At 41.0% G+C, this 144,179-nt stretch overlaps 2 protein-coding genes across 4 annotated transcripts in view; one reads left to right on the forward strand and one right to left on the reverse strand.

Moving 5' to 3' along the window:
• Positions 1–18,208: 18,208 nt before the first annotated feature.
• Positions 18,209–87,501, reverse strand: ELMOD1 (ELMO domain containing 1). Of its 3 annotated transcripts, XM_081099634.1 has the most exons (12): positions 87,231–87,501; positions 64,099–64,201; positions 49,209–49,354; positions 49,049–49,077; positions 47,413–47,510; positions 43,371–43,500; positions 37,489–37,622; positions 33,759–33,827; positions 32,983–33,006; positions 29,633–29,683; positions 28,434–28,567; positions 18,209–19,578 (listed from the first exon to the last, which is right to left on the reverse strand). In XM_081099634.1, the coding sequence occupies exons 2-12, from the start codon at positions 64,113–64,115 to the stop codon at positions 19,406–19,408; spliced, it is 1,005 nt and encodes a 334-aa protein (XP_080955760.1). In that variant the 5' UTR covers positions 64,116–64,201; positions 87,231–87,501; the 3' UTR covers positions 18,209–19,405. The 3 variants fall into 3 exon arrangements, with proteins under 3 accessions (XP_080955760.1, XP_080955761.1, XP_080955762.1); XM_081099635.1 differs by lacking the exon at positions 32,983–33,006; XM_081099636.1 differs by lacking the exons at positions 32,983–33,006; positions 64,099–64,201; positions 87,231–87,501 and adding an exon at positions 55,121–55,255.
• A 25,391-nt stretch (positions 87,502–112,892) lies between these two features.
• Positions 112,893–144,179, forward strand: part of ALKBH8 (alkB homolog 8, tRNA methyltransferase) — a 60,456-nt gene continuing 29,169 nt past the window's right edge. The window contains exons 1-7 of the mRNA XM_081098395.1: positions 112,893–112,928; positions 119,962–120,097; positions 123,560–123,797; positions 128,042–128,173; positions 128,852–128,947; positions 130,549–130,653; positions 132,352–132,422. Of these exons, the coding sequence (XP_080954521.1) occupies positions 112,915–112,928; positions 119,962–120,097; positions 123,560–123,797; positions 128,042–128,173; positions 128,852–128,947; positions 130,549–130,653; positions 132,352–132,422 (792 nt within the window). The 5' untranslated portion in view covers positions 112,893–112,914. The remainder of the gene's footprint in view (positions 112,929–119,961; positions 120,098–123,559; positions 123,798–128,041; positions 128,174–128,851; positions 128,948–130,548; positions 130,654–132,351; positions 132,423–144,179) is intronic.

Here is a 144,179-nt window from a genome sequence, read left to right on the forward strand (position 1 = left end):
ATTGGGGCACTGCCCCCTGTCACCCACAGAGCAGGGCCGATCAGGGGGTTGGGGTGCCGCCACTGTCACACTCAGGGCAGGGCCGATGGGGAGGTTATGGCTCTACCCCATCACACACAGAGCAGGGCCCGTGTGTGTTGGGGGGTGTTGGGGTGCTGCACCCCGTCACACACAGAGCAGGGCCTGTGGGGTGGGGGGGTTGGTGCGCCGCACCCTGTCACACACAGAGCTGCAGGGCGATCAGGGGGTTGGGGAGCTCCCCCCTATCAGGCACAGAGCAGGGCCGATCAGGGGGTTGGGGCGCCTTCCCCTGTCAGGAACAGAGCAGGGCCGATAGGGAGGTTGTGACCCCGCCCCTGTCACACACAGAGCCACAAGGCGATCAGGGGGTTTGGGTGCTGCCCCCTGTCATGCTGATCCCAGTGCCTGGAGGCCTCGCGGCTCCGCTGATCCCAGTGCTGAGGGGCATATTACCCTTTTACTATATAGAATAGAGGCCTGGTGCATGGGTGGGGGCTGACTGGTTTGCCCTGAAGGGTGTCCTGGATCAGGGTGGGGGTCCCCACTGGGGTGCCTGGCCAGCCTGGATGAGGGGATGATGGCTGTTTGCAGCTGGTCACACACCCTTCAGGGTGGGGGTCCCCACTGGGGTGCCTGGCCAGTCTGGGTGAGGGCTGAGGGCTGTTTTCAGACTGGGACTGAAGCTCCCAACCGCTCCTTTTTTTCTTTTTTTTTAAATTCTGGGCTAGCTTTAGCTCTGAGGCTCCAGCTCTTAGGCCTCTGCTCCTGAAAGCAGGTATCTGGTTTGTTTAGGTTCTATAATCGAAACAATGTATAACTCCAGCTCTGAGATCCCAGCGGGCTGAAAGCTGGTTTCTGGGGTTTTGTTTAGCTTCTATATTTGTTACAATGTTTCTTAAACTGCAGGCTCAGAGGCAGGCAAGGCAGGCAGGGAACATTGGTTTCCTCCATCACTGAAGCAAGCAAGCCTCATGTTAGTTTCAAGCTGCCTTGCTGCCGGCCGCCATCTTAGCTGGCAGTTAATTTGCATATCTTGCTGATTAGCCAATGGGAAGGGTAGTGGTCGTACGCCAATTACCAAGTTTCTCTTTTATTAGATAGGATGGTTGTTGGATTTTATTGAATGCTTTTTCTGCATTTATTGATATTATGTGATTTTTGTCTTTCAATTTGTTTATGTGATATATCACATTTATTGATTTGAGAATATTGTACCAGCCTTGCATCCCTGGAATGAATCCCACTTGGTCATAGTGTATGATCTTTTAAATATATTGCTGGATCCAATATGCTAATATTTTGTTGAGGATTTTACCATCTATGTTCATCAGAAATACTGGTCTGTAATTCTCTTTCTTTGTACTGTCTTTATTTGATTTTGGAATTAGAATAATGCTGGCCTCATAAAAAGAGCTTGGAAAGTATTCCTTCCTCTTGGATTTTTTTGCAATAGTTTGAAGAGTATAGGTGTTAGTTCTTCTTTGACGGTTTGGTAAAACTCCCCTGTGAAGCTATCTGGATCAGGGCTTTTGTTGGCTGGGAGTTTTGATTACTGCTTTTATTTCCTCAGTTGTTATTGGCTTACTCAGATTTTCTCATTCTTCCTGATTCAGTTTTTTTTTTTTTTAAATCTTACCAATTACTTTTATTGGTATTTAAAAAGTAATTGATTGAGAGAAATAGGTGTCAAAAAGAACACACCATGGAAGCAAACGGAAGAACACAGCATTTTTTAAAACAGTTTATAAAAATCAAGAATGGAATTTCAATCCCTTTGATATATTTTCTTCACAGCAAACTGTTTTTGACACAAAGTGCTAAACCCGAAACAAATTTCATACACAACACACGCAATTTATACTATTTTTTAATATATAATTACAAAAATCCTGAGATAACGGAAGATGAATGACAGTGAAAGAATATTTTATCCTGAGACCATATGCAAAAATAAGAACACAATGTTCTCCCTAAATATTCTGTACCTTAGCTGTGGTTACGGCTAAATATCGCATCTCAAAGTACTATAATCTATTTTATTAAAGTTACTTTAAGCCAACAAAGCAATGAAAATTCATTGCAATAATAAATGGAAGCTGAATATATACCTCTTATAACATTTCTATAACATTCCCATATTTTATGAAGAGAGTATCAATGAGGGGTAAGTTTATCTCTCTTTTGTTATTCTTTTTTTAAAAAATGTTTATTGATATGAGAGAGAGGAGGAAGACAAAATTTTGATTTGTTGTTCCACTTATTTATTCATTCATTGGTTGATTCTTTCATGTACCCTGACCAGAGATTGAACCCCAAACCTTGGCATATTAGGATAATGCTCTAACTAACTGAGCTACCTGGCCACCCAGCCAGCGCTATTTTATGTTATTCTTAACACTATTTTTCTTTCAAAATAATTAGTTATTCTATTTTTGTCTTGTTAACAACTGATTCAGTTTTGAGAGATTGTAGTTTTCTAGGAATTTTTCCATTTCTTCCTGATTGTCTAACTTGTTGGTATGTAGTTACTCATCGCCAAAAACCATTTCCACCATGTTCAGCAGGGCTGAATCATCTGGAGTGGCAAAGACATTTCCCCAAACCTGAAAAGGATGCATTAAATTGATTGTTGGCTGCCAGACAGCTCAGGGCATCTTAATCTACATGTTATTGCCTCCTACTGACTGAACACCTGAACAGCCTTAGGCTAATTCCCCCATTCTGACAATGGACTCTGTTCGAAACCTGACCCTTTGAAGAGTATATCTCTGCCTTGCCTCAGGACAAATTGTGTTAATAAAAAGCATGGGGTCCTGGGAGGAGGAGACCTTAGAACTTAGATCTTAGCTCCTTTAGCTAGGCTCCTCTGACCCCCTATTGCCTTTCAAAATTATGCTTCGTCTCTGGACTCCTATTTAATCTATGCACAGCCTTCTCCTAGGCCTGGCCTGCAATCAGGGCCATCTTCCCTGGCTGCCAGCAGCCAGCCCCGCCCCCTGCTGCCACCCACCCCCAGTTCCCCATTCACCATAGGGTGATTGGAGCCTGCCAGCTGTGGGGAGGAACTGAGAGGTTGACCGTTCCGCCTGCTTGCCATCCCCGTCCCAGCCGTGGGTTGCCCTCTGTGTGTGGGGTGACTGGTGGAGTGAGGGCCTTGGCCTGGCACTACCTGTATCCCTCACCACCCACCCCCAGTTTCCCGTTCCCCATTGGGCAATCAGAGCCTGCCAGCTGAGGAAAGAGACCAAAAGGTGGTCAGTGCGCCTCATAATGACTGGTTGAGAGGTTGTTCTTGTCATTCCACTATTAGGGTCAATTTGCATATTACCCTTTTATTATACTAGTATAGAATAGAGGCCCAGTGCACGGGTGGCGGCTGGCCAGCCTGCCCTGATGGGGGCCCCCGGATTGGGGTGGTGGTCCCTGCTGGGGGGCGGGGCCAGCTGGGGTGAGGGGTTTGCAGGCCAGCCACGCCCCCGATCAGGCTGAGGGGTCCCTGCTGGGGGGCGGGGCCAGCAGTGGCGAGGGGCTTCAGGGGGTTTGCAGACTGGCCATGCCCCTGATAGGGGTGGGGGTCCATGCTGGGGGGCAGGGCCAGCCAAGGTGAGGGGCTGCTGGGCAGTTTGCAGGCCAGCCCTGCCCCCGATCAGGGTGGGGGGAGGGGGGGTTGTCAGGGCCAGCCTGACAGGGTTGAGCCAGGCTGAGGCAGGGAGGTGGGAACTGAGAAAAGAAAGAAAGACAGGAAAGCGGGGTCGGGAGGACCCCAGTTCTCTTGATGAACTGAAGCGAGTTTATTAGCTATACAATCCTATTTATACACAACGCACTGAATCGGAGGTCTGTCAAGAGGAATGTATTCTTTGTTCCTCTTAATCTCTAAGGGAGAGATACAGCAGAAGGACAAGTTCTCAGTACAGCATATCTCAGTAAATAGTTATAGACTTCTTGGCAAGCTATGAAAGGCTGTTCTCATTCTACAAATGTTACTCCCATTCTACTGATAATCGCCATCCAAACAAGTCTGGGAAAACTGTGTGGATAAGGGTCCCAGCCTTGCTAGCCCCTGCAGGTGCAAGGACCTTGCCAGCTTACATCTGGCCCCCAACAGGGGGTCCCCACTGGGGGTTGGGGCCAGCAGGGGTGAGGGGTCCTGGGGGGTTTGCAGGCTGGCCCTGCCCCCGATCGAGATGGGGGTTTCTGCTTTGGGGCGGGGCCAGCTGGGGCAAGGGGCCATAGGCAGTTTGCAGGCCAGTCCCACCCCTGATTGGGGTGAAGGTCTCCGCTGGGGGGTGGGACCAGCCAGGGTGAGGGGTGGCTATCATTCTGGTCTCTGGTTGTTCTGGTCATTCTGCTGTTTCAGTTGCTGGGCTTTTATTATATAGGATTATTATTTTTATTGATTTCAAAGAAGAAGGGAGAGGGAGAAAGAGAAACATCAATGATGAGGGAGAATCATTGACCAGCTGCCTCCTGTACACCCCACACTGGGGATTGAGTCTGCAACCTAGGCATGTGCCCTGACTGGGAATCGAACCCAGGACCTCCTGGTTCATAAGTTTCCACTCTGGATCTATAGATTCTCACCCAAACAAGTTTGCTTCTTTGTACCTGCAGATTCAGACCTTATCTATAGCTACACTTAATAAAAGTTAATTTTCATAACCTGAAATTATATAGCATATTTGTTTGTATCCAAGAGTTCTATTTTGGTACATTTTCAAAGGAAATGTTGGAAGCCATTCAAATTTTAATAGCTTTAAAAACATTAAATATTTATAGATCTTTCCAAATTCTATTCCCGTTTGACTCTCACCTTTTTCCTAGCAGTCAAACTGCATCCCAAGATTGAAAATCAGCATCAAGCTGAATGTAAATTAGGCCACAGATTTTAAGAATTCAGAGTTTTGTAACTTTCTCTCTGGTAGATGAGGTGAGAATGCATGCTCTCGGCAGCAGCCGTTCTGTCCCAGGTCTGCATGGTGTGATATCCGTCTGGCAGCATTGCTCACGGGCTCCAACCCACACGAGCTGACCCAGATCCAACTTGAATCACTTCTCTTCCAGCTACTTGGACACTTTACTAGTATATTCCTCTTACATTGCCTCAGAAAGGCCATGGAAGGAAAAATAGCATGTCTGTTTGCAACATGCTGTGTCTACAATGGTGACATGCATAGCAATGCCCATCACCCACACACTCACATCCTGCCAAGTCCCAAGTTAATTTGTCTTCACAATGGCAAACTTTTAACTCTTCAGTGGTTTCATGCGATTATCAGGTGATATTGCAAGCCTTTTTTTTTTAAAGGAAGCTTTTATTTTTTCAGAAAGAGAGAGGAAGGCAAGGAGAGAGAAAAGAGAAAAGAGAGAGAGAGAGAGAGAGAGAGAGAGAGAGAGAGAGAGAGAGAGAGAGAGAGAGACTGATTTGTTGTCCCACTAATTGATGCATGTATTGGTTGATTGTTGTATGTGTTCTGACTGGAGATCAAACCTGCAGCCTTCGTGTATGGGGAGGATGCTCTAACCAGCTGAGCTATCTGGCCAGGACACACAGCCCTTTTTGTAAGTTGCCACTCCCACCACCACCGTCAGAATGACTGGGATCACATTCATATTGCAGACTAACAGAGTAAGCAGGAAGCTAAGCTTGTAAGATCTGGTTTTTTCACCTGTGATAATACCACCAAACCTTGATTTTGAAAGTGAGGGCGCCATGTGCAATTTAAGAGGCTGCCAGCCTGAGCTGCATATGCATTGTACCACATGTCATTGACTTTAATGATGGCTTTGGACCAGCTCATTTTGAATGTCACTTTCGAAAGATCATATCTTTGACATTTAATATTATTGCTGACTTATCTCTGAGCCATAAGATAGTCTCTTCCTGAAAAAAAAGTGTATAGAGAAATCGATTTTTCTTAAAGATCTCTATTTGGTTCCATGTTCCCTTTTTTTCTGGTGTTTTTTAGTGTCCCAAATATGTTTATTCCAATACCATAATGATTAATATAAAAATTTAGTTGAGGCTGTATTTAATCTGAAAATCCCCCAACACAAAAGGACATTCTTTCTATCTACAGTAAAAAGGTAAAGCAAGCCCAGTGCTTCAGACTTCGCTGTACAAACCTCATGCCCACTCACCTATGGAGATGAGAATAAAGGAGTAGCTGAGTTGGCTAGAGCATCATTCCAATATGCCAAGGTTGTGGGTGTGATCCCCTGTTGGGGCACTTACAAGAATCAACCAATGACTGCATGAATACATGGAGCAACATATTTTTAAAAATTGATTTAAGAGGAAGAGAGAGAGAGAGAGAGAGAGAGAGAGAGAGAGAGAGAGAGAGAGAGAAACATTGATGAGAGAGGGAGAGATATTGATTGGCTGCCTCCTGTATGCCGCCCTCTCGGGATGGATCCTGTTACCTGGGCATGTGCCCTGATTAGGAATCTAACCAGTAAACCTCTTGTTGCATGGGATGATGCTCAACCAACTGAGCCACACTGGCCAGGCTGGAACAACAAATTGACCTCTCTCTCTTTTCCTCTTTGCCTCCCTTTCTCTCTCTCAAATAGATAAATTTTAAAAAAATAAAGAAATGAAGGGGTATCTCTGATGGGAAGAAAATGATGTGGTATCTAACTGCAGGACATATATTTTGATAAGTACTATATTTTTTCCTTTTAATCTTTATTATTGAAAGTGTTACATAGGTCCTCCTTTCCCCCCGTTAACCTCTTCCTATAAGTACTATTTTTTATTTGCAAGTCAAAACTGACAAGTGTTCTTCTGAATATTAGATATGATGACTTGAAAAGATACCAGAAGTTTTTTTCTATCTCAGCACCAATCAAAAAAGAACTCAGCCTTGAAATATGAATTTTTATGTCATTATACCACTTTAATTACAATGCTTATAACCCCTTATTATAATGTCTTATGTTTTCTGTGAAAAGATAAATTTATTCACATTTTGTTCGGCTGGAGTTTCCCTAAGGCTGTTAGAACACTTTGGTAAAGTGAAATTACCAAAGGTTGTAGCCATGTTAATAAAATAATTATTTTTCTTACCTCTTTAATCAACAAAAAATATATAGAATGGGTGGTTGAAGAAGGTAGTTACAAATACCAGCTATGACCACATGGCCAGTTACAGAAATGTGGACTGTAATTGCCATGAGTATTCCTCTTTATTTTGTGTTTTTTAAAAAAATATATGTTATTGATTTCAGAGAGGAAGGGAGAGGAAGAGAGAGATAGAAAAATCAATGATGAGAAAGAAGCATTGATCGGCTGCCTCCTACAAGTCCTACACTGGTGATCAAAGCCCACAACCCAGCAAGTGCCCTCACCTGGATTTGAACCGTGACCTCCTGGTTCATAGGTCGATGCTCAACCACTGAGCCACACCAGCTGGGCTCTTTATTTTGTTATGAAAATGTTTGTATATACACACACACAAACACACACACACACAAGGCCTCTATAGCTCTATATAAGGGGTGGGGCAAAAGTAGGTTTATAGTCATGAGTACAGGAAACACAAAGTTTATTCTTGTATTATTATTTACTAATTATGGTATTATTTTCTATATAAACAATAGTAAACCTACTTTTGCTCCATCCTGTATATATGAGATATATAAAGTTAATGTATTTTATGTTACATGATGAGGAAATAAGAAATAGAAGACAAAAAAAATTACATATGTATGCACAAATATATATACCTTTGAATATATAAAATCTTTGTTTTCATATATGTTTAAAATCATCTTTGTTTTCTTCCTTCTCTTATTCCCTCATCATGTAACATCAGATATATTGGCTTTATATTATAGTATTTTGTGCTGTGTCCAGCATGGGCAGGTTCAGTGAGCCTGAGGAGGGGCAGTGAAGGATTAAAGAAGACAGACAAGAGAATACAGCTGGGGCTTGGTGGAATGCTGCTTCTCTGATGGAGAGACAGCCCCACAGCCTGCAAGCCAAGTCTTTATTTATTTTTTTAAAATATATTTTATTGATTTTTTACAGAGAGTAAGGGAGAGAGATAGACAGTTAGAAACATCGATGAGAGAGAAACGTCGGTCAGCTGCCTCCTGCACACCCCCTACTGGGGATGTGCCCGCAACCAAGGAATATGCCCTTGACCGGAATCGAACCTGGGACCCTTCAGTCTGCAGGCTGACACTCTATCCACTGAGCCAAACCGGCTAGGGCCCAAGTCTTTATTTTTATAGTTAGAGCACACAAAGCAAAACAAGGGAAGTGGTCAACATGTTTACAATGTTCTTGTGAGTTTCACCTTGTTTTGGCAGCACTTGCTGCACCTCCCACAGCCCATTAGCTACCTAGGAAGGCGCAAGGGAGGACTATAAGGTCAAGCTTAATTATGCTAAGAGAGCTCTGCCCTCCAAGCTGGGACTTGTTTGTGGCCCTGCCACAAGTCGGTCCAAGGCTTAACGCTATAGCCGCTCCCTACAGTATTTAAACATTCTTAATACATTGTTAGTATTTAAGTTACTGGATATCAAGAAGAGTAAACATCACTCAAGGACTTGACCTTCTCTTTTGGAAAGTAAAGGATAAATGATTGGTTCTGTTACTCTGGAGAAAAATGACTAATACAGACATTTCATAACTTAATATTGTCTGACTTCAAATGTTTGAGATGAAGGCTTCTGTAGTCATATCTGTGATTAAAGTTGGTGAAGTAATATAAGGGAAGAGGGGGAAAGGGGTGTGGTGTACATGTTTTAATGTGGTGAAAACCTTTGAGTTATAGAAAATGTAGAATCCTTTCAAATGAAGACTTGACATTGGATGGCACGCAGTGATGACACTTAAACTTGACCACATGACTTACATTCAAGGTTCAATAGAGAAGCAGGGGAGATAGCCCCACAATAATTTTGGAGCTGACTTCAAACACAGGATGTAATTGTATCTTCACTGCCAGACCATGGTTTCTGGATGTTTTAGCTAGAAGGGACTTTAAAGGTACTTGATTCAGGAGTGAAATTTTGGAGAGAGAAGGCAGGCTCAGAAAAGTTAAGCCACTATTCATGATGGAAATGCTGGGGAGAGAGGCCAGATCCCCTGATATTTTTACCAACATTTTTCAACTGGCAATTCTGAATAAGTGGATTCCTTTACTGGAATCTCTCTGCATAGCTCTCAGATGGGGAAAAAATGGCAAAATCTAATTCTTTTAGGCTGTGGCCCAAAAAGTTTATCTGATTCCACATGTATACATGACCATGTGTGATTGTGTGGCTCCTCATGTCCACGTTTCCCTTGCTATGGACTGGAAAATGTGTTGGCACTTCATTTTGGATAGATGTCCAGGCCCCTCTACTTACAATTCAGCCTTCTAATGGTGCAGTTATCTGAAAAGGGTGGGCTCGGGGGTGCTGGAATCAGAAGAATCAGCATGCCTGAGAATCAGAATCTCTCTGAATCTGCCTTATGGTTATTTAACAATAAGGATAATCACCTTCGCCTTCATTATGGCTGAAAGTGGAAAGCAAATTTCAGCAAGGGTTGACATTTTAGCTGTGGGGCGGAATTAACAGCACCTATGACCTCTGAGATTTCCTACAATATCATTGGATGGTTTCCCTGAGACCTTTCTTTATAGCCCTCACATGCTAAAACCAGCTGCTTACAGATATCTTTCCCTACTCTCAAGGAACATGATCTAAATATGAATCATCCTAGGCACCAGGATCTTGGCTAGAAAATCTTCCTAGTGACATGGTGTCTTATTCCCTGAGAGGTGCCAGAGGAATTCTTTCCACAGCATCTTCCTCAGAAGAGAGGCAACGGGGCGTAGTGGAAAAAGCACTAGCTTTGGCAACAATTGCACTTAATTCTGACTCAGCCATTTGTTAACTGTTGGACCTATGACAAGCAAACTCTTGGGGTCACAGTTTTCTAATCTAAAATTGGGGATCATGTGCCCTATTTCAGAAGGCAGTGGAAACAGTAGAAACAGTGCATATAAAGTACCCAAGCACAGTAGGTTCTAGATAAATTATAACTTGCAATTATGATGTTTAGGTTGAGTTTAATTACCAGAATGGAGAGCCTTCTCTCTCTACAAGGTAAGCTTTTGAGAGTTTAATGTCCCACCAGGTCTCACACACTGATTGGTGCATGTGTGTGCTGAGGGCTGGGGGTTTGGATGAAAGACAGCAAGAATAATTGCCATGGATATTCCTCCTAATTTTGTTATAAACATATTTATTATCTAAGCAAGGTATAAAATTTGAGCCAAAATATTTTGTTTCTCCAGAAAACAAATAACATGATGGTGGCATGTATAAAATGAATGGCCCCATGTATAGCAATGGGGAAGGGATCAGTACCCCTTGGTTAAGGAGGTGAATGAGCCTTTTGCCTGGAATGAGCCTTTGGGGGAACTTTCTAGCTTTATTTGGGCTCCCTTAGAACTTTCACCCAGATGTGTGAACAGGCTCCTACACAGCAGAGGGCGCTCCAGTTTAACACAAGAGCCAGGGGCCTGAACCGCCCCCCTGAGATGATTGGATTTGTGCTTTCTTACACATCTGGTGATATCTGTTCAACACACATTTGGTGAGTGTTTACTATGTGCTAGGCACATATTATGCATTAAGCACTTCAGACATAATGATGAATTTGGCTCAGTTTCTGCTCTCAAGAAACTTATATGCAGTCAATTAGGGGAGTGAGAGTATATGCTAACAACTGCTAACATTTATTTCCAACTTCCTATGTTTCATGCACAATGCTAAAGGTTTTTGCCTTGGTAATCTCATCTTTCTTCATAAGATTTCTTCAAGTTACGTACTGTTATTATGGCTGGTGTGAGAAGTGCTGTAATTGAGGAATGACAATCAGATTGGGAGTTAGGATTTCAACGTATAAATTTTGAGGGGGACACAAACATCCAGTCCATAACAGCCCTCTCACTCCTGTTTCACCTCTGGGTGGATGACAACAGAACATGCTAGAAATGGGTACAGGGTCAAGTTCTACTGACAAAGTAAGTTGAGGGAAACAAAGGGAATGTTTGAGAGTAAACTTTATCCGGTTTCAGTGGTGAGTGACTAGATCAATCCCCTCTGGGTCACTGCTTCTCAAGCTTTCATGTGCACTCGAGTGTCACCTAGGTGAGTGTTAGAATGAAGATTCTCCTTCAGAAGGTCTGGGAAAGGGCTGAGATGGTTCGTGTCTAACAATGTCGGTGTCCAAACACCAGGCTTCGAGAAGCAAGGCAGGTGTGGGCTCTGAGGTCCATGACAAAGGACACTGTCTGCTTCCCCATGTCACCCCCAGACTTGGCATGATGCCTGGTGCAAAAATAAGTTCTCCATAAATATTTTCTGAATTGACCTAATGGGGGACACTGGCTACAAGGACATATTTTGTAGCTGTGTTTCCTGTTAGAGTAAGAGCATAGCCAAATGCCAAATGGATAAAAAACAACCATAATCAAACATGTGTGCACCTAGTACACTGGCGTTTGCTAAGTGCTTTACTTAATGATGGCTTATTTGAATTTTACTAATATGCTAATTCTCAGAAGAGAAGCTGTCTTTATTTTTCTGTTATGGATGGAGAAGGTAAGGCATCGCCTAAGTGTGGAGAGCAGCTACAGTGTTTGGACAGGTTCAAGCCTCGGACTAATGAGAGGGCACAGTCCTCTCATGACCACGTGCAAGTCTCAACTTGGCAGGCAGAGCCCTCCCAGCACAATTATAGCCAACAGCTATAGTTGTAAGCTTGAACCCATGGTCCGAACATGTGGCCCCACGTGCCTGAGTGATGTGGGCTTGATAAAGTTCAGGTGCATGTAGTTGAATAGGATTGAAACCCAGGAGAATGTTGTAAACATCTTGACCAGGCTTTGCCTCGTGGAAGCTGCTATAAAATAAAGACAGGGCTTGTAGTCCGTGGCACTGTCTCTCCATCAGAGAGGGCAGTGTCCCACCCAGCCTCAGCTTTTATTCTCTTGTCTGTCTTTTCTAATCCTTCACCGCCCCCCCCCCCACCCCCCCTCAGGCTCTCTCTTGGCTGTGCTGGCGAGGCACACCTAAGGAATGCTGGAAAATACGTCTTCTGCTAGATTTTTCCATTGCTCAGAAAAAGTAATAACTTGACCAAAAGTGGATTATGTAAGTCTCAGGACCACATAGCTTGAGGCTGTTGATGTCCCTATTCCTCTGTAACTGCTCCACACTTGGCATAAAGCAGCGAATACATCTAAAACGTGAGTGTACCAGTGTGAGGGGATTTATGAAGAAATAACTCATGAGCTTTCTCTGGGCTCCTGAGACCAACCAGCTGCGCCTGAAGGTTCATCTCTGTCCAGGCAGAAGGATTTGCATCCAAGTTCAGCTTCCCTGAGGACCAGAGATTTCCTCCCGGACGGCAACACCCCTCAGACCCCAAGGTCTGCAGGGGCAGGGCCGTGGGTGCTCCCACGTGGCTCCCCTGTCAGCTCAGCACCCCCCTGCTAGGGTTCCTCTTGGGCTTGCCCCAAAAGAAGCAAGAACAACAGCGGGCTGGTCTCTTCACCTGACCTCGGACTTACCGTGTGTCTAGCAGCCTGCCTTCCTTTCTCCTGCTGATCCTGGCTTTAGAGATTTCCCTAATAAAGTCTTTTCCAAAACCCATGCCTTGTGATACTGTGCAATTCGCCGGGCCCTTGGACGGCAGGTGGCAATGCTGAAGACATCCGCCTAACTCACCTGTAGGCCAGAACAGGGGTGGTGTTTAATTTGGCTTTCCTCGTTTAATTTCAGCTTTCTCTTCTTTTTGTCACACTTTGCTAGTTGCCATAAACCTTTCTGCTGCGGCCTCTTTCCTAAAGTGACCACGTAAGAGATAAAATGCAGGAGATACACTCACAGGAAGGTGCTGAGTCAGTGTTTTTTATGGAACCCTGTCCTGACCCTGCTCGGGACCACCTAGCTGGGGTCTCTGTGGAGCCTTCAGGGTTGTTAACGGACAACATCAGACCAGTGAGTGTTCTGTGAGTAGGAGCATTCTGGAGGCTGAGTCTCTCGGGGGCGGGGGGGTGGGTAACAGGGGTCAGGAGAAGAGCTCACAATCCTGTCAGAATTGTTCTCAGTGTTTCAAGGAAGAAATGTGACCAACAATGTGGGAAGTCCTGAGGGACCGTGTGGTAGCGCTTGGGATCTGCAGGCACCAATTCACCCTGCAGAAACCTGAGCAGAAATGTTATTTGCACACATATTCTCACTCGGGGCTTGGGTGTGTGTGTGTGTTTATAACCCATCAGTTTCCCGGGTGGTAGAGAATAATTCCAATTAGGGAGGGCAGCACACTGATTGAAAGTCTGGGCGTAAGGCCCTGGGTTCAAAGTCTAGCTATGCCATTCATTTTTGGGGGGTACCTTTTGACCATCTTAACCCATATCACCCCTCCCCCCAACTCTGGCAACTACCAATCTGTTCTCTGTATCTATGGATTAGGTTTTTTTTTTTAAGATTCCATGTACTAGTGAGATAGTAATATGGAATCTCAATACCCCTAAGGTCCATTCATGTTGTTGCAAATAGCAGAATTTCTTTCTTTTTACAGATGAATAATATTCATATATATATATATATATATATATATATATATATATATATATTAAAGGCCTGGTGCACAAAAATTTGTGCACTTGGGGGGGGGGGGGTCCCTCAGCCCGGCCTGTGCCCTCTCGCAGTCTGGGACCCCTCGGGAGATAACGACCTGCTGGCTTAGGCCTGCTCCCGGGTGGCAGAGGGCAGGACCAATCCCTAGGTGCAGCCCCTGGTTGGGCTCAGAGCAGGGCCGATTGGGGAGTTGGGGCACCGCCCCCTGTCATGCACAGAGCAGGGCAGATTGGGAGGTTGCGATGCCACCCTCAGTCATACTCAGGGTAGGGCCAATTGGGGGGTTGGGGCACCACCCCCTGTCACACTCAAGGCAGGGTCGATGGGGAGGTTGTGGCGCCACCCCCAGTCATGCACAGAGCGGGGCCAATCAGGGGGTTGGGGAGCTCCCCCCTGTCACTCACAGAGTAGGGCCGATAGGGGAGTTGGGGCACTGCCCCCTGTCACACACAGAGCAGGGCCGATCAGGGGGTTGGGGTGCCGCCACTGTCACACTCAGGGCAGGGCCGATGGGGAGGTTATGGCTCTACCCCATCACACACAGAGCAGGGCCCGTGGGGGGTGGGGGGGTTGGAGCGCCGCACCCTGTCACACACAGAGCCGCAAGGCGATCAGGGGGTTGGGGAGCTACCCCCTATCAGGCACAGAGCAGGGCTGATCAGGGGGTTGGGGCGCCTTCCCCTGTCACAAACAGAGCAGGGCGGATAGGGAGGTTGTGGCCCCGGCCCCTGTAACACACAGAGCTGCAGGGCGACCAGGGGGTTGGGGAGCTCCCCGCTATCAGGCACAGAGCAGGGCCGATCAGGGGGCTGGGGCACCGCCCACTGTCACACACAGAGCAGGGCCCGTGGTGGGGGGTTGGGGCGCCGCACCCTGTCACACACAGAGCCACAGGGCGATCAGGGGGTTGGGGAGCTCCCCCCTATCAGGCACAGAGCAGGACTGATCAGGGGGTTGGGGCGCCTTCCCCTGTCATGAACAGAGCAGGGCAGATAGGGAGGTTGTGGCCCCGCCCCCTGTCACACACAGAGCCACAGGGCGATTAAGGGGTTTGGGCGCTGCCCCATCACGCTGATCCCAGTGCCGGGAGGCCTTGCGGCTCCACTGATCCTGGTGCTGGGAGGCATATTACCCTTTTACTATATAGGATAGAGGCCTGGTGCATGGGTGGGGGCTGGCTGGTTTGCCCTGAAGGGTGTCCTGGATCAGGGTGGGGGTCCCCACTGGGGTGCCTGGCCAGTCTGGGTGAGGGGCTGAGGGCTGTTTTCAGGCTGGCGGGTGACTGAAGCTCCCAACTGCTCCTTTTTTTCCTTTTTTTTAAATTCTGGGCCAGCTTTAGCTCTGGCTCCAGCTCTGTAGGCCTCTGCTGCTGAAAGCAGGTATCTGGTGTGTTTAGGTTCTATAATCGAAACACTGTATCAACTCCAGCTCTGAGATCCCGGCTCGCTGAAAGCAGGTTTCTGGGGTTTTGTTTAGCTTCTATATTTGTAACTATGTTTCAAACTGCAAGCTCAGAGGCCGGGAAGGCAGGCGGGGAACGTTGGTTTCCTCCGTCACTGAAGCAAGCAAGCCTCATATTAGTTTCAAGCTGCCTGGCTGCCGGCCGCCATCTTGGCTGGCAGTTAATTTGCATATCGCCCTGATTAGCCAATGGGAAGGGTAGCGGATGTATGCTAATTACCATGTTTCTCTTTTATTACATAGGATATATATATATATATATATATATATTATGATAAAAGTATAATATGCAAATTGATTGAATGGCCAAACAGTGGAATGACTGTCCAGACGACATTCCAGATGAAGCCAGGGCTGCAAGGCTCGAGAAAGCAGCTGGGGCGGCTGTGAGGGCCAAGGCAGCTGGGGCTATGAAGGCCTACTCTTGCATGAATTTCATGCATCAGGCCTCTAATATATATATATATATATACAGCATTATCTTTATTCATCCAACGATGGGCACTTAGGTTGCTTCCATGTCTTGGCTATTGTAAATAATATTGTAATACTGAATATGGGGTGCAGGTACCTTTTTGAGTTAGTGTTTTCATTTTCCTTTGAATAAATACCCACAAGTGGGATTGCTGGATCATATAGCAGCTCTATTTTTTATTGTCTGAGGACCCTCCATACTGTTTTCCATAGTGCCGGCACCAACTTACATTCCCACCAAGAGTGCACAGGGTTCCCTTTTCTCCACACCCTCACCTGCACTTGTTATCTCTTGTCTTCTTGGTCATAGCCATCCTAACAGGTGGACGGCGATATCTCATTGTGGTTAGTGATTTTCTTTCTCTTGACAGCTTTAGTAAGGTGTTTGAATTCTCTAATCCTGTTTGCCTAGATTAGAATTACAAGCAAGCAAACAACCTCACTCTGTATATCGTTGAGGAGAGGAAATGAAGGACTAGCACAACCCTGGACATACATGTCAGCTCTGGAAATGCAACCCACAGCAGGATCTCCTTCATCTCCTAGGACTTGAGGTTAACTTGCTCTGCTTTTCAGCCATTCATTTCTAGATTAGAACAGTTACTTCTGCCAAGCTCCCTGGAGAGTTACAGGTATTGCTTTGATGAGCACATGGCTCAAAGTTTCCTGGATGTGGCTATGGCATGATACTTTCCCCTTTGTTCCTTTTTTCTTCTTTCTACCTCCCAACCCCTGTCCTCACACTCTGGTCCTCTACTCATTCCCACTTAGTTTGGATATGGCCCCATAGGTTTACGGAGATAATCTGCAGCCATGAAATTTGATTGCCAGGTTTTATTTCCCCATTGCCGACTTGCTATAAGCCCAGGCAATTCAGGTGACCTCCCAGCTCAGACCAAGCCCATCGTCTGATGGGTCTTTAAGATTTTGGGTAGTATTCTGGATATCACAAGGTCTAAGTCCCCATGATCTACTTCTGCTGCAGAGGTTAGAAAAAGTGAAGTTGAGTTGCATTTGTGTAATTGAGTTGTGGATAGATAAGCCTACTAATGTCTATCTTTTGGTCTCTCTTAATTACGTACCATCTCAGTTTCCGCAAACTGTCCTAGTTTACCCTAGTGTCCTTAAGGAATTTTAACAGCATCCTCTTCCTCTCTCAGAAATGTCCTGGTTTGGAGGGTACATTGTAAGGTCATCCTGTTATTTGGGATTGCCATAGAGAGGGGTGGGCAAAGTTTACGGTTGTGAATACACAAAACACAGAGTTTATTCTTGTATTATTAATTATTAATTCTTGTATTATTTGTATTACAACTGTCAATCTACTTTTGCCCACCCTGTATTTAAGCTTCTTTTCAAATAAAAAAGATGGCTGGTTACCAGGCAAAAGATATTTATTTTCCAGCACAATAACAAGAATTGTGAGACGGGAAGTCAGATTGAAGTTGTAATTTTTCAAAATGGTGCTTCAGTGAGGGTTTTTTTCTGTAGTGTGAGCTGGAATATGGTTTTTTATTTTTTATTTTTAAATATATTTTGATTTCAGAGCAAGGAAGGGAGAGATAGGAACATCAATGATGAGAGAGAATCACGGATTGGCTGCCTCCTGCACACCCCCTATTGGGGACCGAGCCCGCAATCTGGGCATGTGCCCTTGACTGGAATCAAACCCAGGACCCTTCAGTCTGCAGGCTGATGCTCTATCCACTGAGCCAAACCAGCTAGGGCTGTAATGTGTTTTAAACCTGCTTTTTGTTTTCTCATCTCACGTCCTCTTATGGGGTAGAATGCATCTTCGCCAAGAGGTGTGAATAAGAACCTGATAATACCCCGGACGAGGCGGGACTGGCAGAGTCTTTTCACCCTAAACGTGTGCAGCCATGCTCAGATACAACAGGGAGAAATCATCGGAGGAGCCGGAAGGGAAAACTCCCAACCTTGTTCCCATCAACTACCTCAACCTGAACAGAAGAGACGTGAGCTGCTGTAAATGCCACACACCATCAAGGCCTGCCAGTGACGCAGGACCTAATGCTCTCACCCACAGCAGCGGCAGCTGCAGCAGAAATCCAGGGCTCCCAAGACAGGCCACTTACCTGGTTCCCAAGTCTTCACCCAATGAAGAGGGAATACTCAGTCTTGTCATCACTCATGGTGCACATCACGCCTTAACCAACGCCCTCCCTTCCCCACTCTAAGCAAGGGCAGAGGGCTGTAATGGACTCGATGCAAAATGCTGCCACCTGGTACACAGCTGAGAGGGAAGGGAGGGCAAAATGCTAGAGGAACTAGAACGGACAAGGAAACAACAAGCAGCTTAACATTTCCTTTATCAGTGGACAAACGAGGCTCGATAGGAAGCGACAAAGAAAAAGGTGGACCTTATTCTTTCATTAAAGCACTACCAGGCCTCAAGATCAGTTACAGAAAAGAAGTTTCTCAGACATGACATTCTAATTCATTCCTGGTTACTTGGAATGATGGCATGATTTATATTCAGCCTAGGCTGTCTGTCTTTGAAATTCTACCCACTCACATATTTGCATATTCAAAAGCTGTGTGAGCACAAAGATATTAAAATGGAATCCACGACACATTACAGTAGAATGACATGTCATTTATTCATATAACCGACAGGCAGTACTCAAAATTCATTTAAATAAGCAAGTGATTACACAAATGTCTAATAATACTAAAACTGGTAGAAGGTATAAAATACCATGGGTATGAAATGCCATGGTCAATACTATTCAACAGACTACAATCATAATTCCAAACAAAATCATGGCTTTTTAAATGATTTTCAGCAGTTTTGGAATGATTTGATCACTTCCCTCTTCCAAGCAATTTACTTCTATTCATATAAGACAAGGTCATTATTTTCAAGAAGTATTGCAGAATCACATAGCTTAGGTTCCTCTCTTGCAACACATTTTCTTGCAAATTGTTTTTTAATATTGCCTCTTGACAGAGAAATCAGTCAGCACGCAGTTGCCCAAGCACAGATGCTTGGATCAGAACAGTGCCAGGTGTAACTCTGAGTTCAGCAAGAGGCAGGCAGTGAGAAACCTTTTGCAGCTTTCGAAGTATGTATGCAGTCTTCCTTCCTGAGGCTCTAAGCATCATAAATGTACATAGGCATCTAAGCCGTGAAATTATGGGAGTAAAGCAATTGGATATCCAAATGACTATGACAGACTTGGGGGCAAGTTACAATATAATTGTGCAGTACTTAAAACAAAAACAACAGCTATCTAAATTCGCTTCTTGTAAGCCTCGTTACATTTTTTTGGGAAGCGCAGCTATGTTTGCAGGAGTAGTTTGGCTTGTCATGTGTCTGTCTGTATTATTTTAAAGTCTTATACTTAATTGGAATGAGTCCCAAGCATGAACCTGGCTTGAAAAGCTAGCAGCAGTAGTCATGAAACATGTCAATAAATTAAAAGGTTTCCACAGAACAAGATTCAGCTAACTCTCTTACATACAAAATACAGCTAGAGAAATGCGGTTCTTCAATGCTGAATTATGAGAGGGAGGAAAACAATCTAAAAAAATAGAAAACTCTCTCCATACGTGGGGCCAAGGTGGATGCAACACCGCTTAATGCACACGATGAGCCGGTGCTCCAGAGACAGCGGTACCTGGGGATCTGGTAATTACGACCGAGAGATGAAAATACTGTACAAAAGGCATGCATACAATCACTGTGTGCATTCAGGGTATGAGCTAGGACGAAGCAGAGATCTAACACGACAATGAGGCAGTGTTCTGGGGAATCCGTGAAAATCAGCATAGGCGCCTATATGTTGATTAAACCTTCCGAAGCAGCAAAGTGTGGGCACAGCGCCATGTCGGGGTTCTGCAGCTGTTTTACGATCCTCTTGCGGAATTTCTCCCTCACGCGGTTGAATTCCATTATGTCCATGGGATCCTCTTCAATCCAAAACTTATGAAACTCGTGCATCAAATAGCCTGTTAGAGATAAGACAGTGATACGAACACAGGAGGGAAAAAAAATCCTTAATCACATTCAAAATCACCCTGAATGGCTCAAAGAGATGCCAGACCAAGCAACAGCAACGTGGAGCTCAAAGAAGAGATGAGCATTTAAATGAAAGTGTTTCACAGCAAATACTACTGCTGAAAATTGTTCTTAAAAATCCAGTTCAGTAGGAGCTATTAGTCTGCAAGATTTTTGCAATTACTTCTGGAATGATCCTCACTCCTCCCAAGCAGAAATAAAAATTAATCCTGCCTTCTCTTGAATCTGAATCACATCTGGAACCTTCTGAAAAGCTGACAGTGACTGCTTTATCCTTCCCCTCCTGCTTAAATTAACATAATGGTCTAATTTTTCAAAATCACTCCACTCAAGCCATTTTTTCTCTTGATACCTGATTTGAATAAAGTTTTAAATCACCCTGACAAATCAAACAAATGCACCCTGACCATCTATTATGAGACAATAAAAATTGTAAATCAACTCTAAACAACACAGACTGGCCATTAAATTATATGAAATTGTTAATAAAACTTCCTTGCTCTGAAGCATAATTTCATATTCAAATACTTTTATGTCTCACAAATGTTATCTATGAATGACCTGGACTGGGAACATTTTGGGAACAAATGTTAGGTATTTGATATGAGAATCTATTCATTGTGTTCTGTTTCCCCACTGTGCCCTCACGCTCCACCACATTCAGAATGGATATATGGACAGCTTTCTAAAAAGATAACAGTAGATATTTGCATGTGTAAACCTACTGCAAGCACAAGTGTCTCAATATATTAAAAAAAAAATCAGTTGAGAAAAATAATCCTAGTTAAAAATCCCAGTAGCCAATCATTACACAAGCTCTTCTTCGTGTTTTCATTAGAAGGCAGCAGAAACTAGCAGCAAGGATTCTGGAGCAGAAACCTAGTTTGAATCCCAGCTTCTTCACCTCCGTGGGAAAGGAGTGAGCATCAGAGATGACAGGGAGCATGGGAAGAGAACTTTGGAACAAACATACTCAATTCTAGTTGTAAAAAAACACACAATACCTTTTGTTTTTATGGCAACTAGCTACTTAAGAGAAAACTTTTAACATAGCTTCATAAACAGAACTTTAAAAATTCTTTTCTCCCTATAAGACAAAATTAGAAGTAACCTTTGCTCTCACTCACCCCCCAACACACACTGCCAGATGTTGGTCCATGTCCACAAATTCACCTGATTATTCATTCACTAGAGGCCCGGTGCATGAAAATTTGTGCACTCGGGGGTGTCCCTCAGCCCGGCCTTTGCCCTCTTGCAGTCCAGGACCCCTCAGGGGATGTCCACCTGCCAGCTTAGGCCTTCTCCCTGGAGAATTGGGCCTAAACTGGAAGTCAGATATCCCTCTGGTAGCCTAGGAGCCCCCCAGGGATGTCTGACTGCGGCTTAGGCCCGCTTCCCACAGGGAGCAGGCCTAAGCTGCAGTCAGACATCCTTAGCACTGCCGAGGAGGCGGGAGAGGCTCCTGCCACCTCCACTGCGCTCACAGCTGTCAGCCCAACTTGTGGCTGAGCTGAGCCAAGCTCCCACTGTGGGAGCACACTGACCACCTGGGGGCAGCTCCTGTATTGAGCATCTGCCCCCTTGTGGTCAGTGTGCGTCATAGCGACTGGTCATTCCCAGTTATTCCACCATTAGGGTCAATTTGCATATTACCCTTTTATTATATAGGATTATATACTAGGTGTGCTTGTATGTCTTTAAGTAGGTGGTCTTTCTACAACTATAGGAGGAAGGGTACTAAGGAGAAAGAGAATTTATATTGCTTTTTGGGGGGGTTGACTGCTCCATTTCTTTTGGAATTGGACTGTCTTTGGGCCTTCCTCATACATTAACATGTTATGTTAATTTGTGTCAACACGAGTTAACATGAACATCTCTGATGGGGACACACACCAACCCTCATCCAAATAAGAAGCCCCAGATCAGAGGAATCAGTGACCCAGAAGCCATCCTAACCATCTCTGCTCCTTGATGCTTGGATTCCCGGAGGCATCATCTGGTCTTGAACTCTTCTGGTGGCAACACTGACATTAGCCTGTTCCACGGATGAAGAACCTGATTCGTTTCTCTCCCCTGCCCCCCAATGGATACAAGGAATTTATTTTCAGATAAAGTTCAAATGAGAGTGGAGCAATTTGAAAGCTACCAGTTCCATCTAGGTATATTATCTCTCTCTGTGGGTCCCAAACAGAGACCTTGAGGATAGAACCATTTTTCCTTATTTATTTATTTGTTTGTTTACTTATTTATTATTAATTTTATTGGGGGACATTAGTTAATAAAATTATATAGGTTTCAGGTGTACAATTCTATAAAACATTATCTGTATATTTTATTGTGTGTTCACCACCCCAAGTCAAGTCTCCTTCCACCACCATTTATCCCCCCTATACCTGCCGCCACCTCCTCCACCCCCCTTTCCCTCTGGTAATCACCATACTGTTGTCTGCATCGATAAGTTTTTTTCTTAATCCCTTTACCTTTTCCACCCAGCTCCTGAACCTCCTACTTCTGAAAGCTGTCAGTCTGTTCTCTGTATCTATGAGTCTGTTTCTATTTTGTTTGTTACTTTATTTGGTTCCACATATGAGTGAAAATGTATGGTACTTGTCTTTCTTTGATTGGCTTATTTCACTTAGCCTAAAGCTCTCCAGGTCCATCCATGGTGTCACAGAGAATAACATTTTCTTCTTTTTTTGTGGCCAAGTAGTATTCCAAGAACCTGGTTCTTAAATGGTTCTTCCTTTCACCAAGCCAAACTATGTTGCCCTGTGTTTCTTGGAACAAATTCAATACTTCTTCATTTCAAGTATTTGAAGTGCCCTTTATGCCCTGAGCTTCTCTTTCTCCCAGGCTAAGCATCTCTATTTTTCCTCATCATTTCTCACATGCCATGACTTGGAGTCTACTCATCATGCTGGTTGTTTCAGTGCACACCAACAGAAACGTGTTTCCTCTAATCTCAGTATTTTATTTAACCAAAACAATTCAATAATTCATCCATCTCAGGGACTGGGAAAACTCCTAAAGTATCCCAGAAGAGTAAGTGGGGGGGGGGGCTGTTAAAAATGAAGACCCTCCCAGATTCAACCAGACATCACAGTTCAGTAAGAGGAGTCTCATTCATGCCACTAAAGTTTGAGAACCACTGGTCTAGAAAACACCCTCTTCTTAAATTCCCTTGGCTTCTTGCTAAATATTAAAATTTTTATGGTTCTAAGTGAAATCTCTAATAATTTATAATTTCTCCATTCCTTGCTATATAAAGTACACACTGAATTTTACTGACTTGGCCTCTGATCTCAAATAAAGACACCTGAGCTATTTTGTATATAGAGTCAGATTTCCAGCATTATGCACTAAAATAATCCAAGAGGAATTAAAGACATTTCATTGGTATCTCATGAGTCCTCTACCGCAATTGGCAATAATAAACAAACACTGTGAAAAATTAGCTTTAACTAGCTTTACCTGAAGGATTCACTTTCCCACAATGCACATAAAAATGTTCCCTTTGTGCACAGTGTGCGGGTAAATTGGCAACTCACTCCAGAGGGGATCTAGGGTCGCACAGAGTGTTAGAAGGATGCAGATCCATTTGGTTTCCCCATTTTTCTACTTTACATGCAAAAACATACAGACGGAAAAACATTTTGAAAAGGTTAAAAGACTGGCTAGGATAAGAGTCAAGGTAAGGGTGTTTAATAATCTGCCACCATTCTCAGGATCCTTCCTCTTAAGGCTACAAAAGTCAAGCTATAAAGCTTATAGATTGGTTTCCTGGGGCTCTCTCTACTGCATCAGGAAAAGAATTAGAGATGTATAACATGATTTTAATCAGAATGCAGAGATGGTGGTGTGGCTTCCATTCACTTATATAACACTCCATTCATTTATATAACATTACAGAGTGTTCATTAATCTGTTTTGTCCACTGGTCATTGGCCCTCTTCCAATTAACAAATATGTAAAGATACAAGAACAAGGTAGAATTCTTCTGCTCCCCATTCTCGGTCTTTTGGAGAGAGGGACCCAGGCAGACAATTTCAGCTGATGATTGATTAGCCGAAGGAAGCTAGGAAAATAGTGTGGCAAGCAGAGAGAGAAAACAGGCCAGGCTATTGTTTATAGTCTCTCATTTAATTCTTCCAACAGTTTTGTGGGGTAGATCATGCTGATGTATCTTCATTTTATAGATGAGGATGCTGGGCTTAGAAAAAATACTTGGATGAGGTACAATTACACAATGACAGCTGGAGGCCAGAAGCCAGGACCTGAAATCAGCTGGCTTTCCACTGCTGTGCCAGCTGTCTTTTCCAGGGTATTCTCTCCCTCTGGTTCTTATTCCTACTGAATACTTCCTTCTTTTGAAGGTCAAAGAAAATATCATTCTTTTTCCTCTTCTGGCCATTATGCTTTCCTTCTGCTCATTGCACGAACCTTACTTCATCTCAGTGGAGCTGTGTGTTCAGTGGGGCTTTAGACTAAATGCAGTGTTTGTAGAATGTACCTTGGCAGTGCAGTGCCCACTGAATAATACTGTACAGGCGGACTGATAGAGCTGTTTTATTCTCACATTCTTGCACCTAGATGAAACCCATTTTGAATACTAATTTGACCTTCCAGTCCAAGCCTGCAGCATAACTGTTGGTGCTTGAACGTGTCTTGATTTTGTTTCACTGCAAGTAGTTAATAGACAGCAAAGACATATGCAAGGACACAGGTAATTGCAAGAATATTACAGAGGAAATGGGCAGAACTGATCATGTCCGATGGAGGAACAATGAATTCAGAGCACTGCTTTCTTCCTCTAGAAAGGCCTGAGTCCCTCTGCTTACACTCCAATCTACAGGGGCACTGCTGCTCTTTCTAAAGCCTGGTGATGGCCTTAGGAAAAGTAATCCTAGTGCGTGCTTACTCACCTGGGCTAGGGTTCCCTTGGAAGCATATCAATTCAGGCCAAGGATTAATTGTTCTAGAGAAATTAGAATTCCTTTCTCCCACAAAGGACATCTTCCAACATTTTAGCCTCTCATCCATCCTTCCATCCATCCATCCATCCATCCATCCATCCATCCATCCATCCATCCAACACAGTCTACTGAGTACCTACTCTGTAGCAGGCTCTGTGCTGAGGAAACAGGCAGTGAAGAAAACAAACACTTCTGTCCTTCAGTGTCAATTGCTCTGATTCTAATTCTGATTCTCTCCTGTAAGAGTTCCCCCACTGGGTGGCTCTGATTTTCTCCTCAGCGCTGATGAATCTCAAACCTGCCCTTGGAACTCCTCAGAGCTCCAGCGCTTTACACGAGAATGCCCACTATGTGGCTCCATGTGGAGTTCCCAAAAGAATGCATCCCTGGCATGCCTAAAGCCAACTCATTTGACTTTCTCTGAAAGCTGCTTCCCTAAAGAGCACGGTAAACATAGGATAGGGTAAATACAAAGGGTGAAAAAACTTAGCAAGGGGCAATACTTACGTACATTTTATGCTCTTTTAAATGGCTTAAAGGTTCTTTAATATATGTGCCCTCCATCCCTGCTCTTACCAATGTCATCCTTGGTCACACCCCTCTCAAACACTATTCTCTATTCCTTGAATCTAACATACTCTCTTTCCTTGTAGCCTTTGCCTGTGCCACTCCCTCTGGCTGGACCACTCAGCCACCATTGCTTTACCTCCTGCCACTCCTCCCTTCAGTCTCATGGAAATGTGGCATTTGCTTTGGGAAGCTTTCCCTGACTTCCAAACCGAGTGAGCTGTCAGCCAGCCTTTAATTTTTTAAAAGAGAGTATATTTACTTCTTCAATCACAAAACTCTTCCAACCATGCTTTAATTATTTATTTGAATATTTGTATTCCTCTGTCAGAACCTGATAAAACCTCAATAATATTAGTTGGAAATGGTCAGAGCTGTTACAGGCGTATAACCATCTAGTTGTCAAAATAGGAGCTGTAATCACATATTTGAAGACTTCCATTTTCCATTAAAATGTCACAGAGTGTATGTATTTAAAAATTTGTTGTGTACTTTTATCTAAATTACACTGAACACAGTTTAACAAGTCTTGTTACAAAAAACAACCTGCAGCACTTCATGCCCTAATTCCTAAAGCAACATTTCAGTTCTTTCAGCTGATTCTTTTGATTTTCTACCTCCAGAGCTCTAAATAACATACTTGTTGCTTGATTTTTAAAAACTTCCCTATATATATATGATGAAGTGTTAGCTCTTTTTCACCCATTCCAACCACACATTATCAGATTTCTTACCTAGTATTAATAAGTTTCCTCTTTGTTTATTTGCTTAGTTTCAATTTACTTAATTTAACCCTAACTTAATTCCTAAGTATGCCAGTGTTTTTTTTAATGTGTTCAAACTTGGTAGATATTCCATCAATTTCATATTCTTCAAAGAGTCTTGCCCAGAGACTTCTGACCTGCTAAGATTTGGGTTTATTATTCACAGACTATTGCATAGATATCATATTGGGCTTTCTTTTCACCTTCATCCTAAAGATTCCCTTCACTTTTCTTCTATGCTAGACGTCATGCTTTCTGGACCTAATACATTTTTACACTGTTATTTTGTGGAAGCATATCTTTTTAGGAGCTTCCTTATAAAGTTACAAGAGGCACAATGTTTAAGACCTTGCATTAAAAATATGTCTTTATTGTACTCCCATATTTAATTGGTAAGTTAGACTGGACATAGAGTTCTAACTTGGAAATCATATTCCCTTTAGGTTTTAAAAATAATTGGACAGTTACATGCAAAAAATGAAACTAGACCACCAACTTACACCATGCACAAAAATAAACTCAAAATGGATAAAGGACTTAAATGTAAGATGGGAACCATAAAAAAATCTCAGAAGAATCCATAGACAGCAAAATATCATACATATGTTGTAGCAATATCTTTACTGATACAGCTACTAGGACAATGGAAACTAAGGAGAAAATAAACAAATGGGACTACATCAAAATAAAAAGCTTCTGCACAGCAAAAGAAACCATCAATACAACAACACGTGAGCCCACTGCATGGGAGAACATATTTACCAATGTTATATCTGATAAGGGTTTAATCTTCAAAATTTATGGGGAACTCACACAACTTAACAAAAGGAAGATAAATAATCCAATCAAAAAATGGACAAAAGACCTAAATAGACTCATTTTGAAAGAGGACATACAGAAGGCCAAGAGACATATGAAAACATGCTCAAAGTCACTAATCATCCAAGAGATGCAAATCAAAACAATGAGATACCATCTCATGCCTGTCAGAATGGCTATCATTAACAAATCAACAAGCAACAAAGTGCTGGAGATGATGCGGAGAAAAAGGAATCCTCGTGCACTATTGGTGGGAATGCAGACTGGTGCAGCCACTGTGGAAAACAGTATGGAGTTTCCTCAAGAAAATTAAAAATGGAACTGACATTTGACCCAGTAATTCCACTTCTAGGAGTATCCCAAGAAACCAGAAACACCAATCAGAAAGGATATATGCACCCCTATGTTCATAGCAGCACAATTCGCCATAGCTAAGATTTGGAAACAGCCTCAGTGCCCATCAGCAGATGAGTGGATTAAAAAACTGTGGTACATCTACACAATGGAATACTACACTGCTGTGAAAAAGAAGGAACCATTTGCAACAGCATGGATAGACCTAGAGAGCATTATGTTAAGGGAAATAAGCCAGTCAGAGAAAGATAAATATTACATGATCTCACTCATTTGTGGAATATAATGAACAATATAAACTGATGAACTAAAATAGAACCAGAGACACAGAAGCATCGAACAGACCATCCAGTCTCTTCTGATCTAGTCTCGGTAGAATTCTGCTACACTCAATTCATCCAATCAGTCAGACCAGTTTCAAGGGACAAGAGGGACATCCCCCTCCCCCTCTTACTTCTAAGTGGGAGGAGTGTCAAAAATTTGAGGAGGTGTTTAACCACCACACACAGACATTTGACAACCCTTGGCTGTCTGTGAATATTTTTGACTGAATAAAAAGCTAGTTGGACTAAAAGCTGTTTGCAAGCTCTGAGCACATAAGTAGGGCTTGGTGACTGTGAGCATGACTGTAGAGCAGCCGTGGGCAAACTACGGCCCGCGGGCCGGTTCCGGCCCGTTTGAAATGAATAAAACTAAAAAAAAAAAAAAAAGACCGTACCCTTTCATGTAATGATGTTTACTTTGAATTTATATTAGTTCACACAAACACTCCATCCATGCTTTTGTTCCGGCCCTCCGGTCCAGTTTAAGAACCCATTGTGGCCCTCGAGTCAAAAAGTTTGCCCACCCCTGCTGTAGAGTGATATGACTGGGCTATTTCACTGGGGAGATCTAGATCAGAATGTAAACCAACACTTCCTCTTTCTAATGTCCACTGAGCACTATGGAGCTAGTTAATAATTTTACCTTCATAGCAGCTCTGTAAGGAAACGACTTATTTTTATAGATGAGATAACTAAGACTTAGAGAGGTTAGTAAACATTGCTTTGGGAGTCAACTCAGGTTGTCGTCAGAGCCTGAGCTCTTAAGTGCTATGTCATGCTGGACCAAAGGGAGAGAGAGAGATCTCCATGATGTCTTTAAGTCTGACAAAAAACAGATACATTGGATATTATGCATAGGCTGTGAAAGAGGACAAAAAAATCAAAAGTCCCCAAAGCAGCTAAATCACAAAGATATCTCCGCTTTAACCCTTGTCTAGAGCACTGTAGAGAAACCTCCAATGATAATGAAGCAATGGACACTTACAGAATGTTTGTTGGAAGTGAGACAACGTTGGAGCTTCTGGTGCAATGTTATAGAAATGGGTCTTCAGAGCTCCGCTCACCAGTAGATTATATGCCAGGTCAGTTATATTGATGCCCACGATTGCAAAGGAGTACCTGTAAAGTGCAAACCACAAGGCAATGTGTATCACATATGGGAATAAGATTTAAAAATATGATCATTTGATTATTAAATTATCAGAGTGGCAGGCTTCCCTTCCCTCTTCACCTTACCAAAACCCTGAATTTTGCAATTTACCAGAAAATTTCAATAATGCAGACTAAGAGAATGCTTTGTCTGAAAATTCCAATTCCAAATATACAAGAGAAAAAAAATCAGAAATTGACAAAGCTTCATATGCAAGGATATTCATTATAGTTTTATTTACTAGTATTATGGCAAAGACTTGGAAACTATGCAAATATCCTAAAAAAGTGATTGGTGAAGTAAATTATGGTAATCTCATATAATATATTCAGACAATAAAAGACTATCTAAGCAGAATATAGAACATTATGTATTGAACAAGCCCAGTTTTATTATATACACACACACGCAAATGTGTACAGAAAGCAGGCTCGGATGAAATGTCACAAAATACTAATATGGGTATGTTAAAGTAATAATATTGGGGTGATTTTTTGGTTTACTTTCCTATATTTTCTAAATTATCTATAATAAATCTATATTACTTTTAAAATTGGAAAAAATATAAATATTTTAATGCTCAGGGTATATTTTCTAGTCCCCTTTCTACCTGTCTATAAAAATTAAATGAAACAGTTATTAAGTCCCATCTGGCAATATATATCCAGTACATTTAAAACAAGGTCGCTGTTCAAAATATTTTTAGATAAAATGGGCATTATAAAAAAAAGACTTCTAAAGTAAATTTTATCTAAATGCCTATACTTGGTAGAAATCCTTAAAAGAAAACTACCAAATACAATTATGAATGATTTCTGAAATGATTTTCATATCGTTTCTAAACCTTGCAGTTGGTGACAGGCAAAGTAGTATTATATAATCACACAAATACAAATATATCCCAAAACATAAACCGTCCTTTTAAAAATTCAACTGGATTATATATTTCCATCAGGACAAGTAGATTTTCATCCTTGTCATCTTTGACAGAGCTCCTCAGACATTTTGTTCTGGTTCAGAAATCCAACACTCACCCAATTGCTTTGTCCATCCTTTTCTGCTCCCATTCTGCTTTGCTGAATTTGCTGAATGAATGAATAAATAAATAAATAAATAAATAAGATATAATCTCTAATTGGTACTTGTTCCCTTTATGTTCATGTTTAAACGGTTACACAGATGTCTGTAACTCGGTTATCAAACAGAAACCCACGAAAATGTTGTCAATTAAAAAGTCACAATACAATTGATATGGAGCTTAGAAATGGAATTGTTTAAAGCTATGCTACTTATTCCCTGCTCACTTTAGTTCAGCTTTGGGAGATAGCCCTAAAGGCCAAACATTCTGATACTCTTTTGTACTATTATTAATTAGCAAACATTTCTCCCACGAACCCTCTCCTCTAACTAGGTGCCACCTCTCTCTCATGATTCCTCATGTTTGGTTGTATGTCTTGGCATTTATCCTACTCAGCCTTGTTTGTGATGTCTGGCACACAGCAGATACCGAATAAATATTTATGGATAAATAAATAGATTTAGTGAAGAAGAGGAAGGAAGGGAGGGAGGGAGAAAGGAAGGAAGGAGAAGAAAAAAGGAAGGAAGAAAGAGAAGGATGGAGGAATACTACATAGGTTTTAAAAAATCTGTCTGAACAAGTGCTATGGCATTTCCTCTGGTTACGCAAGGACAATTAAGCCATAGAAATTCCACTTTTAATCCATTTTATAATTTCAGCTTCTGCACAAGGCTGTTTGAAGAAAGGGTCCCATCATGGAAGCATTCTGAAAATACCGCCTTGCATTCTATTACTGTGTGAGCAATCCTCACCCCCTCCGTATGGCTAATGTCTTGTAGATAGGAACCACATCCACTCTTCATTGTGGTTAATGGGACCTTCATTCAGTGTTTTACGCTAAAACGTGGTTAGCATTGGAACTAAATACAATTTTAAAACTAGAGTTATAAACATTTAGCTTCCAAGTAGGAGAGAGTTTTATATAGTACACGGCAAACACTACATTAAAAGACGCACATGTAATACACACAGCACACCACAAGAACACAATGCAAAGTTTATATTATCTATATGTATTTTCTACCTTGTAAATGACTACCTATAATCCAAAGTAACTATCTTTAATTCATGTGAAAATAAATGTCACTTTTTTTTAAAGTGTTACTGCCCGCCAACAAAGCAACCAATCAGCCAAAGAGGCATCAGGGCACTTTTACCTTAAAAGACTCATAATCAAATTAAAATGAGTTGTGTGTGAAATTTTTTTAAAATATATTTTTACTGAGTTCAGAGAGGAAGGGAGAAAAGAGAGAGATAGATACATCAATGATGAGAGAGAAGCACTGATTGGCTGCCTCCTGCATGCACCCTACTGGGGATTGAGCCCACAACCCAGGCATGTGCTTTGACCGGAATCGAACCTGGGACTTTTCAGTCTTCAGGCCAATGCTCTATCCACTGAGCCAAACCAGCTAGGGCATGTGTGAAATTTAAGAAACTTTATGTAAGTGAATTTATAAGCACCTATTTTTGCTTCAACAAATCTTTGTAAATACACAATTTTTTCCATATTTATTAAATCTCTATCTGCATTGAAAATATAAGAGAAGCCCAAACAACCTCTACTCATTTGATTACCTGTAGGATATCTTGACCCCAAAAGAATGAATCCTTCTCTTCAGGAAACACACACACACACACACTAGCACACCCAAACGTTCTCCCCCACAAACAAACAAACAAACAAACAAACAAAACCTAAGAGTCAAAACTCTCCTTTAAACTTGAATCTACTTTTATTCCTCAAGTTACTTCAGGATTTGATGGATGGATGTCCCCACAAGCAGTGGTGTCTAATGCTTGCTGACGGACAGACAGGAGAGAGTTTTTCTGAGTATCTACAGGCTTCTCCCTGTTGAACACCTGAAATATTTAGGGCCTGACAGAACCCATGTTGCTATCACACTGGCCAATATACAGGGTGTCTCAAAAAATGTATGCATACTTTAACAGTTGATAGCTCAATTCTGAAAATAAAATGTATTTTAATAAACACTGCCTTTATAATTATTCAAAGTATGTGTGTACATTTTGGGGGGACACCCTATATATATATTTTTTTCAAATATCAGTGAAGGACAGTAACATTTTCAAAACATTCTGGCTTGTAGCCAGTAAAATTTACCATCAATTTGAAGTGATCCATATTTGAACAATTCTATTGTAGCTTGAGGGACAAAGCACTGTAGTTTTATGTGCATGCCCTGTGTGAGCGCACACAGGCACATGCTAGTGTCTTCTTAATCACACAAACCCTCAAATACTTCCTCTCTGATGCTGACGTGGGAGGTAAAACTATAAAGCCTTTCTCTGAGAATGGCTGACAGACAAAATTAATCCCCCTGCAATGGTTAATCAAAAAATACTTTAAGCTTATTGTCTCTTCCCAAGGACCCTGGAGGATTCGTGTCCTCTGGCCGATGCTCCTCTGGGAATGCCACCTGACACTGAACACAGACTGCAGTCAATTTTAATTAGAGGGAGTTCAGAGCCCCTGCATCTCAGAAATAGGCAATTCATGCAGTGTCGTTAAAAATCAACATAGCTCGATTTTAGCCATGTAATATATCAAGAAGGAGCTGAGTGACTTTAGTGGTTTCCCAAAGTAAGATAAAAGAAAAAATTTAATCTTATGAAAGATCACAAATATAAATTTGAGAAGTATAGTATAATTAAAGGAGCCTTAGATAACAGAAGCTAGAATAAGTATAATAGCACTTTGGGGAGGGGAACCCCAAAGTCAATCTGCTTCTGAATTTTGAGGATGATGTGATAAAACCTAGGATTCAGTTAGAAAACATGAACACTAACAAGGAACTTGCCATGCTGGGGAGAAAAAGTGATACAAAACCACAACTGCAAAATAGCAGAACTCCTTATAAGAATGACTAAACCACATATAACTACTATATGTAATAATGAAATGAGAAATGCATTAATAGAAGAGAAAATTTGCTCTGTGCCACAGAATTCCCACATAAAACGTCCACCTGTGGGAGTGGGTGGGGTCAGAGCATGTGTGGAGAGGTGGTCAGCCTTTAGGTGAAGTGTTCAAAATGTTGCTCCAAGCAGGTGTAGCCATGGTTGTAGAAAGGGGTTTTGACATTACCTATCAGGTTGGTTTAACCTGGTTTTTCTCGCCTTAAAACAGAGCCAAAATATAATACACTATATTAAATTAAAAGATAGAAAATGCTTGCTTTTTGAAAGATTTTCATGAACTTATATTTCTTTAAAAAATTTTGCCTATACTTATTCTAAAAGAAAATAAAAGCAACAAAACACAAAGCAAAGAAAAAAAAATACCTTATTTCCTCTTTAGTGATATCCCTTCGTGTAATCAGGTAAAGAAAAAAATTAGAAAGGTAAACAAAAGTACAAATAATTTAGAACCTAGAATTTTATTTAAAAGAAAGAAAAGCCTCAGCAATTCCAGACTTTTCAGTTAGTCCCTGACTTCATGACTTTCATCCTCCCCTCCAATCCCCCATCATACACTGTGTCTCTGAACTTTTTCTTCCAGACTCTACTTTCTCCTTCTAAGCTTACCTCCTCCGTCTTCCTGGACAACAGTGATTATATCATTCCCTTTAAATACATATCTCACTCTTACGGTTCCATTTTACATCCTCAATCCCATAAGTACCTGAAGATTTTTTGTAGGTTACATCCATTTAATTCACAAAGAACAGCATGTTTCAGGCTTATGATTTCCATTTAACATCAACAAAAACAATATGCACAGAAAACCCTAAGGCAACCATATAGAGTAATATGTAAATGTGCAAATACACTTTTAAACACAAGTCATTCCATAGTATTTGCAAGGCAGAACCTTATGGTAATGAAGGCCTCTACCTCGTGCCAGCTAATTTAATAATCATTTGCATGTAGAGCTAATGCAAATCAGTACCTGAAGTTTTAACTGTCTATTCAGAATCTGTCAGAAGGGGTTGTTTGAAAGAGCTTCAAGCCTCACTTTCGGTGGTGTGACTCCTGAGAAGCTCATCAACAGACCCATGTAGGAGAAGAAGTTAATTCTACCTCATCCATAAAGCCTAATCCACCTTTTTTAAAATTACCTGCATTTTGGATGAAGAGAGTCAGAGAGGACCTGCTGAGCTGCTGGGGCGTCCCTTTCCGCAAAATACCTGCAGTTGGAGGGAAGAAAATCCATACTTGCTGAATGCATGCACTTTAACCCGATTTGAGGCCATTTGAATTCAGAGATGGACACTAGCATAAGATTGTTACCTGTTTCAGCTCCTCCAGATAACAGCTTTCCTGATTAGAATTTTCCCAATACAATGACAGTATGATAGGGTAGTTGTAATACTCATATAGACTTGGGAATGATTACAGTAGGTTTGCAAATTTAATTATGAACTTTGCCATTCCCTAGAGAGCCCAAGATATCCTCATTAAGGGGGTTATAGGTGAGGGGGGCACAAAGAGGCCCCTCATAAGGCAGGAAAGTGTGGAAGAAGGGACATGAGGAGGGACTTCGACAGACAAAGGGCACAGAAAGGAGGAGACTAAAGGATACAGGATGCATTTCAAATGCATTTTTCTTGGGGAATATTCATGGAGTATTTGAATTCTGAATAATTGGAAAATCTCTAGAGCTTAGAGATGTTAAAAATAAAACTTAGTTCTGGGGAAAAGGAGGAAATGAAGTTTCCTAGAAAATGAAACTATAGCATGCCATTTAATTTGATGTGAATACATTTCCTGCATAATTCTAAAGAATAAAACAAGCTCTTGAATTTTGTTTTAGAAAATTTCACGTAGGGGAGGCAGCCAATCGATGTTTCTCTCTCACACTGGTGTTCTCTCTCTCTCTCTCTCTCTCTCTCTCTCTCTCTCTCTCTCTCTTCTCTCAAATCAATAAAAACATATCTTCAATGAGGATTTAAAAAAATATATCACTATTCTCACTTTTAGGGTGTGTCGAAGGATACAAGAACTAGCCTAAAAGGACTCCCTTTGGCTTGAAAAAGAATGACCACAAATGACTCAATTGAAGCTTGAAAAAAAATAATGAGCAAAATTAATTGAATCACAGTAAACATATAAAGACCAGGATTAAAAATAATATTTAAAATGTAAAGAGATACTCCCCAAAACATTTTTGATCACTAACATGGGAACTAGGGCACCAAGGCCTCATGCTAAAAATTGGCAACTTATTTAGTGAGCATCTGTCCTGCCCATATTTTAGAGAAACCAAATAACCATAGTGGATAAAGGGAACTGAATCTCTACAGAATTCCAGCCAACAACTGTGGGTAGAACGACAGAATTAGAAAATCATTTTTTGCACAATTAATTAATTGGTTCAGTGAAGACTACTGAAGGAGGAAATGGTTAGATAAAGTGGGGGACTTTATGATGCAGCCTTCAAACTGTGATGCCTCTGACTTATCTCAGCCTGGGAACCAGACTGGGGACACTGCAGGCCTCCCACCGTGACATCAACCTGAACCTCTTCAAGCCTTTCTGAATACCTGCGACTTTCAGGACATACAGGGGATGGGTATAAATGCAAACAGGCAAATCTAGACCATGGGACATTTTACAGGACAACTGGCTGGGGAACTTGCACAAGTTAACAGCACAGCAGAGGGGTCAAAGGGAGAGAGAGGGCAGTGGGAGAGAAACTGCTCCAACTGAAAAAGACCGGAGACACATAATAACCAAGTACAATGTACACAATTCGTTAGAACAAAACAGCTATAAAAAGAGATTTTTGAGAGAACTGGGAAATTTGAATCTGGACTAAATACAGAGGACATTAAGGAATTATTATCTACACTAATAAAAGAGAAAAATGGTAATTGGCGTACGACGATACCCTTTTCATTGGCTAATCAGGGCTATATGTAAATTAACTGCCAACTAAGATTGGCAGTTAACTGCCAAAAAGATGGCGGATAATTTGCATATGTAGGCACAATGCAGGGAGGCGAAAGGGAAAGCAGGAAGAAGCCCCCTGCCACTGACAGTGATCTGAAACCCAGGGGGGAGCTAAGAGCTGGGGGGCAGGGCAAAGGCGGCCCTGGGGCCGCCTTTGCCCTGCCCCCCAGCCATGATCGGAGAATCAGGCGCCTTTGCCACCCTGGCCAGTGATAGCAGGAAGTAGGGGTGGAGCCAGCGATGGGAGCTGGACACGGTCGAAGCTGGCAGTCCTGGGAGCTAGGGGTCCCTTGCCTGGGCCTAAAGCGGAGCCCACGATCGCAGGGCCGCTGCAGCTGCGGGTCCCCGCTGCCCGAGCCGGACGCCTCAGCCAGAGGCGTTAGGCCTGGGCAGGGGAGGAGCCTGCAACCATGGGGAGCTGGGGGTCCCCTGCCCAGGCCTGACACTTCTGCCGGAGGCCTCAGGCCTGGTCAAGGGGCGGCCGATCCGGTGATTGGTGATCGGAGGGTGATGAGGGTCAACTCCTCTGGCCAAGGCATCAGGCCTGGGCGGGGGGCTGAGCCGGGGATTAGGGGGATATCATGGTCCCCTTGCCCAGGCCTGAAGCCTGGGTCAGAGGCATCAGGCTTGGGCGGGGGGTGGAGCAAGCGATCAGAGGGAGATGGGGGTCCCCTGCCCAGGCATGATTCCTGGGCCAGAGGCCTCAGGCCTGGGCGGGGGCCAGAGCCAGTGATCGGGGGGAGATGGGGGTCCCCTGTCCAAGCCTGACACCTCTGGTGGAGGCATCAGGCCTGGGCAAGGGGCCGATCAGGTGATCAGAGGGTGATGGGGGTCTACGCCTCTGGCTGAGGCATCAGGCCTGGGCAAGGGGCAGAGCCAGCAATCGGAGGGGTCTGGGGGTCCCCTGCCCAGGCCTGATTCCTGGGCCAGAGGCATGAGGCCTGGGCTGGGGGCAGACCAGTGATGGGGGGAAATGAGGGTCCCCTGCCCAGGCCTGACACCTCTGTCAGAGGTGTCAGGCCTGGGCAAGGGGCCGATCCTGCGATTGGAGGGTGATGGGGGTCAACGCCTGAGGGCTCCCAGTATGTGAGAGGGGGCAGGCTGGGCTGAGGGACACTCCCCCCCCCCCACACCCAGTGCACGAATTTCGTGCACCGGGCCCCTAGTTAATTTTGATAAATGTGATAATGGCATTTGGGTCAATGGAAGGTAATTACTCATGATTTTTTTAAAAAACTTAACAGTGAAATGAAAAACAGTGTAAGATTTTCATTAACATGCTTTTACCTCTAAAACAAATATGAGAAGTATTTAAAAACCTTGATAATTACTGAATCTGGGTGATTAATATAAGGGGAGTTCTTTATAATCTTCTCTCAGTTGTTATATATACTTACATTTTTCATAATAAAAAATTTAAATAAATAAATTTTAGATTTGTTTAAAAGAATCCATCTAGTTTGCCGGATAAAAGTAAGATGGTAGCTTTTCTTTAAAAAATAACTTTTTAAAAAAATACATTTTTATTGATTTCAGAGAGAAAGGGAGAGGGAGAGAGATAGAAATATCAATGATGAGAGAGAAACATTGATTGACTGCTTTCTGCACACCCTCTACTGGGAAATTAAACCCACAACCCAGGCATGTGCCCTTGACCAGAATCGAATCTGGGACCCTTCAGTCTGCAGGCTGACGCTCTATCCACTGAGCAAAACTGGCTAGGGCAAGAGGGTAGCTTTTTAACTTTCATGAACCTGAGTAATCTCTCAGAAGACTGGAATGTTTTCTTGGAATCTTCTTGGAAGTAGCTTTTGGAACTGATAACTCAATTTTATCATTTCAGCCTGAGGAGACCAGAGCCTCACTCTAACACTTACCCATTCTCCATTTACTTACTGCAAATTGTACAGTCCCAGAAGTCCCATTCCTCGAAAATCCGTTTTAGGATCATCACCTTGGAAGCCAATTTCACACCATTGCTTAGAAATCCGAGATGCTAACGGAGTATCCGGCTTCAAGAATTTCCATAACTGGAGACAAAAAAGAAAATTAGCCTTTTGACATATGCACATAAATATTCTTCCCAATTGGCTCAGATCTTTTAAACTACACCACTAGGAGGAGCTTTGCAAAAGTCAAATACATACAAATATATAACAATTAAAGATTTGATTATCTTTCAGTTACCCATGACAGCAGTTCTCAAAGTGTTGTCTGAATACTCCTGGAGGGTCCCCTTGACCTTTTCAGAGAGTCTGGGAGGAAAAAACTATTTCATAAAAAAACCAAATAGGTTATTTGCCTTTTCTTTCTCATCTCATGAGTACACGGTGGAATCTTCCAGAGGCTGCATGACCTGTAATGATGTCATCCCTCTGAAAGCAGTGGAATATGTACTTTTATATTTTAGTGTTTTAAGTATTTCTGCTTTAATTTCTAATCAGATATTATGTCTCACACAAGCTGTTTGGAGTCCTCCAAAAATATACAAGAGAATAAAGGGGAGGAGAGAATTTTGAGGGCATGCATTCCCTCAGAAAATGCTTAACCTACTTTATCACCAAACTTTTAGCAACATTATTAACAAAAATGGATGGACTTGAGTTTTACTTCTTACAGCTCACCTATAATGATGTGAGAGTAAATACACATAGCTAAATAAAGGAAGACCAATAATGTTCATGAATAACCCTCAAAACATATTATTATGTTTAAGAGTTACCTAAAAATGTTTCAACAATAATCAATTTTGTATTAATGGACAAATGTAGATTCTAAACACTATGTTTGTCACTGTTTAAGAAACCAGTTCTATTTTTCTAAGCTTTCTGTAGAAAGATACCTTTAACACATATCATTACTTGAGAACATGAGACACCCGTCTCTATATAAATATGTAATGCTTTATTAGTTCTTTCTAATAAATAGAGAGGCATGCAAACCAATTTACTTGTAAAAATATTATTATTATTTTATATTTTCACTATAGAGACAGATACTAATGTTAAAGTTCCTTATTACTATTTCAACATGATTCAACTTCTAAATTGTTTATTCTATGTTATATAGATTTTAAAGTTTTAGCACAACAGAAATACACAAACTCCTTGCTTTATAGTCAACTGTCACATATCTTTTTTTAAAAACTATTTTTATTGATTTCAGAGAGGAAGAGAGAGGGAGAGAGAAATAGAAACATCAATGATGAGAGAGAATCATTGATTGGTTGTCTGCTGCAGGCCCCACACTGGGGATTGAGCCCACAGCACAGGTATGTGCCCTTGGCCAGAATTGAACCTGGGACCTTCAGTCCATAGGCCGACGCTGTATCCACTGAGCCAAACCGGCTAGGGCCTGTCACATATCTGACACAGTATAAAACAATGCTCAATCGCAGGAAATACCAACAAAAGAGTTGTAATCCATCAAAGTTATTTTAGGCACTAATCAATAATTATGTGTAATTCAAATGATACAATATTTTATCTTAGTGGCACCACAGGTAATTTTACTCTAAAAAGTGAGAGAAAATTTTCAGAGGAAAGAAAGTAAATATGTCATTCTTGAAAGCAAAATATGAAACATGGGTATAAGAAATCTGTTTTTATTTTATCCATATAAGAACTTGCCAGTGCTCTGCATTCATCAAAACAGAAAATGTTTCTGCATTCACCAGAAGAGTACCAACAAATGAGAGAGAAGTTCTCTTTTAAAAATGCCTTTAGGAACTGTTACTGCCACAATGAAAAATAAATACAAACAAAAGGAAACAGACTGTAAAGCTCATCACATTCATGTGGACAATAATTTGATGTGATCTCAGGGCCCTACACTGCTTAAATGTACCTGGTTTCATCAAGTGAGTGAAATAAAAGAACAAAAGCAAGCATTTGAAGTCATAAACTTCATTCATTGGTGGAATACTCAATTTTGGAGGAGTAAACGTTTAAATAATAAAATGCTTTAAAAAGCAATTCCATTTTAATAGTTTCATGTATCAAGATAGATAAGACTAATGGCTAAAAAGTGTTCTAAATTAAGTTCTTAATCCTTTCTGCTTTAATCAGGCTCACTTTTTTGGTAAATGGAAGTTGATTATGCTAAAATACTTATATGAGTGCCACCATGTGTATATTTCCTGTAAGAATGCTTGAATTACTGCATTCTCCTCCAATAGAAAGGCTCATCCCTGAAAAAATTGAGGGTCAGAGGCAGGGTGCCCCTGAGGGAATGAGATTATTTCTTTCATGTTGGAAGCCGACTGGAAATCTGAACTGAGGTGGCATGGTCGGGGCCTTTGGTCGGGACCTGGGACTGTGCTCCTGGGAGTGGAGTTATTACAAAGCCACTTGCCAAGTGAAGGAGAACAGACCAAGAGCTAAAAAGGGTGATTCCAGTGGCAGGTGACAAGCTACCATGTGGAAACTGCATGCTGCATCAGACTATTACCCATCAAGGTCCATGTTCTTTTAATTCTGTTCTCTGCACGAAGCCTTTACTGCAAGTGTATCTGAACACGTCTGCCTCGTCTCAGGTCTGCTGTAGGGCAAGGCCATTCATTCAAAAGCAGCTTTCCACCGTGAGACTCCCTCTTCCCATTAGGACAGGATCTTTTAATTCGGGGTTATATTTTTTCTATTAAGTCATGAATCCCCCTAAAACTTTGCCTTTATTTTTAATTTGGTTTAAAATGTTTAATAAAAATGTCCATGTGAATAATTCACATGGACAGTACCACATGAATACTAGTATAAAGTGATATTATTCAGTTTCATTCCAGCCTATGTTTAAATGATCATAAAATCCAGATTTTTCTTTTTATTCTCTAAGTAGAAACAGTGATAACGGTCTCCTATGTTTAAAAATCAAAGCACTTACACAAAGTAGCAATATATTAAAAGTCACCAGGAGTCAGCAAAGTCTGTCTACAAAGGGCCAGAGAGTAAATTCTTTAGGCTTTGGAGGCCACACGGTCACTGCTACAACTACTTCATTTTGCCACTGTAGTACAAAAGTGGCCACGGACAATACGTAAGTGAATGAATGGATGTGTTCCAACAGAACTTTATGTACAAAAATGGGTGGCTGGCCAGATTTGCTGACCCTTGCTCCAAACAATTTTGTAAAGTAGGTAAGAAGGGTATTAGTACCCATTTTTAAAGATGAAGACCCCTAAGCTCAGTCAGTTAAACACGAACCATGGGCCAATCTCTGGAAATACAAATGGGAACAAGACATGGTGTCCCCCTTGAGTGGTAGTGCCGTAGTGTAGAGCCCTTCTAACTGTGTGAGCTGGACAGCCCCCTAACTGCCCAGCCTCAGTTTCCTCACCTGAAAAATGGGGAAAATAACTATATCTCACCAAAAGGTTATTGCGACATTTACCTACATGACTGGCACAAACTAAACACTCAATGAATGTTTTATTATTACTGACTTTGTTACTATCGTACTTGCAATTTGAATAAACTGAAGAGGGAAATAGAGACCCCATTCCTAAGTTTGCTTGGGGAGGATAGAAAAGATGTCTAAATTCAATAAATAAGGTCTTAAAAAATTAAGCAACTTCTGCTGTAAAAACAATGGGTAACAGAGGGAACAGCATGAGCACATACGTGGGCACAGGGGATGGCACCACCACCTGGGTCTGGGTGAGTGGCAGAGCACGGCGGAAATGCGCTGTCTATGATGGATACAGGAAAGATAGCTTGAAGAAATAAATCAGAAAGGGTACCAAATGCATGCTAAGGTGCATGGGCTTTCTACAGTTAGACCCAGGGAACCTGAAGTTTTTAACCTAGAGAATGACATGACTAGGTAATCCCTACAACAGTATTTAAGGAGACAGGAGAGAGGAAGTGTTACTGGCCCAATTGGAGATAATGGCTAGAATAAGGCCGTGGGCATGGAAAACACTGGAGAGGTATTTGCGGGGAGCTCTACAGTAAGATGTAGTGATTTTTGTAAATGCGTAGTATCTCTCTAATTAGATTGCAAGCCACTTAAGAGTAGAAAGGATGCCTCTCCTCAAATTGCCTAACACAGTGGTCGGCAAACTCATTAGTCAACAGAGCCAAATATCAACAGTACAACAAGTGAATTTCTTTTGAGAGCCAAATTTTTTAAACTTAAACTATATAGGTAGGTACACTGTTATGAACTTAATTAGGGTACTCCTAAGGCTTAGGAAGAGCCACACTCAAGGGGCCAAAGAGCCGCATGTGGCTCGCGAGCCGCAGTTTGCCGACCAGGGGCCTAACACAATAGTGGACGGTCCTGGCTGTGTAATTCCCTGTGTGAACCAGAACCTGGACTAAAATGATTGTAGTTTGCTCACCTCTAAAGTAAAGGTAACAACCATCACTTTCCTTACATCTTATAATGGTGGCAATAAAAAATGGTAACACATACCTACTGAAATCCTGACCACAGATAAGCCATATCACAAAAGTTTTTGACATGTATCTAATGAACTACAATAATTCATGCATTCACCCATACTCACTACTATGTGCCAGCACAGAGACAACAGATCAGCTAAGATGGTGCATAGCAAGTACTCAAATTCCATTGGTTCAGTGGGCATCTCAGCCACTCAAATGAATTGTTCAGGTGGTTGTCGCTGGTGTGTTAATTATGTCACCCCATTTCTCTTACCTTCACCTCTTATTTCCCACCTTGAAATCATTTTATTGAACTCAACTTCCTTTACCAGGAATGGAAAAAATAAGGCAATAAAAGGAGATGAAGCTCACTCAGTGGCTTAGCTAAAATTAAACAGAAGCGAAAGGAAAGGAGAAAAACTATTGCTAAGAATGAGGCTTCTTTAATGTTTAATGATTCACATCAGATCTGGCACTAATTAGTAGAGACCAATGAGGGATCTATTTAAGTACTTAATCCTTTCACATAAAACCACAACAGGATACACTTCTAAAATTACATCTTTTATTGACATTTTTAAATAAAATAAAGTTAGGGCAGCTAAACAAATATTTTCTTCCAATTTTGTTACTGTCTTTTTGAATTTTAGGCACTGCTCTGGACATAGGTGCACAAAGATGAATAAGATCTGGGCACTGAACTGGTTCGTAAAGCTACTCTTCTTGCTGGTTCAGATGTTGGAGGTAAATTTTTCATTGGAAAAATCATGTGAGAATTTAGGTGTAAAGCCAATTTTCTCCTGTAATCTGAGAAAGCATCAGAGGTGTTTTCTGTGGGCTTTCACATTGAGCTCAAGTTTCGATTGTTTAACTGTGTTGAAAGCCAACAGGAGAAATAGCAATCATCAAAGAGTGTCCTGGGATTTCCATTTATGACTTTTAGTAGACATCAAAGAAGATGAGGTTGGTTTCTGCTTCAGCAATAGCCCTCTTGGGAAATTACCCAAGGCCTTCATGATGATTATTTATTCATGTAACGTGGAGACTATTAGAAGAGGAGGTGAAGGTTTATATCTGGTGTGTTAAAATTGCTGGGAGACTAATATGCAATTATAAATATTACTTCTGGCTGTCAGAGCAAAACCCTGAGACTCTTACATGATCTGATGGTGTACTATGGAACATAATAAGATGCTGCTCCAACGCACTGAATTTTAAGTTAAGAAATCAAGATAAAAAATTTTAAATCAACCTTTAGAACTACTCATCTGAGATGTTTTCTAAATTCACTCCTGAATATAGATGCTTTTTAGGATAAAGTGCCTATCGCACAGCAGGCGCTTAGCACACATCAGCTGGCCTAAGTGAGGGCTGGCAATGTGTTCAAGGACTGACCTTCAGAAGCATTTCCTCATGTTGGGGGTTATCAGAATCATAGGGCTCTCTGCGCAGCTTTTCCACATCTGCAATAAGGTTTCTGTAGCCGACGATCTGCAGGAGGCAAGCCTGGAGAGAGATTCCCAGCCTGTGGTGTTCAAAAAGGAAGAAACACACATGAAGAAAAGCATAACATACGTTGGCATTTGTTCACTTGATGTAATCACTGCAGGACTTGTCCTATTTCTCTAATATCTAGGGAATTGCCCAAACAGCATCTGTCTAATGGAAGCACAGTTTCTTACTGCATCTGCATTGACAGTTGTAAAACTTGGCTAAAAAACTCACCTCACATTCTGGCCTTTTCTTAAGCTATGTTGCAACAATGCGGCTTAAGAAACAAGGGATTTTTTGTTCTTAATCCTCACCCAAGAATATTTTCCCATTGATTTTTAGAGAGAGTGGAAGGGAGGTGGAGAGACAGAGAGAGAAACAGCAATGTGCGAAAGGCACATCGATTGGTTGTCTCCTGCACTTGCCTCTCTACTGCAGATTGCGCCTACAACCGAGGTAGGTGCCCTTGACCAGAATCAAATCCACAACCCTACAGTCTGCCTGACGCTGTCCACTGAGCCAAACCGATGAGGGAGTTCTTGATGCAGGTGATTTGTAAGTGATATGCAGAAAATATAGGTGATAATGGGTTCCTAGGGATCATTTAATCCCCACTAGGTGGGTATATCAGAACACTTCAGAAGGTGTGTGTGTGTGTGTGTGTGTGTGTGTGTGTGTGTGTGTGTCTGTGTACAGACTCAAAGGGAGAAATAGCCCTCAGCGACTTAGGAGTAAAAAAAAAAAATCAAAACACCTCTGCTTGGGAGCATTCTTAACAGATAGGCAATGCCAAGAGTAAGAACTCACTATTTTACAAGATTTGCCATTTCATCCTGACTTCTCTAGTTGCCAAAACACTTTTCTTTAGGCTGAAACAAAATCTGTTTTCCTTGTTACCAAGTGGTTCAAACTCTGTTCTCTGAGCAAATGTATTTCCACCTTTCCCCCACCGTGCCTATTTATTTTGAGATAGTGATTCTTCTAGTCACACCTGCAGTGTTTAAAAAATTTCCTGTTCCTTTAATTCCTTCTCATGTGACATGGTTTCAGGTGTTACTATCTTGCTCAGTCTTCTCTGAATGTACACTGTTTAACAGCCCATGACAACATATCACCGGAACAGAAAACAGTCTGGCAAGTGTAATACACAATCATTACTTGCTGTGATCTGAATGCTGCTTTTCTCTTCTACAACCTAGGACAGTGGTTGGCAAACTCATTAGCCAACAGAGCCAAGTATCAACAGTAAAATGATTGAAATTTCTTTTGAGAGCCAAATTTTTTAAACTTAAACTATATAGGTAGGTACATTGTTATGAACTCAATTAGGGTACTCCTAAGGCTTAGGAAGAGCCACACTCAAGGGGCCAAAGAGCTGCATGTGGCTCGCAAGCCGTAGTTTGCCGACCACTGACCTAGGAGGTAAAATAGGGTCTCTTTAAGCAGTCACAAAACACTGCAAGCTTATTAAACAGATGGCTAACTAATCACAAAGATTATTTTTTCATGTAAACTACTGTCACATAAGTTATTCTCCTACATTCATTTGATGGCATTTTAAATCTAAAAGTGGTATTTCATGTTGACTTATTCCTGTTAAATTCTTTACAGTCATTTAGCTTTTGGGTTAAAATAGTTGAACGTTGGCAACTTCTTATGATTTAACCCAAGAGTTACTCTTTGGTATACTCCTACTCCTAATTCACTCACTAAATTTGAACATTTTTGTTCTCATGGTGGTCATTCTAATCATGATGACAGTGTTATCATTACCTTTTTGGGGGGAGGGGAATAAGATGTATAGAAAGTTAAGACTAAAGTTGGGGGCAATAGATAATTATGTTTTAAAATTATATACTTACTCCAAATGTAGAGGACAATGTAAGATAACCCAGAATGCTAAACTTAAATAAAACTGAATGTTCAATTAAATGACCCTTGTTACCATAGGACCAAAAAACCAAATCAGATATCTTAATATAGGAAAAGTGAACAGTGGCACTGGGCACCCAGGAAACCAACACAGGACTGAAAGAGTTAATTTTGATAAAGAAGAGAGTGGGAGAAATTAAAGAAGAGGCCACCAGAGAAGACAATTCAATTTTTACTGTAGTGATTCTTATCAGCAGTTTAAGCAGCACTTGAAAAAATGTAATTAAAACAAATAATTAAAAGAAAGTGAGGTGGCCCTGGCCAGTGTGTCTAAATGGTTAGAGTATGGGTCTGTGCACTGAAAGGTCATGGGTTCGATTCCTGCAGGTACCTGAGTTGGAGGTTTGATCCTTGGCCCCAGTCATGCACTATGCAGGAGGCAACCAATCTATGTGTCTCTCTCACATCAATATTTCTCTCTTTCTCTCTCTTCCTCCCTTCCTCCCCTCCACTCTTTCTAAAAATCAATGGAAAAAGTGAGGAGTAACAAAAACAAAACAAAATAAAACAAATACCAAAGGGAGGTTAATAGTAGTAATGACTTGATAAATTATAAAATATTTCCCCTAGCCCTCTCTATTTCTTGATTTTTTTCCAGAAAAGTATTTAAATTTTAAAAATTACATTTTGTCAATGTCTATCTATGGGGAAAAAAAGTAGCAAAATCCATATTGAGGTGTAAAAACACAATCTCCTACCTATAAGGTTTTTTTTTTTTCCTAAAGGAAATCAAAAGAACATACGGCAAGGAAATGCTTCTGAGTGAAACATGTATCTTTCATAGAAGAGACAGAAAAGATTTGCTATTAAATCTAATCCAACCTCTAAATGTGATTATAGGTCTAGTATATCCCTCATGCCTAATGGTAGTCTTACATTTTTTTGTTCAACGTAATTTAAAATAAATTGTCTTATTATCACCTTCCCAGAGATATAAAATATATGTCAAAAGGTTTCAAAAAGACATTTACTGCATAATTAAACCACCTTTAATGGCTGAATAAGAAAAAGGCACCTAATTAGCTGGTGTCTGCAGAAGAATGGTACGGAGCCCACGTGGAAATGGGAGTTTTGTGATGAGCCCCAATTAGCTGGTACTTAGAATCCCTCCAAGAGACAGACATATGCAAAGTGCACTCTGAAATTCCCTTGACTACAGCTCCCTGTCGCTGGCAATGAAAAGCCTTTCTCAGGGACAACATCTGAAGTTCTCATGCATATCTAAAAGACAGCTTGATTGTTACCTGCCTAAACTGTCTCTAAATATATCTGCATGCAGAATTTACTCTACCCAAATCCTTAGCTCATTTTTTTTCACTGAAAAATTTCTGTTCCCAGTGGAATATATAAAGCTAATTTTAAATGTCATGTACATTGCCAAATGCATTTTAATACTTCCAAGATGAGATGAATAAATTACAAAGTTCGAACATCTTCTTACAAAAACTATCTCTTCCTCCCACACATGCCCTCCACCACCCCCCCTCTCTCTTGGTTTTAAACTGTAAGGTCAGAAGTCTTCTACAGGACTCACTGGGCTAAAATCAAGGTATTCATGCCTGTCCTTTTGACAAGCAGATAGGGACTGTCTCTGGATTTTCAGCCTGTGATGAACTGACAGAGCAGAACTGGCTCAGGCACATTTACAATTTAAACTTGGACTGCACTGTAAAACATGGGCATTGCATGGAATGGCTTGATGAATGGGCCCCCTTTATTTCAGCTGATACCAGAAGCATCCATCATATTTCTTACATTCATTGCATCTCAAAGCATAAGCATAAATCACAACAAAGTACAAGGTTGCTGCTATTTACAAATATGGAAATGGCACCTTTTTCTTTATTTTCATCTGAAATTCAAAAGATTAGAAATGATTGGGGGTTGGGGAGGTGAAGAGATAGATAGGTACTAGTAAGTAAATAGATAGAGCAAGCAAGCCTGCTATAGAAATGATGAATATGAAGCCATGACTTGTGTTCTATATATACAAAATAATAAGCATAATTCTTACTGTGGATTTATATCAGGGTTAATTTTTTTCAGTTCCATGATGTCTTCGATAGTTTTTTCAATAGCATCAAGGTGAACACTCACTGAAGTCTGCAACAGCTAGAAAACATGTTTCAATCATTTCCCTTGTCATGAACACCAGTGGCTTAAGCAGGATTTATTTAGGGGCTTCAGGTATTTGTTTAAAGCTTCTCCATGGAGATACTAACCTAAACTAAACTTAAAGAAAAAATTGATTTAGTACTTGAATTCTAGTGAATTTGACATTTTCATGATGGGGGTAGTATACTTTTCCTGATTAAGGTAATAACATAAAACAGAAATAGTAAGTTGTGTATTTTTTTTTTACCATTTTCAACTGTTTTAAATTACTTATTAAAATATTATATTTTCATTTTCTCTCTCAACATACCTGGTTTCTATTGTAACTGGGCACTATGTCTACAGTTGAGAGAAGTACAAAGGGGAGATAGTCTTAAATACCAAAATCTATATATATAAAAGCCTAAGCAACCGAACGACTGAACAACCGGTCATATGACGTGCACTGACCACCAGGGCACAGACGCTCAATGCAAGAGCTCAATGCAGGTCAGTGCACTCCCACAGCAACCTCCCGCAACTGGCCAACCTCCCGTGGCCCCTTCCCTTCGCCAGCCAAACTCCTGTGGCCCCGATTGGCTCCAACAGCCAGCCAGGCCGAGGGACCCCACCCATGTACGAATTCATGCACCAGGCTTCTAGTCCTATCTAATAAAGATGGAATATGCAAATTGACCATCATACCCTCACAAAGGTGGTGAGGCCCATAGCTACAAGATGGCAGCGCCCAGTCCCCTCAGCCCCACTGGAGTCCCACAGTTCTTTCAGCCCAGCCAGGGGTGGGAGCAGGCGCATGGTGTGGCTGGACCCGCTCTCAGCCCCCCAGCCGCCCAGGACCGGCCCAAGGAGAAGGCAAGCCTCGGATGTCGGCTGCCCAGTCACCCAGGGCCACCCGAAGCTCAGGTAACCAGGGCCACCCAAGGCTTGCGCTGCCAGCAGTGGCAGCAGCAGAGGTATGATGGGGGGGGGGGGGGTCGCCTTCCCTTGATGGACAGGTGCCTCCCGCCCCTGAGGGCTCCCAGACTGTGAGCAGGCCAGGCTGAGGGACCCCGCCCCCCCCCAGTGCATGAATTTTCATGCACCAGTCTTCTAGTTAAATAATAATATTCAAGAATCTTGAGAAAAAAACAACCAATTTTCTTTCTTATGTGGATACTTAACTATGTGCTATAAACACTGGAATAGTGACTTTGATTTTCTTGGAAAATCTTGAGCAGAGTTAAATGATTTGGATATTAACACCAGAGAGTTAATGCTGCTCCCATTTTCAAGTTATTTTTATTTTATGATTTTGAAAGAGGTATAAAAAAAAGATGAATTTGACAGTAAAGTAAAAAGTGCACCTTATATCTGCCTTAAAATTCACATACAGTGGCTACTTTCATGTTAAAAGTAAAGGCAATTCTCTCTTCTCAGTTTTTGTTAGTTTTTATAGATAATGGTATATTTTGTTTCTTCAAACTTTTACTCTTTGATTATGGATCTGAGCTTCCAAGTGAAAAGTTGCAGAAAAATATAGAAACAATTTTACTTACCTTACTTTTTGAGCCTCTCAATGATGTTTCTATAAAAGAGATAATTTTAAAAGTGATTAAAAATTACCCTTTGCAAGTGGTTTAAAATTACTGTTCTGAGCTATACCATCCTCAGTCACACCAAGCCTACATTCTGCTTACTTCTCTGTCTCACGCTTACCGATCTTCATGGTTCTAGAAGCTCCAGGCTTGGTATTGTAACAGATCCGCTGCAGTTCACATCTTCCGGTCAGCTTCCTCATGACAAATTTCAGGCAGCGCCACAGAAACGTGCAGTAAAAATACAGGCACACCTGGATCAACATTCTGTCAAAGACAAAAGATAGCACCTTCCGCTAGGACTCTGGAAGAGAATAGGAAGCGGCCACCACCAGCGAGAAAAGAAGCCCAGAGGAAAATCAGCCGTTAGACGTCTGGGTTCACCAGTTTACTTCATTTGTCTAATCCCACATTATGTTATTTGAGGTAGCTACAAACCCGCCCTTGGGAGGGAAGCCGAGTCTGTGAGGACACACTACTATGACTGCAAGTAACTACAGAAAGCCCTGTTCTAGCAAATTTGATATTCCAACTACCTGAGCACAAGGCACTTAAAAACATTTTTAAATAAATCAGCACATTTTACAATAACCAGGACCCAGAGATGGTCTTTCCCTTAGACAACGGGAAAGAACACGTCCTGGCAACTCCCCTCGCCTGCGTCTGTAGACAGCCGCTCAGCTTGTCTGGATCATCTCCAGCCCATCCTCACTGCCCCTTCTGGCCACTACTTTATTTCTTCCCTGTTTACATTCTTTTCTCCTTCCCTCTGCTTTCCTTTAGGCCAGCGGTTCTCAACCTGTGGGTCACGACCCCTTTGGCGGTTGAACGACCCTTTCACAGGGGTCGCCTAAGACCATCCTGCATATCAGATATTTACATGACGATTCATAACAGTAGCAACATTACAGTTATGAAGTAGCAACGAAAATAATTTTATGGTTGGGTCACAACGTGAGGAACTGTATTTAAAGGGCCAGAAGGTTGAGAACCATGCTTTAGGTACTGCTATCCCCTTTGAGGACCTGGTTGTGTGGCTACCTGTCCTCTCTGCTGACCAATCCCAACACTTTTTGAACTTGCCAGAAGGGCCTCATCAGTTCACTGAACAAGCATGCTGACTTTTGGTTCTCCAACGTCCTCTGATTTAAACCTTCCCCAAACTCCACCTTATGACAAGTTTGTTCTTGATCCCTGCTAAATAAAGTTTCCTTAATTGCACACCCTATCTCTAATAATACCTCAGCAGACTATGAAGTAACTTACAATGTCTCTGGCAGGTGAATTTGTGTTTTATGCTGACTTTTATTTTTAATGTGTCGGTGCCTATTTCGTCACGGTACTGTTCAAAGTCTCAAAATGACTCAAGCTATAGAAATAAAGAGGACTCATAGCCAGAAAGTTATATTCAGTCATCTTCTATTAATATTATGTGCTCCTAGTAGGCAGGAATATTTCTATTACTTCCTATTAGTGGCATGTCTAAAAGATGGTTCTTCTGCAATATTCACTAATTCCCTCCAGTTCTAACATAAGGTGATCCAGGATCATTCAGATAAATTAGAGTAGTTTACCAATAGCCTCAATGATGTGATTCATCCCTGAATATGAACCAAAACCTTGAGCAAGTTTCCCTTTGTTCAAATTGCTCTGGCCCCAATATCTTGAACAGCCTGTGTTAAAAATAAAAATTTCCAAAGGCTAACTTGAACAAAAGCATAGGATCTATGTATAATAATAAAAGCATAATGTGCTAATTAGACTGGATGGCCGAACTGCGGAATGATCTTCCGGATGAAGCTGGGCTGCGAGGGCTGAGCCCCTTGCACAAATTTCGTGCATCGGGCCTCTAGTATCATATAAATGTAAAGGAGATGGAGGAAACAGTAGAAGAAACCAAACTGCTACACTAAAATAACAAAAGGGAATTCTTTGTAGGCAATAAAAGTATGTTCTAGAATGTCTACTAATACGAGAAAATGGTCATAATATGCTTATCAAATAAAAAGAAGTTAGAAAGGCATTGGTATGGGATGATCTATATTTTATTTAAAAAGTAAACAAAAATGTTTAAGGGTGATGTATAAATAAGAAGAAAAAGAATGGCGGGATACACAACAAAATTGTTAACAGTGGTATTTCTGGATAATAAAATTGTGAGTAATTTTTATTTTCTGTTTTGGTTAAGTATATTTTCATTTTTTTCTATAAGAAGTATATGTTATTTTAATTTTTATAAAGTTGCAAAAACAATTAAAGTGTATAAAATTATCACCAAAGCCATTATAAAAGTGCATATAAAATTTATATGGGGAGTCAGATTCTGCTAAAAGACAAAAAATGAATTTACTGTGTTGTGAAGTCTGAAATGCAACTGTTTTAGTTAACAACTAGAGCCCTGGTGCCCAAATTATGCACCAGTGTGGTCCCTTGGCCTGGCCTGCATGATCGGGCCAAAACCGGTTCTCCAGCATCCCTCGGACCCCACGGGTGCACGATCGGGGCCGGGGAGGGACGCAGGAGGTTGGCCAGCTAGGGAGGGACCGCAAAAGGGCTCCAGGGCATGTCTGGCCCATCTCACTCAGTTCTGATCTGCTGAACCCCAGCAGCAAGCTAACCTACCAGTTGGAGCGTCTGCCTCCTGGTGGTCAGTGCACATCATAGCGAGCAGTTGAGCGGCCTTAGCATATCATTAGAATATTATGCTTTGATTGGTTGAACAGATGACCAGGCACTTAGCATATTAGGCTTTTATTATATAGGATGTTCCAAGATCTATTAGGATTTAGGTTATTGGCTTCCAAAAAAAAAGTAATCCTAAAAATAAATTTAGTGGAACATTTTAATTAGAAATTTAATAAATCTCCATTTACTCTCTTGGAAAAGTTTTCCATTTTTCCAACTATTGGATAGCTATGCCCAAGAAAAAGATTAAGCACTATCTCTGTGAACTGGTCACCAGCCAAATGGCAATGATATTAACTGCTGGTAGGCATCATTCTATTCCTAAGTCAAGGATAAAAAGCTTCCCATGATATCTATCCTTAGGGTGTCGTGTGTAGTTTCCAATGCAGTTTGCCTAGAGTGTGGGCCAGCTCCTCAAATGAAGCCTTTTAAGTCTGTGTCAGGACTTCATGATAATCAGGTTCTTGGGGGGCTAAGTCTTCCTAGAGAAGAGAGTTCCGATTATTATTTAAGATGAACCCCTGTACTCACCCTACTTAGGGTACAAGCCACCAGACCCTCTTACAGCTCACAGTGAACTGCAGAAAGCTTTCCCCCTACAACTTCTCCAGCAGATATATACAAAGATGTGCTTGAGACCTCGAAGTGTCATCCCAGGTGGCAGAAACTATCCAGATATGGAGTGACTTAAACCCCCCTGGCCTCTTTGTATATGAGAAGAATATGCCTGGGGAACTGTTTTGCATGAAGATAGCCTTACATAAAAGAAGAGAAAAGAGATAGTATTCTATTTGCTTTTATTTTTTTCTTTCAACTCCCCTGAGGATGCTGAAGCTGTCAAAGTCAGGAGAACCCAGTGGAAAACTTCAGGGAGGGGTTAGAGATGCTGCATCACTTGTAAGGACTCACCACTATGTGAGGTGTATCACGTGCCTCTCACATAATCACATAAACAACACCACAGATCATGAAGGAGAAATGCCCATTTCAATTATGAAATGAGTTATACACAGCTTCCTTACCCTTTCATAATTCCTGGGCCAGTCATTCTGATAATGCTATTTATTATCAAGGATATCATTTTTATTTTTTTTTTTCTTTGTTGTTTTTTCTAATGGGCCAACTTACCCACAAATATTTCATTAAAAGGCCAGCTTGCTATGCCAGGCACTATATCTTCCTGGTATGCTAAAGACTATAATTTTTTTCAAGCCAGACTATCGATCAGACAATGCTTTGACAAATATAATTTATTTTGCATTTAGATCATAAACCTAAAGCCTGGTCAGAGATGGAAACGCCAGGGCTACCTCTTTCTTTGGAAGACTTATTTTGATAACAGCTTGCTTCCTCATGAAAGGACCAGAGGAGCAAAACCTCCTTAAAAGCATCTCAGATTGGCTGTTCTTCACCATCAAGTGCTGCCAGGAGCTCACTTCTTTTTGAAAAATATATTTTTATTGATTTCAGAGTGGAAGGGAGGAGAGAGAGAGAGAGAGAGAGAGAGAGAGAGCGAGAGAGAGAGAGAGAGAGAGATTGAAACATCAGTGATGAGACTCATTGATCAGCTGCCTCCTGCACGCCCCCTACTGGGGATCGAGCCCACAACCCAGGCATGTGCCTTAATCAGGAACGGAACCATGACCTCCTGGTCAACAAGGAGCTCACTTTTTAAATTCTTGGATCTATTTAAGTCCCTACATGGTAACGTTTCTGGAAAAACTGCTGAAGGTCCAGAGGAGAACAGTAAACATGATTAAATATTTTGTGAGAATGTTAAATTGGTTTGGCATGTCTACCCTCAAAAGGAAGAATGAAAGAAATGGATCTTTAAATGCTCTTAAGCTAACCAATGGTTGGTTTAGGAATGGAAGGAAGGGAGGGAGGAAGGGAGGGAGGGAGGGAGGGAAGGTCTGATTCTCCTCTGATTTAAGGACGGATTCAGAGTACCTTTCCTCCCCGTAATTTCCTCATCTCCTTATTTTGGCATGCCTTGAGTGGAGACACCTCAAGTGTATCTAAGAGGCAGATCCCATGTGCTTTCTTTAATCCTATCCTTCCGTTCTTACAATGGGGGAAGGAAGGGAGACATATGTAATACTTTCAACAATAAATATTTTTTTAAAAAAAGAATTACAGCCCTAACCAGTTTGGCCTACGGACTGAAGGGTCCCAGGTTCGATTCCGGTCAAGGGCATGTACCTTGGTTTCGGGCACATCCCCACTGGGGGTTGTGCAGGAGGCAGCTGATCAATGTTTCTCTCTCATCGATGTTTCTAACTCTCTATTCCTCTCTGTAAAAAATCAATAAAATATATATTTAAAAAAAATAAAAAAGAATTACAGACACACCCTCTCTACCATCTGAAACCCTTGCTCAGGGATTTGTGGCTCTGCTTGTTTTTAACTCCTGTCCTGAATCACCAAACTAATCAACTTAGTTGTAATTAGGGGGATACTTTGCTCTTTTTCTTCATAACACTAGACCTAGTTTTCTCAGTTCTGATGGAGGATTCGCAACTCACTACTGAAAAGATGTGCTACATTTTGTCGGAATAACAGCCAAATTTTCAAGACTATGAGGAGAAAATACTGATCACCATATCCGATTTTTAAGAACTACATGCACAGCATTTTTTGGTATTTGTTTCAATTTTTTAATCACAATTTTTTCAATGGTGTTCCAAAAGGAGTTACTGCAGGAAGAACTTATAGTCTAATAAGGAAAATGACAATAAGTTAAATGACTTGCTTAAGCTCTGGGATAATCTGATTTAATAATAAGACTTATTTATGCCAAAATCGGTTTGGCTCAGTGGATAGAGCGTTGGCCTGCGGACTGAAAGGTCCCAGGTTCGATTCCAGTCAAGGGCATGTACCTGGGTTGCGGGCACATCCCCAGTAGGAGGTGTGCAGGAGGCAGCTGATCGATGTTTCTCTCTCATCGATGTTTCTAACTCTCTGTCTCTCTCCCTTCCTCTCTGTAAAAAATCAATAAAATATATTTAAAAAAAATAATAAGACTTATTTAAACATTTTCTCTTTCCAGTATTTTATCCTACTGTCGTTTATTAGTATGCTGCAGAGTGGGGTTTATGGCTGAGTTCACAGCAGTATGCTCCTTAAAGACAATTATGATCACGTTTATTACTGAACATTCATTCTCTAGCTTGAACTAGAATAGCCACCCAATGTAAATTATTCAAAATGGATCACATCTCTGCTATCGAGTAAAAGCAAGTCCCTGTCTTGTTAGAAGAACCCACTCAGCAGGAGTGGGGCCTCTGAAATAGGAGATGCACCTAGCACCAAGTGGCCTCCTGCCTGTGGGGTGAGGGGCGTGGATACCTGTATTGCAACACTACTCCAACATCTTAAATGTGTGACTCTGACGTCTTCTTTTGGAATAATAAGAGAAAACTGCTTTATTTTGACAGTTTCAATGAGTTTGTTAATGAAAGTTAATTCTTGCTTGAAGAAATCCTGTAATAAATAAGAAGTACACTATTGGTGAGGAAGGAAAGTACAAAATAATCACAGTTCTTTGTTCAAACCACAGTCTCCTGAACGAAACACTTTTCATCCAAATGGGCATAAAGAACAACAGCAAATCGCTCAACATTTCTAGCATTTCATGCACTTTAAAAAATATTTACTATTTTATTTATTTCCTTTTAAATTTTTATTCTTTACATCAACTTTTTAAAATGACATTAAAATTTTTTCAGTTGCTTTTGATGAAAGCCTAGTTGCTGTTTTTTAGTCAAATATATCAATATTTTACTTTAGAAAATTTTCAGTTGCTCTATTGAAGTGTCTGATCAGGGGCACTGGCCATTAATTGGAAATTAACTTGCCAATTAGCCTAGTAACTGGGATTCTCTGTATAATGAGCTTCCTACTAGAAAGAGAGGCTGCAGAGGACTTGATACATGAACTGGAACTGTGAAATCACACAAAGAAACCGTTTGTGTGCCTCTAGAAAAATGAGTATATTTTCTTTATTGAGCAGCTGAGAGGCAGTGCCCAGTGCCCTGTGCCCAGTGCCTAGGCAGTGTGGGGCCCTGTGGTCTTTCCCATCGTTCTTTATCTGAAGAGATCACACTGTCTTTGAAAAGTGGTGGGTGTAAACCTATCATGGGTTGATACTATTCCAAATTCCATTGCTATAGCAAAGGTACTATTTTTACATTCCAGGCAAATTTTATCTGAGGAATTAGGGATCACTGGCTGACTGTGGGACAACAAAATCTAATTATTGGCTTATCATTTTTGCACAGGTTTTTCTTAATTTATTAATGACATCACAATTCAATTAAAAATTTGATGCTTAAATATATACATTTTACAAGATTTATTTCTTAAAAATCAGATATTTTGGGGTACTTGGATAATATTTTTATTGACTTATTTTAAAAGGAAGCAGCAAACACATTATACTGACATTTAAAAAGTATTTAATTGTAATCTAAAGTATAAACTTTGGTTGTAAATACAAATATTTTTAAAAGAACCAAAATATTAAATAAATCTATAAATACCAATGTTCATATTATGGGGGTGCCAGAGGAGAAGAGAGATAGAGCAAGATATTCAAAACCTATTTGAAGAAATAATGACAGAAAATTTCCCCTATCTGCTGAAAGAAATAGACTTACAAGTCCAGGAAGCTCATAGAGTCCCAAACAAGAGGAGCCCAAAGAGGACCACACCAAGACACATCATAATTTAAATGCCAAGGGTTAAATACAAAGAGAGAATCTTAAAAGCAGCAAGAGAAAAGCCGTTTTCTGCAAGGAAGCACTCATACGACTGTCAGTTGATTTCTCAACAGAAACTTTGCAGGCCAAGGGAGTGGCAAGAAATACTCAAAGTGATGAATAGCAAGGACCTACAACCAAGATTACTTTACCCAGAAAAGTCATCATTTAGAACTGAAGGTCAGATAAAGTGCTTCACAGACAAAAAAAAAAAAGCTAAAAGTGTCCATCACTACCAAACCAGTATTACATGAAATGCTGAAGGTATTCTTTAAAAAGAAGGAGAGGGTGAGGGAGAGATGAGGGAGAGGGAGAGGGAGAGGAAGAGAAAGAGAAAGAGAGAGGGGGAGGGGGAAAGGGAGGGGGAATGGGAGGAGGAAGAAAAACATAAATAATAAAATAGCAATAAATACATATCTATCAACAATTAAATCTAAAAATCAAGATAAACAAACAAGAAATATAATGAACAAAATAAACTGATGAATAAAATAGAACCAGAGGCATGGAAACATGGAACAGACTGATGAATCTCAGAGGGAAAGGGGGAGGGGAGAGCAGGAAGAAATTAACCAAAGATCTTATATGCATATATGCATTCCTATGGACACAGACAAAAGGGTGGTGAAGGCCTGAGGCAAGGCCAAAACCTGGTGGAGAGGGCAATGGGGAAATAGAGGGGGACAGCTGTAATACTCTCAACAATAAAGATTTAAATAAATAAAATAAGGGAAAGTCATTATCCATCATAAGCCTCCAAATCTTCTATAGAGGATGAGCAGTAGGCCTTTTAGTATTATAGATACACTACATAATTATATGTAATTATGAATAAAAAATTAATTTCTGTAGAGTTAAAGACCTAGAGTAGTTGAAAGAGAGATTTTTTAACTGTACTATAGAAAAATTAAAAGTGATCATTGAAAGGTACTTAACTTATTCCTTCACTAAAGTGAACAAATAAAAAATGAGAAGACTGGTGTATAGTACAGTAGGAAAAAGTGTGGGTCTTATGTAAGGGAAAAAACAAAAATGGGTCAAGAACGTAATTTCACTGCAACCACATGCCATCCCTGTCCACAAGGAACTTATAATCTAGTAAGGAAAATGACTAGCTAAAAACAAAAAGTAAAAAAAATTAGTGTGATAATTCTATAAAAGAAATTGCTAGAGAGACAGAGGGAAAGTACCTTCCTCTGAGATGGGACAGTAAAGCCAACTCTTGGTTGTCCTGACAAGGAGGCAAGCACAACAGGGAAATCAGCATGCCTTACTCACTTCACAGCAAAAGTGAAAAATACAAAATTTAAATGAATGAAACGCAAACTCAACATTTACTGAGTGTCCAGGGCTTTCATTTATCTCATGTGTCCAGGGTTTTCATTTATCTCATGCTTATAGGAGGAGTTGAATGAACAGTGAGGTGTCAGAGGGTTGCCCCTGAAAAGCTGAGGGAAAACCAAGGAACAGAAGAGCTGGGTGCGATGATCAAGCCTGAAATGAATCTCTGATGGCAGCTTGATGTCAATGGGCAGGCCCAGGTGGTGTCACAGAATATTGCCTAGAAAACTATGCATTCAGGTTAACCTATTTCAACAAAGGTGTGGAAAGTATTTTTTTTAATGCAGGGAACAAAGTAAGTTAAAATACTTGTATATACACTAATAAAAGAGAAAGATGCAAATTGACCATACCTTCACAATACCCACCAGCCAATCAGGAGAGAGTATGCAAATTAACCCACCAAAGATGGCAGGTTAATTTGAATACACAGGTGCCGAGCAGACAGGGGCGGGGCGGGATGTAGGCATTCTGCACTGCCCCAGCTGCTCCGAGCCTGTGGGCAGCGTGGGAAGGCAGAAAGGCGGCTGCGGGCCTAAGTGAAGGCAGTGCCAGCAGCCAGGGGAAGGAAGGCCCATTCTTGCACGAATCTTCATGCATCAGGCCTCTAGTGTGTAAATATATGTGTATTTGTGTGTATACTTCATGTGTGTGTGTGCACTAGAGGCCTGGTGTACAGAACGGATTTGTGCACCAGTGGGGGTCCCTCGACCTGGCCTGCACCCTCTCACAATCTGGGACCCCTTGGGGGATGTCGGACTGCCAGTTTTGGCCCAGTCCCTGCAGGCCAGGCTGAGAGATCCCACCAGTGCAAGAATCCGTGCACCGGGTCTCTAGTAAGCATATAAGATCTTTGGTTAATCTCTTCCCAACCTTCCCTCTTCCCCCTCCCCTCTGAGATTCATCAATCTGTTCCATGTTTCCATGCCTGTGCATTGAGCATCTGTCCCCTGGTGGTCAGTGTGCATCATAGCTACCGATCGAATGATCAAACAGTTGCTTAGGCTTTTATATATAGAGATATGTGTATATGCATGTATATTTATGTAAGTATTTATATACTTGATATGTACATGTGTGTCTTAAAAATGGAAAAGACTATGGCTAAACACACCAGGCTACAGTGACAGTGGTATTTGGATGTGCAGGCTGTAAACCCCTTTTCAGGATTTAGCTTCTACATCTGACAAGCTCAGGCAATGCCTCAAGCAATGGTGATCAAATTCTGGGACAACTACATGGCCCTGCACCTTTGGCCCCTCCAGAGCACTGGAAATTGGTGGGTGCTGAATGCAAATGCTGCCTACCTAAAAAGGGACGTGTCTGGAAGTCTGACTTTAAGTCTGGTGTACAATTGCTACAATGGGCTGTTTGGCTTTGGACAAGGCCCTCTGCCCCTCTGGGCCTCTGCCTTCCCAGCTGTAAGGTGAAGGGAATGGCCTGGTTTTCTAGCTCTAAGACTGTAGTCGGCAAACTGCAGCTCGCGAGCCACATGCGGCTCTTTGGCCCTTGAGTGTGGCTCTTCCTAAGCCTTAGGAGTACCCTAATTAAGTTAATAACAATGTACCTACCTATATAGTTTAAGTTTAAAAAATTTGGCTCTCAAAAGAAATTTCAGTCGTTGTACTGTTGATATTTGGCTCTGTTGACTAATGAGCTTGCCGACCACTGCTCTAAGAGAGGGCTAGATATGTGTTGCAAGGGAAGGGGATTTTTCGTCTGACTCTCCCTTCTCTTTGAGGTCTACTTTAGGTTTGAGTGAAAATGTTACCATGGTTCTGGACTGCTTTACCCCATGCTTGCAAAGGTGCCCAAGAACTGTCCCTAACTTTACCTCGGCAGCTTATCTTCTGCCCACCCTACATAGGGTCGACAGCCAACACATCTGGACCACCTGCTGCTTGTGGTAGCTGGTCACACTTTCTGGGCTTTGTTCACAGCATCTTCTCCACCTCTCCTACCCTCTATCCTCATTTAAAAACTAGAGGCTTGGTGCATGAAAATTTGTGCATTTGGGGGGGGGGGCGTCCCTCAGCCCAGCCTGTGCCCTCTTGCAGTCTGGGACCCCTCAGGGGATGTCCACCTGCCAGCTTAGGCCCACTCCCCAGGGGATTGGGTCTAAGGCGCAGTTGGACATCCTTAGCACTGCCAAGGAGGTGGGAAAGGCTCCCACCACCTCTGCTGCATTCGCAACCGTCAGCCCGACTTGTGGCTGAGCAGAGCTCCCTGTATGGGAGCGCACTGACCACCAAGGGGCAGCTCCTGCATTGAGCATCTGCCCCCTGGTGGTCAGTGTGCATCATAGCAACTGGTCGTTCCCGGTCATCCCGCTGTTAGGGTCAATTTGCATATTACCCTTTTATTATATAGGATAGGGGCATCCTCATCCTCCTTTCCCCTCAATCTCACCCCAGTGAAGCCATCCCTCAGCATTCCTGTCACAAAATGCCTGTAGCATGTCATTGAGAACATTCCTTTTTTTTTTTTATCTTAGTTTTGCCCACATGTGCCTCAGCTCCTCACCAGATGGTATGTTACTTGGGAGTGGAGACGACCTCATATTCACTTTTGTATCACCCACAATGGCTCACAGTAGACACACACTGCAGAAGGAGTAACACAATGCAGAAACTATGAGAAACAGCTTGGAAGTCACAGGCCTGCATTCAAATATCCGTGTGCCCCTGGCTGGTGTGGCTCAGTTGGTTGGAGTGTCATCCTGTACATCCTGTACACCCCAAGGTGGTGGGTTCGATTCCCAGTCAGGACACATACCCAAATATCAGTGTGCCCTTGTGTGAGTAACTTAACTTTGTCAAGCCTTCATGCTCTGCTCTGTAAAATGGGGTATTAATTCTGTTTAATCACAATTGTTATTAATAGAAAATAATTTAAAATGTGGCATGGCACTACGTTGTTAGCAGTAGATGTTTACTAAATGAGTTAGTGGGCCAATATATTAATCAGGTGTGAATGACCTGTATACAAAATCCAATTTATAGATATTTTTGCTCATTGGAAGCCTTTATTTACCTAATTATGGTGTTAAATACTTTTTCCCTCTCAATTGCTTCACAGCCAGAACTTGGGTGCAAGTCTGCTGTGCTGCTCAAAGTGTCTCCCGTGGAGGTTTGAGTTTGGCAGACGTTTCCCTCTCCTCTCTCCTGTCTCAGGAAGAAAAAATATGCAATGAAGTCCATGGCCAAGACACTGAGATACTGAGGCTGGGAACGTTGGAAGCAATTATTTACATGGGGTACCTTAAAAGATTCCCTGTATTAGAAAATTTCAAAATTAATAATGCCTGAAAACTTTAAAAATTTCATCTCAACAAGTAAATCCTAGCAAAGCAACCAATCTTCAGTCCAAGTCTTAGGCCTTCTTTATTATGCACACCAACTGAAGTAAAGTTAATGAAATATAATATATAAACTACAGCCTAAGCCTCAGTTCTATTTGGGGCTCAGAAAGTGCCCTCTCTTTCTCTGATACAGACACACTTTCTTCTCCATTAATCGCTGGTTTTCTTTTAATGCAGACCTTGGAAAGAGTCATTATTTGGTGACAATGATGTATTTATATCATATCCCATATCTACTCTCAATTTAAAACATATCCTTCAGTTGAGTGTACTAATCTATAGCATTTATTTCTAACTTCTCATGTAATTTCTTATATTTCAAATATTTCCTCACTCCTTTATACTCTGAGTAGTTACACCATTAATATAGTTGATGGTAACAGTGAGCTGGAGAGAGCAGATGTGGGTCCCATGCATCTTAAATGTGGATTAAAATCCATTCTTTCCCTCAACCTGGATTCTTTGTGGTTAACCTCATTTCTTCTGAGACTGTACATGGAGCATTTCATTCTACAGCAACACAGAAGTTGACAAATCAATCGCTCTGAGGGCTTTTAAATAATGATGAATTTTTCTCAATGAAAATTAACTCCTTATTCTACATATTGTTGAGCTCAGGTATTAACACCTGATTTATTCAGGCAATGTGTACATAACCTTCTCTTTGATTCAAATAAAGATTTCCAAATTGTCCAACATCTGTGGGCACAGATTACAGGGAATAAAAGGCAGTTTAAATGATCTGATAGAGTTGTAATGCAGGATTATTACTCTGCCCTGTTAGCCTTCCAAATTCCATAAACATTAACATATGATGAATACATACTCATTATAACTTAATAAAAGCATTCAAAACAAAAACTAAAGCCAAAAGCAAAAATCAACTAAGGAGCCCTAACCGGGTTGGCTCAATGGATAGAGCATCGGCCTGCAGACTCAAGGGTCCCAAGTTTGATTCCGGTCAAGGGCATGTACCTTGGTTGCGGGCACATACCCAGTAGGGAGTGTGCAGGAGGCAGCTGATTGATGTTTCTCTCTCATCGATGTTTCTAACTCTCTATCTCTCCCCCTTTCTCTCTGTAAAAAATAAATAAAATATATTTTTTTAAAAAATCAACTAAGGATGGGCAATGATTGAATTTGCTTTTATTATCAAAAGCAAAGGTCAATGAAAATCCTCAAATATCTTTCTTGGTGTGTAATCTATTATCCAAGACTCAGTTTCACATAAATAATCAATGTCAAGTCATATTTATAAAATACATATATGCCAACTTAAAAGAGAAAATTTTGCATCAGAACACACAACTGACAGGGATGTGCTGGTTCCATTATCCTCGGAGCTCGTCTGTGTGAAATTACAGTGGTAGAGTTTGCCCATACCAGTTCTAAATCATCACATACAACTTAGTTTTAAAAGGTGATCATCTGCATCAAACACAATGTTACACCTATTCAATGGAACAAAAAAACCTAACAGACACTCAGGCTCCTATTTCTCCTAAAATGGCTGGTTTTGAGGCTACTCATTTTTTTAAAGCCAGCAAGAGAGTGAAGAAGAAATGCAGCTGCACCAGTCTTGGCACAAACCTGGCCACTTCTGCCTCCACTTTCACAAAAGTAGCTCCTGATGTCTCAGCTTCATCTCACACTACAGCTTTCTGTTAACATGATTCCACCACTAAGAGATATTCTGGAGGGATTCATAAGTACCAATTTTTCAAAATGTGGAAACAGATGGGTTTATTACCATGGCAACCCAAAACATCTATCAGATCAAATACTTTGCTGGCAAATCTCCTAGTGATTTCTCAAATACTATCCTTTTACTCGGCCGAGATAAACAGGGTGAGCAGTATGCCTATAAATGCTAATGCCTGTGAGCGGTTGAATAGTGACCTCCAGGGAGGTCTTCACAGTTGTAAGATCCAGTAAACAGCAGTAGCTGCAGCAGAACATAGTGACTCCCACACAAATCGACCTCCGTGCTCCAGAAACAATGGTGCGAACAACACCAGTGGGGAAAGGAAAATCGTAAATGGCAGCCACTGAAAGAATTAAAGTTCCTAAAGGAAGCAAGCCCGCTCATTTTTCAGAGAAAAGAAGCCAGAGCAAGGGGTAAGCATGTGCACAGAGGTAAGCCACCACCTCAAGGGAAAGTGTGTTTTATTTTCTAATTTTCAGAGCTTGACTGACATTACTTTTGTCATGTTTAAATATGATGTAAAATTTCTTCAAGAATTCCATTAATGTATTGTAAATGACAGTCAACACTCTTGAAAATAATTACCAGTCAAGCCTAACGGCTTTCAAAACAAAACAAGATCACCCCAAAGGAATCAACAATTCATGTAGATTTCAGGGACATTACTGAGACAGGAAGAGCAAAAGCTTGGGATATATATTTTTACCAAAAAGGGATATCTGAAAATACCTGTATGAATTGGCCAGCCAACCAAAATCTAAATAAAGGGATATTTAAAATTACTTATTTCAGGAAAACGATTGTACACAAATTATATATTGATTCTTTGACTACCAATCCCCAGACCTCAACTTGAAGGCCAGCAGCACACCACTCTTTACAGATACAAGCATCAAGGTTGTCCAAAAATCTCCCTGCCCCGTGCGTTTGCACCCATGCTCTCTTGTAATTGCTTGTAATCTACCACTTGTAAATGTTCTCTTTTAGCATCAATGTACACATAGAGCTGGCAGAGGAATCTTGTGACCAAATTATTCTTAGCTGAAGTACAATGCGAGACATGGTTACCGTTTCACAAACCGTGAACAAAAATATTACCCTAATTGGAGAGGAAGTTTCTCATTTTAGAGGGCTCATCCAGGAAACCAGAAATGCTTACCTCAGGAAGTGCTTCATTGTGCCCTGTTCTGCTTATCCAGATGTTATCCAAACTGTCCTCAAGTAACTGCTTTCCAGTTGGCCTTTGTCAAAATAAGTGCAAGCTGTGGGGAGAAAATAGATATACTTACTGTTAAGGGTGCTGGAAGCCCCAACCCCCAGAGTTCTGGTTACCTGAGTAAGCAGACAATATTATATGGCACCCGGAAGATTATCAACCCAACTGCCCACGAAGCAACTCAATTCTATGGAGGGTTTTATAGCTAAAGCCTTTCCTTTTATCATTAACAATTAGCCTTTCATTTTTAAGTCACTTGCTGGAGAAATTATTAGTTTCATCAGCAATCTTTGCAATAGTAAGCTTTTTCTCTATTTTGGGCATTTCTACATTTGGACGAAGAGTACTTATTTTTTAAAAATGAAGAACCATAAAATTATCCTGATTCCCAGATACCTGATGGTCTGAAATCTGGCAGCCTCAACCTTTCAGAAGTACAACTAAAAAATAACTAGAAGCAGCTGGTAATGTCTTTAAAGTATATTTGTTAAAGAGCCAATTACTCCAAACAAGTGAATAATATGCTCCATATCCCCCCCCCCCTATTTTTTTTTGCACTCTGACCAGAACAGTGAGGTTTTATATTTGTCTAGCACTTTCAGCTTACAATTTGCTTTCATAAAGTCTATAATACCAGGTTATTGGTCTTCTCCCTTTTTATAAGGAGGACAGCAGAAGCTGCCTACAAACAGGGGACGAAACAGCCTAGAGAAGAGAGAGACTGGAGACAATAGTGGAGAGACGTTGCCGAAGAGGAGTGATAAATGGAACACCAGCTGCAATGGCAACACAAGGAACTGAGTGTATGGACGAATGGAAGAGACACAACTACCAACTAGAACAGCTCAGAAATGTGGGCAACTCAACCCAAAGCCAGTCTTTTCTTTACCACATTTTTTTTTTCTGTGAATACTCCATGCAAGCTTGGGGGGGAAAAGTGTACACGTCAATTAAAGATTGTGACTGCTTCTGGCGGGGCAGGGAGAGGTTTAGGATTGGGGAAGAAAAAGCCGACCTTCAGTTTGATAAGCATTTTATTTCTTAAAATATATCTCAAGCAAAATAAAGGGCAAAAACAACTTGGGTCCCTTTTATGTGGTGGGAATATATATGATTCTTTGCACTTTTGTGGCTTTTAAAAAAGAATTCAAATTTTAACTAAAAAGTATTAGTGTCTACCCAAAGCCCAGATTATAGTTTCTAAAATATTCTCAAAGATAAGGAACCAGGGCTGCTTGGAGGAGTGGCTGAGTCTAGGGATAGGGTGGGGAACACACAAGGTGAGCCTGACATGTCTTGCTGTGCCAGAAAGTAAGAATGTGCTCAAAGGGCAGACAGTGAAGGTGACGTCCATAAACACAGGACCCAAACGAAAGGACACCTGATGGCCAACACTGGGACAATATGGGTCATGTAATTAATACAGTATTGGATTATACTTTATACCATAAAGTATGAAATAAGTATCTATGATTCCATACTGATATAAATAAATGACTGAATAAATAAATAAATGGAGAATACTATATCAACCTCCTGTTCAAAAGACTCCCAAATAATTTGTGTAGATACTCTGCCCTCAAGGAGCTGGAGTAGAATTCTTAATCCCTTCAATGGAGTCTGGACATAGTGACTTCCTGAGTATAGTGTGGAAGGGGGAATGAGTAATTTTTCAGTAGGGAAACCTGACAAATACTATCTCAATTAGGTGATCAAGGTTAACAACACAGTGGTAAGTCATGGTGACAGAGTACATTCTTGATATGCTCGGATGAAAATGGCACTCTACCTCCATGGTCTTTCTCCTCCAAACCTTTACCCCTGTCTCATCCTGATGAAAACATCAGACCATCTCCTATTGATAGATATTGCACAAAATACCTAACCAGTGCTCCTTAACAACTCCAGGTCATCAAAAACAGAAAAGGTCTCAGAAAGTATCACAGCCAAGAGGTGGCTAAGGAGATATGACAATTAATTAAAGTGTGGGGTCCTGGAACAGAAAAAGAATGTTAGATAAAAACTAAGCAAATCCGAATAAGCAAGGATTTTAGTTAATTAGGTATCAATATTGGCCCATTAGTTGTGACAAATGTTCATATTAACATAAGAAACTGGATGCCAATAAAGGAACACTCTGTATTATCTCTGTAACTTTTCTGTAAATCTAAACTATTCTAAAATGAAAAATATATTCCAATATGTTGATGCCTAATATGCTCTAGACACAAAGTTAGGCATTAGAAATACAGGTTGAACATGACAGGCATGGGTTCCATTCTCCAGACCCTAAAGTCTTGAGGGAGGATTTTAGAGATAATACAGAGAAACAAATAGCTACTTAAACGCAGTTTTACAAGTGGAAATGGGTGCTGTGATAGTGGTGCTTATCTTGTGATGTAGGGGTCAGGGGGTTTGCTTGTACATACAAAGTCCTAGGAGCAAGAGAATACACAATGTGTAGAGGGAAAAATGTTCAACAAGACCTAGTGACCTGGTGCTTGCCAAGAGGGACAGGTAAAAACAGGGATGGTCAGACCTGGAAAACTAAGATCGTCTAAGACTTTGTAAGCAATATCAAAGAAGTCTGAACAGTGAATCATTAAAAGTATTCAAACTGAGATGGGAGATGATCCAATTTATAGTTTTAAAAATGCTCTGTGCTTGTAGTATGGAGAATAAATTGGGTTGTGGTGAAACTGTTGGAGGGGACACCATTTAGAACAGGGGTCCTCAAACTTTTTAAACAGGGGGCCAGTTCACTGTCCCTCAGACCGTTGGAGGACCGGACTATAGTTTAAAAACAACCAAATTCCCATGTACACGGCACATATCTTATTTTGAAGTAAAAAAACAAAACGGAACAAATACAATATTTGTATTTGCATGTGGCCCGTGGGCCGTAGTTTGAGGACCCCTGATTTAGAAGGTTATTACAATAGTCCAGGCAAAAATAATAATGGCAGGAGAAGAGACAGGACTGTGATGGGTTTGAGAGATATTTAGAAATTAAAACTTCTGTTAATTGATTGGGGAATAGGTTGGTGAAGGAAAAGGAGGAGTCAAACATTATGCCCATGTTTATGGCTGGCACAGATGGGGGAGACAGTAGGTTCTGTCATTAAGACAGAATTCTGGAGGAGATTTTGGGGTCTGGGTGTGTTTGGAGGTCTTTGAGGGGAATTTTGAGTTTGCTGGGTCAAGTGGTAGTATGGATATACATAGATCTGAAGGTCAGGAGAGAAATTCCCATTGGAGACAAAGATTTGGGCATAATTGGCATAATGGGCAATAGATGGTAATTAAAACCATAGCCCAGAAGGAAATACTAAAGAAGTGGCATTTTCAACATTTGTTGTACATAACACTAGTTCTTTGTCATTGGGATAATATTAAATTAAAATCGTCATACTAGAAAGCAATAAAGAATGGAATGCATTTCAGAAAGATTTTATCAATATTTAACGGAATCTTTAAATGGTTTCATTTTAGTTAAATAGAAAACCAGTTTACCTAAAAAAAAAAAAACTCACTTCATAATGATGTGGGACAAATAAAGTAATATAATACTTCAGCTTCCTGCCCTCTACATAGAGGTTCCTGAGTCTATCCATTAAAAAACACCTTCTTGATTACTTATGTGCCCAGCATTATCCTGGGTAACGCAACATAGTTTAATACTGCAGGGGAGCATTACAATTTAAGGAAAAATTTGGCAAATATGGCAGAAAGCATGCATGGTGGCCAAGAGCACAAGCTCTGGAGACAGAGAGTTCATATCTGGGATCTACCACTAGCCTAGTGGTTTTAGACCAGCTGCTTAACCTTTCTAGGATTCTGTTTTCTCCCTGTTAAATGGGGAGCAGTTATTATAACCACTTTGTAGGATTGTTCTAAGAATCACAGTATGTAATATGCAGTCAATGAGTGGTACTCATTATTAGTATTATTTTGTCATTCTTATTATATACTCCTCTAAAGTAAAAGATTATTTGGTTAAGTGAAGAATCAGTTTGGAGACTATTAAAATAAGTTCTGACAAGTTGTGACTTAAACTGGAACAATGATAGTGGTGATGGAGAGAAGTGAACAGAGGTGGAAAGTAGAATCACTTGGACTTACTGATTGGGTGGAAAAAGTAAAGGGAAAGAAAATAACAATTAATTTCAATTATCTGTCTCCCAAACAGGAAACAAAGACAACAATTAGTGCTAATTATCTGTTCCCCAAAGAGCACACACCAAAAATGGCTTTGGGTGGTAGAAGAAAGACTTTGCAAATACTATTTAATACTATCATTGCTCACTGGGTACTAAGTAACTTCTCTAAATGTTTTCTATAGAAAAATAAAACAAATTACTGCTCACTTTATTTTTAAAATCTAAGCTTTGTTTTAAAAGAGGCATACCTGTTAATGTCCTATTTATGGCAAACTAGATAATCGGTGTAAAAGACAGGAACCTGCCAAAAATCAGAGTTGGTGTGCAACATGTGATACTCTGAGCCACTCACTATTGATAAGAAATGCCCTATGAGCTGTTTTTTAATGAGTGGTGCTGAGGTAACCTCTCTGAGTTAGGCCTCCTTTGTAGGCAAAGCAGCTTTTCTCAAGTGGCTGGGCAGGGCCTAAGGTCGGGAAAACCTGAGTTTGCTTCTTGTCTGCACAACGCTCTAACCACACAGTAGCCCTGACAGACTGCTCAAGTTTCCCCCACAGCCTGTCGACGCTAACTGGATCAGATGCCTTGTTTATATGTCTCACTTATTGAAAAATGCAGATACTTATTTTGGTTAAATTCAGATTTATTGAGTTTTTTAAAAAATATATTTTATTGATTTTTTTACAGAGAGGAAGGGAGAGGGATAGAGAGTTAGAAACATCGATCAGCTGCCTCCTACACACCCTCTACTGGGGATGTGCCCGCAACCAAGATACATGCCCTTGACCGGAATCGAACCCGGGACCCTTGAGTCCACAGGCTGACACTCTAACCACTGAGCCAAACCAGTTAGGGCTACTGAGGTATTTTTACATAAAGTTTAGCTTTTTTTTTTGCTTTTTTTTGTCAGGAAGTAACCTCTGTGCCCTCTGCTTCACAGCATGCAAGGAGAACATGAACACGGTGTGCTGTCCCTTCCCTGTGACTGCTTCTCTAGAGGGGTCTGTAACCGTGCGGACATCAGAATTACCGGCTCTATTTTAAATCTCTGCTGCTGCTCTGAAATGACCTGTGTCATGCTTCCCCTCTGCACACATGCTCCTCGGGGCACCAGGGGAGCCCAGGGCCTGGCAAATTGAGTGCTCAGTTCAGATTTGCTGAAATGAACTCTGCATAGTTTTTGAGAAATGCACCTTTTAACAACACTAATAAAACCAACTAAAAATCACCCTACTGAAAGAAAATAACGCCCATGTGCTCTCCTTTTTAAGCAAAATAAAGAATATGATCATAACCCTGGGTTTCCTGACACTTTCAGCCCATCTGCACTAATTTATCTCCATGTGTATGGGACGCTGCCCTGACCTATTCCCAAGGTAAGGATCAAATGGCTGTGCTTGATGGATCAAACAACGCCTGAGATCAATGGACACTCAGTGCTATGTGTGGGGCTGTGTGCCCCTTCTACTTTTTTTCCAGCTGGGAGGAAAGGGGCAGGGGGGTGTGGTCTGCTACTTCTGAAAACTCTTTCTGCCTGGAGCCAATGAACTTGCACTGCCTCCTTTGAGCAGGAGGCCCCTACAGCTCTTTTGTCAAGTACCACATGATGACCCTATGTCTTAGAAGCTGACCCATCTATTGAGCATCCCTGGGAATGAATTAGAGACTTAACTAGAGGGGATAGAACTCCTTTCTTTAAAATCTTAATCCCTACACAAGATGAGAAAAGCTATTTTCGATGTAGCCCTTCAAATTCTAACTGACTACATGCCCTGTAATAAGCAAAATGCTTGTGCACTCATAATGTTAATATGATAAATAAAAGACAACCCATGAAGTAAATTCTATTCTACTCTTAAAATGTGCCTAATTTGGGATTATCCTAGTTTTTCTAAAAAATGTCTTCTAGCCCTAGCTGGTTTGGCACAGTGGGTAGAGCGTCGGCCTGTGGACTGAAGGGTCCCAGGTTTGATTCTGGTCAAGGGCACATGTCTTGGTTGCAGGCTCGGGTTGCAGGCTCGATCCCCAGTGGGGGGCGTGCAGGAGGCAGCTGATCAATGATTCTCTCTCTCATCATTGATATTTCTATCTCTCTTTCCCTCCCCCTTCCTCTCTGAAATCAATAAAAATATTTTATATAAAAAATGTCTTCTAGATAATTTTTAAAATAAAATTTAATTTAAAAAATTTAGACTCAGCTTAAGGTCTTATGAATAATAGCTAATATTTACATAGTGCTTATTTTGTGCCAGGCAATATTCTATGGCCTTTATTTAAAACTCACTTATCAGGCATCCCATGAAGTGAATAAAAATTATCTCCGTTAACAGAGCCCAAAAGTGTGGGTTTTAAATATTCTTATTGAGGTCACATTTCAAAAGAGATAAGAATCCTTGGCAATATAATTCTGAAGTAATTAATATTAAAATATGACATGTAAATCTAGTGCTCCCTTAGGTTTAAAAAAATCTAATGATACTCAAGCTCCTGGTCCACTCTATTTGTCTATTTGTGTGGTGATTTCATTCTCCCCACATTACTCTGAGGCATTGGTCAGTGTGACAGGGCCTTCAGAAGTTTCCCTAGCTTTTTTTTTTTTTTTTTTCATTTTACCTCCATATTTTAGTTTTCATAATACATTACACCTTTCCTTTGTAGATAAAAATATTTGCTTATTTTTTTTAAGGAAACATAAAATATATCTAACATTTGGTAGCATATGTTATCTAGAAGACATATACTAACTTGAATGAGTTTTCTTGAATTAATTGAAAAGAAAAATAAATTCCACTTTCCCTTAGATTTCCCTAAATGCTTCTTTCTTACCCTTTTCTTTTGAAGAGATATATCATTTATTTTAGCATCAAAATTACAGTCACATCTTAAGAAACACAAGTATAGGAGTAAAAAGTGAATGTTGTAGTAATCAATCCCAAAATGAATTGTTCTCATTCTAATGGCACAATCAACATCAAATTCTCCTTGTGACTCTCTCTTATCTACTGGTAAGATACAAATAGCATTCATCTTGGGAAAACAGGTCTGTCTATAAGTTATCTCTTCCACTTGCCTGACATTATTTGTATTTTGGACCAACACTGTTCTTGGTGCATTCACACGAACAGATGACCCTCATATGTCAGACACATGGGAAGAAAGGTGGATCATATAGCCTGCTAGTTATGAGCAGAGATCCTAATTGCTTCTTGTGGTTATTGTTTTCTTTTCATGCTATAACACCACAAGGAGGGGGGGAAAAAGCAATCAAATGTGTCAACCTCAAAATACAACTTATTGTAATTAATGATAATCAGACGATGAAAATACTTTCCACTCTCCTTCTCCTGAATCTAGATTAAGAAGTAAAAGTTTGGGCAACATCTTTTTTTTAGCAGTAATGAAAAAGAAAAGGTTTCATTTAGCAGTTCCGAGAGGGGAACACACACACAGCTATACTCTGCAGATGATAAATTCATGATCAGCAATATCAAAATTATTTGGCATTGATTTCATTTCCTCAGGTTGGGCTATTCTCATTTCAGATGAAAGAAGAAAGAAAACAATGATATGTGGAGCCATAGATGCATAAATAATAATTTTTATAGTTTTCTCCTAAAAATCAGATTGATCCAAAGTTGCTTTGGGTACCAGAAAAAAATTGGTTCAATTCCATTTATTCTGTGTCTTTATTATACTACTAGAGCGGCTTGTGGATAAGGAGTAGCTAGTAACCACCTGCCAGGGGCTGAGCGCTGGCTGTGCTGGCCCACAAATTAACACCAGGAGGTCACCTTCTCAAATCAGTGGGGCCATGTATCAGATTCAAAATAGGCATATCAGTAAATCTGAATGAGCAAATTCAGATAACGGTTAACTATGCATTTGCTTCATATTTTGTCAGGCCCTAGGGACCACAGTGTCAGTGCAAGGGAAACCTAGACAGATTAGGACTCAGTCTTCGAAGGACGTAATACAATCCAACTCACCACATGAGATGACAAGTGAACAGGAATGAATGTGAGGGGAGAGAAGAAAAGGAATGAAAAATTTTTAAGACTTTTTATGAACATTTGAAGCATGTATAAAATGTTATGTTTGACTTTATACAGCAGTGATTTTCAACCAGTGTGCCGCAAGAATTTTTAAAACATGCAATACTTAGTCAGGGGCACCGACTTCTTTCATCTTAGATTGTACTCTTTGTAATACTTTAAGCAATAAAAAAAAAAATTAAAAAAAATGACAACAACACAACAATAGGCACCCAGTGTGAATGAATAAAAATTACACCTTTTTTTTTTTTTTTTTTTTTGGTGTGCTGCAGAATTTTTAGTAACAGTTTAGGCATGCCTTAAGATGAAACAGGTTGAAAATTGCTGTCATACGAGTATGCACATGAGGGGAGAGAACAAACAATATGTAAATTTACCATTCCAGAGAAATGAAAAATCTTTCAAAATTATGCATTCACATTTCACACATGCTACCCAGCATGTCATAGTAGAAGTATAATGCTCATGTATAGCAACCTCCCTGAGGCCACATTCTAGAACTTTCCTTTCTTCCTTCTCTGGTGATTAGTTTGAACAATGCTCTGTTGACAGTCTCTATAATGACAACTAAGGAGATCCCCTCCCCCCCCCCTTCTTCAGGAATAAAACATTCATCCAGGGTTTATTTTTGTGATTTATAGCGATGGAGGTCCATGCCAGCCACAGAATTCAGGGCTGCCTGCAAATCTATTTATGATGTGCTTTAAAGGTCCATGGTTTTCTGCCTTCACTGTGTTTGCTTGCATATGTGTACTATTTTCATGGAGGGAGCAAAGGTGGGGAGAATAAGACTGTTGAAATTTGCCTTTATAAAAGAATAAGGAAATTTCAAAATCTAAACATTAATACATTTCCAAAAAAAATCCTCAAACTAGATTTTGTACATTCTCAATGATGATATTTAGTTTAAAAGAATGGTAAACTTACATTTGCACAATCATTAAATGGATATGGTTTTACCAATCTAAACTGACACTTTCTGCAAAATTTTCACTTTCATGGAGTCAGAACACAGTGAGGTCATCTATCTAAACACATTTTCCAGGAATGTCCAAGAAAATTGGTGCATTTCCAGGGGCCTGGACGCAAACAGGAGACCCTGTTCCTAAGGTAACTGCTGCCCCTGACCTTACAGATGAGATTATAGCATTCACTTATGAGAAGTAGACCTTTTAGGTTGGGCTTCTGCAACAACTCATGCCAAACAAATAAAAATATTTTTAACCTGAGTGAATATTATTTTATTCTTTCCAACGGTATTTCATCAGTGCCATCAATGCTAAAAGGCACCATTTATGTCATGTGCCCTTAAAGGAGAATAAAATGCTGCTAATTAAACTATAATGCATCCTGTTTCAGGGATGTAAAAAAAGGATCTTAGAATCAGTGAAATGTAGTAAGAATGAAGCCGACTTATTTCCAAATTCTAGGCTATGCTATTTCTGCAGAAGAACCCAGTGGTTGCTGACAAAGAGATTCTTTTTCCGACTCAACATTCAAGTTAAGCCAAGTTAATCAAGTAATTCCATGATATGTTAAAGGTTGATTTCATATGATCAATTCATGTTCTTCTTAGCCGTACTGGAGATCCTCCCAACTGCTTACTGCATAGTCTCTGGACTCTGGTTCCCTTCCCTTGTCACAATGTCTCCGTTATATACAAAACATACACAATTCACACACTTGCACATTCTCACACAGCACAGGGCTCAGGACAACTTCCTTATACTACAAAGACAGCTCTAACCATAAACATCTACACAAGAGTGCATATGAAAATGCTTGGTTGAAGGCAGAACATGGTCTAGGCCAGTGATGGCGAACCTATGACACGCATGTCAAAGGTGAGACGCGTGTCAGGTGACACACGAACTCATTTTTTTGGTTGATTTTTCTCTGTTAAATGGCATTTAAATATATAAAATATCAAAAATATAAATCTTTGTTTTACTATGGTTGCAAATATCAAAAAATTTCTATATGTGACACGGCACCAGAGTTAAGTTAGGGTTTTTCAAAATGCTGACACACCGAGCTCAAAAGGTTCGCCATCACTGGTCTAGGCCAAGCTGCATTTTCCTGTTATTTGATGTGATGTGCTTCTGGAAAGGCCCATTTTTGGCTTCCACGATCTCCTGTTCTCCTGGTTTTCCATCTATCTCCCCCTCTTCCCCTGCCTGCCTTTTAAGTGTAGTTGTGCCGCAACGTTCCACTGTCGATCCTTTTCTTTCTCTACACCTCTCCTAAGTGAATTTCTCTCTTGGGTCACTCTAGCTCAACCTTTTCTAACAAATGACTAGTCCACGGTCAGACACCCAGTTGGTAGGAAAAGACCTCGGCTAGTCAATAAACATATACTGTGCACTTACTATGTTCAGTACTTTCTAGGCACTGGAGACACACAACAAGTAAGACATAGTCTTTGCTCTCAAGGAGTGGGGAATCTTGCAGATCTAATACACGGAATCTAGTGCCATTCTGAAGCCAGTGTCGATGATCTGAGACGTCTCAAATGAAAACACATTTCAGCCATGTCACACGGAAGCATACTGTAAGGCAAGGGTTCCTATCTAACATGTCACAGATTTATGGACTCTTCACAGATATGTTACAACATTTTGATTACCAATTGTATGAAACTCTTTCTCTATTTTTACAACTGGGGATACATATTATTTATAGTAGTATGTGTCAGGTGAAGTAGTTTGCTCAAAAGATCATACAATTAGGTTATACAAAAAACCCTCCTAGAACTAAAGAACACGAGTCTCCAAATCTAAAGGGCCCACAGATAACCAGCTCCTTGAATAACTAAAGATCCTCATCAAAGCATGTCATGATGAAATTTTACAACAAAAGTTTCCAGAGCTGGAAAGGAAACAAACAGGTTACATTCAGAAGGCTAAGAATCAGAAGCATCCAATGTGTCCATAGGACCATGGAAGCAAGAATAAAAACTCTAAGGAAAAAAAATCTTTCCAATTTAGATTTCTTTACCCAGCCAAAATATTAAGTACTAGAGGCCCAGTGCATGACATTCGTGCATTTGGGGGGGGCCGGTCCCCTCAGCCCAGCCTGTGCCCTTTAACAGTCTAGAAGCCCTCGGGGGATGTCCCACTGTCATGGAGGTGGGAGAGGCTCCCGCCACTGCTGCTGCGCTCGCCAGCCATCAGCCTGGCTTGTGGCTGAGCGGTGCTCTCCCTGTGGGAGCACACTGACTACAAGGGAGCAGCTCCTGCATTGAGCATCTGCCCCTTGGTGGTCAGTGTGTGTCATAGTGACCAGTCATTCCACTGTTTGATCGATTTGCAAATTACCCTTTTATTATATAGGATAAGGGAGAATGAAGAAAATTTCAACATACAAAACCTCCCATATACCTTCCAAGCATACCTTTCCAGGTGTTTCTGAAGGAAGCATTTCACCAAAATGATGGGTAGAAAGTAAGAAAGACATTTGGCCCAGGAATCAGAAGATTCCATGTTGGAGAAAGGTGAAAGGGATTCTCAGAATGATGGTGAATGAGGCTTAAAAAAAATGTCTCTAGCCGAAACCGGTTTGGCTCAGTATATGGAGCGTTGGCCTGCGGACTGAAGGGTCCCGGGTTCGATTCCGGTCAAGGGCATGTGCCTGGGTTGCGGGCATATCCCCAGTGGGAGATGTGCAGGAGGCAGCTGATCGATGTTTCTGGCTCTCTGTCTCTCTCCCTTTCTCTCTGTAAAAAATCAATAAAATATATTTAAAAAAATGTCTCCATAAAAAACAACAACAACTGGTTCTGATAGATTATTTGTTATATATGAATGTTTAAGGTTCTACTTATTTGGTAATAGTTTGTAATATAGATGATAGAAAAATAAGCAAATAAACACAGGTCAATGACTAATTATTGGGAAGGAAAAAGTTGTACAAAAATAAAATATAGATCTGTTAATAAAATTTATATTGTCAGATTAAACATCAAATATTTATTTAACCAAATATAGTCATATTGGGAGAATTAAGAAAAGAGAAGTATATGTGTATAAGAGAGAGAGAATAAGTATGAAAGTTAAATTTTCCCTTCCATAGTAGCAAAATCAATGGATCTGATACTTAAAAGTATTGAGAAAAAGCAGTATAAGCAGAATATTTAGAAGGCAGGTAGGACACACCAGAAGAAGCAGGTAAAAGAATTAAAGTGCATGTTTCTTAGAAACAAATCTGGAATGGAAATGGATAAGAGCAAGCGGACTGCTATTTTTCATTATAATATTTTTAAATGGTATGCTGTCTTAAACAATGTGTAAGTATAACTTTGCTAAAAACAAAAACTTAAATTTCAAAAAGATGACACAGACAGGGTGGTACTTCCTGCCGCCTGAGGTCCAGGGCCCTTAAACACTGTGAACGCACATTTAAAAACTAAAAAGGAAAAGAAAGAGACACTGAGGCGCAAAGAACCAGAGAATCATGCCTGCAATAAGCGAATGGATTCAAAGAGCCCACACGACTTCGAGAACAGTGAGGAACCAGGCCATGCACTGCAGGTTGTGTGGGAATTTGACGTAGATGAAGATGCACTGGAAATATCATTAATAGGAATGTGGAACAGTTTGAGTTAACAAATGTTGACATGGTTCAATGTGATGTGTGCTCATTATCTAACAATGTCCAAATCATTTGATATAGTAATTATGAATCCTCCCTTTATGAACAAAAGTAATAAAGGGATAGATACGGCTTTTCTACAGATTGCTTTGGAAATAGCAAGGACAGCACTGTATTCTTTATGCAAATCCTCAACTAGAGAACATATTCTAAAGAAAGCTGTAGAATGGAACATCAAGAGCTGCAATATGACTTACCATCATCATATAAATTTCTTTTTAAAAAAATCAGTGGCCTGGCTGGTTTTACTCGGTGGTTGGGCATTGACCCATAAACCAGGAGGTCAGGGTTCGATTCCTGGTCAGGGCACATGCCTGGGTTGCAGGCTCAATCTCCAGTGGGGGTGTGTGGAAGAGGTAGCCAATCATTGATTCTCTCTCATCATGGATGTTTCTATCTCTCTCTCCCTCTCCCTTTCTCTCTGAGATCAATTATATATATAATCTCCACAAATTTTTCATTTACTTAGGTCTTTGGAGGTTTTTAAAAAGAAAAGCAATTTATGTCCACTTTGGTGTCCACTGATTTTTAAAAAATATATATTTTGATTGATTTCAGAGAGAGGAAGGGAGAAGGAGAGAGAGAGAGAAAAAAACATCCATGATGAGAGAGAATCAATGATCGGCTATCTCTTACACACACACCCACTGGGGATCAAGCCTGCAATCCGGCCACATGCCCTTGACTGGAATCATCCTAGGACCCTTCAGTCCACAGGCCGATGCTCTATTCACTGAGCCAAACCAGCTAGGGCCAAAATTTGCTTATTAAAAAAGTGCCACAAATTATAGATATATTTTTCAGGAATGTAATAATGATATTGTGATTATGTGTCTTTGAAATGTCATTATATTTTAGAGATACACACTGAAGTATTTACAAATGATAGGATATGTGTCTAGGATTTGCTCCAAAATAAACTGGGTTGGATAGAATATCGGATTAGAAATCAAACAGCACTGATTATGAGTTGATAATTTTGAATATTGGGATCCATTATACTAATTCTATCTACTTTTGTATATATTTGAAATATTTCAAATAAAAAAGTTACCAAGCCCTAACCAGTTTGGCTCAGTGGATAGAGCGTTGGCCTTCGGACTGAAAGGTCCCAGGTTCAATTCCGGGCAAGGGCATGTACCTTGGTTGTGGGCACACCCCCAGTAGGAGGTGTGCAGGAGGCAGCTAATCAATGTTTCTCTCTCATCGATGTTTCTAACTATCTATCCCTCTCCCTTCCTCTCTGTAAAAAATCAACAAAAATATATTTTAAAAAAATAAAAACAATAAAAATAAAATAATAAAATAAAATAAAAAAGTTACCAAAAAAATTGTGCCATCCACAAATTTGATAATCACAGTAAGCATAATAGGCATTTTTATAGACAACCAAGGCCATGATGATCAGCATTTGAATTTGTTCATAAAAGAAGTTAGAGGTAAATCTCTTGCTGTTCAACAGCTTTGTTAACAACAATGAACAGGTATTTGGCATTTAATCCACACTATTTCCATGATTGCCTTAGTTCTCTTGGGGTCTTTTTAAAGTCTCTACTCTACAGCCTCCAGTATAATATTAGGCACTGTCATTTTTTAGTAATTACTTGCCAAGATTTTTTCTAATCTGTAAAAAAAAATGTATGGTGTCTATCAGTGAAATCTTAGATTTGGTGAAAGATGTTAGATCGGTTGAGGAAAAAAGGGTGTTAATTAAAACACGACACACTCTAACAGTGTGCTCTAATTTCATAAATGTTAAAGTGAAAAAAACTTGTCTCTTGAAATTGATGAAAGACAGCATATTCTCCAAAAGTATCCTTTCTTATTCCAACCCTTTACCCCTACACTAAATCAATCATTAGAATCAGGAAATCCACATATGGATATCTGCCTACATCTGTTTGCAAGTGGTGTTCCCACCTCCTCCTCCTCATCCCCATAACCCCTAATTTGAAAATACCAGCTCTGTGTGCCTGTCCTGTTCAGTGCCAAGCAGAGTGATTTGTTCCAGAAACACTCAGAGGATGGATAAACATGTCCTTTTGTGCCTTTCTAAGTGCTTTGTTCTCAATGGTTCCTAGTGACTAACATGCCAATGGGAGCATGGGTTTCCACCCTGTACCACTCAGGGTTTATTACTGAAAAACCAAAACCAAAACCCCCCAGAAACTAGCTCTGCTTATTTAAGCAGAAACAAACTTTGTTCTAAAGGTTACCCACAGAATCTCCAGGATGGCTGGAAAACTGGGTTTCGAGCTTATGTAGCCCCCAAAATAACTCCTGGAATGACACAGAGCTGATCCAGTATAGGCACCGCTCCTGCTGCCACCAGGTCCAGGCTCTGGAGCTGGACCAGCACCGGTCAAAGGGGCATTGCTGACTGGAATCTCTGGGGCAGAGTCTGGGGCCTGGGCCAGATACCTATGCCTATGCCTATGCCTATGATACAGGATGTCTGGGAATGAAAGCACCTGGCAATTTTATAGTGGGGAGTGGGCTCTGCCTCATAATGGGGAAGACCCTCCAACATGGGCAAGGGGTTCAGATGGCAGTGCTCAAAAGGAATGCCAGGTGTCCACTTAATACTATAAACGAATACGTTTGAAAGCCGAAGTGCAGAGAAACAGAGTACACAGAGTGTGCACGGAGTGAACACTTTTGCCTTTCATCTTTGTCTAATTTGATTAGGTGTACTATGCAATTTTATCTTAGAACCTGGGCACAGGCCTATTTTATGGCTATTCAAAACACTTATAGTTTTGAACTAAGAATTTCAAGCATAATCTCAGGTAGTTAAAGAACATAAGCCAGTTAGAGAAAGACAAGTATCACGTGATCTCACTTATATGTGGAATCCAATGAACAAAATAAACTGATGGACAAAATAGACCCAGAGACATTGAAGCATGGAACAGACTGACATATTTCAGAGGTAAGTGGGGGTGGGGTGGGGAGGGTGGACAGGAAGAGATTAACCAAAGAATTTATATGCAAACTAGAGGCCCAATGCATGAAATTCATGCAAGAGTAGGCCTTCCTTCCCCCGGCTGCTGCCACTAGCTTTTCTCTGGCACCCGGGACCCGGGCTTCCCTTGCAGCCCCGGGTTCATCCAGAAGGTCATCCGGAAGGATGTCCGGTCTAATTAGTATATTATGCTTTTATTATTATAGATATACATAACCCATGGACACAGACAATAGTGCAGTAAAGGACTGGGGAGGGCCGGGAGTGGGGTAGAGAGTCAATGGGGGAAAAAGGGGACAACTGTAATACTTTCAACAATAAAGGTAAATTTAAAAAAAAGTAATACCTGGAAGTAAGATATTTAATTCAACCCAGGGGTGGTCACAGAGTAGATGAAGTTATTTTATTAATTATTTATTATTATTATTATTATTATTATTATTATTATTATTTTAATCCTCACCCGAGGATATTTTTCCATTGATTTTTAGAGAGAGTGAGAGAGTGAGGGAAAGACAGAGAGAAATACTGATGAGAGAAACACGCTGATTGGTTGCTTCCTGCACAAGCCCTGACCAGGGCCTGGACCAGGGAGGAGCCTGCAACTGAGGTACATGTCCTTGACCGGAATCGAACCCGGGACACTGTGGTCCACAGGCTGCTGCTCTATCCACTGAGCCAAACTGTCTAGGGCCAGATGCATTTATTTTAATTAATGACTGATTAATTTTCTAGGGAGTAAGTATTAAGTAGAAAAAAAGGATATTTATTATAAATAAAAGAAAGAATGTAAAATAGTTATTTGTTACATAAATGTTACTAAGGTGACTTGCACACTGGCAGATTGGTGTATACTAGTAAGCGCCCGGAAGCTCAAATGAAACTGCATAATCAGATTTAGGAGGCTTTTCTTCTTAAAGTCCTCACCAGAAGACATTTTCCCCATTGATTTTTAGAGAGACTGGAAGGGAGGAAGAGGAAAAGGGAAAGAGGAAGAGGAGGAGAAGGAGAGAGGAAGAGAGAGAGAAAGATGAGTGAGATACATTGATTGGTTGCCTCCTGGGGCCGGCAATTGAACCTGCAACTCAGGTACGTGCCTTTGATCAGGAATTGAACCCGCCACCCTTCAGTGTGCGGGACAATGCTCTAACCACTGAGTAACACTGGCTAGAGCTAGGAGGTATTTTTAAACTCATGTGCACCAAATTCCTGCCCAATAACAGTATTCCTTCTTATTAATTCTTGATAGGTGGTCCAAAACGCACCACCTTCGGTGCAGTGTGTTATGTGGTTTGTTTCTGAGCTTTTTGATATGGACTCTATTCATCTATGAATCCAACCTAAGCTAATATTGATTTCTTCTGTACAGTTGGTTAGTACTCAAGCAAACTAAAATCATTATTTACAGTCTAAACTGTTGTTACGCTAGGCTGCCACTCCCTGTCATTGGGCAACTGATTTTAGACTCTAAACGAAGTCAACATCTATTCTTTCTTAAATATAATCTTAGTTTTGGCCTTTGCTTTGGACTAAGGGATATCAAGTTTAATTCTGACTGTCATCCAAATTCACTACTGCTTTGAGCTTTGAATTATCAATAAACCTGATATGTGTATGATCTAAGTGTATCTGTGTTGTCAATAAAATTGTAGACACGTTAGGGTGGAGGGAAGAGCTATGAAGCAGGCCAGCATAAACCACCTTCTATGTTGGCTCCCACATCTTTGAACATTCTGTGGGTACAGCTGATCAATCCAGGTATTACAGCATGTGTCAGGCCTCCTTTTTGCAACTTACTCAGGAGCCAACTTGATAGATGTGTCCACAGGATTGTGCAGATGTAAAAATTTGATGAGTCTGATTCTATTTTAAATATCCTAGGGCATTACACTTTAATGGAGAAATTTTTGTTACAATACAGAACTCTTCAGTAAAGTAAATACCATAACCCAATTCTTCTATTTTGTAAGTCTTGACTTTCATATACTGGTTTCACATATTGGGCTACAAACACAATATACATGAGACATAATATGAAAATAAAAATTCTATGCTAGGTATTTTAATATAGGCTTTGAAAATTATGACTAATGATGTACGTAATATATATTTTAATTAAAACAGCTTTGATTAAACTTGATATCCCTTTAATCATACATTTTCTTAAATTCATTTGAATAAAATGTATGATTAAACTTTTTGATTAAAAACATTTGCTTTGCCCTAACTGGTTTGGCTCAGTGGATAGAGCATCGGCCTGCAGACTGAAGGGTCCCAGGTTTGATTCTGGTCAAGGGCATGTACCTTGGTTGCGGGCACATCCCCAGTAGGGGTGTGCAGGAGGCAGCTGATTGATGTTTCTCTCTCATCGATGTTTCTAACTCTCTATTCTTCTCCCTTTCTCTCTGTAAAAAAATCAATAAAGTATATTTAAAAATATTCATCATGCCAATTTGGAGATACAAAAATTAGGGAACAGAGTTTATGATGTCATTGATGATATTTGCTAAACCAAAAAACAGCTGTGTGAGAAATAAATTATTGGTCTCACCATGAATAATGGCTTCAAAGCATATGGCAGCTTTTAACCATGTACTTGTACAAGGGAAAGAGGAAGGAGAGTTACAGCAGCTGAAACAAGCTCTTATACCAACATTCTAATTATCCAAGTCCTAATCCCAATGATTAAAATGGAAACAATATTTAAAAGCTATGTAAAGACCTTTGAATCTGCAGGCATTAGCTTGCTTAAGACTGATTTTTAAAAGCGTTACTGAGCTCTCCTTAAGCATTTACAACAATCATCTGGCTTTGTACTAAAAAGGCAAAAAAAAAAAAAAAAAGCAAAGATAGCAACTTGTGAATTATTTCTATGGCATCTGAAACATCACGAAGAGTACACAGACAACATATAAATTGGCTAATTACATTGAGAATGAAGTTATTTACCCCTCAGAACAGTAGTACCAATTAATGATTATTTTATAGACATAGAGGATTGGAGTTGGCACAATATTCTTTTCTCAAATGTGCATATCTTCCATTTTTATAACACAGAAACTGAGGTTTAATAAAACTTGCTCATGGCTAGCATAAGTGAGCTAAAGAGTTAAGAGCTCCTGGGATGGGAGAACATACTGTGTTTAGATTCTTTAAATTCAGAGTATTTACTGAGGACTTAGAATGTGAATTGAGCACACAATTTAAGTTAAAGCTCTCTCTGGGTGATAGTCCATAAGCTGTTGCTAAAGATCACTGCAGTAAGCCTTTCTTTAATAAGTCATATCCAGGTGAAATCTCACTGAAAATAAAACCTACAGTGCAACTGTCTTGAACTTTTAGTAACTTCAGCATGTTAATACATTTTTTTCTCTCATATACTACCAGAATGATATATACTACCAGAATTATAAGGCAGAACATGTTTGGCAGACACTATAAAGACAGTATAACTACCTGAAATAGAACTGTTTTCTTCTCTATTTTGAAGGATAATAATTTGATAAGAGAGACCCTAATTAACTACTTCATTATACATTTTAGCAGAGTAGTTTTCATGGTTTTAAGCACTTTTTGTAAAATATGAAGCAGAAATTTAACTGTACATATTGACACCCAACTGTATGAAGTTTTTCTGAAGATGATCCCTAAGATAACGAGGTTTGTGGACAGAAGCGCAGTCTAGAATGGCATTCTGTTTCATTTGTTTGAGATTGGCACACTGGAATCTTCAAGAAACGAGGAACTGTTCTCTACACGGACTGCACTGGTTTGATCTTCAATGCCCCTGGAAACTTCCTCTGCTGGCCAGCAGTGAAAGGATCTGCTGGGTCTTCAAAGACACAAATGTAAGTGGTGTGCAATTTTTGGGAATTAATTGCATTTGGAGCATTCAGAGTAAGTACTCTGTGGTCTTACAAGCATATGGTCATTTTCACACGGTGCTATTTCTGTAAAATCCACATTCTTTCCATCTTCAGAATCTGCTTTCTTAAGGATAGCTGGGCCAAATCAGAAGGTGATTGCAATTTAACATCTTTTTCTACTTGAAGAAATAGGTTTGCTAGAACCAAAGCATCTGCTTATCTTATTTCAGAAATTTGTGCCAGAAGCCACTGTATATTGATCAGCACCTCAAATATTACACTTAACCATCTACTTTTATGTAAAAATAGTAAGACTTTTAAATACTGTGTTCCAGTATTGTTTGACCTTTTACCTGAGGAAACCAGGATGGCAGCAGAATCGTAAAGGAAAACCTTGGGTATTAGTCCAAGGGCAGAACAGCTACTTTTTAAAATTCAATGCGATGCATTCACTCAAGTACCATTTACCAATCCTTGCACTTGTCCCTTTTCAGCTCCCTCTTTCATGCCCACCAGCAACTATTTAAAGCCTTTCTTTAGAACCCCTTTCTCACTTCTCTCATTCTCTGTCCTCTGACTGAGGCCATCTGGTAAAATCCTTTAACTTCCAGTTCCACTCCATGAAGTATAAATCCCTGGGTTTTCCCCTCCTTCCTTCCCAGGATAAGACCTCACTTTCTTCTTCAAGGCCAGACTTGTCAAAGGCTGCCCAGCAGAATTCAGTGTCCCTCCCAAGCTCCTGAGGACCCCACAGACAGTTGGCATAGCAAGTCTCACATCTTATAATGCAAACCCTCTCCCTTTCCTACTCATCTTTGTATCTTTGGCACCTCCCACTAAGCCTAGCGAGCAAAGATATTCAAGAAATACTTACTTTTAAGCATGAGCTATTTTCAATAGCTTGAACCAGAATTGAGCTTGTCCCAGATTACAAACCAGCATATGGTTTCTGCTCCACTTTATTTTTTCACCCTTAAGTGACCCCCAAAAAGAGGAATAAGACATTTCTGGTGACTAGAGTTGCCAGGTAAAATACAGGCTATCCATTCAAAATTGAATTTTAGATAAACAACAAGTAATTTTTTTATTTTTTATTTTTTTAGTATAATCAAGCCCTGAATAGTGCATGGGACATACTTATACTAAAAACAATTATTTAGTGTTTATCAGAAATAAAATTTAAATGGCAACCTGTATTTTTATTTGCTAAATTTCACAACTCTGCCAGTGGCTCTAAAAATTCTCAGAGGGCTCAAGGAATACTTCTTTAGAGCTCCTGGTAGTATACATCTAAACTCTGCACAACTGGCCAGATTTTTGTCTGTGAATGCAGCTGAGTATCTCTCTGAGCATCCCAGTCACATCTTTTAGAAAAAGCTGTTTATTATGTAAAATTTTCACTTATTTTGCTATTTCAAAGAATCCCCTTCAATACCATCTATCAATAATTTTAGCAAAAAGAATACTGTAATGTTATTCAATATCTCTCGGAAAGCTGATATTTATAGAGTTATTACCCTGCCTCAGTTAAGTCCTGGTTTACATGTAGTAATAATAAACCGCTTTTGAAATCTTCATATTTTTAATTAAACCAGCAAAACACAATGAGGGAACTAAACAAGTCTTTCCTTCTGGAATTTCCTTTCTTCATTAAAAGAGCACAGGGAGGCATACAGTCCTTGCTAACAGGTTGGGGAGAAGCAGCCTGGCAGGCAGAGGTGGAGCCTGTGATGTAACCGCCATCGGTCTTTGTTGGCAAAGCCTTTCTGAATGTGAAGCATCTGCAAATCCAAGTGCTTCAGCGTTACTGGGTATGGGCGGGCAAGGGGAACAGTTGCCTCTTTTAGAATCGTGTACATTTCGGAGGCTTGAAATCTTGGTCAACAGAGGAATTCCTCACAGGTTGTTCACAGACATACCTGTCTCATTCATGGAGGAAAGAAGCCGGTTTCTTCCCATTTCAGAGTAAAAAACTGCTGTGCCTGCCGGTAGACTGATTAATGCTGATGGTGCAATAGAAGTTATAACCCCAAGTAGAAGGAAACACGCCCTACAGCTTGCTCCAGTCCTGAAAGTTCCCTATATTAACACATTCTTTCAGTGATCTTGACAGTGATTACAGAAAGGGCATTCATTTCTCATTTCCACGAAAGAATTAAGAGGAAATAGATACCTCCCAATGCAGAGGGAGACAAGACTGTGCCTTCCTCAAATTTCAGCTAGACTAGTCTCAGAGATGACTTCTAGGGAGACAATGACTAAGTCCGCTCTAACTACCCGGTGTCCTAAGATGAGAACGAATCAAGACGCTTGTCCCAACACAAGCACACCTGCTTTCCACCATATTGGCAGCCCCGGGGAGGACGGCTGTCAAGCTCCCGCACACACGCACACACTGCAGAGATGCAGAACAATGCCTGGATGCCTGCCCAAAACTGGTCTCTCCAAACGACAGACTCAATTTATGTTTCCAACCCAAAGCTCGCTGGCGGGTAGGAGCGTCTTTGCCTAGTTGGTGTGGGAAAGGGATGGAACTGGCAAAGCTCAAAGCGCGGGGCTTCCACCTGTCTGTGTAGAGCAGAAAGGCTGACAAACATATTCATTAAACTTGATCTGAAGCTAGCGAGCCTGCGAGGTCTTTCCTGAAATATTCATAAGGCGTGTTACCGGACTCGCCACTTGGGGTTAAACAGAAACACTGTGAGTCGTAGCAGCCCGCACCCACACTTGGGGAAAAAAGGCACTCACAGCAGCACACCCACCGCCACACTCCACTACCCCCCTTTGAACAGCTCTCACGGCCGTCGCTCCCCATCACCCTGTTCCATCCCCCCCGCCCAGGAGAGAGAGGGGCTCGAATTAGGGAGGAGTTTCCAGCAGTTGGAGGAGGAACCGCGGTCGGCCCGGCACCCAGCTCCTCCGGGCCCGCAGCGCGGGCGACCCCAGCCCCGCCTCACGCCAGGGGCCGCGGGGCAGGGGGCCCGAGGACCCGGCCAGGCCGCCCTTCGTCCTCGCTCCCCATTTTGGCCTGCGCCGGGCATGCCTCCTCCCGAGCCCTGGGCGTTCAGTTGCTAGGTGACCCGCTCCGGGCACCGAGACGCAAACCTCCTCGCGTGCCAACCTGCCGCTCCGCGGGTGTTAATTTTAGGGACCGGATGGGGCATCACCGTCCTAAGAGACACGAAGCCCCGGCTCGGAGAGAGCGTGCACTTGCATTCAAGTCCCCTCTCTGTCCGCAACCCTACATTTCTGCTGCGCCCCAGACGCAGCGCAGCTCGCGCGGTGCCTCGCGTCCTCGCCGCCACCTCTCCCCCGCCCCCCAAGGGCATTCGCCCCTGGCCCCTCGGCCCCTCCGGGGTCGGCCCCAGGCTCCGCGGCTCACCTGGCCGCGGCGGCAGCAGCGCGCTCAGCAGGTCGTGGCGCGCGGCAGTCGGCTCTCCATCGCCGCCTCCCCGGGCTCGGGCTGCGCGCTGCGCAGAGGCGGTGGACGCCGTCCGTCCCCGGCGCCGAGCTGGACTGGGGTGGCCGCGGCTGCCGCACAGGCTGCGGGTGCGGGAGGGCGGGGACGGGGCAGGAATCTGGGTCGCGCGGAGCGGAGCAAGCCGGGAGGCACCCGGGATGCTGGCGGCGAGGCGGCGACCACGGGCAGCCGCGGGAGGGCGCGCAGAGGTTCCGTGGGAGCGCGCCGCGGGCGGCGACTGAGCATGCCCAGTCCCCGAGCCGGGCGGGCGGGCGCGGCGCAGCAGCAGGGGTCGCGAGGCCCCGCGCCCGAGTCGGGTGGAGGCGGGGGAGGGGGGGGGAGGGGGGGGGGTTAAATCTGCGGCCCGGGCTGCATTGGGCAGGCAAGGGGGTGGGGTAGGTAAGGGGTTGGTCGCCGAGGCCCAGGTTATTTGCTCCGGGGTCGACCCCGGAGGCGAGGCCAGGGGAACTGGCGATGGTGAACCTCAGACGTGTCAATGGGATTCCAGAAGAGTCCTGAAATGGGAGGGCAAGGTGTATTCCTCGCTCCCTCCCCAGAGACTTGTAGGAAAGTCAAAGTTTGTTTTTCGCTTAGTCCCAACCTCTGCAGACTGGCCGAGTGATGCCCCCAACCCAGATGCCCACCCGCCACCGGCTTCCCTGTGCCCGGGGCCTCCCCCGCAGGGTGCCCAGGAGCCCCCGCCTTGCTGGAGTCCCGAACCGGTCGGGTCAAGTTCTCAAAGAGCCAGCACTTTAATTAGGTGTAATTGAGAGATGTGTCAGTCTTCCCGGGTCACATATCTGCATTTCAACTAGGGCTTCAGAAACAATACCTTGACCCCGGGGTTAATTATAATGCATGAATTATAGACAGTGTGGCGTGGGCTATTTTGGAAACATTGTTTTACAGTGCGGTAGGCCTGGGCCAAAACTCATCTACTAACACACACACACACACACACACACACACACACACACACACACACACACGGTGGGTGACTTGTGCCTTTCTCTGCTATTGTATTTTTTTTTATTATTATTATTGATGAAGGACGTTTTCTCTATATCTGCTAAAGGAGCTTCTTATGTTAGGGCAGCATAGGGTCAGGGAAAGAGGATGAGCTCAGAGGTCAGTCTTGATTTCAGGGTCATTTACCACCCCCTAGGCTACCTCGCTATTCTGCACCTGTTTCCTCTCCATCTGTCTTTCTGGGAGGTTGTAAGGATTGAGGCAATTTCTGCAAAGCACCTGTTACATAGCACATGTTCACGAAATAAAAGTCCCTGCAGGTGCCACCTCCACGATTCTGTTTTTATGAAAGATTGGGTTAGTGATAACCCATCCTTAAATGGTGAAAATTTACCGTGTTCCCTCCTCACATTAAACAACTTTAAATCCTTGATCTAATTTTTTTATCCTTGTTAAAAGCATTGGCCACTATGACCTTTTCTTTCAACTGACCAGTTTCTTCATACTTCCTTTCTCTTGGAAAAACCTAGTCTAAGGCTATATATCGGTCCTCTTTGGAGGAAAAAGTTTTTCAGGAGGGGTTCTCTATGGGCTGTTTTATCCATATGACAAAAGAATTTCACTTCATAGTCTTTTAAAAGCAATTTAACGGGTTGTACTCCCCTGTGGTCCTTGTTTCACAACTATTACATAAAGTAAGATATGCTTGTGTGGACTAATGCTGTCCACAGGGGTGGGGAACCTTTTTTCTGCTAAAGGCCATTTGGATATTTATAACATCATTCATGGCCATACAAAATTATCAACTTAAAAATCAGCCTGCTATGTTTGGTCAAACATTTAATTCACCCCTAAAGTCTTGGCAGACCAGAGAAAATGGTTTCTCAGGCCTTATATGGCCTGTGGGCTGGATATTCCCCACCCCTGTTTTAAAGTATCGATGCTCAAAAAACCAGCTTTTTACCATCTGCCAAACATGTCATGCTCGTCATAATACAATGCCTTTGTTCCAGCCGTAGGCAAACTACGGCCCGCGGGCCGGATCCGGCCCGTTTGAAATGAATAAAACTATATAAAAAAAAGACCTTTTATGTAATGATGTTTACTTTGAATTTATATTAGTTCACACAAACACTCCATCCATGCTTTTGTTCCGGCCCTCCAGTCCAGTTTAAGAACCCATTGTGGCCCTCGAGTCAAAAAGTTTGCCCACCCCTGTTAGACCCTTTCTGGAATACTCTTCTGTTTCTATTCTACCTCACGAAGTCCTACCCACTCTCCAAACTAAAATGCCACCTTCTTTCTGAAGGCCTCCCCAACCCTAAACTGAGTTAATGCTCTGCTGCCATAGCATGAGTGCACATGGTTGTCAGCACTTATTACAATCTACTTATTATAATCAATATAAAACAATTTGCAGAGCAACTGCTGTGTGCAAGTACTGTTCTAGGTGTTGGGAAAACAACAAGGAACAAGACAGACAAGGTCATTACCCTTATGGAACTTAGAATCTAGTTGGACGAAGATAGACAATAAACACCTTCACGATAAATAATCACCAAGGACACAAGCCAGGTATTTATTTTAGGTCTTTGTGTTGTTCACCAAGTTAATCTGGATGGTCATGATTTATCCTTTCAAACACATCAATGAAATATTAATATTGGTCCTAGGCCAACCAATCTGCAACTTGGGTCCCTTCCAGTTTGTTGCTGAACTAATGATTTGTAATCCTTTTACCTGACTCCCTCAGTTAACTGCTCTAGATAGGTAGCTGCAATCCATATAATGAATGGAAGCTGATGGGGGAGTTTAATCCCCACACCAAATTACAACCTTTTTCTAACCTCAAGGAATAGCATTTCTCCAAGGGCCAGATTCAACCTGGACTCCAGATTTCCTGCATCCCAAATACCTCTTCCAGAATCATGTACCACTCCCAAACCCTCACCCACTTACCACTTCTGGCCACTATTTATGTCAATAGTTATTCTCTGTTGTATATCATTTGATTGTTTGGATCTACCCACTGTCTGAATAAATTAAGCTTTTCTCTCTGTTTCTCTTATTGCCCAAGTGTGAGACAGACTCGGCAAGACTTAAAACCTACTTTTCCAAAGCATATTTGCACACATGTGTTCCATAGCAATTAGTAACAACCTTGCCATGGTTTAATGTTTCATTCCAGAGCAGAGTCTCATTAATCCTTCTATGACATAACTTAGCAGACAACCATTAAACAATAGATTATCAATAAAAGATTGCGAAATGAGTGAATGAATGTATACAGGCTTTCAACACTTCTTGCTTTCTCAGACCATAGTTATTTCCTAATTAATCTTTCTAATAACTCTAGGATTTTGCTCAGTTTTGTCCCTTCCCACTCTACTAATTTCCCTTCAGCCACAAATCCACAGATTTCTACACATCAGGGTCCGCAGAGCATTGTGGAAGAAAATCTTAGCCATCATTCATTACAAATTTGTGTGTGCCGGCTGAAGCCATGTAATGTATCATTTACAAGCCAGTGTCACTATTGCTTCCCCCAATCCACAGCAACAATCTTCATTTTTACCCTTCATTTCCACCTCTCCCACCCACCATGCTCTTAACAATGTACATTTGGTTTTCACCACTGCACTGGAGAAGAGAGACCATCAAGTATTACCACCCAAGGAATTAGTTCAATATGTCTTCCACAGCCTTTCTTTCCTCGTCTTTATTAATTTCAGTAGAATAGATAATTGTCTTTATTCTTGAATGCTAGTCTATATCAATAGACTGTTCTTGTCTATCTTTAGTCCCTCTCTTCCGGCTATCACCAACTTTTCTTTCATTTCTCTCAACCACCTTCCATTTTCTAATAAACATATTCAGAGTTTGTTAGGAAAGCTGACTTGACACTTACGCTGTTTTAAGATGTCTAAAAATAAACTACCTAGTGTAAAGTCCTCAGGGGTCTCCTTAAAGAAAACTCATTGGCCCTCTCCAGTCACCAGGCATCTATTTTATGCTTCATCATGGCTATAGTTACATCTGCCAAACTTATGTGTACACACAGATGTGTGACCGCATGCTGTACTAACCTGAAGTGCCCTTCGGTGATCAAACATCTTTTATCTTTTAGAGTACTAGGTACTGTCCAAGAAAGCTACTCTGATATGCGCCTTCGACACCAGCAAACAAATAAGCATTTCTCATCAGTTAATAAACACGGAAACAATACAGCTAATAGTCAATCTAGTAGGATGACACATAGAAAGGTTTCCAGAATTTCAGGTAATAGACTTGTGTGAGACTAGTGTATTTTTGGATTAATCCAGGAAGTCACTCACAGGCTTTCAAACTGGCAGGGACCCAGTTTGAAACTAATAGTCTGGAAGCAATTAGTTGTTTGAATGAGGGAAATAAAGTGTTCGGTGACATTTGCGAGAGCAATGTTACATAATGTTAAAGCACCAACAGGGAAGTTGAGGGATTTGGGCTTGCCCTCTTTCAGTTGTATCTCTAAAGTAAAGATGATAATAGGAACATTTACCTTTAGGGTTGCTGGCAGGATTAAATGAATAATGATTTGTAAAATTCTTGGCATAGTGCCGGCCTATAATGCTCAATAAATGTTGGTCATGAATCCAGCTGCATATTTCTGGATGAGAAGCCTATTTAACAGAAGACCATGAGATTAACAGATGGGGTAGTTAAGAAACGGAGAGCCCCTGACGTAGCATTTAGAAGTACTCAGCGGAGAATCCACGAAGGAGGAAGTTGTCCCTCTAAATCCTGCCCCAATTACAGCAGAGGAGCTGCGGAGGAAGGGCAGACCTAGGAGATGCTGTACTCTCTCATCTACCTGGATTCCTCATTGCCCATTACAAGTGACACAGGGTTTGGGCCTTTTCCAGACACATGGGTATGCTGCCTTGCTCAAGACATCTCTCACTGAACCTCATCCTTAGGAATTTATTTGAATAAAAACTTCCCCACCCAGAGGTTTCTTTCTTTAGCAAGGTTAAATTGAGCAATGAGCACATAGGAATTTTCTGCCTAGGTCATTCTGTGGGTGGGGTAGAAGTCATGGCCCACTTATTTATTTTTAATCTGGTCTTAGGTGTTGTGGCTTGAAGAATTGGTAGTAAGACATGTAAAGTACTACTATACGAATTGGCTTAATAATGAAACTAGGCCTAAAGAGTACTAGGCCTTGTCTCATTTCGCTTAATTGTTGTGTAAAGCTTAAAAATTAATATACAAGGCCACCCTGTTTCCAACAGAATGAATTTTGTGGCTTATGGAGTTCTGTGTACAAAACAAGTGGTGGTTGATCCAATATGCCTATTAATACCTATGTTGATACAATTATGACTGGATTACACAAGAGTTAATCATCATGCTAGAGAACCAAACCAAACCAAACCAAACCAAGCAAACTAAGACTCAGACATGCAGCTGTGGTAGTGATCTAAAATGTGAACTAGAGAGGGCTTTGCAGTTACTTAGACTGGTCCAAAATGCAATTCATTTAATAATCATTTATTGAGCAACTAGTATAGATACTGCACTATGCTAGATACTGGGGATACAAAGATAGGTGAAACACTGTCCATAATCTTGAGGAACTCATCTCTAGGTGGAGGTGCAAACATGCACACAGTCACAAACCTTGTGGGCTTTTTCTCCAGGTGTGTTTCCAACATAGAAGTAAATCTGCATTAAGCCTCCTCCTCCTCCCATGTCAATCACCCAGTCTGATTTCTCTGTGCCTGGTTTTGAAGATCATTCCCCCATGACTATGCAGGCCAAAATCATCTGTGAGTTCTGGTGCTCAGGGTCCCACTCCTGTCAGCTAAGCCTGAGGTATCATAGTAATCTCCAAAACAAGTGTGATTCTGCTACAATCCCAGAGCAAGAAAATGGTGTCAGACAACAAGGTAAGAGTGCAAATATTTTGTGACTGACACTGTGTGTGATTCTCCTACTTGGAAATTTTAATGGGCCCATCCTGCAATGGCCTTTCCGGATGAGCAGTCTCAAGGGTGGGGGCACTGACATGTATTTATTTTTTTTTAAATATATTTTATTGATTTTTTTACAGAGAAGAAGGGAGAGGGATAGATGTTAGAAACATCGATGAGAGACATCGATCAGCTGCATCCTGCACGCCCCTCAGTGGGGATGTGCCCGCAACCAAGGTACATGCCCTTGACCGGAATCGAACCTGGGACCCTTGAGTCCGCAGGCCGACGCTCTATCCACTGAGCCAAACCAGTTTGGTGTAATGGGTGGCAGCTACTATACCAGAAGACACATTTTTAAGGAGCAAATTTTACATTTTTGAAGGCTGTTTTGAAAAACAGTCAAGTTTAGCAGATGAGAGAAAATTTAGGCTTCTGTGAATCTGTAAAAATCAGGCTGTGAACCAAACTAAGAGGCTATATAATTTCTTCCTGGAAACTTATGTTACTTAGATTGAAGTGAAGTGCTTTGGTGAAACTTTGGAAGGACAAGTTACCTGTTTTGAACGTTTGAGGACAACTCAAGAATACCTATAACAGCCGAAACCGGTTTGGCTCAGTGGATAGAGTTTCGGCCTGCGGACTGAGAGGTCCCAGGTTCGATTCCGGTCAAGGGCATGTACCTGGGTTGCGGGCATATCTCCAGTAGGAGATGTGCAGGAGGCAGCTGATCGATGATTCTCTCTCATCGATGTTTCTAACTCTCTATCTCTCTCCCTTCCTCTCTGTAAAAATCAATAAAATATATATTTAAAAAAAAAAGAATACCTATAACAAAACATATCTGCCATGGACAATATATAAAAAAATTCATCTATTGAAAATGAAGTCACCAGATATGACTTCAAATACATAAACTAAATGGGAATGCCACTTGCTTTGTGAATGGTGCCGGGTTAAGACATGGCTCCATGTCAAGTTCCCTCAACCCACCCAACTGTTTTGACCTCAGTAATTGGATATGGGAAGTTCAGGTGTATTCAGTGTTTAAATTGTGGGTGATCCTGAGGTTGAAACCACCCTCGACATGGTTTTAGGTGGAATGTCCTGCCATTGCTGACTGGCAGCATCGGAGACTGTGGAGAACTAGAACTCCTGGCTCAGGTGGCCAGGCTTAAAGAAGTCAACGTCCGGGAGTGCAGGCCACACTCAACGACATTCGTCTCCCCGTCACTTCTGGCCTTGACTTGGAGGATGCAGTGAGACGGCTGTGGCCAGCAAGGCAAAGAAGTCTTTTCTTTCTTTCTAATCCACTGGGGATAGAAGTCTCGATGCCTAGAAAAAGGGATAGTTATCACTAGGAAAAAAAAGTAATCCCAGAGGCTGTGCATTTATCTTAATAAATCAAAAGCAAACACGTCCCCCCACCCTTATTTTGGAAGGGTGAGTTGGTAGTGTACTTTTAATAAGTAAAATGAATAGATTTATGAGTGGATAGGTAAGTAGGTGGATGGGTGGATAGATGGAGGCGAGGAAAGGATGTTGAATGTGTAACATGGGTAAGGCATTCATCTGTCCAGAATTTTCTGAGACTATCCACATTTCAAATATTTACTCTCATTGTCAAATTGTATTTCAGATAATGTGTTAGGTCCCCCCACACACACACACACACACAGAAAATATGTTAACTGACAGCATCAAAGACTGCTGAGAACATATATGGAGACATTTCTCCTACTAATTTAATATGAAAACTAAAAAAAGATTAAGATTATTGTAACATTGTCTTTATTCCGCTCTTACTGAGGGGGCTGTGGTGTTATAAAGGAAAATAATGTGGAGCCTGACCTCAAAAAGCTCATAGTCTATTATCAGAAAAGGTCACAGGAACAAGTAAATTTAATGCAAGAGAGTAAGTGATGCACTAGAGAGATGCACAGATTTCTGATGGGATCCCACTAGAGAGAGTGTCTGGGATATATTTTTCTTTAGTATGCCCAGAAGCCTCCTACACACAATGATATTCCACCGACAGGTATGTCTCCTCTTGGCACAGTGACTTGTCAGTAGAGTGCCCTGTCACTCACCCAGTACAGGTATGCAGGTCATGTCAAAGTCTGTTGCTTTACATTTCATGCACCACGTGTTTAAGTGTATTACATCGTTACATCATAAGAACAGCCTGCAGTGATGTGCCTTTGAAAGTTTGACTTTTCAGCTCCTGAAAGTCTGCCTAACAGCCAGGCTTAAAGTACCTATTCTTTCTTTTGTTACTGTAGAAAGGGCATGTCTTCTATGAAGCATCTTGGAAACTCAAAAACATTATATCTATATTCACAATCCATTAACTTCCTTCACTACAACAAGACACATTTCTAGGGGAGATTCCACATATTTAGGTCCTAAAAATTAATTGTGGCTCAAGGATAATAATAAGAACAACTGAAGATCGTAAAAAAAAAATGATAAAAAAATAACATACCTCCACATTGCTCTCACTGTGTATCAGGCACTGTCATTAGCACTTTACACATTAATTCAACGAAAACAACATGGGGCTCTCACAAGTCTCTGACTTCGATTTCTTTGGGCTTGGGAATAAAGGAGATGAGAAATTGTGTTTGAAGGTGGGAGAGGACAAAGTCCTCTTTCAAAATCCCCCTTTTATTTGCTAGATCACTTTAGCCAGTTTTTTTTTTGTTGTTATTTTTGTTTGTTTGTTTGTTTTTTTGCCAGTTTTTCCTTAAAGTGAGTACAAAAGGAGCTGTGATGGATGGCAGAACTATCAACAAACATTAAAGGCAGAGGAGAGGCTGATAACATCTGGGAGAACTGTTGAGGCTCAGAAGCCACAAGAAGGTGAAATAGTGTCCTTTTATGTATAACATCCACCCTTTTATGAAACTAAAAAGTCAAATAGAACAGGATTCAATTATAGTTTTCCTGTTCAGCTGTCATCTCTAGATTTAAGGTCTGAGTGGCTGGGATGCCTCATCTATTGACGTAGACAAGTACCTTAAAATAGGAAAGTAGGGGGAAGGCATTCAAGAGGAAAAGAAAAATTCCCACAGCAACGCCATCATGCTTTCAACGTACCAACGTAGAGTCGGCTTCAGGTGAAGAACGTGAGTCGCAAAATTATCCACAAACGTTCTTTTTGTTTTTGTTTCTCTCATTAAAATGGCAGGAAAACCCACTAGTTGCTGGTAGCTCAATACTAGTGAAATTTGATTTATAAGGTTGTGATTATGTTATGAGCATGAACTAAAGACTTTTTCTTCTGCAAGAATATGGAAAGATGCCCTGTCGGTTTGGCTCAGTGGTTAGCGTGTCGGCCCGTGGACTGAAGGGTCCAATGCCTGGTTAAGGGCATGTACCTTGATTGCAGGTTCCCCAGCCCTGGTAGGAGCGTGGGAAGTAGCCAACCTATGTGTCTCTCTCATGTCAATGTTTTGTTTGTCTTTTTCTCTCTCCTCCTCCCTTCCACTCTCTCTAGAAATCAATGGAAAAAACATCCTCAGGTGAGGTTAAAAAAAAAAAAAAAGAATATGCTAAGCAATTTCTGGTCCTCTTTCAAAATCCCTTTTTTTATTTTCTAGTTATATGAAGAGTGCCATCAAAATTTTGCATGGTCTTTACATTCTAATTGAACCTGATTTTCGAGGAATAGGAAGAATACCTGGAACAGTAGTTTTGCATAAGAATCACTTGGGTAACCATTTTCCAAATAAACATGCCAGGACATCACCTAGGACTAGTGACTCAGAATCCTCAGGGGTTTTGAAATTCTCCCAGGCGATTCTGATATACACAGCTGAGTAAGAACCACACAGGAATAAGCCATGTTCTAAAGAATTCAACAGTAGCTCATTTGTTTCATATTTTAGTATACTCTCGCAATAAAATAATAAAATTTGTATGTTGCTTTCGTCTGAACCTTCTAAACAGGCCTATTGTGAATAGACAACGTTGTGGTTATTTCCCATCTTTGCCTAAGTGAACCTAGTGCTTTACTAGCACAACAGCATGAGTACTTACTAACCATTCCACAGAGAGAGTGCTTGCCATGCACACGTATCAGTCTGTGGTCAGCTTGGTAGGACCACAAGGGACTGGGCCAATTCATTTACAAAGGAACATGATGTAGCAGCTAGTGATGGGGCAAAGCTCTTAAGGCAAAACATTTTAAAGAATAGCAGCCAACATTTACAGAGCCTTACTCTGGGCCAGGCCTGATGCCGAACACTTTACTTGCATTATCTCATTCCTTCCTCTGAACAGCCCTAACGGTGGATTCTGTTATTGTCTCCACTTTAAAGATGAGAGACCTGAGAGGGAGAGGCCAAGGTCACAAGCTAGAAATGACCGTCACAAAGCTCTCACGATTCCAGGCAGTCGGGCTGCAGGGCCCACATTGGAGCTACTATAGAACACGGTGCCTCAAAGTCATAGTAATTGACTGCTATTTGGTGAGAAGGAATAGAGTGCACGTTTTATTGTGTTTTTGTTTGTTTGTTTGTTTTACTAGATTGTTAGTTAAAAGCAGCCCCATGCATAGTGGCAACTGCGATGTATTTTAGAGGAGGGGAAGAGGAGTGGGTATCACCATACGCTGAGACCAGACACACCTCCCTCCTCTTTCATCCTCTTGCTCTCCCTCTCTCCTTTTATCTTTTCTTTTCCCTTTCTTCTTCTCCATCACTTCTCCTTCTCCATTGCTTAGGTCCGTGGTCGACAAACTGCGGCTCGCGAGCCACATGTGGCTCTTTGGCCCCTTGAGTGTGGCTCTTCCTAAGCCTTAGGAGTACCCTAATTAAGTTCATAACAATGTACCTACCTATATAGTTTAAGTTTAAAAAATTTGGCTCTCAAAAGAAATTTCAATCTTTGTACTGTTGATATTTGGCTCTGTTGACTAATGAGTTTGCCGACCACTGGCTTAGGTCATTGGTCTAAAGACACCATCCACAGAAATGTCCTAGTGTTCTTGGGAAAGAAACCTCAGGTGTAATAGGCCCGGGGGAGGGGTGCTGTGGGGAGCCAAACATTATACCAGGTGAAGAAGGAATGGTAAGAAGTATGAAGTGAGAATGCTATGGGGGGTGGGGGGGAAGCCAAAAACAACCTAGGGATGTATCCAAGCTGAGGGGAGGAGGGGTGTCCCAGGTGGCTCTCCCAACAAGCAGGTTCATAGAAAACTGGAAGAAGGGGAGAAGACGACACATTTGAAATGATTGAGCTGAGAAGTCCCAAAGAGGTATGCAGTTAGACACAAACAACACAGCTATCTTTATTTACTCTTTGCCAAAATGGGAGATGGCACCAGAGGCTGGTGAGGGCAAGGGTCACCCAGTTTTTAAACTAGGAGGGACTACTACTTGTCCCACGTAAATGTCAATGGAATTACAAAATCAACGTCTAACCACTGTTTTATGCCTGGAGCAAATATAATATTGAATGTCAACTGTAATTGAAAAGTTAAAAAAATATATATATTATGTGTGAAAAGCAGTAAAAATGGAATTTCAAAATCATGTCATGTGAGAATGAAAGGGAGTTTTGGAATAATTGAATCAGGTAATTTATTTATTTTTAAAATAGGTTTTTATTTATTTTAGAGAGAGAGAGTAAGAGAGAGGGAGGAAGGAAGAAATGAGAGAGAGAGAGAGAAACATTGCTCTCAACAAAGCGGTCATGGGCCAGTGTCCCTCTCCTCTCCCTACTCCCACCGTGCATTGCGACTATTTGAGGAATCTCTAAGAAACCCCAAGGCTCAAAGAAAAGCAATTTAAGAATCAACATTTTGGTCCCACTGCCTTATTTTACAGAGAAACGACTGAGGTGCAGAGAGGTGACAAGAAGGAAACACCCCTTGCCTCTACCCCGTGTGTTCTCTGTAGGGCCATGCCATTAACCAGGGAACAGAAAAAATCAACAAATATATATGTATTGGCACGATTTATGTGCAGTACTTGATCCTGGTTGCTATAGTACACATACAAAAGTATGGGCTTCGCCCTAACTGGTTTGGCTCAATGGATAGAGCATCAGCCTGCAGACTCAAGGGTCCCAGGTTCGATTCCGGTCAGGGCATGTACCTTGGTTGTGGGCACATACCCAGTAGGGAGTGTGCAGGAGGCAGCTGATTGATGTTTCTCTCTCATCCATGTTTCTAACTCTCTATCCCTCTTCCTTCCTCTCAGTAAAAAAAATCAATAAAATATATATATATTTTAAAAAGTATGGGCTTCAAAGAGTTCATGGCCTCATTAGGAAAAGCTGAATTAACCATGGAAAAGTTGACCGGTTGAGAGAGACGAGGAGGTGGGACCTAACCGGCCACTGCGGGCGTGGTGTACACCAGGCCCCACGGGGCTGTTCCCGAGGGTTTGTTTTTTTCCAACAGTGGGGGCCTGGTGAGCACACCTGGAGTCCCTTGACTTCTCATCTGTAGGATCAAACCCGCGCCAGCTGCCCCTCAGAAAGCATGTAAAGCCCCCACAGGCCTCCTCTCTGCTTCTCAGGCTCCGGGTGAGTCTATGAGCTCTTCAGAAGTGCTTTCTGCCCACTGCTTCTGGGCCCGTCCTGGGAACTTGCCTTCCCTGAGAAGTGAGACCATGCTTTGCTTCTGCGAGTTCTTCTCCTGCCCTTAGACTCTGGTGACTGAGGCCTTTTACCTCCTGGTGGACTTCCCTGAAGGGGCTTGCTGGAATTCCAAGAACCGCCTGCTGTTGGGCCCCTCTTACTCTTTGTCAACGTGTTTGGTGATGACTTTGTTACCTTATGTTGCTTGGACGTCAAGTCCGAGTCTGGTCTGCCTCCTGGGTGTACCGTTTTCTGGCAACAGTGGTGGGTTGGTTTTATGTGTAGTTTTGCACCTTCCCTTTGGGTTCACACAGACTGAGGAGGTCATGACGCTTTCTGGTGACTTCTGGTCTTGGCTGCCATCAGATAGACTGAATATATTCTGTCCTTACCTGAGTGCATATGTCTCTTTCAGGCCTTTCTGTCCACTAAGGAGTTGGGTTGGAGAGTTATTGTGTGCGGTTTTTTTTTCTTCTCCATATGTTCTTATTGAATTCAGAGAGGAAGGCAGAGGGAAAGAGAAATAGAAACATCATTGATGAGAGAGAATCATTGATTGGCTGCCTCCTGCACTCCCCCTACCAGGGATCGAGCCTGCGACCTAGGCATGTGCCCTGACTGGGAATCGAACTGTGACCTCTTGGCCCACAGTGGACGCTCTACCCTGAGCCACACCGGCTGGGCTGGAGAGCTGTTTGTGACAACCTGACTTGCAAATGGGAACATGAGAGAACTAACAACCTCCCTGCGCCTCCTAGGCCCTGACTGCACGCTGGTACTGCTGTGGCTCCGTGGCACCCAGACCAGGAGCTGCTGGAGGAGAAGGCTGCTCTGAGGCCTTGAGGAGGGCCTGCTCTTGAAGACCTAGTATGTGGGATATGTCATACTGTGTGGCCCACCTCACTGGGCCACACAGTATGACATATGGAGGAGTTATAGGAGTCCTGTTTGACATGTGGAGGAGTTATAGGAGTCCTGTTTAGTTATTTGGTGTGGACTTACCTTTTACTAGTTTTCTAGAGCCTAGATTACAGGGGTGGGCAAACTTTTTGACTTGAGGGCCACAATGGGTTCTTAAACTGGACCGGAGGGCCGGAACAAAAGCATGGATGGAGTGTTTGTGTGAACTAATATAAATTCAAAGTAAACATCATTACATAAAAGGGTATGGTCTTTTTTTTTTTTTTTTTTTTTTTTTACTTTTATTCATTTCAAACGGGCTGGATCCGGCCCGCGGGCCGTAGTTTGCCCACGGCTGGGTTAGCTCTTAGTTGAAGCATCAGTGTTGTGCTCGCATTTGTGCTTGCAGTTATTTTGCAAAACTTCGTTTTTTCAACCATGGATCTGAAGAAAGTAAGTGCGAAGGACAGTGCTGAGAAGAAGAAGCGGATGATGTGCATTGAATTAAAGAAAGAAATTATCGAAAAACATGACCAAGGTGTGCGTGTAATCGACTTGGCGAAGCAGTACGAGCGTAGCACTTCTACCATCTGCACCATACTGAAGCAGAAGGAGTCGATACAGGCTACAACTCCAGCCAAGGGCGTTAAAATAATTTCTAAACAGCGGACATCTATCCATGAAAATAAAGAGAAGCTGCTAATGGTGTGGTTAACAGAGAAGCAGCTCGCAGGAGATACTGTGATGAAGGCTATAATCTGCGAGAAGGCACGAGCTGTTTACGCTGATTTGCTGCAGCAGACCCCAGGCACTTCCATGGACGAGGCATCGGTCGAGCCGTTTAAAGCCAGTTGGGGCTGGTTCGAAAATTTTAAAAAGAGGACCGGCATTCACTCCGTTGTCAGACATGGTGAGGCAGCGAGCGCGGATGTAAAGGAAGGTGACATCCATGAGCTCGAGGAGCACTCCGAGGAGCTGACAACGCAGGAGCTAAAGGAGCTACAGACGCAGCAGCACACGGAGGTTTTGCAGGAAATAGATGACACGGAGGAGGAGGAGGTTATCTCTATAAGTGAGATAAAGGAAATGTTGGGAATGTGGGAGAAACTTTCAGACTTTATTCAAAAGAAACACCCAGAAAAAATTGCAACTGGGTGTGCGATGGAGCTATTTAATGACACTTGCCTAATTCATTTCAGAATATTCTGAAAGGGAGGATGAAACAGGTCTCATTGGACAGGTTTTTATTGAAAACTCCTGTAGATGAAAATGATGAAATTATGGCGAAAAGGACAAAAATCAGCAAATAAGATTCAGTTATTCAGTTCAGCCTTTCTCCTCCAACTCCATCAGCATCTCTAAGTCGTTTGATCGCCACGGTAAATGCTGTACATTAAACTTAATAAAACAAGTTTATTGCACTACGTTCTATTGTTCAGTATTGTGTTTTTATACAATATTCGTTACTTTTAAATACATTTTTCTTATTTAAAAACATTTAACAAAACAATTGCAGTGTTTTTTGGGTGTCTGGAACGGATTAATGGCATTTCAATTCATTATAATGGTGAAAATTGATTTGACATACGAGTAATTTGAGTTACGAGCTCCGTCATGGAACGAATTAAACTCGTAGGTCAAGGCCCCACTGTACATTAGCACCGGGCTTTCTGTAATGCTGCCTCTTCCATGGTCTAGACCAGTGATGGCGAACCTTTTGAGCTCGGCGTGTCAGCATTTTGAAAAACCCTAACCTAACTCTGGTGCCGTGTCACATATAGAAATTTTTTGATATTTGCAATCATAGAGACTTATATTTTTGATATTTATTTTATATATTTAAATGCCACTTAACAAAGAAAAATCAACCAAAAAAATGAGTTCGTGTGTCACCTCTGACACGCGTGTCATAGGTTCGCCATCACTGGTCTAGGGCCTTTGAGTGTGGAGACCAGCATTCCAGAGCTAATGGACAACATTCTCAGTCTCCTGCTCAGAGTTTCGGGAGCAAGGAGTGTTCTCACCATGGCTTCTATGGCCCACAGGCTTAGATCATGGTGATCGAAGTCTGAAACCCAAATCCTTTAGGAATTCCTTCATATCAGACTGTGTCATTTGTGTCAGAAAAAAATCAGGGTACCTGGCTGTGGGGAACTCTGATGTTGCCTGCCTGCCATCCCTTAACTTGGGACAATCTCTGCCAAACACTTGTTCCAAACCCGATCTGACCAGGAGAGTACGAGCTGGGTCCTGAGAGGATGAGGACTGTTTTGGACAAGCGGGCGCTGTCCGAGCCTGTGCTGTGCGTCTGATGGAGTCCTAGATCTTGAGACCAAGCCTTACTTAAAATGGCACAGCCAAGAATGCAAGCATTGTCCTGGAAGTGAACTCCTTCCTGTAATACCTCTCCCTTGTGGTGATGAGGTCTGATTCCTCCCCTCCAACCATCTCTTTCATATACTGGGAAAATCATTCATTGGACTTCTTTTATCTGACTAATTGACACCCTGGTTTCAGTCTTCATCACTGTGTTCATGTTAACAGCTAATGAAAAGGGTGTTGGTGACCGACACCCTTCCATTTTAGCTGCTCTCCTAAACACCTTCGGTGTGGCCCAAGGACTGCCCCCCAATACATGATGGCTCCCCATGGCCAAAAAACATCCTAGCCTAGACCCCAGTCCCCTAGGGGGCCTCCCCACCACTACTTTATTAATTGGCAGAACCAGGGACCCAGCTTAGATCTTTGGCCACTGTGTCAACATTTTTTGTTCCCACTCAATTTATTTGCTCAGTGACTTGTGGCTCCTTTAAAGCCTGTTCAACATTCTGTGTCCTATTGCAGTGCTTTGGATCCTGTAATTTCTAGTTAATTTTTCTTGGTGTAAACTGGACTGACTTCTGAGTGATCCTTTGCTACCAAGGCTTGTTAACCTCTGCTCGGCACTCCTCACCCTTGATTTTGGTTTTAGACTCCTGTTTGGACTCTGTTTGGGAGAAGCCTGGAATGACTTCAGTGGGGTGGTACCCTCTAGCAGCAGTTCTCAACCTGTGGGTCACAAACAATGAAAATACATCCTGCATATCAGATATTTACATTACGATTCATAACAGTAGCAAAATTACAGTTTATGAAGTAACAACGAAAATAATTTTATGGTTGGGGGTCACCACAACATGAGGAACTGTATTAAAGGGTCGCGGCGTTAGGAAGGCTGAGAACCACTGCAAGGGCTTAAAGCTCTTGAGGCAGGATTCTAATGTCCTAGTATTGGTACTTGCCCAGGATGCCTTTTTCTGGAAGTTCCTGCTTCCACTGCTGCCACCTGCTGGTCCACCGTGCCTGCTACATTGAAAGGAATGTGCCTGTGGGCTTATTGTATTTCTTTAGGTCCTAGGCCCCCATTTCTTACCAGTGTATCCCTAAAACTTTTTGTTTTCGGAATTCTCAGGCAAAGCTTGTCTAATTGCCTCACCCCTCCCAGTCTCCTTGGGTTAGATCAGAAGCAATGCACACAAAGCCACCGTCACAGTAACATTTGTACTCACTGAACTGAAAGAGCATTTAAAACTATGGAGGAATTTGTAATGAAGGGGATGACATAAGGAATCTGTTAGAGACTCAGAAATCCAACCAATTATTTTGATAGACATGGAAAATAGTTTTTAACTTGAGATCATGGCCTACCTTTATCACCACCTCAATAATTCAACTTCACCAAGTTTCTTGTTTCAAATGATTTTTCAGAGCTATCTATTTCCATTATGGTGGGTTAAATTTCATGAAGAGTTCCATAATCAATGCTAATTAATTATTAATTCCTCATCCTGAGAATGTCAACAGGCTTCCTAGAGATGTCGAAAAGTAAATTCTAGGTGTAGTTAACTTCCTTTTAACTGCTCAGCCTCCTAAGCCAGCGATTTTCAACCTTTGCATCTCATTACTAATTATTAAAATTCTGCAGCGCATCAAAACATGTATTTTTTTGCCGATCTGACAAAAGAAAGGAATATTTGCTCCAAAGTGACTTTTAAAAAATCAGGTGCCACTCTGGCCAGTGTTCTAATGTGCAGCATGCACGACTTGGGTATCTGGAAAAAATATGTTGGAATTAATCTCCACTCACATTTAGTGTACTGGAGGCTCATTAAGTCTGCGTGTCTGATTGTCACATGCCACAGGCTTGGAAAGGACTTCTAAAAGAAGAGTGGAGTGGGAGTGCGTAGGCAGGGCAACTGCCTCTGGCATCCTCCCTCCTTTGCTTCAAGTAAGCCATGATTTTTGTCTGGTAAATGCTTATATAATCAAAAACTATTTTTGCAAAAAGGATGAGTAGGTTAGAAAATTCTAAATTCCCTACAGTGAAGATGAATAAAGATAATAATTCAAGTACAAATGACCAATAGAAAATGGCAAAATTGTTGCTCCTAGAATGAGGTCTTAGTTAGCCATAATGTAAGGAAAAGCTAAGACCATCTAATCAGATCTAACTCCCCAAATTAGAAAAGATCATGAAGATAAGAAATAAGAATTGGCATCCAGAATAGTTAGCAGGTTGCCTCTTTGGGCAAATATCTTTGTGGGGTTTTTTTAAATTTAATTTTTCCCATCACCATTTACTCCCTCTATTCCCTCTTCCACCTCCTCCCATCTGTCTCCTGCCTGCCATCACCACACTGTTTCTTTGCATTTTGGGATCTTTAAGAGATTAAAGACAGTATGAAGCCATCAAAGTAGTTAGAATTTTTAAAAAAAATATATTTCATTGATTTTTTTTACAGAGAGGAAGGGAGAGGGATAGACAGTTAGAAACATCGATGAGAGAGAAACATCAATCAGCTGCCTTCTGCACACCCCCCCACCGGGGCTGTGCCCGAAAGCAAGGTACATGCCCTTGAACCCGGGACCCTGCAGTCCGCAGGCCGACATTCTATCCACTGAGCCAAACAGGTTAGAGCAGACTTTTTTTTTTTTTTAATCCTCACATGCTTTCATCAATTTTCAGAGAGAAGGGGTGGGGGTAGGAAGGAGTGGTGGGGGGGGGGGGGGCGGTGGCGGAGAGCGAGAGAAACATCCATGTGAGAAACATTGATTAGTTGCTTACTGCACGCACCCCAACACAGGAGCAAACCTGGGTGTGTGCCCTGACCAGAAATTGAACCCATGAACTTTCGGTGTACCAGATGACGTTCCAATCAACTGAGCCACACTGGCCAGGGCTTAATGAATTGTTTATAAATTTTTAATAGATTTTTTTTCTTGTAGAGTTAAAGAAAACATTTTTTTAATTGTTCTATTTCATCATAATCTTTAAAACTCCACCAATCCCACTCCTCTGGCCACCCCAAAGATCTACCTGCATCCTGAGCTGTCTCTCTCTTTATTCACTTCTACTTGAAAGTATGTTGCAGAAAAAAATTATTGTGAAGTAAGCAGGTCTTCAGCCTCAAGAATGAATAAACCATTTGGGGGGAGGGCTTAATGATTTACAGCTAAATCTTGTTTTGGAACTGCCCAAAACGCAATCTTCAAGCAGAGTTTTTAATATTTTGTATTACAAATTATAAGGCTGGCCCCTTTTTCATATATACATTTGGTTACTTTGCCTCTAATTACTGCATGGGACTACTTTTACCATATGGCTAGTAAAACTGCAAATTTTTAACTGAATTTTTATCACCAAAGCATGAATAATACATTGAATCTTGAAATGTTACAGTGAACATCAGATGGTTTTACATAATGCATTCCTGCTAGTTTCAAGAAGCTCAACAATCCAGGGAAGCAGCAGAGAAGACAAAAGTTTGAAAAGGAAACCTAATCCTGGTTTTCATTTACCCAAGAAGGATAAAATAAGTAGCAAAATAGTAAGTGGAGAGAAAAAACTGAGAAATCAAAATGTTTTATTTTTAAACTATAAATAGGAAAAAAAGCAAAATTAGTACACTTGCTGCTGGGGGCAAGTGGGGGGAAAAAACAGAAGGTAGCCAAAAGCAACATGATCTGGGTTGAGAAGGGGAAGGGAAATTAGAAACCTCATGAGTGTAGGAATTGAATTTGAAACTGCAGTGCAAAGTATCACACTTTGAAACCAGAGTAAAAATATAACAGTTTTAAGGGTTGTTGGGAACATTTCAGATCTTTCCTGGTGGACGAATCTTGAAGTAGAAATATCGAGCTATTGGAATTCTCGCTTTGAATGCTTTGTTAGTTATGGGAGTGCTCATCCTTGTAGAAAGAATCCTTCTCTTAGGTTTTGAGATCATATTATGATACTTCAGACACAGGCAGTGTTCAAACCCCTTATGAAACATTCTGTTAATTATCTACCCAATAACTATTCTCCCATTTTTCTTGCTAATAGAAGCCTAATTTCATTTTTCTGCAGATAGAATGTAGGCTATCAAAGTATTTTGATCTCAGGGATCGGCCTCAGCCAGACCTATGGAATTAATCATGACTGTCCTAAGCAGTCGCAGCAATTCCACTCTCTTTAGCGAGTGACTGGTCTAGAGTAAGCATGTGTCATAGTTTTCTATTGCTGCTGTAACAAATTAGCACACATTTATTTCACAGTCTGTTGGTCACTGGCTTGGGTTGGCTGGTGTGGTTTCTCAGCTTTGAGTTTCATAAGGACAGAATCAAGGTGTCGGCTGGCCTGGCTCTTATCAAGATGCTCTGGGAGGGATCTGCTTCCAAACTTATTCAGGTTGCTGGCAGGACCCAGTTCTTTGTGGTTGCAAGACAGAGGTCCCCATCTCCTTGCTGGCTGTCAGCTGGAGGCTGCCCTAGCTCACAGAAGCCTTTCTCCAGTCCTTGCACATGGACTTTGCATAACGGTGTGCTGAATCCTTCACACCTGGAATCTCTCTGCTTGAGCTCTCTTGCTCTAGCCAGTGTAAATGTTCTGCTCTTAAAAAATTGTGTGGTTGTGAGGGCATGAATGGGGGGGGGGCTGGGGGGGGCAATGGGGGGATAGGACACATATGTAATACCTTAATCAATAAAGAAAACACACACACACACAAAAAAAAACAACAACAAAATTGTGTGGTTGTACTGTGCCCCTAGAAAATTTTTGCAGACTTAATTATATCTGCACAGTCACAGGTTGCAAAGCTTAGAGAGTGAATATCTTTGGGGACCCATTATTCTGCCTATAATGGTATGCAATCCATGTGTGAGCAAAGTAACAAGGTGGGGGTGACCATCTGGAGCTTCATCTTTTGGATGAAAAGACGGAGACTCTGCTGCTTTTTTCCAGCTAGAGATCCTAGTGCAAAAGCCACCTCATAACCAGCAGGCATCAAGAATGAGGATAAAAAGTTAATATACCAAGGATGGTGGAACAGGAGACTAGAAATGTCTTGATGACTTTTTTGAGTAGCAAAACCAAGGCCAGTGATTACTTTTGCCTGATAGCTGGTCACTTGAGGAAAAATAGCTATTTATTTAAACAATCAAGTCAATTTTCTGTCACTGGCAACCAAAAGCAATTTTAAATGACATGCTGATCCTAGCCTTAATTTCTAGGACTTGACTGTGGGGCAGACTTCAGCTTTTTCATGTTCTAAAATGTAGTGTTAGCTAATCCAATTAAATTCATTTATACTGTAATCCTATATAATAAAAGGCTAATATGCAAATTGTCCCCTCGACCTGGAATTTGACCAGGGGTCAGCTGGCCAACCGCCCATAGCTCCCCCCCCGCATCACCCCGATTGGGGCAGACCGGCCAGACCCCACCCGTGCACAAATTGGTGCACCAAGCCTCTAGTTAATAATAAATGTCTTCAGTGGTGGTGCTAATCTTAGCTTTACCTTGACACTGTGCTCAAGATTATAGGGTCCAGAGGTGAGCAAACTAGAGCCCATGAGCCAAATCTTGCTGGCATAAGCCAAGGGAGCTAAGCAAGCTGTAATTTTACATTTTTAAAGGGTTGTTAAAAAAAAAAAAAAGAAAAGAAAACCAAAACAGACTATGTGACCATAGACCATGTGTGACCACAAAGCTGAAAATGTTATCTGGTTCTTCACAGAAAATCTTGCCAACCCTGCACTAGTTGCATAGAGGGCTGAAGCAGAGAGTAGGGTTTTACTAAGAAAAGTTATTAGGTGAGCATGTGATACCTTTCAAAAATTATTACAGATCACCATGTAAAGCTTTAGGCACAGGTGAAGATACATTCTATCTTCAAATTAAATTTCTTTCAGTTCAATATTTATTGAATTCCTATTATTACAAGACTATGGAAGACAGTGGAATTAAATAATGAATCAAACAGGATCTTAATGCAACTGAAAATTGCTTCAGGAAGTCATCTTCATTGAGAGAAAAGATAAAGACTTGAATAAAAAGAATTGCATGCAAAATTATACATGTATCCACCTTTTCCTAAGGTCACAGAGGCAGGGCTAGACAGCAGGTTGTTGGAAACTTGGGCCTGTAATTCAGAGATGAACAACCATTTAACAGCTACTTTATGAATGGTAATTATTACATCAACCCGTAAAGGTAAATGCTGTTTTGCAGTTTCTACTTCAGGTCCTATTCTAATGCCCATATTGTTTTCACTAAACCAAACTGCCTCTTAAATGGAAGCCAGGGCTGAACAAAGAGAAGTCAGGCCTGAAAATAAAGATTAGGGAATGATTCACAAACCTCTTTAAACCTCCAGGAGGCACACAGGGAAAGACTGTAGAATAAGAGAAAGGGTCAAACACAAAACCTGAAGCATTGCCTGCATTTAATTGTGGAAGGAGGGAGGGAAGCTAGTGAAAAAATGAAAACAAGTGATGAGAATGTGTGAAGAGAGTTAATGTTAGGGGGGACCTATAACCTGATAGATAGAGCACCTGAATTAATCTGAAAAGTAATCATATTATTTTAAATCTTAGAACACATATACTTATGTGAATAGGGGGTTATGTTTTTCTTAAGTTTCTTTTTCATGGCCTGGGCAAAGCTATTGAGGTGACCCAGCTGTGAATCCAGCAAGCAGAACCGATAAGCAGGGTCAGACCGACCCACCAGGAGTCAAAACATCATCAACATCATCTCATCGCCTGATGACTAAAGGACAATAGCTGACGTCTGTTCCTGGCCTCATCCTAGCCCCTTCTCCTATATAATCCTGTCCCCTGCACCTTGCTGAAAGACAGGATTTGATGCTTGTAAGCACCCTGTCTTCCTGATTGGCTAGCCTTCACAATAAACGCCTAATACGATTCAACCCTGCCTTCCTTATTGGACACAGCCACAGGCAGCCCGAGCCCACCTGGGGGTTTCCCGGTAACATTAAGAGAGAGTAGTTTCAAGAACTCTAAGGATTTTGAAAGTTTTAAAAGTACCTTCAAGTAGGATGGATACAGAAATGAAATAATTGAATTTGGCCAATAGGAGATGAGGGGACATTTTATATTGTTCAATTTGGTAGACACTAGCCACATGAAGCTATTTAAATTTTTAAAATTCAAACTTCAGTTTCATAACTGTATTAGCCATACCTGAAATGCTCAAGTACTGCATGTGCCTATGGCTACCATATTGGACAACTCATATCATAAAACATTAGTAGCCCTGCGCACGAATCCATGCGCCAGTAGCTTGCTGCCGCCCTCCTGTAGCTCTCCCTCTGCCCCTTTCCCCCCTTAATAGCTTGCTGCCCTGCCCCCTCCTGTAGCTCTCCACTGCCCACTTGTAGCTCGCCGCCGAACCCTCCTGCTGATCCGTGATCTGGTCGTTACATGGTCGGTCATTACATGTCAAGGTGTTATAGCCATTTACATATTACATCTTTATTATTTTGGACTAGAGGCCCGGTGCACAAAAATCTGTGCACTCGCGGCGGGAGGGAATCCCTCAGCCCAGTTTGTGCCCTCTCCCAGTCTGGGACCTCTCAGGGGATGACCACCTGCTGGCCTAGGCCTGCTCCCTGGGGGATTGGGCCTAAGCTGGCAATCAGACATCCCTCTGGCAGCCCGGGAGCCCTTGGGGGATGTCCACTTGCCAGCGGGGACCAGGCCTAAGCTGCAGTCGGACATCCTTAGTGCTGCTGAGGAGGCAGGAGAGGCTCCCGCCACCACCGCTGTACTGGCAGCTGTCAGCCTGGCTTGTGGCTAAGCAGAGCGCCCCCTGTGGGAGCGCACTGACCACCAGGGGGCAGCTCCTGAATTGAGCATCTGCCCACTGGTGGTCAGTGTGTGTCATAGTGACCAGTCATTCCCAGTCGTTCTGCTGTTAGGGTCAATTTGCATATTACCCTTTTATTAGATAGGAGTGCCTGGCCAGCCTGGGTGAGGGGCTGATGGCTGTTTGCAGGCTGGTCACAGCCCCTTCTGGGTGGGGGTCCCCCCTGGGGTGCGTGGCCAGCCTGGGTGAGGGGCTGAGGGCCGTTTCCAGGCTTGCCACACCCCCTTCAGGGTGGGGGTCCCCGCTGGGGTGCTTGGCCATCCTGGGTGAGGGGCTGATGGCTGTTTGCAGGCTGGCCACGGCCCCCAGCGGGGACCCTCACCCCATGAGGGTGTGGCCATCCTGGGTGAGGGGCTGATGGCTGTTTGCAGGCTGGCCATGGCCCCCAGCCACCCAAGCTCCCAGTGGAGGCTGGCTGGAAGCAGGTATCTGGGATTTATTTATCTTCTATAATTGAAACTTTGTTGCCATGAGTGGAGGCCACAGCTGGCTGAGGACAGGTGGGAAGCTTGGCTTCCTCCATCACTGGGGCAACCAAGCCTCCTGCTTGCTCCGGCTCCGTGGCTGCCGGCCGCCATCTTGGTTGGGTTAATTTGCTTATAGTTGCTCTGATTGGCTGGTGGGCATGGCTTGGGGCATAGCAAAGGTACGGTCAATTAGCATCTTTGTCTTTTATTAGTGTAGATTCCCATCATCACAGGAAGTCCTATCAGAGCAAGACCACGATGGGTGAACGTGTTTCCTCTTTGCCCTCTTCAGAAGTTTGCAAAGTCTGGTGGACCTGACCTCTCTAGTTTGCTTTTGCCTCTTCACTTTTGCTACTCAGTTTTATCCTCGCTGCTCTTTCCTGGACTATTGCAATGGCTGCCTAGCTGCCTCCCAACTTCCGTTCTTTACTCCTTCTAACCTGTTCTTCATACAAATCATTCCTCCAAACAACAGTCTCTTTTCAGTGCCACTAAGGGCACTGACTGGCCAGCCCGCCCTATCTTTTACTGATAGTCCAGGGTTGTGGGGGTGGGAATAGGGGTATTGTATCAACCTACAGGGGAGTATTTCCTCTCCACTCCCAAGTTTCCTTCCCAGCACTTATGTAGCTCATAACCCAATGTAGGCACAATGATTATATTTATGCCACACAAGTAACAGGAGAGCAGGATCAATGGCTAATCATCACCCTCTCCTGCGTCTTTTTATTCCAAATGTTTTTCCTTTCTGTCTACCACTGCTGTGTCCCAGCTAATCACTTACTTTTCACTTTACCATTGCAACAGCCTGTTAAATGGTCTCCTTACTTTTCTTTATTTTTTAAAAAATACACATTTTTATTGATTTCCGAGTGTAATTTAGTGGGAGTGAGAGAAACATCAGTGATGAGAGAGAATAATTGATGGGCTGCCTCCTGCACGCCCCACACTGGGGACTGAGCCCACAACCAGGGCATGTGCCCCGACGGAATGAGCCACTCGGAGGGGCTGGTCTCTCCACCTGCGGTCTCGCCTTCCACCTTCCACGAGAAGCGCGGGTCCTATTACTAGAGTCCTTTCGGGGACCCCCTTAGCCTTCAGAATAACGACATGTAAAGTCTTCTAGAATCTGGCACAGCCAGATGTGTGTCCACATTCTTCCACACATCCTCCGTCACTCCGTGGTACTCACGACTCCCCTGGCGCCTTCAAGCATCTCCTGTCTGTGCGTCCGTCCGATCCTCCCTCCCCCCCCACCCCCTCCCTCCCTCATGCGATGTCATCTTTCAGACCCCAGGGCCCGAGGGACACAAACCCGCTTGGCCGTGCCCCTTTGGGAGCTACCCCAAATACGCTGCCCTCCCAATCCTTACTATTTCCCCAAATAAGACTTTTCACTGTAACGGAGGAAGACTTACTGGCCAAAGCCCCTTGGCAGAGAAAGACGGGATCGGGAGCGCCAGGGAGGCGAAGGGGATTGTGGGAGCGCCCTGCGTCGCCCGCAGGCTCATGGGAAATGTAGTGCCGTCGCCTCCAACATGGCTGCGCCCAGGTGAGGAGCAGCGCGCGTACCCGCCGCAGTCTGGACGAGATGGGAGAGGCGGGCGGAGGAGAGGGCACTCGCGGGGCGGGAGTCCGCCGGAGCCGAGGCGGCGGGCTGTGGGCCTCGGTGCTGGCGGGCACGATGACTGCCATGGTCGCTTTCGCTCGCCGGCCTGTGCGGGTCTCCTCCGGCCTCCCCGCGCTGGGCTGAGGACCCAGGGGGAGGAGGCCGCCCCCGCGATTCCGGGTGCGGTCCCTGGGCAGTAGGCTGCGCCGTTGGGTGGCCCTGTCCGTGTTTGAAGGGCCCGTGTCGGTGTTTGCGCGGACGCTCACGTGGTGTCTGGGTCAGTCTTAGGTTTCCTGGGGACTGCGGTTGTAGCCTGGGGAGTGGTTGTTCGGCGCTTCTTGGGGTTTCTGACCTGTGCCAGTCCGGCGGCGGAAAGGCATTTCTGGAGGTCTGGTCACTCTCACAGCTGCATCTTCCTGTGCTCTTTTTAAAAATTATTGTCTAAAGTTTTACATATGTCTCCTCCTCCCTTCCCCCATTGGCCCTCCTCCCTCTCCCCCAACCCCTGCCCCAGTGTCTGTGCATGTATTTAGCATAACCCATTGGTTATGCTAAAGTGCATGCATACAAGTCCTTTGGTTGCTCTCTAATCCCCCCTCCCCTGCCATTTGTCTCTGGATCTATTCTTGTTCATCAGATTGTGTTGATCATTATATCCCACATATGAGTGAGATCATGTGATATTTATCTTTCTCCTACTGGCTTATTTCTCTTAGCATAATGCTCTCCAGTTCCATCCCTGCTGTTGCCAATGGTAAAAGTTCCTTCTTTTTTACAGCAGCATAGTATTCCATTGTGTAGATGTACCACTGTTTTCTAATCCACTCGTCTGCTGATGGGCACTTGGGCTGTTTCCAGATCTTAGCTATTGTAACGTGCTGCTATGAACATAGGGGTGCATATATTTTTTCTGATTGGTGTTACTGGTTTCTTGGGATATATTCCTAGAAGTGGGATCACTGAGTCAAATGGGAGTTCCATTTTTAACTTTTTGAGGAAATTCCATACTATTCTCCACAGTGGCTGCACCAGTCTGCATTCCCACCAGCAGTGCAGAGGGTTCCTTTTTCTCCACATCCTCGCCAGCACTTGTCGTTTGTTGATGATAGCCATTCTGACAGGTGTAAGATGGTACCTCATTGTTTTGATTTGCATCTCTCGGATGATTAGTGACTTTGAGCATGTTTTCATATGTCTCTCAGCCTTCTGTATGTCCTCTTTCAAAAAGTGTCTATTTAGGTCCTTTACCGATTTTTTTTATTGGATCGTTTATCTTCCTTTTGTTAAGTTGTATGAGTTCTCTGTAAATTTTGGAGATTAAACCCTAATCTGAAATATCATTGGCAAATATGTTCTCCCATGCAGTGGGCTTTCTTGTTGTTTTGTTGATGGTTTCTTTTGCTGTGCAGAAGATTTTCATTTTGATGTAGTCCCATTTGTTTATTTTCTCCTTAGTCTCCATTGCCCTAGGAGCTGTGTCGGTAAAGATACTGCTACTACATATGCCTGCTATTTTGCTGCCTTTGGAGTCTTGAAGGATTTTTGTGGTTTCCCATACATTAAGTCCTTTAGCCATTTTGAGTTTGTTTTTGTGTATGGTGTAAGTTGGTGATCTAGTTTCATTTTTCCCCCTGTATCTGTCCAATTTTCCCAGCACCATTTATTGAAGAGACTGTCTTGACTCCATTGTATGCTCTTGCCCCCTTTGTCAAATACTAATTGAACATAATGGCTTGGGTCGATTTCTGGGTTCTCTGTTCTGTTCCATTGATCTATGCCTGTTCTTGTGCCAGTACCAGGCAGTTTTGAGAACCGTGGTTTGGTAATATAGCTTAATATCTGGTATTGTGATCCCTCCAACTTTGTTCTTCTTTCTCAGTATTGCTGTGGCTATTCGGGGTCTTTTTATTTTTTTATTTTTATTTTTTTATTCCAGATGAATTTTTGGAGAGTTTGTTCTAGATCTTTGAAGTATGCTGTTGGTATTTTAATGGGGAATGCATTGAATCTATAGATTGCTTTGGGTAGTATGGACATTTTAATGATGTTGATTCTACCAATCCGTGAACACGGTATATTCTTCCATTTCTTTTTCTTTCTTTTTTCCCCATTTCTTTCTCTTTTTTCCATTGCTTAAAGTATTACAAAGAGTATTCTTCCATTTCTTTATGTCTTCCTCTATCTCTTTTTTCAGTATCCTGTAGTTTTCCGAGGACAGGCCTTTTACCTCCTTAGTTAAGTTTATTCCTAGGTATCTTAATTTTTTTGGTGCAATCGTAAATGGGATTGGGTTGTTTTTTTTTTTTTCATTTCTCTTTCTGTGAGTTCATTATTGGTGTATTAAAAAGGCCATAAATTTCTGGGTGTTAATTTTGTATGCTGCTACATTGCCAAATTCATTTATTAGGTCTAGTAGTTTTTTGATGGAGTCTTTGGGGTTTTCTATGTATGGTATCATGTCATCTGTGAATAAAGACAGTTTTACTTCTTCTTTTCCAGTTTGGATGCCTTTTATTTCTTCTTCTTGTCTGATTGCAATGGCTAGTACTTCCAGTACTATATCGAACAGGAGTGGTGAAAGTGGACTTCCCTGCCTTGTTCCCGTTCTTAGGGGAAACGAGTTTAGTTTTTGCCCATTGAGTATGATGTTGGCTGTAGGTTTGTCATATAAGGCTTTTATTATGTTGAGGTATGAGCCCTCTATTCCCACTTTGCTGAGAGTTTTTATTAAGAAAGGGTGTTGGATTTTGTCAAATGCTTTTTCTGCATTGATTGATATGATTATGTGATTTTTGTCTCAATTTGTTTGTGTGATGTATCACATTTATTGATTTGCAGATATTGTACCATCCTTGCATCCCCAGAATAAGTCCCACTTGGTCATGGTGTATGATCTTTCTAATGTAATGCTGAATCCAATTTGCTAGAATTTTGTTAAGAATTTTAGCATCTATGTTCATCAAGGATATTGGCCTGTAGTTCTCTTTTTTTGTGGTGTCTTTATCTGGTTTTGGAATTAGGGTAATGCTGGCTTCATAGAAAGAGCTTGGAAGTGTGCCTTCCTCTTGAATTTTTTTGGAATAGTCTGAGAAGGATAGATTTTAGTTCTTCTTTGAATGCTTGGTAGAACTCCCTTGTAAAGCCATCTGGACCAGGACTTTTGTTTGCTGAAAGATTTTTGATCACTGCTTCAATTTCTTCGGTAGTTATTGGCTTAATCAAGTTTTTTGATTCTTCCTGAGTGAGTTTGGGGAGCTTGTATTTTTCTAAGAATATGTCCATTTCGTCTAGGTTGTCCATTTTGTTGGAGTAGAGTTGTTCATAGTATTTTTTCATAATCCTTTGTATTTCTGTGGGATCGGTTGTTACTTCACCTCTTTTATTTCTGACTTTGTTTATTTGGGTCCTCTCTTCCTGTGTTCTTACTTGAGTAATCCGAGACCCTTGGGCCAGTGATTTCAGTTCTGCTGTATGCCAGGCACTCAAGTCTGAGCCCTCAAGTAGATGTCAGCCTTAGGGATGAGTGCAACATGAAAACAGGTAAAATTATGCCACGGTGTGACAGCTACTGGATAGAGATGCACACCGAGTATTAGTGAAAACATTAACCAAACCCAAAATTCTGAAGAAGAGGTCTAGGAGGTAAGATGGCAGGGTTAGTAAGTTTAATAAGTTTAGGTTTACTCAATAAGTCTTCATTAGGTGCTAGATCCTGTTCTTGGTGCTAAGTACTACAAGGTGAAAAATCCAGACAGAATTTCTACTTTCATAGAGCTTACTTTGTAATAAATCAGAGAAAGAAGATGGAGAATAAATAAATAATGAGGCCATAAAAATATAGCGTAGGTGTTCAAAGAATTAAAATGGGGTGATATGAAAAGTATGGTGTCAATTTTTTTTCTAATTTCAAATTTTAAAGAATTTTAATAGATAATACAATTTGAATAGCCACTAAATTAAAAAGTTACTGCCCTAGCCAGTTTGGCTCAGTGGATAGAGCATCATCCTGCAGACTGAAGGGTCCCAGGTTCGATTCCGGTCAAAGGCACATGCCCAAGTTGTGGGTTCAGACCCCAATAGGGGGTGTGCAGGAGGCAGCTGATCAATGATTCTCTCTCATCATTAATGTTTCTATCTCTCTCCCTCTCCCTTCCTCTCTAAAATCAATAAAAATATATTGAATATATATATAAATAAATTAAAAAGTTACAAAAGAGGAAAGCTTCCTTTCATTGCCATGCCAGTCTACCCATTTCCCCTTCCCGGAGGCAACCTGTGTCACTAATTACTTGTATGTCCTAGAGATTTATATGATACCCTGTATTTCTGTGCTATACTTCATAATCAGGCCTCATTTGATAGGAATTTCAATTCTTTCTAATCTTTGCTATTAATTAAGTTTAATTTATATATAAGCACAGGAACATTCGTTTATAGTGCTTATTCATTATAGGTATTCTATTATTTAAGGAGGGTATGGATACATACACTACTATTACCATTTAGGGCAGTGTCCAATTAGATATATTGGGGTTTAACGTACTAGCAGAGCATGTATGATCTCTAAACTTTTGTTATCCTACAGGGAGTGTGCGTAGGCTGAGCATGATCAGACTTGACTCGCATGGCTAGTGTTCCAGCAAAGTGGCCTCACTTCTGTAACATCCCATAACACTCCTGTGGCATGGCAAGGAGCATCTAGCCTCTGTGCAATAGTGGAAATTCCTTGGTCAGGGAAGTGGCCTTGTTAGAAAGGGAGCACCTCCAAACCTCAGCCGTTGGTAGCAGCCTGTTCCTTGTTGAGGTGACAGACCTGCTGGGCCAGTCCATTGCCAAGTCACTGGAATGGGGAACAAATGAGCATCCAGAGCTATCTGGCTTTGTTTCTTCACATGTAGTGGTAACATTGCATGACTGAGTAAGGAGAAGGGAAAGGGGATGATAGAAATGTGATTATGAGGCTCCATCTGCTGGCGCTGGACTCTTAATGTCAGACTTTGAAAAACATATGCAACATCTTTCTCATTTCTTCCACTTTGCAGTCTTTGCTCATGTAACATACTAAGAAAAAAATTCTTAGCGCATTTATCCCCTGTTCTGCATTGAGGACTGCGAAGATGCCATATAGCTCCTTTGAAGGTCCTCGCCTTTTCTTTTCTTCTTAAATTATTCTAACCTGGTTCTTCTGAAAATTGACAGTGATTTAATAATAGGCTTATTTAATCCTTGTAACAAAGTTATGAGATAGTGTCAAAGATTAACACAGCCAGACATCAGTGACAGCAGTGAAAACATTTTATTTAGTAACTACTGACAGTAGGGCTGTTTTAAAGGGAGGATGGGGTTGGGATAGAACAGGGTGCTCAGTAGCAGAGTCAGACAAGTGAAAATATACAAAAGGTTGGTCGGTGCACATGCGTCTAAGGCCAGCTTTGTTTGCTACTGGCAGTTATCAGGTTTGGACTCTGTCTTGCCACAGAGACTGGGAGACAGACCCCATCTCTCCTAATGATTACATTTCAAAGGAATGGCTCTCAGAGATACATATTCACAATTGTAAGTCCTTTTTAGTAAATGCTCTAAGAAAGGGAGGTCAGTGGCCTATGGTCAGGTTTTGCTAGAGTAAATAGTAAAATGTCCAGGCAGCATTTTGAGTTTTCTCAGGCATTTATATGGGTCATCCTAGGGACATGGCTTTATGCTGCTAGAAGCCACAATATAGTTTTTTAGTCCAGGGTTTGGATGGAGTTATGTGCCAAGAATAGGCGCTATTCCTATTTTATATGTGAAGAAACCTAAGCACAGAAGTAAATAATTAACTCACACAGGGTCAGCTTAAGTGGTAGAGCTGAAATTTAAACCTAGAACTTAGACCCCTAAACACTGTCTCATAGCACTGCAGGGGGTGCTGGGGAAACAGACCAAAAAAAAAAAATAATACAATTTAATCCCTGTTTCAAGAGCTCATAGTTCAATGGAAGGGGACAAATATTAGAATAAACCATTATAATTAGTATAATGTTAAAAATACTGATTTAGCTATCATACCCTTCCTGTCTAATGATGACTCCTAAAACTTTCTAACCTCATTCCCTCTCCTTTTTTAAAAAAATTATCTTTATTGTTGAAACCCTCTACTTTTTATTTTTAGAGAGAGGAAGGGAAGAGAGAGAGAGAGAGAGAGAGAGAGAGAGAGAGAGAGAGAGAGAGAGAAACATCGATGTTGCCTCCCACACATGCCCAACCAGGGATTAAACCCACAACCTGGGTCTGTGCTCTGACCGAAAATGAAACCCGCCACCTTTTGGTATACAGGACAATGCCCCAACCAACCGAGCTGCATTGGCCAGCATGTCCTCCCGTTTCAACACTGGATAGCTTTCGAGATACCGCTGATGACTTTCTATGTCCCTTTCACATCACCTTCCTCTCTTCCCTCCCAGAAAAACTTCTTTCCTGAACTTTGTGTTAATCATTTCCTTGCCTTTATTTGCATTTTGCTATATATATTTCTGAAAAATATATGCCTTACTTTTGGATTTTGAACTGTATGTAAATGAAATCATACTGTATATTCTTCTTTGAAGTCTTTGTTTTGTTTCTCCTTCCCTCCCCCCTTCCCCCAACATTATGTTTGTGAAATTTGTCTATGGAACATTTTACCTAGAACTTCATAAGTAAAAGGATACATTAGGTATAGTAAAATAGCTTACTTAATAGCGGTAGAGCATTGGGATGTTTTGTAGAATCCCAAGACATGCTATTAGATGTTCTTGCTTCTTTGTTACCTTCTTAAGTATTTCTTTATTGTCCATGCACCTGTTTATTCTCATTTCTTTGGTTGGTAAAAGGTCGAGTAAGAATTTAAAAGAATTGTCACATAGAACTATTTATAAACTATAGAATATATGAATTATATCTTTATAACTGTCCCCTTAGGACTCTTAAGTTGACATTTTGTTTGTTTGTTTTTCAGTATTGCCATGGATAGGAACCATCAAAGTAATGGCAAGCTCGGTAAAACTGAAAAGAAGTTCTTAAGGAAACAGAATAAAGCCAGGCACACTTTGCTGAGACATGAAGGCATTGAAACAGTATCCTATGCCACTCAGGTGACCTAAAACTATTATCATCATTTGAATGTAAACATATTGTCATGTTAACGTGCTAGAGTAATATTTGCTAAAAATTGCTCAGAGAAGAGAGCTGTTCTTGTTCAGTCATGTATTACATCTGTATCAAATATACCTGCTAACTTTCTATTTTTGGACATAGCCTTAGTGTAGTTTGAATCTCCATTGATTGTGTTGGTTGAACTAGAGAAAATTGTGGGTATATATTAACTGTACAATTATTTATAGTTTATATAGCATACTTATATTCATTATTATATTTAATTCCCTAAAAAAATATCCTTATGAAATAGATGAGAAAACTAAGGTTTGAGTGGTTGTGATATGTCCATTGATATTTTGATGGCTGAACCTAAAGCTAGATTTTTTTGTAGTCTTCTTTCTTTTCTTCCTAACTTCATCTGTATTATAAAGTATTTTGATTATATGCTATATGACATTTTTTATTAGATTTTATTTACAATGCCTTTCATTATCTTATGGCAATAATCATATATATGGGACTGTGAGACTTCCTGGCCTATGAATTAGGAAAACCTTACTTTGACTCTTAGCTTCTCCACTTATTTGGACATGAGCAGCATCCTTTGATCTTAGCTTTCTTCATTTGTAAGGACATAGCATTGCATTATCCCATTGGATTGTTAGATTCTAAAGAGAACATGTACTTTACAGTACTTATTAGTCATTAAAGTACCATATGAATAGGGAGTATTCTTATGATAGAAGAGTAGGAAGGAAGCTTAGCATCATTTAACTGAGGGCCAAAGACAAACAATTGAGAAGGTGAAGCTGGGATTAAAATGTAGGTCTCTTGACTCTCAGACCAATACTCTTCCCTTATATCATGAAAATGCTATCTTCTGTGCTGCACCATAGTTTAGGAATGAGTACTCTATTTAGCAGGTAAAGACCCTTACTTAGGTTTTGTTACATATTAATAACTTCAGAGAATTTAAATCAAATACCTTTAAAAAGGTTGGGATAGATCATATATTCGGGTTAATATGTCTGCATACACTTTCTGCCAAGAGCCACAGAGGCTGTGCAGCATTTGGAAAATTATACCCTTTTCTCATTTCTTCCCAAGTGTAATTTGCTTTCTTTTCCTTACATGGATCACAAAGAGAAGTGGTAAGGAAAGAAACGGGCTCCCTCTGAAGCATGTTTTTTGTTTGTGTCTGTCTTTTCATTCGGATCTCTAGAAGCTTTATTCTTACCTTTGTGTCTTCCAAAGCGCCATCTTATTTAGGCTTGATATTTCTCTCCACAATAATTTGAAGGGAAAGGAATAAAATTATAGAAGGACCTCTAATTATATATTATCTATCCCTGGGAGAACAAATGCTCTTTTCACCAGGTGTTATAAATATGGATGCTTTATGCAAATCTATAGCCACTGTGAGATTTTTCTAGAGTAGTGATCCTCAAATTGTCAGGATTGAAGATAACTTTAAAAAAATTTTGAATTCTCTACTTCATATCATTGGGAAAATTGCTTAGCTGAAAATGATAAATAAAACAATTATTACATTTAATTATATTGTATAACTCACATGTAATAGGAAATAAATTCCTCCCTCCCATCCCCCATTGAACTTAGCATTTTGAGGACCACTAGTATTCTTTAAGTCACACCTCACATCTTCCTCAGTTCCTCAGTGGACCCTGGTCATTTATAAAACCTTTGCAGTTCCTTACATTTGGGAATATGGAAATTTTTTGTAACTATGGCTGCATGTAACCAAATTATTTTTATATTTTAAATTATAAACCTTACTGAGTGAGGTCCAGGGCAAGCCATCTGAGGCTAAATTTTATACCATATTGTTTTAGTGTGTTGATTATGTGAATGTGTGTACTTGCATATTTAAAGTATTGGCTGTCCCATGAGAGAACAAAGCTTTACTTTTCTTATTATCCAATTTTATAACAATCCTATATAATAAAAGGCTAATAAGGAACTACTGGTCGCTATGATGTGCACTGACCACCAGGGGCCAGATGCTCAATGCAGGAGCTGCCCACTGGTGGTCAATGCACTCCCACACCGCTCAGCCAGAAGCCGGGCTCACAGCTGGCGAGTGCAGCAGGGGTGGTGGGAGCCTCTCCCGCCTCTGCAGCAGCGCTAAGGATTTCTGACTGCTGGCTTAGGCCCACACCCAGAGGGCTCCCAGACTGCGAGAGGGTGCAGGCCAGGCTGAGGGACCCTCCCTCCCCATCCCCTGAGTGCAAGAATTTTGTGCACCAGGCCTCTAGTTTTATTATATACTTTTTTAAAACAAGGTTCTAGATAACCCCATTTTGTGTATATGAAACTAGTACATTATGTTCCAGTCTCCAGGTTAGTATAAATCAGACATTGGCAAACTACTGTCCTCTGACTTGAGGCAAGAGTGAGTTTTACATTTTTAAAGATTGTTAAATAAAAATAAGACTATGTGACGACTTGTATGACCTGTGAAGCCTAAAATATTTACTGTCTGACCATTTTCAGAAGTTTGCCAGTATCTGCTATAAATGATGAAAGTATGCCATAATTTCATTATGCTATAAAATTTTTAGGAGTCATGAATCATTAGGATCTTAACACCATGTAGGGTGTTTTTTTAAGTACAAAGACAAGAATCATCAGAATTCCTTGAATAAAATTGTGTGCAGGACTGTAAATGACAGGAAGTCAGCATGAAACTTAAAAAGAAAAAAATATTTACAAAATGAATGAATTACTCAGGCACAGAGGAAAATTTTCCTATTTTATATTTAAGGAATCTATAATTGGTTTTCTTTGAGTCACTGCCTTTACTTTTAGTTTTTAGTAAACACTGTATGGTGGTGATACCAAAAGTGAATTCTGAAAGCAGACAGGAATAAGTCTGCTTATTTCTCAGCTCCTCCTAAACACTACCTTCACCTAATGCTGTATTTCTCATCTTCAGTTTCTTACTTGATGAAGGGAGGCTCATATTACCCACTTTATAGAATTGTTGGGAAGGTTATGTTAATGAGGATTAAGTAGGTAAAAGCATATAGCCAGTGTCTGGCAAAAAGCAAGTATCAGTAACTTCTTGTTCCTTCTCCTTTCTCCCTTTTCTTTCTCTTTCATTATGTTTAATTATATTGATGAACAGTAAAAGTTATCTTTTAATTTGTATGTAGGTCATTAAGAAATGAATATTTTACTGAAAAGACTATTTCAAAATCAATATTATTTACTACATAGGAATACTTTTTAATTCCCAAATACTATATTTAGTAAATTGATTTACATTGAAATTAGAAAACCAAATAACAACTATAAGGAAACCCTTTTTTTCTTTCATAATTACACCTTTGTAGAAATGTTATTTAAAAATAATTTTATCTTATTTAAAAAGATATTTTAAAAAGAAACAGATTGATATCAACTGTTCCTGTTAACTTTCTTTTTGTTTTTTTAAGATCCTGGTTGTTGCCAATGGTGGTTTGGGTAACGGTGTGAGTAGGAACCAGCTGCTTCCAGAGTTAGAGAAACTCGGACAGGTGGATGCTCTCTTAATGCCACCTACTAAGCCCTACTCATTTGTAACGTACAAAACTATAGAGGAATCCAAGAAAGCCTATGTTACCCTCAATGGACAAAAAATAGTGGATGATTTAGGACAGAAGATCATTCTGTACTTGAATTTTGTGGAAAAAGGTATTATCATACAGGTATCTTTTTCAAACTAGTTCTTGTTTTTGTTTGAGTTTATTTTTCACATCGAAGTTTGGATTTTAATTTGTACAGACAATCTGACTTGTTTATAGAGGGCCATATTGTAGATGATATGAGAAAACCTTGTTTCTTTTTTTTTTTTTTTTTTTTTACTTTCAATAATTTTTTTCAGTTATGGTTGATGTACAATATTATATTAGTTTCAGGTGTACAACCCGGTGATTAGACATTTATATAACTTACTAAGTGATCGCCCAATAAATCTGGTACCCATCTGACACCATACATAGTTATATGTTTTTATTGATTTTTAGAGAGAAGAAGAGAGAGAGATAGAAACATCCATGAGAGAGAAACATCATCAATTGGTTGCCTCCTGCACACCCCCTACTGGGGATTGAGCCCCCAACTTGAGCATGTGCCCTGATGGGGAATCGAACCATGACCTCTTGGTTTCTGGGTTGATGCTCAACCACTGAGCCACACAGGCTGGGCTAGAATATTATTGACTATATTCCCTATGCTGTACTTTACATCCTCATGACTATACTATAACCACCAATTTGTACATCTTAATTAAGCCCTATACTTTTTTTACCCATCCCCTCAACCTCCTTTCCATCTGGCAACCATCAAAATGTTCTCTACATCTAAGAGTCTGTTTCCCTTCTGCTTGTTCATTTAGTTTGTTTTTTAGATTCCACATATTAGTGAAATTATCTGGCATTTGTCTTTCTTTATCTGACTTATTTCACTCAGCATGATACCTTCTAGGTCCATCCATTGTTGTTGCATATGGCAAGATATTCTTTTTTATGGCTGTCATATTCCATTTTATATATGCACCACTTCTTCTTTATCCATTAATCTATTGATATACACTTACATTGCTTCCTTATCTTGGCTACTGTAAATGCTGCATTGAGTACATGTCGTTTTAATTTAGTGTTTTGAGTTTCTTCAGCTAAATATCCAGAAGTGTAATTGCTGGGTCCTTCTTTGTCTCTTGTTATAGCCTTTGTTTTAAAGTCTATTTTGTATGGTATAAGTATTGCTACCCCAGCTTTATTTTATTTTATTTTTTGCTTGTTTCCATTTTCATGAAATTCTCTTTCCTTCCCTTTCAGTCTGTGTGTGTCTTTTGATCTGAAGTGAGTCTCTTGTAGACAGCATATGTAAAGGTCTTGTTTTGTTATCCATTCAGCCTTCATATGCCTTTTGATTAGAGTATATAAACCATTTGCATTTAAAGTAATTGTTGATAGATATGTATTTATTGCCATTTTATTTTTCATATTATTAATCCTTTTTTCTTCTTCTTAAAGAAGACCCTTTAACATTTCTTGTAAAAAGGGATTGGTGGTGATGAACTCCTTTAGCTTTTTCTTGTCTGGGAGGCTCTTTTGATTTTAAGTAATAGTTTTGCGGGGTAGAGTAATCTTGGTTGTAGGTCCTTGCTTTTCACCACTTTAAATATTTCTTGCCAGTCTGTTCTGGCCTGCAAAGTTTCTGTTCAGAAATCAGATGACAGTCTAATGGGAGCTCCCTTGTAGATAACTGATTACTTTTCTTTTGCTGCTTTTAAGATTCCCTTTGTCTTTAACCTTTGTCATTTTAATTATGATGTATCTTGGTGTGGGCCTCTTTGGGTTCATCTTATTTGGGACTCTCTGTGCTTCCTGGACTTGTATGTCTATTTCCTTCACCAGGTTAGGGAAGTTTTCCATAGTTATTTTTTCACATAGGTTTTCAATTTCTTGCTCTCTCTCTCCTCCTTCTGGCATGCCCATGTAATGAATGTTGGTACACTTGAAGTTGTCCCAGAGGCTCCTTACACTATATTCATATTTTTGGATTCTTTTTTCTTTGTGCTGTTTTGAATGAGTGTTTTCTGCTTCCTTATCTTCCAAATCTCTGATTTGATTATCTGCTTCACCTATTCCACTGTTTATTCCCTATAATCTTTTCTTCATTTCAGTTCATGTACTTTTCATTTCTGACTGGTCCTTTTTTATGTTTTCTATCTCTGTTTTTATGTATCTCTTTGTAGAAGTTCTCACTAAGTTCATCTACTCTTATTCTGAGTTCATTGAGCATCCTTATAACCAGTGTTTTGAACTCTGCATTTGGTAGATTGCTGAAGGGAGAGAGATAGAAATATCCATGAGAGAGAAACATAGATCAGCTCCCTCCTGCATACCCACTACTGGGGATCAATTCCACAACCTAGGCATCTTTTCTGACTGGGAATTGAACTGGCAGCCTCCTGGTGCATGGGACGACGCTCAACCAACTGAACCACACTGGCCGGGCTGCTTGTCTCCATTTTGTTCAGTTCTTTTTCTGGAGTTTTGTTCCTTTCTTTCATTTGGGATGTGTTTCTTTGTCTCCTCATTTTGGCAGCCTTCCTGTGTTTATTTCTGTTAGGTAGAGCTGCTACATCTCTTGTGCTTGGTAGAGTGGTCTTGTATAGTAGGTGTCCTGTAGGGTCCAAATGGCACAACCTCCTCGATCACCTGAGCTGGGCACTCCAGGTACCCCCCCCCCCATATGGGCTGTATACACACTCCTTTTATAGTTGAGCCATGATTGCTGTTGGCATCTCAATGGGAAGAATTTAGCTGTGATTGAGGATCAACTGTGCAGGGGCCCACTTCACAGAATAGGAGTTACTTCAGTGGGGATCTGGTGCTTGCTGTGTTTTTCCTTTGAGAGTGTTGCTCATGGAGGTGGTTGGGTATTGCTTCAACATGGTTTGAAGCCATCCATTGAGTCACGGGGTCTGGAACCTCCTGAGTGGTGCAAGCCTACGTCAGCTGCCACCTGTGCTCTCCCTGGGGCCATCTGGCATGAGCTATAAAGTGATCTGCAGATGGCTGCTGCTTGTGCTGGGTTTGGAGGTGCCCAGAGAATCCAAGCGGAGAACCAAGGCCAGCTGTTGCTTGTGTCAGGCTTGGGGTCACTTAGCAAGAGGTATAGGGTATGCTAAGGCCAGATGCTGCTAGTTTAGGAAAGTCTGGAGCATGAGCCAAGATAGGTCATTTGTTTAAAAAAGCCCCCGGAAAGGGCTTGCGTGGGCCTGCATATTTGGTGGGGTAGGGTCTCAAGGAATCTCTGGGGTGGGGCCAACAGTGTTAGCCAGGTTGATGGAGACTCATATATGGTGCCCATCTACCAGCTCTGTTGCGGGAGGTCTCAGAAAAGGAACAATGGCTTCTGCCAGCACTTCTTACTGAGAGAAAGCTGCCACTCTAGCTTTTGCCCTGATGCCGGACAATTCACTTCCTCCCCATATGTCTCTGTTGCCTTTTGTGTGCTGCCAGCTAGATTTTGGCAGCACTGGAACTCAGAGCCAGTGAGTCTGAGTAAGTCTATATGTGGGTCCATGAGAGTAACACCTGGGACTCCAACAGCCCCTCCATTCACTCATCCACAATCCCCACTGGTTTTCACAACCAGAAGTTATGGGCCCTTCTCTTTCTGCCACTGGAAATCTGAGCTGGGGGCCTGGTGTGAAGGTGGGACCCCTCGCTTCTCAGCTCAGGTGGGACCTCTGCAGCCAAGATATCTTCCCAGTTTGTGTGTGTGTGTGTGTGTGTGTGTGTGTCCATGGATTATGCATATATGCATATAAATTCTTTGGTTAATGACTTCCCATCCTGAGCTCCTTCCCCCCTGACCCCGTTCCCTCTGAGATTCTCAGTCCCTCCCAGTTTGAACTACCACTGTGGGTGTAGGACCAGCTCATTCCATGACTGTGCCCCTCCTACCAGACTTGATGTAGCTTCTTATTTATATCCTTAGTGGTAGGACTTCTGTTCAGCTAGATTTTGGCAGTTCGGAGTGAGGGTTATTCTGAGGGTTAGTTGTAATTTTGATGTGGTTGTAGGAAGATTCACGTACCACGTTCACCTATGCCTCCATCTTGACTGGAACTGAAAAACATTTTCTTAGTGAGATTTTAAAAATTACTCAATTATGTTCAAACAGAATATTTAAGTAAATACTATTCTGTTTGCTGTTGGTAATTGCAGTGGATAAAACGTATCATAATTTTTACCTTGATCTTTGTTTTGCCCTTTTAGCATGTTGTGCCTTTTGGCATTCTTATTTCATAAAACGAGGATTGGGAGTTTTTTGAGCTGATAAATGGCTATTGGGCAGAGTTATTTGTATATAGGAACTTCAAGTTTTGTATGTGACTATTTTAATTTGGTTTTCCACAGCACAGTGGAAAGAGTTGGGGCTTCAAGCCTTACCTCCAGGCCTCAAAGTAGTAGAAGAAATTATTTCTTCTGAGGATGAGAAACTGCTTTTGGAGAGTGTTAACTGGACAGAAGATACAGACAATCCAAATTGTAAGTAAAAACTTTAAAATTTGATTTTTGAAAGTGTCTGCAAAATGCTATGTTACTGATCCTTCGTTTCTTCTCCCCATTTGGCTTATTAAAACTGATGTTTCCTCACAATTACTTAAAGTAGCCTGGATCCAATATTAGGCAAGCCACACTGACAAATCTTAGTAGTATTAATAATAAATAACATTTGTATAGCTATTAATTTTAAACTCCAAACTGGTTAATAGTGATTGGCCAACATTTGTAGCCCTAACATTTATAAGCCCCTTTACACACATCATCTTATATGATCCTCTCCTCTGTAAGGCAGATTTCCTCTGAGGAATCAGCAGGTCATTGCCATACCATCATCATGTAGTGAGAGCCTCCTGGAGATATTTGCAAATTAGTTACTGTGACTCTTTCCAGGTCATTAGCAGTCTTGTGAGTGGTGTTTAGTACGTGTTTAGTTAGCTCTGTCAGATTGATTTGAAACTTTTTAAGTGCTTGTTATTACTCTAGACTTAAAAGAACAGCAGATATGAGGTAGGATGTTGATGTTATTAAAGACAATAACATAGCAGTTAACAAAAGTTACTATTACTAATGTAATCCTTACTCATAATGTTAATTTTGAAATACTTGAAGGAATGAAATTCTTTTTTTACCCAAATAGTTTACTTTATTCTCTTCATACAGTTCAAAAATCCTTAAAACACAGAAGAGTAAAGCATTTTGGTTATGAATTCCACTATGAGAATAACAATATACATAAAGATAAGCCATTACCTGGAGGTAAGTAATTGTTAATAAATGTTGATTCAGAAAAAAAGATTTAATGTATTAGAAGTAAATCATAGTTGAGGGTGTTTCATTTGTCATTTTTAGGTAAACTTTTGAAACAGTTGATTAAACTACATTTTAATTAGCTAAATAGTGCAATTTTGTGTTAAAAGACTTCACCCAAACAGATAAAGCTAAAGTTTTTCTTGAACACTATCTGTACTTCCATACTTCTTCTTAGAAGTAGTGCCATTAACAGTTTAGAATATATTATTCCAAACCTTCACTATATGAGTTTACATCCAAATATAAGAGTGTATGTATAGTTCTTAATATGAGTATTATGTTGTTTAATATATTACATGTATTACTCTACTTGTTCTTGTCCTTTTAGAGATCATATATAGTTTTTCATTTTTTGAATGATGATAATAGCTTATTCCGTTAGCTCCCTTTTGATAGACATTTAAGTTATTTCTAGTTTTTAGCTTTTACAAGTAGTGCTTCAGTGAAAACCATTGTATATGCCTCTTCATGCAAGAGTTTCTAAAGGGAGATTAGCACATTAGAATTTAGTAAAGTTATGTTTATTTAAAACAACTATACCATGATTCTTATCAAGTGTGTACCGTTTCCCCCTACCCTGACCAACATGTGGTAATTGTAAAATTTTTAACCTTAAAATTACCTGATTAGCAGTGAGGTTGGTCATTTGTATTTCTTTTCCTATGAATTATTTTTCATATCCTTTACCAGTTTTTTCTAATGGTTGTCTAATCTATATATATATAAAAGCCTAAGCGACTATTAGGACTGGTTGACTGAACAACTGGTCGACCGGCTGCTATGACATGCACTGACCACCAGGGGCAGACGCTCAGTGCAGGTGCTGCCCCCTGGTGGTCAGTGCCATCCCACAGCCAACCTCCCCCAGCTGGCCAACCTCCTATGGTCCCTTTCCCCCGGCCAGCTGGCCTCAATCAGGACTGGGCAAGATGGGCCCCAATCAGCTCCAATCGCCAGCCAGGCTGAGGGACCCTACCTGTGCACGAATTCATGCACCAGGCCTCTAGTTTATTAATAAAAACTTACTATATAATAGAGATATTAATCCTTTGATAAAATTCTTTGTTGAGTTTAATTTATCTGTATTTGTATGACTTTGGTCCTATTTAAGGGTTTCTTCCAGTGAAAGTAAGTTAGTTTGACTTTTAAAAGTGTGTGTTTTTTTTTAAAGAAAAATAATGTAAAATAATTAGATTTAAAATAAATTGAAAAATTTTAAATTAAAGGAAAGTGATCAGGTTAATTTCCAGTATAGAATATAGCAAATTTATGATTTTATTGCTATTTTGCAAAATACCAAAATTATGGTTAACAAAAATTGTTATTTTTTGTTGTTTAATTTGATAAAATCAATAATAACTTTAAAAGATTCTTAGGAAGATTTTCTTTATATTTTGCTTTGCTTGTGTGTTTATTGTTATATTTTCATCTGACTACTAAATTAAAAGCTGTATGGTTTTTATCACAGTGACTATGTTTTTATTCTTGAACAAAACATGCAAAGTAAATACTGTGATATATTTCACCTTTATAAAAAATTACCTCAGGTCTTCCTGACATTTGTGATAGCATGTTGGAGAAATGGTTGAAAGAAGGCTTCATTAGACACAAACCTGATCAGTTGACTGTGAACCAGTATGAACCTGGGCATGGTGAGTATTTATTCTTTTAAAATTACAGTCAAATTTCATAACTAAGTAGATTATGTAACTCTATGATCACATATATCATTTTTTGATGTCAGGAATATCACAGTTAATATAGTAACTGCTTATGTTTTGCTGCGTTGACTTTAATCCCTTGCAAATCTACGTCACTCTCTTGAGACACTTGCATCTCAAAGTGTAAACTGACACAAATTACTATTCGTGACTCTTTTTTATTCCCCTCTCAATATTTTATTTAGAGATGGAGAAGATTGCATTAAAGTCAGGAGACATGTATAATGGAAGAAACCAAATAATTTATAAATACAGGCATACCTTGTTTTATTGTGCTTCATTTTAGTGCGTTGCACATTACAAATGTACTTTTTACATGTTTTGTTTTTGTTTTTTGGGTTTTTAAAAAATATATATTTTTATTGATTTCAGAGAGGAAGGGGGAGAGAGAGGAACATCGGTGATGAGAGAGAATCATTGATCAGCTGCCTCCTGCTCGTTCCCCACAGGTGATTGAGCCCTAAACATGGACGTGTGTCCTGACCAAAAATTGAACCTTGACCTCCTGGTTCATAGGTCAATGTTCAACCACTGAGCCATGCCAGTTGGGCTTGTTTATTGGGTTTTTAAACTTTATTGTGCACATATATTCTAAAAAGTACTAACTTTTTTCTAAAGGTGGGAATTTAGATTGGACATTTTTGTTATCATAAACACTGTGTAGACTTTTACATAGTTATGAAAAATTTTATAAAATAAATTCCTAGAAGCAGAATTGCCATGGCAAAATTGCGCATATTAAATTTCAATAGATAGTATGAAATTTTCCCCCGCCGGCCAAAAGATTATGATTCACTCTATTGTGATACTCACTTCATTGTGCTGGTCTGGAATTGAGCTGTGCCTCTACAAAGAAGAAGGCTAATTGGCTGGATGATCTTATCCTTTTTTCTCTGTTGAGAATGTAGAAGACAATTCTAGGATGACACGTTATGGAAAAATCTTTAGGTTATTGATTTTTTTACACTTGTTAGCAGCATCTCCATCTGATATTTGTAGTAATTGAATGATCTTAAAAGTGTTATTAATGGCAAGCATTCTGGATTGTTTTTCCTGCATTTATCACCATGTATTATGATGGCCTATTTACCAGTCAATCTGAACATTGATCTGTAAGCTCCTTGGGAACAGGAACTGTCTTATTTACTTTATATACTCCCACCATGTAGCAAAGTTCCTTTCACTTAAGAGATGCTCAGGTAACATAGATTGAGAGATTGGTGGGGGAAAGCATATCTTAATTATTCATATACTTAGCCTTCACACCTAGCTAGCTATTGTTTGTTTTGGGGAATCCAGCATTTAAGGGGAAACATGACTTTGTTATTTATCTTTCATATCTTCTTGGGCTGGGGTTGAGTAAATGTCCTAATTAAGCAGTGATTTTCAAGTCTTGATTTTAGAGTCAAGTCTCAATAGCACTTGAACATGAAGTTGAGAGATTTTTAGTGTAGATTTAGTTTAATTTTATTTAGTCACATTGACCTTAAATGTTTCCTTTTAACTAAAATGATAGTATATTCCTGATAATCGAACAATATTTTCACCATAATAGTGTGAAGCTATATTTAGAGTTGTCTTGAATCTATTGAAAGGGAAAATGAAGTGTTTTTGTCTCTTCCATTTCAGGAATTCCTGCTCATATTGACACACATTCTGCTTTTGAGGATGAGATCATTTCTCTCAGTTTGGGGTCAGAGGTAAATATTTAGACATTTTTATTAGCTATCAACAAATGTCTTACCTTATACAATGCCCTTTTCATAGGATTTCCCACATTTGTAAATTCAAGTGAATTAAGATTTTTTAAAATGATAAGTATAGGCACCATTAGCACTTTTATTTCTTGCAGAATGAAATTATTACAGCTCTTTTAGATGTTGAAAGTTTTATCTATAAGCTCATTAAATACCAGGAAAAGCCCTGTAATTTAATTTTTTTACACATTTATTTTTTTTATTTTTATATTTTCAAAATTTAAATTTATTGGGGTGACATTGGTTCATAAAACTATAGAGGTTTCACATGTACAATAAGATATCACTATGTAGCCTCTGGCTTCTACAATAAAGATTCATTCTGATACCCCCCCCCCCCAAAAAAAAAAAAAAAGAAGAAAATCATCTGCATACTGCATTGTGCACTAATCGTCCAAAGTAAAGTCTCTTTCTGTCTCCATAAATCCCTACTTTGCCCACTTCCGCCTATCCCACCTCTAATACTTTACTTGTATTTTATTTATTTATTTATTTTTAAAATATATTTTTTATTGATTTTAGAGAGGAAGGGAGAGGGAGAGAGAGATGGAAACATCAATGATGAGAGAGAATCATTATCAGCTGCCTCCTGCATGACCCTCCTTTGGGGATCAAGTCTGAAACCTGGGCATGTGCCCTGACCAGGAATTGAACCATGACCTCCTGGTTCATAGGTTGTTGCTCAATGACTGAGCCACACTGGGTCTGGCACATTTTACTTTGGTTTTTATTATTTAAAAATTTTTTTAAAAATATATTTTTATTGTTTTCAGAGAGGAAGGGAGAGGGAGAGAGAAAGATGGAAACACCAATGATGAGAGAGAATCATTAATCGGCTGCTTTACCCGGGCATATGCCTTTGACTGGAATTGAACCCTTCAGACCATAGGCTGACACTCTTATCTACTGAGGCAAACCGGCTAGGGCACACATTTTACTTTTAAAAGTTAAATAAAATCTAGACTTCCCTTTGTGCAGTAATTTACTGGAGCAGCATTGCCATCTAGTGGCTAAAGTAATAGCTGCAGGTATAGAAAAAGGAAACAACTAAAATGTGCATGTCTGGAATTTTGATAAACTTTTGATTTAGTCCCTTCAAACACTTTGAGTAGTACAGGGAAATGTCTATTTTTACATACGAGGAGTAAGCTATTCATGTTTATTCATTGACTTGTTTCTATAGCTGCACTTTACTTGAACTGCTAAAGAAGCTCTAAAAAGCAAAAATGAACAAAACTCATAGACAGATAACAGTATGGTGATTAACAGAGGGAAAGGGGGTGGAGGGAGGTAGAAGAAGATAAAGGGAGATAAATGGTGATGGAAGATTTGCCTTGGAGTAGAGAACGCACAATATAGCATATAGATGATGTATTATAGAATTGTACATCTAAAACCTATATAATTTTATTAACTAATGTCACCCCAATAAAACAAATAAATAAAGACGCTGTCAAAAACATGATTTAAAATGATCTATGCGTCCTAGCCGGTTTGGCTCAGTGGGTAGAACGTCAGCCTGCGAACTAAAAGGTCCCAGGTTCGATTCCGGTCAAGGGCACATGCCCAGGTTGTGGGCTTGATCCCCGGTTTGGGACTTGTAGGAGGCAGCCAATCCATGATTCTCTCTCATCATGGATGTTTCTGTCTCTCTCTCCCTCTTCCTTCCTCTCTGAAATCAATAAAAATATATTTTAAAAAGAAAAATAAAAAAAAATGATCTATGCAAGCTGCATATACAGTTTTAGATAGAAATCAGAATTTTAAATCTAGAAGAATCCAATGTGAGATCTTCTAATCTAACTAGGGTTGCTTCAAAAGGTGATTTTGTTCGTAGGGGCGAATCCTACTTCATTATATATTTTTTGTAGTTGTGTAGTTTCCACCACTAGGCCTTCACTGGTTTGGCTTTTAACCTTTGCTGAGCTTGTGCGATCATATTGATAATGTGACTAAAGAGTAGTGCTGTTTGTTCAATAAGACAAAACTACCTTATTAACTACGTGTGTGAATTCTTATTAAGTGCTTTCAAAAATCATGTGGATGGGAAGGAAAAAGAAAGAGCCCTTCTCTGTCTGGCGTATTTGTATTTCACCTCTTGTTTTGGTTTGTAGCTTTAAGGGGCCAGTAAAAAAAAACCTTTGTTTTTTCTTCTCAAGAAATGAGAAAAAGATAAATGGAGGTCAGAGTGTCAGCTTAACTCCATTAAACATGAAAGAGCATGGCTTTAGATCTGTTGCCAAGTGGACTTGTTCATAGCTCACCCATGACACAGGCAGGCAATGGGAGACTTCCCTCATAGAGTCAGAGGCTACCCCTACCACATAGGACATGAGGGAGCATATAGGGGCTTCTGAAAACCAGCTGGATCTGAAAAGAAAGAGGAAAGGGCTCAGCCAAGCCAGTTTGGCCTAAGGGTGACCACTCAGCGAAGGCACGCCTTCCCTTCTGGAAGGAGTGGGGAAGAGTGAGATGCTCTTCCTATCTATACTTTCTCTCCCCTTCTAGGAAAATATGAGGAAGGGGAACTATGGGTTCCTCCCCCACCCTACAAGGTCATTATGTAGTTTTTAATTAAAAGTTGTAAAGAAGGGAAAACTTGCCCTTTAGTTGCACTGAAAATCTGCTGTAATCATGATCTCCATTTGGTGTCTCTAGAGGCATAGAATTTTTAGCTGCCAATTTGAATTATGGAGTTTTTTGGTTAAAGCCATCTTTGTAATAGCAGGAAAGCATGCATTCTGTAAGTTATGACAAGAATAGTAGATTTTCTTATAAAAGAGAGCTGTTGGCCTGAGAACTAAGATGGTGGCGTAAGTAAATGCTGATACTGATACTCACTGCCTGCCACAGCCACTGTAAAATTACAACTAAAATACAGAACATCCATCATCAGAACCACCTGAAATCTGGCTGAATAGAAGTCCTACAACTAGAGAAGTAAACAAAAAAAAGTACATTGAGACTGGTGTGGAACATGCTGGTCTAACATCCACGTGTTGTGTGATTTTAATTGGGAGGAGTATCTCTGCTGCGAAGGCCCCCCATCTAAGGCAAGGGGGTCCCAACTCCACACTAGACCCCCTCTCCAGTCCAGTTTTTTATAACTTCAGCCTGTAAAAACCAGTGGGGATTGTGGCTGAGTGACATGGAGGCTGCTGGAGACCCAGACAATTCCTCTTAAAAGGGCCAGCGCATGGACTTACTTGGGCTCAATCCCTCTGGGCTCCAGCACTAGGGAAACAGCTTGGGGTGGGGGAATCAGGGACACACAGGCAGGAACTGGAATGTCTGGCATCAGAGAAAGAACTTGGGGGTGGCTTTTTCCCGGACAGGGGTGCTTGCAGGAGTCATTGTTCCTATGCTGAGACCTCCCATGTCGTAGAGCTGCCTGGCGCCCATATCCCAATTTCCATCAGTGTGGCTCACACTGTTCCTTCCACCCTGGTGATTCCCTGAGACCATGCCCCACCCAATTTGCAGCCCTACCCAAACTGTTTGCAGCGGCTTTTCCATATGAATGGCCTGTCTTGGCTCAGGTTTCAGTTATTCCTAAAATCTCTCAAACAAGCAGAGCTGGAGTCAGCATGCCTCATACCTATCAGCAAGAGGCCCAAGACCTGGCACTAGCTACAGTTAGCCTTGTTTCACAGCTTGGCCTTGCCTGGGCACTTCCAAGCCCAATACAAACTGCAGCCATCTGCAGATCTCTCTATAGTTCCTGCCAGATGGCTGTATGCAGTGGCTGACTTTGCACCTCCTGGGGAGCCCCAGAGCCAGTGCACCCAGTGAACAGCTTCAGACCATACCAGATTACAACTCTACACATCCCCAAGCAACACACTCAAGGGGCAGACTCAGTGAGCACCAAAGCCCCACTGAAGCAAGTCCTGCTCCACATGGGTGTCTCCTGCACAGCAGCTCTCCCACTGTAATTGCAGCTGGTCCTCACAGCCAATTGGCCTGGAGGTCAATTCCTCCCAGTGACACCAACAGCAATCAAGGCTCAGCTACAACAAGACTGTGCACACAGCCCACAGAGGGGTGTACCTAAAGTGTCTAGCTCAGGTGACTGGGGAGGCTAAGTCACTGGGCCCTACAGGACACCTACTATATGAGGCCACTCTTCCAATTCCAGGAAACATAGCAGCTCTACTTAATACATAGAAACAAACACAGGGAAGCAGCCAAAATGTGGAGAGAAAGAACATGTCAAGAAAGAACAGAAGAAAAATCCAGAAAAAGACCTAAATGAAATGGAAGCAAGCAAACTACTGGATACAGAGTTCATAACAATGGTTATAAGGCTGTTCAAGGATCTTAATGAGAGCTTCAAGGGACTTAGTGAGATTTTCAAGGATCTTAGTGAAAATTTCAAAGACATGAAAAAGGTTCAGTCAGAAATGAAGGATATACTAACTAAAATGAAGAATAATTTATAGGGAATCAACAGTAGAGTAGAGGATGCCACGAATCAAATCAATGATTTGGAATATGAGGAAGCAAAAGAAACCCAATCAGAAGAGCGAAAAGAAAAAAGAATCTAAAAATATGAAGGTAGTATAAGGAGCCTGTGGTACAACTTCAAGTGTACCAACACTCACATCATGAGGGTGCCTGAAGGAGAAGACAGAGAGCAAGATATTGAAAAGCTATTTGAAAAAATAATGACAGTAAACTTCCCCTACCTGGTGAAAGAAATAGACTTACAAGTCCAGGGATCACAGAGAACCCCAAACAACAAGAACCCAAAGAAGCTCACACCAAGATTGAAATGCCAAGAGTTAAAGACAAAGAGAATCTTAAGAGAAGCAAGAGGAAAGCAGTTACTTACCTACAAGGGAGTGCCCATGTGACTGTCAGCTGATTTCTCAGTAGAAATTTTGGAGGCCAGAAATATTGAAAGTGATGAATAATAAGGACCTACAACCAAGATTACCCAGCAAAGCTATCATTTAGAATGGAAGGTCAGATAAAGAGCTTTACAGACAAGAAAAAGCTAAAGGAGTTCATCACCACCAAACCAGTATTATATGAAATGTTGAAGGGTATTCTTTTTTAAAAAATTTTTAAAAATTATTTATTGATTAAAGTGTTCCATATGCCTCCTTTTTCCCCCCATTAACCTCTCCCTGGCCACTCCCACCCCCCCCCCCCCAGCACATGCCCTCACCCCCCTAGTGTCTGTGTCCATTGGCAATGCTTATATGCATGCATACAAGTCCTTTGGTTGATCTGTTACCCCCCACACTTCCCTGCCTTTCCTCTGAAGTTTGACAGTCAGTTCAGTGCTTCTCTGTCTCTGGATCTATTTTTGTTCATCAGTTTATGTTGTTCCCTATATTTCACAAGTGAATGAGATCATGTGGTATTTATCTTTCTCCAACTGGCTTATTTCGCTTAGTGTAATGCTTCCAGGTCCATCCATGCTGTTGCAAATGGTAAGAGTTCCTTCTTTTTTATAGCAGTGTAGTATTCCATTGTGTAGATGTACCACAATTTTTTAATCCATTTGTCTGCTGATGGGCACTTAGGCTGTTTCCAAATCTTAGCTATTGTAAATTGTGCTGCTATGAACATATCCTTTCTGATTTCTTGGGATATATTCCTAGAAGTGCAATTACTGGGTCAAATGGGAAGGGTATTCTTTAAGAAGAGGAAAAAGAAGGAGGACAGTCAATGAAGGAAAAATACCACATGATCTCACTCATTTCTGGATAATAAAGACCATTATAAACTTATGAACAAAAATAGATAAAGAGGCAGAGCAGCCTCGAACAGACTGTCAAAGTACAGTGGGAAGGCCGGGGAGGGTTGGGGGGCAGGAGGGGAGGGTAAGAGATCAACCGAAGGACTTGTATGCATGCATATAAGCATAACCAGTGGACATAAGACACTGGGGTTAGGGGAGGCCAGGGGATTGTCAAGGGCGGGGAAAAAAGGAGACATATGTAATACTCTTTGTAATACTTTAAGCAATAAAACAATTAAAAAGAAAATAAAAAGAAGGAGGAGGAAGAAGGAAGGAGGAAGAAGAGGATAAAAAATATGAACAATAAATATGTATCTATCAACAATTGTATCTAAAAATCAAAATAAATGAACAAGGAATCTAATGATCAAAATAAACTAATGAATAAAATAGAACTAGAGGCATGGAAACGGAACAGACTGACGTATCTGAGAGGAAAGTGGGGGAGAGATGGGAAGATATTAACCAAAGATCTTATATGCATGTGTGCATTACCTATGGACACAGACACTAGGGTAGTGAAGGCCTGGGGTGGGGCAGGAACCTGTTGGAGGGGGGACATCTGTAATATTCTCAACAATAAAGTTAAAACACACACACACACACACACACACACACACACACACACACACACAACTTTCCAAACAACAAAAAATACCAAAACAAAATAAGATTGCAATATACTATACCAGCAATTTTAAACTGGTGTGCCACAAGAATTTTTAAAACATGCAATGCCTGTCTACTGTATTTAGTTGAGGCACTGATATCTTTTCCATTAGATTGTCAAAAAAAAAAAAATGACAGCAAAAATAAAATGAAAGAGCTTTTAAGTGGAAGTGAATCTTTTTCAATTTTGAGAAAATATTTACTAAACATTTAAATTTATTGTACTATTTAAGACAGTCTGTTATATTTAGGACCCTTTATTCCATCTGTAAAGTGGCATTAATAAGACCTCTTGCCTGGCTGAAAGCTTGTGATGGGAATAAAATGAGTGAATGAATGTTAAAATGTTTTTCAAAGTCAGAGCAATCCATACACGTAAAGGCTTATTAGGTCTGCTCTTCTTGGGCTCCTTACCTGAAAGCTTCACTTCTGTAGCCAGGGGACGCTCATGTTCCCATGGCTGTGGGACTGGATGTCAGAGAGTCACCGAAAGGTGGCTGTTGTCTTTTCTTCTTGCATGTACCCACTGTTGCAGCTTGTGCTGTTCTGATTGGTTCTGATGCTGGGTAATTACTTTCTCTCCTAGCTTCTTGCCCCACATCTAGAATCTGGGTCTCATACTTTCATCCCCTTTTCTTTATTTTCTCATCCTTGACCCCCTTAAGTTTTTTAAGAAATTTACAACAGTATCTACTCCGGCTTCCAATTCATTGTAATAATTTTTCAGTGACATCATTGTTTTGCTTTGTTATTCGTGTTGGTTTTGGTGTTTTTCGTTTTGTTTTTTATCCATGGCTGAAATCCTTGAGGTTATGTTTATTTTCTTTCTTACTTTTCCAGCAAAATTTCTAAGATCTTCTAGCTCTTAAATGCTCTGATATACGGTGTGTCTATGTGGTATTCTTAACTTTTAGATAAATATTACTTGAATGCCTTACCTTTTTAACTACTTGAGCATATTCTTCTTAATACAGTTTTAGTTCATCTAAAATATGCTGTACATTTGATTTTCAAGATTATTAGTTTTCCTGTACAACTAGATTGTAATCTTCTATAATGCTTTTGTACCTCCAAAAGTATTACCAATACATGCATGTATGTTATATGGTATGTATGTTAGGATGCTTTTACCTGCAATAACAGCAAAAAATCCAAGTAAAATGATTATACTACAAAAACAAGTTAATATCTAAAACATATAACAAGATGTTTTAGAGAAGGCTAGTTCCAAAGTTTCAATTTGTTGCCTTAAATAAATGATTTAATCAAGGAACCAGTTCTTTCCCTCTCAAATGCTCACTGCTTCCCTACTTAAGGACTAGCATAGGGAAATATCCAACCAGGGATAGGATGTGTCAGGATGTGAGAGAATAATGTACATCCTGTGAAGTCTGGTGAGCTTTTGCTGTTCAGTACGTACTCCATCTCCGATAGGTCTGTTCTGCTGTAAAATGCAGCCTGCCTTGCTTGCACATGCATGTCTAGAGATACACCCTTGACATAAACCTCCTTGTGATGGTGAGCTAGTAATGTTATTGGACAAATAATTACTTCAGCAAGTACCATAAGACTTGGTCAGCTAAGGATGAAATGACTAGTTAATGTGCATCTATTTAAAACCAGAAAAAAACTTATTGTACATAAGGAAAAACTTCTTTTGATTAAGTCTTATCTGGAAAAATGAATCTAAAAATTACGAAGATAGTTTAGATTTTTAAAAATTTAACATTTAAATTATATTTCAAATATGCATTAATTTTTTGAACAGAGAATGAGTCATATACCTTTGTTTTAGTACTGTTTTTCTGATAAAATATCAGTTAACTTTTATGACTTAATTATAAAGAGCCTTTTCCCCACAAAAAAAATTATTATAGTCTTTATCAGTTTTTCCAAAGTTTCTTTTAATCCTTTAATAATCCAAATTATTTCATTTTGAAGCACCAACAGTATATTGTTGTTTACATTCTTCAGTTATAAAAGCCGTGGCTCTGCCACATCTTTAGATGTTAAGTGCTTCAGTGACATCCATTTCATTAAGTTCAGGAAGTCTTCTATCTTTTACAAGAATTGTGATTTCAATTTATTATTATTATTATTATTATTATTATTATTATTATTTGTATTTGCATTGCATTGGCTAATACTTATAGCATCAAGATTCGCTGAAAGACTGACCAAAAGAGTTACCATAATGGGTAGAAATAGCGGGTGGTATTGAACAGAAATATTTGGGCAAGCACTAATTTTGTAAGTTGGTTCATCAATAAATATTTCTTATGACTTTTGCTACTGCGTGGCCAGGGTAATTAGGTATTTTGCTAATGAAGACTCTTGTCGGAGAACCAAGATGGCGGCATAGGTTAACGCCGGAGTTTGCTGCCTTGAACAACTACTTCAAAAGTGAAACCAGAAAACGGAAGGGACATCACCCAGAACCACAGGAACGCTGGCTGAGTGGAGGTCCTACAACTAGGAGGAAAGAGAAACGCATACGGACACTCAGAGGAGGCGCAGTGCTGAAGTCAAATTCTGAGGTGCGGAGTGCGCGGAGCGGGCTGGCGGCGGAGGGCGCGGTTGGCGTTTTCAATCGGGAGGGAGTCGCAGACTCTGAGCTCCAGATACAGGCGAGTCTTTAGGGACCCAGACTCAAACGGGAGAAGCGGGACTGTCTGGCTCCGGTCAGAGCGAGTGCAGCTTTCTCTCCGAGGTTTGCAGCCGTTGCTGGGACTCAGAGAGGCAGAGCCCCTGGGGACAGGACTGAGAGCCGCCATAACTGTTCTCTCCGGCCCACCCTGTTGATCCTGTGCGACCCGCCCCGCCCAAGCCCTGTACAGAGGTATTTGCCGGATAGCCTCAGGCAAAGGCTAGATTAGCACCTCCCTAGAGGACAGAAGTTCTCTCACAGCTGATTCTCATAGCCACTTGGCCTGGAGGTCAAACCCTCCCTGGTATTAGCTACAGCAATGAAGGTTTAACTATAAGACTGCACACAAAGACCACTAGGGGGTACACCAAGGAAGCATAACAAAATGCGGAGACAAAGAAACAGGACAGAATTGTCAATGGAAGATATAGAGTTCAGAACCACACTTTTAAGGTCTCTCAAGAACTGTTTAGAAGCCGCCGATAAACTTAATGAGATCTACAAGAAAACTAACGAGACCCTCGATGTTTATTGGGGAACCAACTAGAAATTAAGCATACACGGACTGAAATAACGAATATTATACAGACTCCCGACAGCAGACCAGAGGAGCGCAAGAATCAAGTCAATGATTTGAAATGCGAGGAAGCAAAAAACACCCAACCGGAAAAGCAAAATGAAAAAAGAATCCAAAAATGCGAGGATAGTGTAAGGAGCCTCTGGGACAGCTTCAAGCGTACCAACATCCGAATTATAGGGGTGCCAGAAGATGAGAGAGAGCAAGATATTGAAAACCTCTTTGAAGAAATAATGACAGAAAACTTCCCCTACTTGGTGAAAGAAATAGACTTCCAAGTCCAGGAAGCACGGAGAACCCCAAACAAAAGGAATCCAAAGAGGACCACAACAAGACACATCATAATTAAAATGCCAAGAGCAAAAGATAAAGAGAGAATCTTAAAAACAGCAAGAGAAAGAAACACAGTTACCTACAAGGGAATACCCATACGACTGTCAGCTGATTTCTCAACAGAAACTTTGCAGGCCAGAAGGGAGTGGCAAGAAATATTCAAAGTGATGAATGCCAAGAACCTACAACCAAGATTACTTTATCCAGCAAAGCTGTCATTCAGAATTGAAGGTCAGATAAAGTGCTTCACAGATAAGGAAAAGCTAAAGGAGTTCATCACCACCAAACCAGCATTATATGAAATGCTGAAAGGTATCCTTTAAGAGGAAGAGGAAGAAAAAGGTAAAGATACAAATTATGAACAACAAATATGCATCTATCAACAAGTGAATCTAAGAATCAAGTGAATAAATAATCTGATGAACAGAATGAACTGGTGATTATAATAGAATCAGGGACATAGAAAGGGAATGGACTGACTATTCTTGGGGGGGAAAGGGGTGTGGGAGATGCGGGAAGAGACTGGACAAAAATCGTGCACCTATGGATGAGGACAGTGGGTGGGGAGTGAGGGCGGAAGGTGGGGCGGGAACTGGGAGGAGGGGAGTTATGGGGGGGGGGGGGAAGAGGAACAAATGTAATAATCTGAACAATAAAGATTTAATTAAAAGAAAAAAAAAAAGACTCTTGTCTATTGAATGCCTACTAGAGGGCTACATCTTTCATTATATTACCTGTTCTCTCTCCAGTCTCATGCCAATAGTTATTGAGTCCTGCTTGACCTCCTGAAATAGAGTATTGAATGAAAGTTCTTTGTGAAATTTCTTGAGCTACCCAGTTTCTCTACTGCCAGCTGAATGGTTTTATAACTTCTTTAGGCTTTTTTGAGCCTGATCTCTGTGTAGTTTACTCCAGAGATGCTCGGATGCTCATCACTCCTATTTGTCAGGAATGACTCACAAAGTATTTCTTATTTATTTATTTGTTTAATTTTTTTATTAATCCTCATCCGAGGATATTTTTTCATTGAATTTTAGAGAGAGTGGAAGGGAGAGGGAGAGACAGAGAGAAACATCGATGTGAGAGAGACACATCAATTGGTTGCCTCCTGCATGCATCCTGGCCAGAGCCACGGAAACTGCAACCAAGGTATGTGCCCTTGACTGGAATTGAACCCGGGACCTGTCAGTCTGTGAGCCGATGGTCTATCCACTGCGCCAAACCGGCTAGGGCAGAGTACTTCTCTTTTAGGAGTTAATTGCTTTAACAGACAAATGTTTCATTATCTTCTGATATTCAGCACACACTGGGGGGAAAAGCTATTTTATTTATAGAGCTTAAAACAACAAATATAGTCTGGACCCTGGACATACTGACTGCATCTCTAACCTCAGATTCAGCCCTCAAATTTTCATATAAGCAATACAGTATTTTACAGCCTCTGAAGCCAAGTAACTTTTCCTTCTCATTTTTATCTTGACTCCAGGCCCCAGACTTTAATCTTATCTGATAGTCCTTGGAATATTTATATTTCTGAAATTCTGTCAAATGGATTGTCTTTGCTGTATAGCTTCTATCTCCCTTCTCTATCCTTTATAGCTTATTTGTGATCATCTCAGTAGAGCCCTTACCATTAAAAGGATAATGAGCCGTAAACTGTTTGGCTCAGTGGATAGAGCGTTGGCCTGCCGACTGAAAGGTCCCAGGTTCGATTCCGGTCAA

The sequence above is a fragment of the Myotis nattereri genome (assembly GCF_964212035.1).
Source record: "Myotis nattereri genome assembly, chromosome: 9".
Classification (NCBI taxonomy): domain Eukaryota; kingdom Metazoa; phylum Chordata; class Mammalia; order Chiroptera; family Vespertilionidae; genus Myotis; species Myotis nattereri.

What these genes read in the sequence shown, in the direction of transcription:
- ELMOD1 (XM_081099634.1), bottom strand. An exon ending in TCTCTTCATCCAAAATGCAG is followed by an intron (nt 33,007 to 33,758) that starts GTAATTTTAAAA and finishes GATTACACGAAG; the next exon opens with GGATATCACTAAAGAGGAAA. An exon ending in AGGATGGACAAAGCAATTGG is followed by an intron (nt 28,568 to 29,632) that starts GTGAGTGTTGGA and finishes TGCACTTTACAG; the next exon opens with GTACTCCTTTGCAATCGTGG.